At 42.1% G+C, this 144,179-nt stretch overlaps 3 protein-coding genes across 5 annotated transcripts; 1 reads left to right on the plus strand and 2 right to left on the minus strand.

Moving 5' to 3' along the window:
* Positions 1-2,516: 2,516 nt before the first annotated feature.
* Positions 2,517-41,601, plus strand: Mybl1 (MYB proto-oncogene like 1). 3 transcript variants are annotated; one of them, XM_005066746.4, is made up of 16 exons: positions 2,517-2,651; positions 11,874-11,979; positions 12,474-12,545; positions 14,503-14,595; positions 19,050-19,270; positions 20,904-21,078; positions 23,703-23,774; positions 25,095-25,199; positions 31,683-31,916; positions 33,013-33,381; positions 34,594-34,736; positions 35,163-35,277; positions 36,354-36,470; positions 36,695-36,799; positions 37,273-37,452; positions 39,036-41,601. In XM_005066746.4, exons 1-16 carry the CDS (start codon positions 2,632-2,634, stop codon positions 39,162-39,164), a joined length of 2,256 nt encoding a protein of 751 aa, XP_005066803.1. In that variant the 5' UTR covers positions 2,517-2,631; the 3' UTR covers positions 39,165-41,601. The 3 variants fall into 3 exon arrangements, with proteins under 3 accessions (XP_005066803.1, XP_005066804.1, XP_021080890.1); XM_005066747.4 differs by lacking the exon at positions 37,273-37,452; XM_021225231.2 differs by lacking the exon at positions 25,095-25,199.
* LOC106020844 (60S ribosomal protein L17-like) lies at positions 12,814-13,368 on the minus strand. Its single transcript, XM_040741456.1, has one exon. The coding sequence runs from the start codon at positions 13,366-13,368 to the stop codon at positions 12,814-12,816; it is 555 nt and encodes a 184-aa protein (XP_040597390.1).
* Positions 41,602-99,205: 57,604 nt separating the features above from the next.
* Vxn (vexin) lies at positions 99,206-124,788 on the minus strand. Its single transcript, XM_005066745.4, has 6 exons — positions 124,201-124,788; positions 118,944-118,999; positions 111,760-111,910; positions 106,755-106,816; positions 103,622-103,713; positions 99,206-99,943 (listed from the first exon to the last, which is right to left on the minus strand). The coding sequence occupies exons 1-6, from the start codon at positions 124,265-124,267 to the stop codon at positions 99,760-99,762; spliced, it is 612 nt and encodes a 203-aa protein (XP_005066802.1). The 5' UTR covers positions 124,268-124,788; the 3' UTR covers positions 99,206-99,759.
* Positions 124,789-144,179: the final 19,391 nt, after the last annotated feature.

Below are 144,179 nucleotides of genomic sequence, written 5' to 3' on the forward strand. Positions count from 1 at the left end.
CCAACGTCAGCCTGCTCCTCAACGCCTTTAGATCTGCTGTTTTCCACAGGACACGAACCACCCGACCTCTCTCTCTCTCTCCCACACTCCACCATACATTTGCTCACCGTAAATTGTGCCCATCTGCCTGATTCCGAAAGGGCAGGTGCTGGGCAAGGTCATGCTTTCTCCTCGCTGCCCAGGGCAGGTCGCCCCAGGGAAGGTGTGTGTGTGTGTGTGTGTGTGTGTGTGTGTGTGTGTGTGTGTGTGTGTGTGTGTGTGTATGTGAGCTGTGTACGCACCACACTGTGCATGTGGAAGTCAGAGGATAACAACATTAGGCGTCGATCCCTCCTGCCTTCCACTTTATTTGTGACAGTCTTGTTCACCACTACATGAAAGCAGCCTAGCTGACCTGAGAACTTGGAAGTCTTCTACTTCCAGTCTTGCTATAGGAGCTCTGGATTACAGACACATGCTCCTTGATCCTGACTCACAAAAGTTCCAGAGATCCGAACTCGAGTCCTCCCTCACTTTACCCACTGAGCCATCTTCCCAGCGCTAGATGTTTCCTTTTAAAGAAAACCGCTCAAATCTGTTTGATACATTTTAGCTAGTGTATGCAAATGGCTGTGAACTATTTTAATTTCATACTTCATGTAGTTTTATAAGATTTAAATGAGTTTGTATTTTTTTTAGATTTCTTAAAATAGATTTTATAATAGCATACAAAGGTAATCCTATCTTTTGGAGGTTTCCCTATAAAAAACGATGGGAATACATTTTACTTCAAAATCTGAAACACTTGCTCCAAGTTCTGCAAAGGTAGTCGGAGTGTCTAAAACTGGATCATAATCTAAACATATCAGTTTTGCTTCCTATTAGAATATAAATGGAATAATGTGTGACCCAAGAGTAAATACGAACGCACTGACTCCAAATGGCATTTGAAGACCGAGAGGGGTAGCTTGCCATTGTACTCCACAGTCTAGCCCTGAGGGAAGCTGAGCTAGGCAGATCATGAAGCCAGCCTGGGCTCCACAGTGAGTTTGAGGTCAGCCTGGGGTACATAACAACACTTACCTCAAAAATATTAATTTCTAAATCAGTCTCTCTCTTTAGAAGTTACTAAGTAACCCAGAAGATAATATTTTGAAAGTGCTTTTCCTTTCCAGAATCTGTACCTGGGGAAAAGGAAGTTTTTGTTTAAAGCAAGTGTTATCTATCGATGATAGCAAACTGCAAGCTCATCTTGATTTGTATTTGCACCTGCGTCTCTCATTTGCAAATGACCATGCGTACAGTTTCAAAATAGCAAAAATGTCAGTTTGTTACAATATTAACCTGTGGGTCAGCACTCTATGCAGTAGAGCATGGTGCCTTGCAAATCTGGGCTCTTCACCGTGTCTAATCGTTATTGTAGTGCTTCTTTAACCGTGTAATTCATAATTGTTAGAGAAGTTGAAACTGCAAGAAGTTCCTTTCCTTATGCAAGATTCCCAGGTTCCTGAAGTTTTCCAAGGCAGTTCCGGGCTCCCGGCTCCTCCACCCGTCCACCGCGCATAGCAACCCACCCCCTTTGTAGATGGAGTACGTGGTTAAGCTGCTTGAGCACCACTCCTCTTCCATTCCACGCAAGTCTGCAGATAACGTCTTCCCCTTGTCACACTTTTATTCATTTTTTGGGGAAAACAAGTGATGCTGCCACAGGTTGGCCACTTTCCTTGTCATTTCTGAGCAAAACGAGCTCACACATGCTTTAAAAATAACGGCCCTGCCAACTCTGGCTAGGAGCTTAAGTGGCGCGCGAACGAGGGCCCGTGAGGTCCTCCGCCGCGCAGGACCCCGAGCGTCCGCATCCCAGGGCTACGGCCCGCACCGCTCCGGAGGTGGCGGTGGCGGGATCGGTCCCGGAGCTGCTTCCGGCCCACGCCCCGGAGCGCAGAAACTCGCCTTCCCAGCAACCTCCGCGCGGGGCGTCCCCACCGCCGTGTGGTTCAGACGGCGTTCCGGGCCCTGTCAGCAGCCCGGCCCGCGAACCGGGCCTCGCGCTTCCCTCGGGCTCGGCGGCACGGCTCCCGGACTCCCGCGAGTTCCAGCCCCCGCCCTCCGGCCCCGCCCCTCCGGCCCCGCCCCTCCGCCCTCCGCCGCGCGCGCGCTCCCCGCCCCGCCCCCGTCCCCCCTCGCGCAGCCGCCCCAGCCAATGAGCGTCGGGGCCGCGTGCGCAGATTCAAACGGCGGCTCTTGAGGGAGGCTAGGCGCGAGATTCGGCGGTGCGGACAAAACCCTGCAGGAGGCTGCGAGTGCTGCAGAGCTGCTCGCTGCGGGGAGAGGGCGGGGGTCGGCGCCCGGGACGGAGTCCGAGGCGGAGGCGGAGGCGGAGGCGGCGGGAGGGGCGGGCGGAGGGCGGGAGCACGCCTCCTGACATGGTGAGGGCATCCCTGGCCGGGCCGGGCCGCGCCTAGGAGCTGCGGGTCTTGGTCCGCCCCTCTGTCCCCCAGTGCCGCCTGGCCCTGACCTGACCGGGCCTGCGTTCCTGAGGGCAGGAGCGGCGGAGGCGGCGGGAGGGTCTCGCAGAGGGAGCATTCGCCTGAGGCTGGAGGAGGCTGACCCGCGTCCCCGCCCAGCCCGCGCCTATGCGGTACTTGAAGGATGGCGAAGAGGTCGCGCAGGTGGGTGGCATCCCCTCGACCCGGGCCTAGCGGCCCTGTCCGCGCTCCCGCCCTCCGTCCTTTCCCGCTGGTCCCCGCTCAGGCCCTCTCAGGCCTGGACACAGGTTTTCCCTTCCCGCTGCCCCACTCCCGCGCTGGCCCGAGTCAGGACCGCAGTGTGGGGGGACAGTGACACATGCTCAGGTTGCTCCTCTGCCGGGATTCTCCCACAGCTCACAGCCACTCACTCACAGGGACGTTGCCAGTCAGGTAAGTGTGTGCACTTTCAGGGGACATGCCACACCAGAAGTGGTTGTTTGCCTGGATGACTTGAAACTGGGGTTCTCTCCTCTGACTTTCCGTGCCAATCAAAACAGGATCTCCGTGACAAACCTGGGTGGGCACCGTCTGGGAAACCCTCCTGAGAGGGAAACCTGCTGAATCTCTTCTGTCATCCCCATACTGCTGTTCTGAGCTTTTTTCCCCCCCCTTCTCAGTATCTTCTGAAAAGCTTGTTACATTGTTACCATCGGGTAAACTTGATACCAAAACGATGTGTTGTAGTTAGTTACTTTGTGTTCCCAGTGTTCAGGTTGATTCTGACTGTATCTATGTTGTATCAAGTAGGACACAGTTTTATTGTTGTTGAAAGATGTACTACAATGTCTTTATGAACCTAACTTTTAATACCATTGTAATAGCTACTTCCAAGTTGTGTGGAATAATCAGATGACAAAAATCCAGTGTCTCAATTTTCAGTATTAAGGAAAATTGAAAGGTAATTGGCACAATTTCCAAATATTTTTGTTTATTTAGATCTGCGACCTCAAAATCTTAGAGTTGTATTTCCTGAGTAGAAATTAAGTACTGGGAGTCATTCATTGCAGCTTTAGCTTTAAAATAACTACACATAAAATACGTTGCTTTATTCATTTATTATGGCCCTGCAGATAGCAACATAAATTTTATTAAAACACAATTGCCGTATCTGTAGCAGCTACAGAATAGGTTGGTCATTGAGGTGGAACAAATGTGCATAAACTCACAGGCACTCCACCTTGACACTGTTGTTATCTTGGGTTAGGTAGTTGTAGGATTTTTAGCAGCATCTTTACCTCTATTTAGTAGCAGCCTTTTCCCCCCAGTCTGGACAACCGACAATATTTACGGATGGTGCCACTTATCTTTTGGGGGATGGAAAAGGAGCATGCAGGTAAGAGCTGCTGGCCTGCAACTTCAAGGACATAACATTGCAATCTTCAAAAAAAGTGGGGATTTAAAATAATTAAGATTGCTGGAGTATTTTTAGGCTTTCTGAATTTTTAAGTCTACCAGTGTTTTTAAATGAACTAAACTGAAAAGTTAATGTATCAAGCCAGTAAGAGAACCTTGTGTATATCTATTGTGTGCCATTATCTACTTAGAATAATTGTTAATCTTACACGAAACAGTATCTTGGCTAATTCTGTCATCTCTTTTAGGTAAGAGTTACTGTTAAATACTACTGATACTGAGTGTCAATTCTTCAGTTTTTTTTGTGTGTGTTTTCATATCTTTGATATTGTTTCCTAATAGTAGGCTGAGGAGAAATGATTTAACAGTGACTTCTTGCAAATTATTTTATTATCAGTCCTGGGAGTGTGACCTCTAAACATTAATTGTACTGTTGACTTTTATTTCTTACCAGTTAATTGAAACAATATAGAATGGTGTAAAGAGTTAAAAGTCTGGAGTAATTGTGCTGCAATGACACTACACTTCTTGGGTGGTGGAGAGAGATATGGAGAGAGGATGTGAAAAATCACCACCTTTGGTGTGCTTCTTTGGGTTTTCTTCAGTGAGTTTCATGGGCTGTTAAATTTCTCGTATATTTAAAAATGACTTATGTATATTAGAAGATAATAGAATGAAATGTTTGAGGGTGAAATATTTATTGGACACTCTTCTTTTGGTGAGAATCTCAGTATAGATGAGTTCAATTTATAATAGAGAAATAGTCATTCAGTACTTTGAGATCTCCAGCATACAAGCATTTATTAATGTGAATGGAAAATTTGTAGTTATATAGGCATAATTTCTATAGGAGACTCTATGTGATCTGAAAAAAACAACTAAGATCAGAATATGTTTACTGTAAATATGAAATAACTGAACGATATTAGTTCTTTTTATTTTTTTAATAACTGCAGAGTCTCACTGAGATTTACATATAGGAAAAGATCCTGTAGTATTGTGACTTAAAATAGTTTTAGAACCCAGTGGGGGGTTGAATGATGTAATTTGCAACTAGTTCTTATATTGAGATATTGGTTGACAATATGCATCTGATTTTTAAGCATTTTTATGTAAAAATAAGTGTAGTTTTATTTTAGTAATTAAATTTTTATCTTTTCATGTGTGTGCATGCATGCCTGGAAAGGTGTGCAAAGTAAAGGAGCAGTTATCTGGAATTAGTTCACTCCTTGTGCTATGTATGTCCTGAGGATCAAATTCCGGTTGGCAGGCTTGGCGACAAACACTTGTTGAGCCATCTTTACTGTCCCAGTTTAGTTTTTAAAAACTAATTAAACACTTAAAACAATTATACTTACAGTAATTCTGATGCTGCAAAGCCTGCTTACTAGGTACAGGTTAAGATATTTATACTTAAGATGATTAAGGATTAAATTAAAATGATAAGATGAAAGCTAGATTCTACACAGAAAGTTTTCCTTGGTAATATGTATGCACACACACGTGTGTGTGTGTGTGTGTGAACTTCATTGTTGTTTCCAGAAACATGAGTGAAAGTGAATGTATGTAAAACTATGAGAAAGTATGTTTTAAGTCAGCTTTGTCCTTAAACTAGTAGTATTATTTTGGGAAATCAGATATAATGTATTTCAGTTTTTATTTGTTAATACAAGAGGTTTGGACTTTTTAGTCTGAAAGGTAGCTTATAGCTTTAATGTGTGTTCTGTTTTGAGAAATTTTGTTACCATTTTTTAAATATATATTTTCTAATGAATTAGAAATATTGTCCATTGTTTTTGTGTATGGATAGTTTATAGAACTCTTTTCAGTATTCATTTCAGTGTTTGTATTATTAATGGTCCAGGTTATCTGAAGTCAAACTTTGTCTTACTCTAACAATAACTAGTTTTCAGTCTCGAGGTAGAAGCCAGTATTCATCCATGCAGTACAGCATATTAACCACTGGGTGGCCTGATTTCACTTGTTAAATCAACTTGGTAGATTCTCATAATTCGAATGTAGTTGAAGTGAAAATATTTACATATACAGTTGCCTTGACCTCAAAAAGTATAACAAAGATTGACAAGGTCTCTCTATGTAGTACTGGATAGCCTCAAATTCACTGTCTCACTATGTAAAACTGGGTTGGACTTGAGTTCATGAAAATCTTTCAAACTCAGCCTAACAAGTGTTGAAATTACGTATATGAGCCATTGCAGATATCAGGCATAATGTACAGCTTTTGTAGTTTTTATTATAACTGTTTGAGATTTGAGGAAATTTTTTTATTTTATGTATGTTTTCTATTTAAATTAGAAACATACATGTTTCAAATGTCAATCCCGGCTCCCCCCCTTCTCCCTCCACCAGCCCTACCCCCACCCCTACCCCCCGACCCCCAGCCCAATCCCCACATCATTCCCCAGGGAGGGTAAGGCCCTCCTTGGGGGGGATCTCCAGAGTCTGTCATTTCATCCAGGGCAGGACCTAGGCCCTTCCCCATGTGTCCAGGCTGAGAGAGCGTCCCTCCATGTGGAATGGGTTCCCAAAGCTCATTTGTGTGCCATGGTGAACACAAGTCTACTACCCAAAGCCCCAGAGATTTCTGAGGCCTCCTCACTGACACTACATTCATGGAGTCTGGATCAGTCCCCTGTTGGCCTCTTAGTCATCTGTCTGGGGTTCAAGAGCTCCCCCTTGTCCAGTCAGCTGTCTTTGTGGGTTTCACCAGCACAGTCTTGACCGCCTTGCTCATCATTCTTTGGTTTTTCGAGACAGGGTTTCTCTGTGGCTTTGGAGGCTGTCCTGAAACTAGCTCTTGTAGACCAGGCTGGTCTTGAACTCACAGAGATCCACCTGCCTCTGCCTCCCGAGTGCTGGGATTAAAGGCATGTGCCACCACTGCCCAGCAGATTTGAGGAAATTTTAATTAAAAATGTGATCAAGTTGAAGCAGTTTTACTAGAACAAATTCTTTAATTTCTCTAATTTCAAACTAGAGTTTCCTTTTTCAGTAAAAGTAAATTATATTTTTCCTTTGCTTAACTCATCTTTATTAGATTGTCTGTTATTCTGTACTTCTCCAAAACATTTAATCTTAAAAACTCAGTGTAATTTTGTGTATTGATTCACAAGTGAAGTCATGACTATCATACCCTATCAGCTTATACCCCAGTGTAAAATTACTCTTAACTATTTTCCTAGCCTCACATGTTACAGATATTTTTATGCTTCTTTTTGTTGTTTCATCATCTTTATCACTTTATTTAGCCATAAGACAGTTTTTAGTCAGTTGTGGCAGTGCATATCTGTAATACTCTGATCTTGGAAGACAGGAAGGAGGATCATTAGTTCAAGGCCAGTCTAGATTACATAGTGAATTCAAGGTTACCTTGTGATGGTCAGAAGTGTCAAAAACAAAACCAAGCCAAAAGAAAAATAGCAACTAAGCACAAAACACTAACTTTAAAAAAAGAATTTTTCTTGACTTAAATAAGAACAGAGGCTGTGATTGTGGAAACCAAATCTTAGGTTGGTGAGTCTTTTGGTTTATACCTAGAATAATATTTTACCTAGTTCTGTTGTCCTCTAGGTTAATCATGCTAGAGTAGAAATAATTCATGTATTTCACTACATAGTAGGAAGCTCAGTTTTACTGAGTCATTACATATCACCAGCACTGATTTTTGCAGTACAAAAACGCCTTCAAATGCTGTAAAACATTGAAAAATGATTAGCTCTGTCTATAGTTTCTAACTCCTGCTATTGAGCAGTAGCATCTTTTCATTGTTAAATGGTGAAAGTGGCCGGGTGGTGGTTGTACACGCCTTTAATCCCAACACTTGGGAGGCAGAGGCAGGTGGATCTCTGTGAGTTCGAGGCCGGGCTGGTCTGACAGCCTCCAAAACAATACAGAGAAACCCTGTCTCGTAAAAACAAACAAACAAACAAACAAAAAAAAACCAAATGGTGAAAGTGGAACTTCGGCAAGGTTACCTGTGAAGATAAATTCTTTTCCTTTAAAATTATTTTTTATAATTGTGTATGTATATATTTGTATGTGTCCATGTGCAGATGCTCTTGTGCTGTGGTCAGAGAGCAGTTCTCAGGAATCAGTTCTCTCCTTCCACCATTCTTGGAGATCAAACTTAGCTTGTCAGGCCTACACAGCTGTCTGTGAACTATCCTGCTGACTCCATCACTCCCCCCTTTTTCTTAGTAAATTATAAGCAGAGTTAGGCATTTTCTTGTTACAGTTAGTAAAACTGATACATTTATAGACTTGTTATGTTACTAGAAATTGTATCATGCTTTCAACTATCAAGTGTACATAGAAATAACTTGGGGCTTGGGATGTAGCTTTATGGTATGATGCTTTTCTAGTATAGATGAAGGCTCTGAGTTTAACACTCATCTCTGAAAACAAAATCAAAACAAAAGAAGCCCATGCACAAAAAGTTTAAGTTAAAATTAAGAAGTAAGATTAGTCAAATGCTAGGAAAGTCCCAGTGGTAGAGATGATTCTAAGAAACCTACTTTAATGTTCCCTTGTTCTTACCCTCACCCACTCAACCCCTCTTCCTGAGTGCTGAGTGGACTACATAGCTCACTGTCTGAAACTGATAACCATGTTAAGTGCAAAACAGAATACAATCTTATGAAGAAATAGAAAAAAATAAAGAACAGAGTTTTAAAGTTAACAAGGTTTTATAAAAATTACTCCTTGGTGACTAGTATTTTGACCAAACTAAGAGTTTTATAATTTATATCCTTAAAATATTTTGATAAGAACCTTAAGGTGGATTTTGTACAAATAAGATATGATATAGGTATTTTGTGATTATTAAAGATCTATACAGACACAATTCTAAATTAAAATTTGTTTTGGCATAGAGATAGCCAGTTAAGAAGGTTTTTTTTGTGATGGAAGCTCTTAAGACCAGAGAGGAATGAGGCCTAAGAGAACTTGTAAGAAGCATGCCTGACAGCTTTTTGGGGTGTCAGGAAGTGGTAACAATGTTGGGACATTTCCAGGAAAGGTTAGGCTAGATTTAGATACCTTCAATCAACCCCTTGTGTGCTGAATTTCCTTTAAGAGTTTGTTTTAGCAGGTTGTACTTCTTAAAACTCTACCACTTGGAGGTACATTTGGATTTTAACAAAAAGAATATCTTCCCCCTCTTTCTAGAGCAGTGGTTCTCAACCTTCCTAATGCTTCACACCTTTAATATCCCAACCATAAAATTACTTCATTGCTACTTCATAACTGTAATATTGCTACTATTGTGAATATTTACTGTTGTAAATATCTGATATGTTATCCCAAAGGGGTCATGACCTCAGGTTGAGAACCACTGTTCTAGAGCCCTCCCCCAACCCTTTTGTGTATTTACTTTGAGATCATATTGGTATTAAGGAAGGCAGACCTTTTTTTTCCCTTTTTAAAAAATTTAAATTAGAAACAATCTTATTTTATATATCAATCCTAGTTCCCCTCCCTCCCATTCTCCCATGCCCCCCTCCGGCCCCCATCCCATACCTCTTCTGCTCCATAGAAAGGGTGAGGCCTTCCATGGGGATCATCAACATCTGTCACATCATTTGGGGCAGGGCCTAGACTGTCCCCTGTGTGTCTAGGCTGAGAGAGTATTCTTCTCTATGAGAAATGGGTTCCCAATGTCCATTTGTACCCTAGATATAAATGCTGTTCCATTACCAGGGACCTCATAGACTGACCAGGCCTCTTAACTGACACTCACATGCAGGGGGGAGGGGGGGAAGGTAGACATTTTGGATGGGTTGAAATGGAATTCTGCAAATTTTGTAGTATAAAGCAGTTAGAGGAGGAGGAAGAATAAGGAAATCATTCATTGATCTTACAGATATTTGAATGGCAGGTATTGTGCTTGGTTTGGGAGATGAACATAGTAACCTTGGTCTTTACATTGTTGCTCTTACTGTTTGGTTGAGAAGGTTGGCATATATATGTGATTAGCATTAAGATAAGAAAAGAGCAGATACTCTGTAAAGTACAGTATGGAGCATTGTCTAGTTAAAGAGCTTACTTAGAAACTTGAAATCCCTTGACCTTGAAGCATCTCCATGTTGTTGTGTGCTCTTGGTCAATCCTATGATATTTCTGATAGTAGATATTGGTTGCTAGTGGTAGGTATTTTCTTTAATTAAGCCTGCATGTTGGTTTGAGGCATAGTTCAACAACAATATTAAAGACTAGCAGATTATTGTTACATTATAGGCCTCGCAGCTAAGAGACTAGAGGAGTTTGATGTTTTATCTGCCCAAATATGAAAAATTACAGTCAAATGGATTTGACAAGTTAGAGGAAATTAGGGGTTCCTACAAAGGGTGTGTTATGTGAGCATGAAACCAGAGCTTGGCTTTTAATTTTTGTAAAATCAAATTTGTATACTACATTTAGATATTAAAAGGCATTCATATATTGTACTAAATATACTGAAATCTTCAGACTTGATATTTGAAATCAGAATGATTTTTTAGGAGTTAAATTTAGTAAGGAAAAATAATTTTAAATACCATTGTATGATCTATTTACATGATACCGAATCATCTTTTCTTAAAGATAGGTGATATTATAGTCATCTTACAGTCCTAAGAGACTAGTATGTTTAGGGTTATAAAGTTATAACTGGAATCTTGTTCTCATTTCAGAAAGTACTTGAGGTACAGTTTCTTACTATGTGTTCCCCATTTTTCCAATGGGTTTTATATACTGAAGTGGTTGGACAGTGAGCTTTAGAACCCAGCCATGCCTTTATTTGGTGAGACTTTGGGAAGAAGTTCCTTTTCTGAGTCCAAGTTTTTTAACTCCAGAAAATTGTAATGGTGGTAATACTCCTCTCTTATGGTAGTGAAGTTGTTTTCTTTTAATTATTTATTTAATATTTTTTAAGACAGGATCTCACTATGTAGTTACACATGTTCTGGAACTCCTTATTTAGACCAGACTGGCCTCACACAGAGATCTATCTGCATCTGCCTCCTGAGTGCTGGGATTAAAGACCTGTGCCATAATGCTTAGCAGGATTTCTTTTGAGTGTGTATGAGTGTTATCCTGTGCTTGTGTATGTATGCCTGGTGCCTGAGGAGGCCAGAGAAGGGTGTAGGGCCCCTAGAATAGACGTTGGGAACCAAACCTTGGCCCTTTGTAAGATCTGCAAGTATGCATAACCCCTGGTGTGAAATTTTTAGAGGGAAATTTAGTAGATTGCCATAATCTTTGGTATTAAAAAGTTTTAAATAAGTGTTAGTTATTTTCATGTGCTCACTACTTTTTTCCAATCCTTTGGCTACTTAGTATCATCTAATTCAGATTATCATGGAAGTTTGCCTCCTTGGGGGGGCTTCATTCTTTAAGATTCCCTTTTCTTTTTTTTACTCTATATCACCCTGCTTTTTTTCATTATATCAATTTTCTTGGGTCATCTCATGTCCTCAAATATTATTTTTAATTTTATTTTTATTCTCTCTCCCTCTCCCCCCTTCTCTCTCTCTCTCTCTCTCTCTCTCTCTCTCTCTCTCTCTCTCTCTCTCTCTCTCTCTCTCTCTCTCTCGTGTGTGTGTGTGTGTGTGTGCGCGCGTGCACACGCACACACACACATGTGCATGTGGTTGCAGAGGCCAGAACACAATCTTGGGTGTTTTCCTCAGTATACTCTTATTTTTTGAGATAGTGTCTCTCACTGAACCTGTAGCTTGCTGATTTGCCTTTGCTTATCTTTCCTCACAGGTCTCCTTCCTTTCCCCAAATAGTCGGTTTTGCTTTCATGTCACATGTCATGTCACAATATCCCAATAGGGTATTGTTTCCATCTTTCCCTTTAGGACTTAATTTTCTATACCTTGATTAATCTTGAGACTATATTGTTTATTCTGAGTAGCTTCTTTAGTCATGCCTTCATATACAGACTCAGTGCTTGAATTCAATAATTTAAATAAAAAGTTTGAGCTTGTATATTATTTTCTTTTGTAGTGAGGATGAGGATGACGACCTTCAATATGCTGATCATGATTATGAAGTACCTCAACAAAAAGGACTGAAAAAACTCTGGAACAGAGTAAAATGGACAAGAGATGAGGTAGTTACCTGGCAAAATTTAGTAGTCTCATATTTATCAATTAATATTATTGTAGTTATGAATGGCAGTATAATAAAAATAGTGTGACAATAAATTATCTATCTGCTTGCTTGTGTATTCCTTTAAGAAAAAAAATGACATTGCCAGGCAGTGGTGATGCAGGGAGGCAGAGGCAGGCAGATCTCTACGTTTAAGGCCAGCCTGGTCCACAGAGTGAGTTCCAGGACAGCCAGGGCTACACAGAGAAACCTTGTCTCAAAAAATAAAACAACTTAACAACAACAAAAATGCCTCAAAAACCAAAGCCTAAACCAATGACACAAACAACTGGTTGTTTTGAATTTACTGAGATAGTATAGCAAGTGGAGGAATTTATGTAATAGTGACTTTAGTTCTCCTCAAAGTGAGTACAAAATATGACTTGAGAGAGTGAGAATGTCATCCACATTCCAGAGGTGGGGAAAGAGTTTTAATTTTTCTGCCTTTCTTAATAGGATGACAAGTTAAAGAAGTTGGTTGAACAACATGGAACTGATGATTGGACACTAATTGCTAGTCACCTTCAAGTAAGTGAGATATGATGTATACTTCTGTAATAACATGACTCACTTAAGGCATTAGTTTACATATTCTGCTTTTGCAGAAATGTGTTTGTATAGTTTAGGTTTCACTCCTTAAAATATCTGGTTAATTTTTTTTCTGGTATGTTTGTAATTGTTGCTAATGATTTAGAAAGTAATTTTCTAGTACAGGTTGAGAATCTCAAATCCTTAAATCTGAAGTGCTTCAAAATTCACAATTTTTACTTTTATCTGCATTTATTTTATGCTGAATTTATTCCCATGTCATAAGTTTTTGTTTCTTCAGTTTCTTCTGGGATATCTTTTTCTTCTGTTCAACCTCTTCTTCTGGCTTTGGGACAATTTGTTCCTTTTCCGTGAGGATCATCTCAATGTGGCAGTGGGAGCTCATGTATGGGTTAATCCCGTCATGAGCTCTGTAAATTCTTTGATGCATTTTAGGTGCTTTGTTCACCTGGATGTGTTCAATGACCAGAGAATCTACATTTAGACCCTTAAGCTCAGCATTACTCTCTGCATTTTTAAGCATGTGCAGCAAAAATTCAGCACTCTTTTTTGGCCACCGACCCTGTGTCCAGCCCCACTGTTTGGCCTGGGGGCACCTGCTGGCTCTACCATTGTACCGCCAGAATGGCACACATTGCTTTTTCAAAGTGATATCTTTCAGGTATTTGGTGGCTTTTTGGATATGCATACCCTTGATGGCCTGGGCAGTTTCATGGGTATTCTTAAAGTGTACATGGAGATTTGAACCTCTTGACTTGTTTGATTTTGTAGGGTTTTCTGGGTTGAGAGAGTAGTGAACCATCTTCACAGGTTACCTCAGGTCACTTACAGGAAGAGGATCACAACATTTTTGAGGACTGACATAGAGCCACAGTAGAATGTTTTACACTTGACTTAATGTAATATGGCACAGTAAAAATGCCAGGTGTACTTAAGATGTATAAAATTATTAGATTATGTATAAATGAGTTTCATCTGTAGACTTTTGACCTGTCGCCAAGATATATCATTATATATATGTAAATGTTTGAAAATTTCAAAAACCCTGAAACCTGAAACATTTTTAGTTTCAAGAATTTTGGAAAAAGCATACTCAACCTGTATAGCATTAATCCAGGGGCCTAAAAAGACTAGTATTATAAAAACAAAAATGCCATTATGTTTGTATAGTACTTCACAAATATTTGTAGGTTTTTTTTGTTTGATTTTGTGTGTTGGGAATTGAACCTAGGGTCTTGTACATTTAGGCAAGCACTTTACCACTACAATCCTCAGCTATTGTATATGCTAAAATATTTTGAAAGAATTTTACTACTAAGACATTTAACTGCTAACCAATAAGATAAAGAAAATTGTTAGATTTATCATCTAATGCATGTTTTTAAGTATTTTAATTGATTTTTTTGAGATGGGGGTGTCACTGTGTATTCCTAGCTATGCTGGAACTTACTACATAAATCAGGCTGGCATCAGACTCATGGATATCTGTTTGCCACTTTCTCCTGAGTGATGGGATTAGAGGTGTGCAGTACCACACCTGGTTATTTCTGTATTTTTTAAAAAGTATGCTTGTTTGTCATACCAATAGTCACATATCTTTTGGTATAAAATTTCATAAAATATAGAAGTAGTTTTGCATGTACTCATTTGTTTCTTAGAGCATTGTGGGTAGTTAAGTTACCCGTATTTTAAATTTCAGTGTTGATTACTTTGGTTTTAGAAACAATGTTACCTGTGTTTTTTTCCATATTATCATATTTCTCAGTGTAACCTGAAAACTGAGATCATATAACAGATTGTGGAATTAATTGAAATTGTATTCAAATGTCAGCTGTGTTAATAATTTAGAAAAATTACTTAACCTCTTTGACTAATTTGACTAATTTGCTTCCTGGGAGATATTTATTCAGTAATAAAAATGTCCAAATTCTTTCAGAATCGTTCTGATTTTCAATGCCAACATCGATGGCAGAAGGTTTTAAATCCAGAATTGATAAAGGGTCCTTGGACTAAAGAAGAAGACCAGAGGGTAACATGTTCTTTTGAAAAAAATTTCAAGTACTTATTTGTGTGCATGCTCATGCCACAGCTCATATGTGGAGGTCAAAGGATAATTTGTGGGAGCTAGTTCTCTCCTTCCACCCACCGTTTGGTCTTCAGGGATCAAACTCAGTTCATCAGGCTTAGTGACAAGTGCTGTGGAGCCATTCACCTGCCCCATGTTCATACTCTTTATGCTCGCTGTGTAGGCAAATAGATTAATTAGATTATTTTTATTAGATTTGTATTGTTTTATTTACTGTCTTGTCTGTTTTTCAAGACAGGGTTTCTCTGTGTAGCTCTGGCTGTTCTGGAACTCACTCTGTAGACCAGGCTCTGCCTCCTGGTTGCTAGAATTAAAGATGTGCACTACCACTACCCAGCTAGATTTATTTTATTAACATGTGGTAATACATAAAGTGTGATTATGTGTGTGTGTGTATTTAGTGTATATGTATGCTAGGGCTGGAGGTGGGTATACATGTGTTGTGTACCTGAGGCCTGAGGACTACTTGGGTAGTGGTGTTCCTCAATGTCATCCAGCATTTTTTATGAAATAAGGTCTTTCATTGGCCTAAGCTTACCAAGTAGGGGTAGATTGGTGGGCCTTTGAGTATCACAGGTCTGCCCTTCTGCTCACTGTTACTGAGATTGCAAGTTCATGCCACTATGCTCAGATTTTTTTTTAATTTAATGTAGTTTCTGGGGATGGAACTCAGGTCTTCTTGGTTGCAAGGAAAGCACCTTAATAACTGAACTATCTCTCCAGTTCATAATTTAAGTTACTTGGACTGTTCTTTGGAAGCTGTATGCATAAGAATTGAATGTTGAATGTCTTGACATGTAGCTCCCCTCCCCACCCCCACCAGAGCAAGAATGAGTAAAACCATATATAATAAATACAGTTCTTTTTGAGGGCTTCATTTATAAAAGAAAGAATGCTTTGTTTAAAATTTGATTTAATGACATAAGGCATAATTTTCAGTGAAATTTTAATTAACATTAAAAATGGATTTTAATTTTATTTTTATTCTTTTTTTTTTGGTTTTACGAGACAGGGTTTCTCTGTATTGTTTTGGAGGCTATTGGTCCAGCCCGGCCTTGAACTCACAGCGATCCGCCTGCCTCTACTTCCCAAGTGCTGGGATTAAAGGCATGCGCCACCACCGCCCAGCTATTTTTACTCTTAATAACTTGATATATAAGGAAATCATTCTTTTTTAAATTTTCATTTATTTATTCATCCACCCAAGTAAATTGTTCTTAATTTTTTTTCTTGACCTGAATCAACCCAGGGTTAGATAAATGTCAGAACATTATGTTTTCAATGTGTTTATAACCAAAACAATGATTACTTGTGCAATAACACCTGTTGAAGAATAGAAGCATCTGCTTTCCACCAGGAATTGTTCTTAATTCAAGCCCTGTAAAACTTGCCGATTGCTAATGTACTTAGGCAATGAGAGCAAACTAATAGAAAATCACTTCATTAGGCTCAGGACTGATCTGAATTTTCTTAATGGCTAATGGTAAGTTTTGAAATAGTGATCTGGGGCTGGTGAGATAGCTCAACTGGTAAAAGCTCTTTTGGTTTGCTGTGCAAGCTTGGCAACTCCTGTTCAATCCCTGAATTCAAAGTGGAAGGAGAAAACTGCCTCCTGAAAGTTGTCCTCTGACTTTTTCAGTCACCATGGTTTGTATATGCCCTATACTCATACTTACACATCATAAACATGCAAATCATAATAGATAAAAATGAGTAAATAAAATACAGTGTGGAATCTTTTTAAAAGATAATTAATAGCTGGGCCAGGTGGCATTGGCTGTAATCTAGTTATTCAGTAGATAGGTCATTGCAAGTTCAAGGCCTGCCTGGGCAACTTAATGAGATGCTGTTGATAAGATTAAAAGGTAGATTATTGACTCTACTTTTAAAAAGCAGTTACTAGTTTTAAATATTTTGCATTGGATTGGACTTTTGTATATTGTATACAAATATTGTATATTGATACACATTTGAAATTAATTGGTTAAAAATACTGTACATGCATTTCTAATATTGTTTAAGGTATTGTACTTATGCAGCTCACTTAACAATGTAATGCAAACTTCTAGTCTTTGAAAGTTATTATTATCAACTATATAGGATAATAAGGAAATATAGGTTAGTAATTAATCAACTATTACAATCAAACTTTTGTAGTAACATTAGGTATGTTTACAAGGTCAAACAGATATATTTTAGAAAGACAGGTTGCTTTCAAACACTTCAGAGATTTATAGAATATGGCATTTAAAATATCTTAATAGCATAGGTTCTTTTTTTTTTTTTAATGACCATGAGACATGTCTGCTCCTGGCAGCACTAATCTACTTCAGAGAAGATCATGAGCATCAAAGAAACTCCACATGGAGTTTACTTTCTTTGTGGCCAAGAAAGTGTCCTTGCCTTAACTCTTGATAGCATGCTGTCCAAATTGGACAAGCAGGACACCAAAAAGGGTGACTACAAATCTTGCCAAGACAAGGTAGGACAGTCCCTCAAAATCCTGCTTCATAGAAAAGTCTGTCAGATATGCTAGGCCTGTAGGCCAAAGACGGATGCCCCAACATTGCAGAAGAACCTTGAGTGACTGTCCAGGAGCCAGCTGTTTTTGTCATTTTCACATTTTTGGAAGTTGCTTTCTCACACTTCCTGCTTAGTCAGTTAATATTAATTCCTTCTCAGATCTCTGAGGGAGTTGAATCCAGCCCAGCCTTGAACTCACAGAGATCCGCCTGCCTCTGCCTCCCGAGTGCTGGGATTAAAGGTGTGCACCACCACTGCCCGGCTAGTTTTCATTGTTTAACAGACTCAGAAAAAAACTCACTAAAGATGTGTAAAGTGTAAAAGGTTGAGAGACATTAAAAGATAATTTGATAATGAAAATTAGAATAGGAAGTAAATTAAGTACAAGACTTTGGACTCACTAAGATGGAATAGATAATGGAGTTTTTTCTCCGAATTTGTCAAATGCAAATGGAATAGACATTGTTGATGAACTTGTTGCCTATATATTGTATATACTTATTGTATATTGCTTTTCTTATGTTAGTTATAGCTTTCTTTTTGTATTAGACAAAAAGGGGGAATTGCGGTGATATATTATTTATGGTTTAATAAAGATTGCCTGAAGTATCAGAAAGCAAAGCTAGCCATACTAGATAACTGTACAAGTTTGGCAGTGGTAGCACATACTGTTAATCCTGGGACTCAGGATACAGAGGTAGATGGATCTGCCTTTGAGTTCAAGGCCACCAAGGTCTACACAAGATTGAATCAAAAGAGAATTAGAGTTTACGACTTCAATCTTAGCTTTAGAGAGGTATATAAAAGACAGGAACCCAGCATTCTGAGATTTAGTTTCTAGCCATGCTGAGGAGAATCAGCTGTCTGAGGCTTAGTGGAGAGCTCATGGAGACAGGACTACCTCTTTCAGTCTGAGGTAGAGGTTAAGGGCTAGTGACTGGGCCTTTGCTTATCTGACCCTCAGCTTTGAACCCAATATCTGTCTTTGGGTCTTTTATTTTTCATGTTACACCCAGTCTCAAAACAGAAAGTAAGAAAAGGGCTGGGAATATAGTTCAGCGATAGAACACTTGTTAGACATTCCTAGTACCGGGAAAACAACCACAAAAACAATAACTGCACATTTAATCGTTATGCCTTATTTTCAATATATGACAAGTAGATACCTATCATGAAAATATTGATATATGTTAAATTAAATAATCCATCAATGTATGGTAATTATGATGTGATATTTTTCAGTGGGCCAGAGTAGCAGTGAAGTAAGGCGGGCTGAGGAGATAAACTGTTATTCTAATTTTAGGCAAACTAAAAACAAATTTAAGATGTAGGAGAAAATGTGCAAACTGTATTTTTTCAGTTTGATAATGGAGGAGATGAAAAGCCAGTAATTATAGATCTTTTCTGATTCCTAATGGACTTAGTTGGCTTTTTGTTGAAGCTTATTTTCTGTCTTTTTTTTTAAGATATAAAAGTAGTAAAGACAAATCTCAGAATTTTTATAGTTAACTTTGAATTAATTTTGTATGAAAATGGTTTAACTTGGGAGTTACTTTAATTAGCCCCTTGAATTTTTTGATTAATTGGGAATTGATTTTTTGAACTTGCTGTAGTTAAAGGATTGGCTATTTAGTAAAATTACTTTTTGTGACTTATATTTATAGCTGAAATTTAATGTATTTATTTTAAATGGAATTCTTAATTTAGGGTTTTCCCCTTTTTTTGTTGTTGTTGATGAGGTGCTTTAGATCAAACCCAGAGACTTGTACACACTCAGCAAATGCTCTGTGACTGCTCCAGCCTTGACATGTTTGAACTACATTTTCCAATTCTTTCATGATAATGGTTTTTCAACCTTTGTTTTTGCTTCTTAGGTTATTGAATTAGTTCAAAAATATGGACCAAAAAGGTGGTCTTTAATTGCAAAACATTTAAAAGGAAGAATAGGCAAGCAGTGCAGAGAAAGATGGCATAATCACTTGAATCCTGAAGTAAAGAAATCTTCTTGGACAGAAGAAGAAGACAGGATCATATATGAAGCACATAAGCGGCTGGGAAACCGTTGGGCAGAAATTGCTAAATTGCTTCCTGGAAGGTGCTTATATAGATGAATATACATTGTTTTTCTACACTTCTACATGTTCTTTACTACCTTACTATTGAATATATTTGCAGGTACCCTCTTTCTTTTATTTATAATTCAAGTTTAGACCGCATAATACAAGCAACCATTTGGGACTATTTGTAATAAATTCTGTGGTAAGGAATATGATTAATTTGTTCAATAAAAATCCTCAGACCTTTAAGTTACATAAACAACATCTACTCTACAAGTCATATTTCCATGTCATTGCCAGTCAGGCAGAGCCTTGTATGAGTTGGTAAAGTGAAATCTAAATTAGAGATCTCTTTCACATTATGTACTGTGCACCAGACTACGGGATTGCAAATACACTAAAGTAAAAGTATGTTAAGGAAATTCAGTTCTTAATTATGATGTACTTTAAGCTGTGAAAGTAGTACTTCAGTCCATGTAACTGAAGTATAGCATTTTCCTCAAAAGCTTGATGTGCTAAATACAGTCTTCATTGCACTGCTCAGATACTTTCTGACATTTGCTAGCAAGTACAGTAGGCCAACTCTACCTTGGGCAATTTCCTATCTCACTCAGAATATACATCTTCATGATCTAAAGCTGTAATCTCTATGTTGTACTTCATAGTAACTAATATGCTTTCATATGTATTCATTCTTAATCTTTGTATACTTTGGAAGTATGTAAATGGAAACACTAATGTCTTTGTTTCATAGAAAATTAACACACAGTATTACATTTTCTTTTATCCAAGTTACCAACTCTTGGCTGTGAACTTCTGATATATTCAGTATTTCATGCATCTTTTTCTTTGTGTAGAACTTACCTTAGTGCTTTAGCAGAGTAGTTTTCTAGTAAGTGTCTATTTAATGCAGAATGGAACTTATGCAACAAATAGCTGTAGGCTCATCTTTATAAAAAGAACCTTGGATAAAAAGGGAGGGAGCTGATGAACTCATTTGCAATCTGTAATTTGTATTTTTCTTCCCCCACCTTTTTTAAAAATGGAATTGAGGATTGAACTCAGGATATCATTTATGATAGATTGCTAGGCAAAGACTTTACCACTGAGCTATATCTCTAGCTCTACACTTTTTTAATAGCTTTTTTCCCCCTTTCCTGGTGTGAATCTTTTGTACTGGGTATGCCTTTTATCCAGAAGGCTCTTTCTTCTGCTTTTATTTTTGAGCAGGTTCTTGCTGTCTTATGAAGACTAGCCTTGAGTTCCTATCCTGCTACCTCAGCCTCCCAAGTACTGAACTGCAGGCTGATGACCCCATGCCTGATGTTTTCCTGTTCTTGTACTGCCCAGTTCAGTCTTGATTTTCAAGTCTCAGCTTCACTGTCATCTCACTAGAGGTCTTTCTGCGCCCCCTAACCAAAATTGTCCCACTTGCTCACTTCTCATCCTATTTTAGTTAGCCCCACTGCAATGATAATTTTCCTGTTTCTTTGTTTGTCTTCCCTATTGCCATGCTTTCAGTAAGAACTTAGGCTCTGTGACAGCAAGGACCTCCTAAATACTTATTTTACCAGTTGCAAAAATGTGTTTTATGTATTTTGTACAAGTTAGACAGTGCTAAAATTTGTGGAATCCCTTTTCCTTTTAAAATGATATACTTTTATTTCTTAGGACTGATAATTCTATCAAAAATCATTGGAATTCTACGATGAGAAGAAAAGTAGAGCAGGAGGGCTACTTACAAGATGGAATAAAATCAGAACGATCTTCATCAAAACTTCAACACAAACCTTGTGCGGCTATGGACCATTTGCAAACCCAGAATCAGTTTTACATACCTGTTCAGGCACATATTTTTAATATCTTTATTATTTAAAAACAAATTTCTTTAATTGTTCTATGGGAAAGGATCTTGGTTTTTTTTAGGACGAGTACAATTTGTATTGGGCAGTGGCACAGATAGACATTTAAGTTTTCAACTGGAAAAGTAAGCCATAAATTTAACAAATATTTCAGTTTAAAATTTCCTTTTATATGTGATTTTCACATTAAGAAATGTAGTATGTGTATATAGCAGTATAATTCTTTGTAGTTATGGTTCAGTGGACATAAAGATGTGCTTTCACATTCACTGTAGTTTCTCCTCAAACATTGTTCTGTTGAATTGTAATATTGCCTGTCTCACAGGTGTGTGTAGAGCATTTAAAGGAGACATAGTAAGACATCCTTTAAACATTCCTTTGGGGAACAGTAAATCTTGTTCCATTTTTCTGTTTACTTGGGTGATTTCAGCCTTCATTCAGACAGATTCATTAGAGATTGCCCAAGTTCAAACTGTAAGAAATTTGTTTAGGAGTCTTCATAAGACTTGCTTTATCTTTTCCTGGCTGTCTATCTCTTACGTGTTTATGATGAGCAATTCTTGTTCTTTTCACATAAAATATGACTGTTAGGACCAAGTAGTATCTCACAAAAGATAAAATTGGGCACAGTGTTAAAAAAGTTTGCTTCTGAGCCTCAGGTTTTATTTCATGTTGCTTTTTATGGGCATCACCAAGTTTTGTTAGATATACTTAAAAAAAAAACTTTATTGAAGCCAGGCGTTGGTGGCGCATGCCTTTAATCCCAGCACTTGGGAGGCAGAGGTAGGCGGATTTTTGTGAGTTCAAGGCCAGCCTGGTCTACAGAGTTCCAGGACAGCCTCCAAAGCAATATAGAGAAACCCTGTCTTGAAAAACCAAAAAAACTTTATTGGGTCTTTGGGGTTTTCACATCATGCACCCCATTTCTGTTGTCTTCCCAGTCCCCCCATATTCCCACCTCATCCCTATTGTATCTCCTCCTCATGGAAGAAAGCAAAAAAAAGTAAGCAAACAAGCAAACAAAAGCAAGAACAGAAAAAAAGAAAGAAAGAAAAAAGAAAACATTAAACCAAAACAACAGCAACAACAACCAAACACACCTGAAATAGCAAAATCTCTGTTTCTCCTTCTCTCCTGCCTCTCCATCACCTCTTGCATCCTCATGGCATTGGAGGCTATGGTATGGTTAGACTACTTAAAATAGTGACATCCTAGTTTATAAATAGGAAAACATGGGGCAGTAGTGTAGTTACCGGTTGACACCTGACCTTAAGGATTTTAATGTTTTTTTTTTTTAACGTATTTTCTTCAGAGTCCTAGATTTCAATAGCATCAACTACAATTCTGCTTCTGTCTTAGGAAAATTACCAAAGTTTTTACTTACGGAAAGCTAATATTAAAAATTAATTGTTGCTAAGGGATTGTTCGACAATCTCAATCAAAATATGTTGGAAAGATAAGTTTTTTTAATATTTTAAGTACTGCTTCTGATTTAATAATTTAGAAAGCTTTATACATTTAATATTTAAACTATTAAGAAGATAATTATAATTTTTCTTAAGTATGACATGAAGAAAAAAATACATTGGTTTGAAATACTGTGGTATATTTTCATTGAAAAGTTTGAGAAAAATACGTTTCTAATTTATTGGAGTTACCAAATTGAGTGATACATGATTCTAATTGAATATTATCAAAGATAAGTTCTAGATTAGAGTTAGGTGTAGTGATTTTGGTTAGATAATGATTTAGGTAGACCGTTATAGAATATATACAGACTATATTTATTTGTATTAGAAAGAGGCAGATGATACCTAGTATATTATCAGAGTGTCTGTTTAGAATACATAAGTGATTCTGATTTTTTTTTCCGAAAAAGCCCTGTTTTTTTTTTTTTTTAACTTAGAGATTGACATTAGGTGGTGATAGTAGTAGGAAAACAATTTAGGTAGTAGGGTAACCCTCAAAAGCTCACTTTTAAAAATATATGGTAGGTAGGTAATGTTGGTAATGGACTGATTGATACTACTAGGCTTAGAAGCCAGGTGTGATAATACACCTGTAATTTCATTTCTGGGGAGGCTGAGGCAGGAGGATCAGAAGTGTGAGACCAGCCCCAGTTACATAGTTAACTCCAGAATGCTTGGGTTACATAACAAAACATTATCTCACAAACCAAAAGACAAAACACAAATCTAAAATACAAATTTCCCCCCTTCCCCTATACTTATGGTTTTATCAGTATATTCTAGGGACAGGCAATACAATAAGTAAGTAAAAACTATTGTAGTATTGAATTTTCAAAGTTATTGGACAATATTCAATCTCCAGGGTTTTTTGTTTGTTTGTTTGTTTGTTTTTTCTTGTTTTCCTTTTGGGTTTACTTGCTTGCTTTTGTTTGGTTCTTTTGAGACAGAATCTCACCATCTAGCTCTGAGATCTTACACAGATCTGTCTGCCTCTGCCTCCTGAGTGCTGGCATTAAAGACATGTGCCACCCTGCTCAGTGTTCTACTTTTTATTGTTGGCATTTTATCACAAGCTTTTTTGGCATCAAAAATTTAAAAATTGTATAACCTATAATAGCAATGTTTTACTTACTCTTTAGATTCCTGGTTATCAGTATGTATCACCTGATGGCAATTGTGTTGAACATGTTCAGACATCTGCCTTTATTCAGGTAAGTTTTATTTGTAACAAAAATACAATGGATGGTAGTCATCATTGCTTACCTGTAATCTCAGTAGAGGAATTGCCACAGTTCAAGACAAGCAGAGCTACATAGCAAGTATCAAATCCATCAGGGCTACAGAACAAAACCCATCTCAAAAAGCAAAAACAAAAATCAAACAAATAAAAACAAAAATAGAGGAAGCCTGGTGATATGTGCAGACCTGTGATCCCAGCACTTGTAGTTTTAGAAGTTTAGTACTCATTTCCTTATCTATTAAACTATGTGAAGAACATTGTTGGGTTTTTTTGTTTTGTTTTTTTTTACTTTGAGTATTATAAAACTAAAGGAAAATGTATAAATGGATTTGAAAATATAAACCATAAAAGTATGAGGTGGCCGGGCGGTGGTGGTGCATGCCTTTATTCCCAGCAGAGGTAGGTGGATCTCTGTGAGTTCGAAGCCAGCCTGGTCTACAGAGCAAGTTCCAGGACAGCCTCCAAAGCTACCGAGAAACCCTGTCTCAAAAAAACAAAACAGCAGCAAAAAAAGTATGAGGTGATCAGTAGCACTAGTGTGGTAATTTGTTCAGTCTTGTAACTTAAATCTTTCAACTATTGCTGAATTGTATAGAATACATTACAGTGTAATTAATTAGCTAAAATATTTCAGATGTACATTTTTGATACATGGTTAATGCAATGTTTTTTAGTTTGTTTGGTTTTTTGCTGTTGTTCATTTGTTTTTGTAACAGTATCATGAGACCAGACTGTCTTTGAACTTTATAAATACCCAAGAATGCCCTTGAGCTTGTAGTCTTCTTATCTGCACCTTCCTAGTGTTGAGATTACAGGTGTGGCTACCATGCATGATTTTAGTTGGTGCTGGAGATACAGCCCAGGCCTTCTTCACAGTAGACAAATTTCTAATTGAACTGTATCATTACCCCTGCTTCTTGTCTTGCCTTTTTGCTTTGTTGAGATAAGGTGTTATCATGTAGCCCACAATAGCTTTAAACTTAACCCTTTCTTCCTAGAGTGGGGGAATCACAGGTGTGCACTACCATGCCTGAAATAATGTCTTTATTTTTTTGTACATTTAAGCTTCCCAATGTTTTTTACAAAGTTGAAAATATTTACCATGTACCTTTTTAAATTCCAGAGATATTGTGACACATTGATTTAGTATCATTAAAACATTAGTAGCATTTATTTGGATTTAATACCATTAAGCTTCATTATAGGTTATATAGAAGAAAATAAAAAGGAAAACACTGTTTTAAAGCAATTGTGATGGTGCCTGTTTTTTCTTTTATTTAACTTATTTTAGCAACCCTTTGTTGATGAAGATCCTGATAAGGAAAAAAAAATAAAGGAACTTGAGTTGCTTCTTATGTCAGCTGAGAATGAAGTTAGAAGAAAGAGGCTTCCATATGTAAGAAATGAGCTTATATGTTTGTATTTAATTATTAGTCCTTCATATTAATTTTTTCTAGTTTATTTATTTTTTATTCATTTTACGTTCCAAACACAGTTCTCCATCCTTCCTCACTTCCCCCTCAGCCCATCCCCCATCCACTCCTCCCAAAGGGTAATGCCTTCCATGGGGAGTCAACAAAGTCTGGCATATTAAGTTTAGGCAGGACCAAGCCCCTCCCCTCTGCATCAACGGTGAGCAAGGCACCCCCGACACACATACGTAGGGAATGGGCTCCAAAAAGCCAACTTATGCACCAGGAATGGATCCTGGTCCCACTGTCAGGGGTCCCTCAGATAGACCAAGCTATACAACTGTCTCCCACTTGTAGAGGGCTTAGTTTGGTCATATGAACTCTTTTATACCTTTCCTTAGTTGTAGAGTCTTTTCAGTGTGACTTATTTTACTACAAACACCTTTTTTTCTCATTTTAATTAGCAATTTTAAGGTTGCTTATTATTACATCTTTTCCAGAATGTTTTACAATGTTCTGTTTTAGGATACTTAAAAAAATGTTTATAAATCATAAATGTTAAAGACTTAGAGTAAAATTTTTGTTATGTATTTTTTTGTGTATGTATCATACTAGGCTTTTAAACTTGACATTCCATGTAGTGATGGATTAAACTGGAAAAGTGTATAAAATGAGAAATGTAATAAGTAGAGAGATTTATAAGTTCTAAAATTACTTTTATTTTTTGGAAAAAAATTCTGTTTTAGTCTATTTAGGATATGAATTCAATAAATTGGAAAAAGTAATAATAACAAGCTGGGTGGTGGTGGAGCACACCTTTAATCTTAGCACTCAGGAGGCAGAGGCAGAGGCAAGTGGATCTCAGTGAGTTCGAGGGCAGATTGGTTTACAGAGTGAGTTCTAGGACATCCAAAGCTACATAGAGAAACCCTGTCTCAAAAAACAAAGCAAGAAATTAATAATAATAATAATAATAATAATAATAATAATAATAATAATAGCACCAGAAGGGAACATTTTGTATTCTCTAACTCTTTCAGAAGAGAGTTGATATGGATATCTTCAATTTGGTTAGTTAGAATAACTAAGAGTATTAAATTGATATAAATAATATAAATTCTGGTAGAATTAAACAGGCCATGCTAGATGGATTAGAGAAAAAAGATATTTATACTTAGATGAGAATTTTAGAGTATAAAGTGATATATGGAGTATTTTTATATTTCGAGGAGAGTTTTCTTAGACTGGTCCTGCAGCTCAGTGGTAGAGCATTTGTCTAATATGCATGAGATCTTGGGTTCAGTCTCAGCACTGGAAAAAGTTGCTTTTCCTTGACTTCAGACTGAATGATAGGGCAAACATGGTAAGTTACCAGGAAGTCAGCATTATTCTGATAGAATAAACTGATGTGCTCAACTAGTATCATGAAATAAATATTACTGTCTTCTTATATTATTTGAGAGGGTATTAAAATAACATGTTAATTATTGTAGGTGAGATTTTTACTGTAGGAAAGGCAGTTTTTGTTTTGAAACTAAACCATCAGTAAATAGAAGACTGGAAATATGCTTATTAATGTTAATTTTAGTTTTGCTAAAGATGTGGCAAACAGTTACATTTAGAGAGTCCTTGTTTTTAGATTATTATGTCTTGTTTAAGCCATTCTGGACATTTTTGGAGGGGGATGTAGCTCAGTGATAGGAGCCTTTTCCTATGTTTGAGGCCTCTAGCTTTGTTCCCAGTGCTTAAAACTAAAACTAAAACAAAAACTAAAACTAAAACAAAATAATTATAAAAAACTTCAAGTACCTTTAGATTTAAAAATTTTAATTTTTTCATTTTATGTGTTTACAGGTGTTTTGCATGTATGTATATCTGTGTACCACATATATGAGGCCTGAGGAGGCCAGAATAAGGTGTCAGATCCCCTAGAACTGGGGTTACAAATGGTTATGCCCTGTCAAGTGGGTGCTAGGAATCAAATTCAGATTCCTTGGAAGAGTAGCCAGTGTTCTTAACTGCTGAGCCATCACTCCAGTCCATTCATTCATTCATTTATTTTTTGAGACAGGGCTTCTCTGTGTAGTCCTGTGTCCTGGAACTTGCTCTGTAGACCAGGCTGGCCTCGAACTCACAGAGTTCCACCTCATCTGCCTCCCAAGTGCTGGGATTAAAGGCATGCACCATCACTGCCTGGCCCAATTTTTGGTTTAAAAAAAAAAAAAACAGTGTTAGAGGCATGTTGGAAGGGTGTGGGGACATAGAGAGGGGAACAGTGGATGGAAATGATCAAGATACATTGTATACATGTGTAACATGTACTCTTCTTGCCCGCTGCCTGGTTCCTATTGCTTCTTTCAGCCTCAAAATAACACACAAGACACTATATTAATTATGAAGCTGTTGGCCATTTGCTTGGCTTCTTATCGGCTAGCTCTGATTTGATTATTAACCCATAATTACTAACATATTTTATAAGAAGTTACCTTTTTGAGGATACACTCCTGAGTGCCCGTTGCTCCTGGGAGAACACATGGCTAGAGCTCTCCTCACTACAATTCCCAGAATCCTTCTAGACTCCTAGGCTCACCTATCTTGTTTCCCTATTGGCCAACAGTGCTTTATTCAAACCAATCAGACACATATTTACAGAATGACATCGCCCAACATACATGTATGATGTTATCAAAGAATAATCCCCGCCCACCCTCCCCCAGGCAGGGTATCTCTGTGTAGCTTTGGAAGTTGTCTTGGAATTCACTCTGTAGACCAGACTGGCCTCAAACTCACAGAGATCCGACTGCCTCTGACTCCAGAATGCTGGGATTAAATGTGTGCGCCACCAATACCTGGCTAAGAATAAATATTTTTTAACTAATAACAATACCTTAGTGTGGTGATATATTATTTATGATCTAATAAAGCCATTGAAGATCAGAAAAACAAAGCAGCCAGCCGCTAGCTTTTGCTTCTATCTCAGACTGAAATGGGTGATCCTGTCTCCAAGAATCCTCAGAGGCAAATGTTCTTCCTGTCTGGAAACTAAATCTCACACGAAATCCATGCATTCTTCCTTTTGTACCTCCATAGTGCTGGGTTTATAGGTGTGAGCTCTGTTAGTCTTTTTGACTGACTCACTCTTGTATAGCCCTGGGTGGCCTTGAACTCACAATGATCTGGAATTAAAGGTGTGTGCCACCACCATCTGGCTTTTATGGTTAACTAGCTTGGCTGCTGGTGTGTCACCACTGTCTGGCTCGATGACTGTGACTAGCTTTGCATTTTGATCCCCAAGCAAGCTTTATTAAGTCATAGACAATATATCACCACACCTTAGCTCAGGATGCAGCATACCTGTCTCATTTAATAAAAATATACTAGCTAAAGTAATTCACATTTTATATTAAAAGGGAGAAGATTACTGACTTCTTTTTAAAGCTTCATAAGATTTCATACACATTTGTTTTAACAGTTGTGTGATAATAGTGACTATTATTTTACTGAATTCCATTATGCGTTGCTTGGCTGAGTAAGTTGTAGATGTCAGAAGTGGGTGTGAGATCCTCTGGAAGTAGAGATATAAATGGTTTGAGCCCACATGTGACTGAACCAGAGTCCTCTGTATAGGCAGAGTTTCTCTGTTTCTCAGCAGCCACTCCCAAATAACCATTCAGAGACTTATTACTAATTTTAAATATTCAGTCAATGGCTTAGGTTTGTTTCCAGCCAGCTTTTACAACTAAACCTGTTTCAATTAATCTATGTGCTTCCCTGAAGCTGGTTTACCTCATCTATGAACTTCTCATATTGATTTTTCTGCGTTTGACTCAAGACTCCTTAGACTCCATTCTTCTTTCCAGCATTCTCTCAGCCACCAAAATCCTGCCTAGCTAATCAGCCAATCAACATTTTTATTAACAATGAGAGGAACACATTTTCACAGTATACAGAAGGTTTATTTCACAGCACCTCTAGAAGATAAGCAAGTACTCTTAACCACTGAGCCATCTCTCCAGCCCCAATTTTTAAATAGTAGAAACCACTTATTGATTCCTTTAAAATGAACAATATGTTCATTTTATTCTATCTATCTATCTATCTATCTATCTATCTATCTATCTATCTATCTATCTATCTATCTATCTATCTATCTGTTTTCTCAAGACTGGGTTCCTCTGTGTAACAGTCCTGGCTGTCCTGGAACTTACTCTGGCCTCAAACTCACAGAGATCCTCTTCCTTCTGCCTCCCATCAAGTGCTGGGATTAATGGCATGCAACACCATGTCTGGCATGGGCAGTACACTCTTAATTTAAAATTTAAAATTCCTCATGTGCACCACCCACATTTTGCAGATATAACTGCTGGCTCCCATACTTAGTTGCTGAGTATATAGAACATTTTCATATTTCAGAAAGTCCTATTGAATATTACTGTACACATTGCAAGTTATCTTTTCTTTGTGACTCTTCAAAATCTCCTTGTTTTATTATTATAACAGCAGGAAACTGGGCTTGCATGATAAGTAAATTGCCTGGGTTGTTTCTAAAGAGAGAAAGAAAACTAATATAGCCCCTGATATCAGAGTATTTAATCTGCAATGAGAACGGAGATAAGGAATAGAATATAGTGAGATGAAATAAACCACTTAGTTTTATAAGAATATAGAAAAAATATGTACTTTAGATTCACAGTCAGAATATGTACTTAGAAAAAGTCCTCTTTGAGGTCAATCTTGAACAGAAATATATATTTATTTTATGTGCATTGGTGTTTTGCCGGCAATCATGTTTGTGTGAGGGTGTTAGAACCCTTGGAAATGGAGTTACACATGGTTTTGGGCTGCCATGTGGTTGCTGAGAATTGAACAGCCAATGCTCTTAACTACTGAGCTATCTCTCCAGCCCCAAATCCAGTCTTGAAATACAAGATGATATATATATGATAATATATATATACTTTATATATATATTAACATGATAGATGAATTAGGGAAATATTGTAAATAGAACGATAAAAATATATCATCAGTCACATGGTATACTTCTTAAATATTTAAACTGTTTCTTAAATCAAAACTAGCACTTTGTGTGGACAGTGGGTTAGGGAATGTTCTAGATAAAGAGAAAATAGTATGTAAAAAGGCTCTTCAGAGTAAAAGAACATCATTCATTCTTCAGGGAGTTAAAAGCTTGGTATTCTCAGCTCCAAGTCACACAAGCTGTAATTTCAGCAGCGTCTGGAGGAGCATAGAGGAGAGAAGGCATGCCGTGTGCCACATAGCAATAGAGGAGAGTAGGCGTGTGTCTTCCACACAGCAGCAGGCAGCTGCCCATGTGTGTTGGCGGGATGCTTTGGAGAAAAGGAAGAAGCTCAGTGCTAGGGAAAGCATGTTTAGAACACAGATGGAAGGAAGAAAAGGAGAAGATACACTTTACTGGGTAATCTAGAAAAGCTGGATAACTTATGAAGTGGTACAACTGCAGCCTGGTAATCCACTGTTTTAGGGGTGAGGATGCCGTGAGGGAAAATTACAATATTTCATTAAACCATCTCCTTAATCATGGCAGGAGATGAGCCCACCTTCCTAGGAGTGGCCCTTCAGTCCTGCATCCACTGAGGCCAGATAGTATTTTGAGTAAAACTTTTCCCTTAACCATCTTTTAGTTCTTTTCTTGAAGTGGACAAAATAATACCATCTTGTCCAGACTCCATGTTGTGTCTGCTTAAATGCTTCTCAGCCCATGACCCACGCAACAGCCATGTCTGTTCTGCGAATACATACTTCTGATTTCCATAACCCTGACCATAGTCCACACGTATTACTCAAAATAATTAATGTTGGTGTGATCTAAACATGAAGTAAAGTCACTGAACCAGGTGTAAATCAAAGTCAATTGTCATATCTGAAATAACCATGTTTGACCAGAAACAAATGCCCCGAGGTTAGTCTGACCTTTACCTTAAATCCATGTAAGTTTGGGTTTTGTCTTTAAAAATACTGTACCCTTGAGCTTTGACATTAAGAGATTTTTCCCAGGCATTAGTTCACTCTAGGTTGCTGGGGAAAAAAATTAACTGACTCTTAAAAAAGAGAAGAAAAGAAAAGAAAAGAAAAAAGAAAAGGAAAGGAAAGAAAAGAAAGCTTGGTATTTTCATAGAAGGGGGGTTGTGAGTGGAATTGTGGATGAAGTTTGAAAAGAAAATGAGGCCAGGATTTAGGTCTTTGTTATATATAAGTGCTAGCTTTATTGACAGTGACTTTATAGTTAAAATTTATTTAGAAAAAGGAAATCTAGTTAAGGAATGAAATTTAGTGGAAACAAATTGTATACTAATATTGAAGAAAGGCTGTATTGGGTATTATATCTTTTTAGCTAAAATGATATGAAGTATGTTATTGAAATTTAAAAAAATAAATTCATGCCTTTAATGAGAATAATATTCAAATTTCTTTTGTACTTTTAGCAACCTGGAAGCTTTTCTAGCTGGTCTGGTAGTTTCCTCATGGATGATAGCATGTCTAACACATTGAATAACCTTGAGGAACACACTACTGAGTTTTATAGCATGGATGAAAATCAGACTGTTTCTGCTCAGCAGAACTCACCCACGAAGTTTCTAGCTGTAGAAGCAAATGCTGTACTGTCTTCTCTACAGACCATCCCAGAATTTGCAGAGACTCTAGAACTTATTGAATCTGTAAGTTTGAAATTATGAAATTAATAATGTAATCTCATGTTTAGAAGCTTAGTTTAATATTTAATAGACATTTACCAGCTTAAATGTTAAGCATTGCCTAGTTTTGGTCTCTTGTAGAGGTTTATGGCAAAAAATTAAATGTTAAAGTCCTCCAAGTATGTGTCTTAAAAAGATGATTTAGAATTAAAAACTTAATTCATTCTTTATTAGATGAATTACTTAAGTATACTAGAATGTTTTAAACTAGATAAACTAAAGAGGAAAATTTAAATCTATATGTTTAGACTTGATCATTTGATGTATAGAAACACACACGTAATTCATGTTATGTTTTTATCTTATGAGTCTGTCTTTGGTTTCTTAACATACATAAAATTTTTGAACAGGGTCTCACTGTGTATCCTTGACTGACCTTGAACTCCATATATAGACCAGGCTGGCCTTGAATTTACAGAGATCTTTCTGCCTCTGCCTCCTGAGTGCTGGGATTAAAGGCATGTGTCACAATGCCTGAATCTTAAATATAGTTTTTAAACTCGAGTTTTGAGGCTTTATAGTATTCCACCATATGACTGTAAGACAGTGTATTTACTGAATGTGCTTCTGTTACTGTGTGTTCAGAGGGCATGTAGATTTTCAGTGTTATCAATAAAAAGTATTTATAGAAGGCTTTATTGTCAATTCATGACAATTATATATTTGGTAAACTGAATTTCTAAATCAAAGTCTGTGTTCCATACATATTACCTAATGGTTATGCAGAGTTTTATAATATTTTCCTGTTTAATAGAATGATTTTATGTATAATTAGTTCTTTTTAATAATAGCCTAAAATAGCCTTTTTTTAAAGGAAAATTTTCTGACCAAAAATTTTAGCTACTAAATTAGATGAAACATTATCTTGGAATATTCCAAATTGATATTATAAAAATTGTAATGTTTTCTTCTAATATCCTGCTTAATTAGATGGAGATGTTTAGGCAAAGTTTATTTTTACTGGTAAAAATGAGTAAATAGCTTGTTAGAAATTATCCTGTGTTCAGATCATTTTTATCTAGGTTACAGTTTAATGAGTTAAGAATTCAATTTTTTGTAGGATCCTGTAGCATGGAGTGATGTTACCAGTTTTGATCTTTCTGATGCTGCTACTTCTCCTGTCAAGTCTACTCCAGTTAAACTAATGCGAATTCAACATAATGAAGGAGCCATGGAATGTCAATTTAATGTCAGTCTTGTACTTGAAGGGAAAAAGAACAGCTGTAATGGTGGAGACAGTGAAGCTATTCCTCTAACATCCCCAAATGTGGTCAAGTTTAGCACTCCACCAACCATCCTTAGAAAGAAGAAACGAATACGAGTGGGTCAGTCTCTAGGCAACGAACTTGGTGATAGTTCATTCAATGAAGGCAGTAATACAGCATTAAAACACACACCAGTGAAAACACTACCATTTTCTCCTTCACAGGTATTAATGTCTTTATTTATGTTTACAAATGTATACAGGATGAATTAAATTAGATCGTTAGTGTCTTTACTAGCAGTTGGTTGCTTTGTTAACACAAAGATAGATGTTTAAATGTATACATGAGACTGGTAAACTTAGTCTCACATGTAGTATCTGCGTTATACCACCATAGAATTTCAAGAGCTAAAAGGGAAGTTGTCTTTGTCACATAGTCCTATTTCTTTGTAAGTCTCTTCAAGAAACTGGCCCTAGAAATAAAATGACTTATTCCAAGGAAATGAGGTTTTCCACTTCCAGAGCCTTATACATTATCGATTTTTACTGAAGTAAAGTCTATGCTAGGAAGCAAAGTGGAAGGTGCTTATATCTCATGCCATTTGGATTTTATCCTTTGAAAGAGTTTGATTGCTAATCCTAGGTGAGATGATTCAAGTATTAGGAGACAGGAGTGATAGAGCCGGAGTCGATTGCAGTTATAGGTGGCACTTTTGAAGCAATTTCCACTTCTTCATATTACCACTTCTTGTCTGAAAGCGACAAAAGTAGATTAGGTTTTCATAATAGTATGCAAGTTAAGTCTCCGTAGTGCACTGTGTAATTTAGAGAGTGGACTCTTGTTTTGTCTGCTTAAAGTATCTGTGCTTCTAGGCAGGCAGATTTGCTATAGACTTAACTTTCAATAGGCAAGCACTGTTCCTTCCCAGGGCTTGTTCTTCCTGAGAGTTGGAACTACAGGTGCACACACCTTGCCCACTCTATTGTTCTTGTCTGGGTTCAAGATACCCTCAACTAAAAGTACACTTAACATTATTTATGAATAACAGCTCACAGTTAACTTTCTCAGTTATACTCTTGTACAAAACTGAGAGATTTATTGCAACAACTGTGTATGGTTTCTGTAGATCTATATTTGATGGCATACTGTTTTGTTTTAATTTTTTGTACTATTATAAAACTTGACCATTTGTAAGACAACTGTTTCTTAAATGTTTTTTCATGTGCCAAACTCTTTGAAATGGTTTAAGTTCTGGGAGGCAGCAGTGAACAAAACAAATGTCTTGCCTTTATGGAGCTTAATTTCCATGAAGTAGAAAGTATATGTAATATTGAAAATCTTTTCCGAAAGCAATAGAGAAGTATTAACCAGTTTGATATTTGTATAGGAGTTTTGATGTTGAAAAATATCGTCTGTGAAATCTCTTCCCCTTTTAGTTTTTTAACACATGTCCTGGAAATGAACAACTTAATATAGAAAATCCTTCGTTTACATCAACCCCAATTTGTGGGCAAAAAGTTCTGATTACAACTCCTCTTCAGAAGGAAACAACTCCCAAAGACCAAAAAGAAAATGTAGGGTGAGTGTGCATTAAATAATTATGTTAGGGAGAGCAGGAAGCATAATGTCAAAGGTATGTTAGCATTTTGTTCAAGTGAATGGCATATCACATAATCTCTATGTCTGTTGAATTTAGAAGTTTGTTGTTATTGTTTTTAAAGTCACAACTTCTTGTTTTGTTCCTGTAGAATACTAAAAACTAGCAAAATGTAGCATAAAGTTTTTATTTCAAGCAAAATATTCTTAGTACTTTTTCTAAGTCATTTTTTCTTTTAAAAATTATTAGAGTATAAATTACTTTAGGCAACCATGTTTCAAATATCTCTGTAATGCTTTTAAAAATGTGTATATAAAATGTAGTTTATGATTTTGCATGGCTTTGCCTTCCTTAACATATGTGAACTCATATAATGATAATAATACAAATATCTGAATGATTGACTAGGTTTAGAACACCTACTATTAGAAGATCTATATTGGGTACCACACCAAGAACTCCTACTCCATTTAAGAATGCACTTGCTGCTCAGGAAAAGAAATATGGACCTCTTAAAATTGTGGTATGTGTGTTCTTTATTCTCAAGTGCTTTCCTAGTTTTAATTAAAGAAAAAGTGTTTTTTGCCATCTTGAATTTTTAGCATTAAAAAGTGTTCGTTGAAACTGAAACAAAATTGTATCTCTTAATTTATGAGTATAAATTTGTGTTAGTCTTCCTTGGCCTGTAAATAACCCTTTGTTTGACTCATTTTAAGTTTGTATGTTCTCATGTTAACTAGAAGAAAACAGTTGTTAATGGCATGCTTTTTTTCTTAATGTTAAAACATTTATTTAGTGATTTGACTGCAGTAGAATTAGTATTTTGATATATCTAATCACTTAATGTTGTTTAGGAAACTAAAGGGTCTGGGAACGTATTTGAATTCAGTTTTCTCTTCTATGTACAAGTTAGCAAGCATACCCCAGTTCTTTATTGTGAACTAAAAGAAAATACAAATTAAGGGGGCTTGTCTCTAGTTTCAATATAGCGAGTACTTAGTTGTTACTGTTATTATTCTTGTAGCTGTGGCAGCAATAGTTCATGAATTAATACGTCTGTGGAGTACTTTAGTTATTTATTTGTATTCTCATAAATATTGTTATCTTTAAAATACCTCAGAAAAGTCCAGAACATTCTAGACATATGCAGATATTTTAAAAGTTTATTAGAAATAAAAGTGTGACTTACATTTGATTTCTTCAGTGATGATTTAAGTTTTGTTCTATTTTTAGTAATTTTAGGGGGTGGTTCATTAAAATTAATTAATATTTTAAGCAATTATTTTTGCTATAAACCGATTAGTTAATTTATGTATCTATAGCATGTAGGAGATAATTTTGTTAATATAGGAAAAGTATAAAAGACAGTTTTAAAAAAAGCTCAACTATTTATTGATATTGTGGGTGTGCACAGACAATGATGCTTTTGAAAAGGCTTTGGGGGATTAATTTTCTCCTTCTACCATGAACTCCAGGCATGGAACTTGGGTTGTCAGGCTTGTTATCTTGAGAGGCTAAAAGACAGATTTTTATATACAGAGAGATAAAAAAGGAATTTCTGGCAATTGCCTTTTAAAAACCTTTAAAAAAATAATTTAGTCCCAGCCACTTGCCTTCTTGGAAGAAGACATTCGAGAAGTTTTAAAAGAAGAAACTGGAACAGACATATTCCTCAAAGAGGAAGATGAACCTGCTTACAAAAGCTGCAAGCAAGAGGTAATCTTGAGTATTTTTTATGTATTTATTTCCATAGTTAGTTAGAGGAGGGTCTTTATGTAACTCTAGCTGCCCTCAAACTTGCAAATCTCCTTCCTGCCTGTGCTTTCTGAGAGCTGTGATTGTGTGTTTTTCCATGTTAGCTTTTTTACTGTTAATGGAAGTCTTTTTATCATGCTCAAGAGACTTGGATATAAAGTTACCTTGTAAATTATTTTTCTTAGCATTCTGCATCTGTGAAGAAAGTCAGAAAATCACTAGCCTTAGATAGCTGGGACAAAGAAGAACCAGGCACTCAGCTACTAACAGAAGACATTTCAGACATGCAGGTTTGTAAAGAATTCATACATGTTTTTAAATGGTGTCTTAAGTCATGGTGGTTCTCATACCATAGTCATTGCTTGGTCAGATCATTTAAAGGAGAGTCACAGAAAACTTAGGATTATTTTGCCTCATTCAGAGAGAATCTATTATCTATGAAGAATATATTATTTTTTAAACTTATTTTATTTTGAGAAAAGTTAGTCTTCTGTATGATGTCAAAAAGTGGTGGTTTACAAAGCTTTAAATTTTAATTACCAAAATAGTACTAGAGATTTATATTAGTTTATTAACAAAATATCACTATAGCACTAGAAATTTATTCTGTGAAATTACCAAGATATTACTATAGCACTAGATATTTCATCATAGCCAAATGCTTCCTAAGAGGAAAATTAACAGGACTTCCATTACCACTTACTCAATAGTCTCTTGTCTCTACTTTTGAATTAGTTATTTTCCTGTTTCTTTTTTCTCTTAGTCAGAAAATATACTTACAACATCTTTATTAATGATACCATTATTGGAAATACATGACAATAGGTGCAACTTGACTCCTGAAAAACAAGATATAAATTCAGCCAACAAAACATATACACTTACTAAAAAGAAACCAAACCCTAACACTTCTAAAGTTGTCAAATTGGAAAAGAACCTTCAGGTATGGATTTATAAGTTTCTTTAGTGATTTTTATTGTTGTTTAGTCAATGATCACTTTAAACTTACTGATCACAAGCTATACCTTTTCTTTTAGAGTTTAAAATTGACAAATGCAATAAAAACATCATTATTTTGTCACTGAAAGCAGGTTTGGGTTTGAGATACACTCATCAGTGCACATACCAGCTATACAATTGGAATTGTAGCCAGAGATTTTTAGGGTTTTGTTGTTGTTGCTGTTGTTTTGAGACAGGATCTCATCTCATTATATAGCTGACCTTGAAATCATAGTCCTGCAGTTTCATATTCCTAAGTCCAGGATACACTTGTGCCATCATGCCTGGCCCTTTCATGATTCCTTTGTGTGTGTGTGTGTGTGTGTGTGTGTGTGTGTGTGTGTGTGTGTGTGTGTAATGATATTTAAATCCACTTCTGGAACTTCTTTACCTGTAAAAAGTCACATTTGTTGTTCTGAAATGGTAAGTAGTTGGAAGCATTTTCAGCATGATCCCAATAGACCAGAAGCTATAAAACAACAACAAAAAAATTCTGCCATTTCTCTGTGACCAGTAAGTAGATGTAAATGAAGGCTGGTGAAATTCTTATTTTGAGTTTGCCCAAAGAATATGAATTGTTGGAGAGTAAGATTTTTTTCTTTATGCTGCGCTGACTGCAGAGTAGTTTCCCTGACATTCAAGCATTCCTTGAGAATATCTTTGGCAATCAGATATATCTCCCTGTCTGTCTTGAGCCATGGCTTTCAAAGAGTAACATAATTCATTCCCTTATTGATTTAAAGTGCTTTGAATTCCCGGTGTTTAACATAGAGCTTCTTATTAAAGTTCATTATGTAGTAATTCTTACATATAATGTAGATATCGTTATTCTTTGATAACAAAGAGGGTAGATTCTTAGCTCACTTTTTGACATTACATCTTCCCTCTAAGTCTTTTATTTTTTTCTTGGTACTGGGGACCAAACCCGAGTCTCCTACATGCTAGATAAATACTCTACCAATGAACTACATCTTTAGCTCCTCTCTTTGTAACTTTTGCAAAATGTGGGGACAAAAGAGATTAGTTATTTCTTTTCCTTTTATGATTCATTTGATTTGTGGGGAGATGTTGGGAACAAAACTATTATACCATCACCATAGGCCAGTGAGCAATATATGTAATTATAATAATTATACAAAATTGATCATAAATATTTTAGTATGTATTTAAAAGTATAGCATCTCATTTGAAAAGATATTGTTATCAAAACAAATTACATACAAAATTCCTAGTCAAAATAATTGACTTTTAAAAGTCTAGTTATGTAGACTGGCAATATAACTCAGTGGATAAAGGTGCTTCCTGCTGATGGCTATGACCTAGGTTTAGTTCTGCAGTCCACACCGTAGAGTGAGAGGACTGACTCCTGACATTTGTCCTTTGACTTCACATATGTTGTCATGCCCACGTGTGCGCACTCGAGCAAACACACACACACTCACTCACACGTATGCGTGCTCATGTTCTAATTATGAAGTGGTTTAGGTATTTTACTAATTTTTACATCACTTGATATTTCCTTCATAGTCAAACTGTGAATGGGAAACAGTGGTATATGGGAAGACAGAAGACCAACTTATCATGACTGAACAAGCAAGAAGATACCTGAGCACTTACACAGCTGCCAGCAGCACTTCAAGAGCTCTAATACTCTAATTGCTACTAACGCTGATAAAATGACCTACCCCCTTACTGTGTTCTCTGCCAAATTAGGTTGCAGTGAAATTTGTCTCAGTTAATTCTTTTAAAGGATTTAATACATCCCTAAAATGGTTTGCATTTTTTTCTATATTGGACAGGCAAAACAACCTAATAAGCCACTTAAAGTAAGGGGTAGGCAAATTCATTATTTGCTTTTTTAAAGAAATAAGAGTTTTAAAATTTGTTTTTAAAGAACAAAATGGGAAAATAAGGATGTTCATGTGTATTCCAAAGCAAATTTTCACACAATTTCTTTACAGGATATAGTTGCTACTTTCTCCAGGCTGTAGTCTATTATAAACAAGTTAGTCTCTGTTTAGGAAGCATGGGGGCTTATGAGTACTTTTTCCTGATTTACTTAGATGACCGTTTATAAAGAAACTCATGAGAAGGAATCTCGAGGAAGCTAGAAAGTTGCACTACTAATTTTTGGTATTTTTCAGAAACAATGAAATTAACTACAGTGTTAAGCATATTTATTTGAGCATAGTAATAAAAAAGCATTGAAAGTGGGCTTTTTTTACTAGCAAAGAGTCAGTATTTCTTTATAAGTCTCAGAAGAGCTGAGAATTCTGTTGAATGTATTGTACAGTAGGAGCAGGAAAACTGTAAATTAGAAAGATGTCTGTTTTTATAATTTATTTTCATTTTAAAGCTTAAATGTATATATATATACACATATATATATATATTGTCTAGAAGCCAGTGTTGTTCCTTGTCATTACAGCTAACATAGTAAAGAATAACTTTGACTTTCAAGTATGAAATAGTTAAGTTATAGCTGCAAAGAATACAATATACTGTATGTCACATCTACCTAAATATTGCACTATATCCTTTAAATCATGTTGGTTATAAAATAGTTCTAAAATGTACTAAATAATAATTTAATATTTTCTTTTTAAATTATATTGGAGGTCATAAATTAATCTGGTGATTTGTGTATGTGTTTGAAATTTTCATTTTGTTTAAAAAACAATATGGTACCCTGCTCCCTAAAACAGTCTGCACTTAGAAAGTTTATTGTATTTACTCAATGTTTCAGAATTAGAAAATATTATCTTTTATTTATACAAATACTTTGTCCTTTTATAAATGTTTTGTGTTTCCAGGTTACAACAGTTGCTTCAGTTGCCTGTTTAGGTATTTGCACTTATTTTATTTCTTTTTGAAAGAATGTCTTTGCTTATGAGGTAGAGATTTTATCTAATTTTTGAGACATATAATGGTGTTCTGTCAATCTAAACACTGACAGGCAAATAGAATTGTACACTGTAGTTTGAATTATTTATAATTGACACACTCTCTCCCTCTCCACTCCTGAAGTATGCTGCTATAGAAAGTAGCAGAATCGGCTTGCTGCTATGAGAGATGGAAAGAGCGACCACCACTTGCACTGTGTGAAAAGATAAGCAAATGATGGCAAGTTCTCAAGTTAACTTAATGGATTCAACTATTACCAAGCAGATTCTTACAAAGACCAAAACACTACTATGCCTCAAGACCAAACCAAACAAAACAGCTTAAGATTTTAAAAAATCTATTTATCTGTTAATAGAAATGGGACTACTGAATATTTTAATATGTCTAGTTCTTCTACAGTAGACCTAAAAAGGTTTTAAGCTTTAAATCCAATTGCTAGTTTTTGCATACTATATGTTAGTGAGAAGTAAAGAATATGTGTGGTGGTACTAAGATTATGCCTTCTTGATAACTAATAGGTAAAGAAATTTGAATCTTCTTAGCATGTTAAATATGTTGATTTTTTCTAATTAATGAACTTCTCACAGAAATGTTGCTTTGTAAAACCAATGATTGTGAAGAATCATACTATATCATTTCAGTTACTTTGGGGTGATAATAACACATAATTCCTTTTTTAAAAATGTAGTCTTTAGCTGCATTGGATACAATAGTCTCCTGTTGCCAAAGTAAAATATCTCAGATAGGCTACATATTTTAAAACATAATTTTTCTTGAGCATTAAGTTAACACAAATGTTAATATATTGTATATAAGCCTGGGCTTATGGAATGTAGTACATATTTGGGATGGTGTTGGTTGAATCCTCAAGTTAACTGCTTTGTTGCTTTTTTTTTTTTGCAAGATTTGTAATCATAAACATGTCAGGCATCTTAAGTCACCTTTTTTACTGTTCATTTGGATTCTCCAGTTTTCTGAAGATTCCAGGCATACAGGTAGCAGCCATACATGCATGGAAACTGACTACACACATACCATACTGCATTTTATTGTAAGGTTTTCATATTAATACAGCAATTACACTGACTAAATTGAGTTTTTTTAATATATGAGAAAACTTTGCATTGTAAGAGAATCTTGCAGACAATGTTGAAATCTATTAACATCCAAATAAAGCATCTGTGTACAAGCTGATGTGGTGTTGCTCATTCACTTTGGTTCTGTGTAATGGATTTGATTGAGCCCTTAAGACCTGAGTCCAGCATTGAGTTCTTACTCTATGTACTCTTAGAACTCCCTTTGCAGGTAATTTCTTCCATTAACAAATGTGGTTTCTCCACCAGACTTCAAAATATTTCAACTTCCATTTAAATATTTCCATGTAACTTTTATTGATATTGGTAATAGAACGTTTAACGCAGATTTCTTTTTCCCCACCTAGACCTGCCTTTTATCATGCTCCTAAATGCAATTGCTTTTCCTTTGTTCATCCACTGAATGATTTCTTAGCTCCTTTCAACCCCCATATTGAGGCCTGTCTTTTCTTTTTAAAGATTTTTATTAATTTATTACATAGTGTTCTGTCTGCATGTATGCCTGCAGGCCAGAAGAGGACACCAGATCTCATTACAGATGGTTGTGAGCCACCATGTGGTTGCTGGGAATTGAACTCTGGTCCTCTGGAAGAGCAGCTAGTGCTCTTAACCTCTGAGCCATCTCTCCAGCCCTTTAGGTCTGTCTTAAAGGCTCCCTGTATAAGGCCACATTGCACTGAGCTCATTCTGTAGAAATAGCAAGAAACTGCCCTGGCATTAGAGTGTTCCCTGGGAAAGGCCAAGCAGCCACCAGTCAGGTATTGGCAATATTACGTCATCTTAGTGAGTTCATCACCATTACTTAGTTTTCTAGGCTTAGCTGTCTGTTGGCATTAACTCACTGAAAATGAGTTTGCCTCTCAGTAAAAGGCTTATGTAATTTTTAAAAACTTGGTATATGAAACCAGAATTCTATTTGTTTGTATGTAAGGTCAAGCTGCAGAGGACTAGGTACATTCTCACCTTAGATGTATATAGAAAGAAATCACATGCAGATGTGATCAAATCTCTGAGGTTGCCTGAAATAATAATGGTGATTCTTATTTATTTTCTACTTGGGACCAGTTTCCACACTTCATTTCCAATCCTATTGGTGACTTAGCTTTCCCAAGAACATCTATATGCTTTTTTCCATGTCTGTTTGCAATTTTACTTTCTTTTCCTGCTGTCTCTTTAGAATGCTAAAATGTCAGCCATATAGCACAGGTCTGTGAAACATTTCCTGATTGCTTCATAAAATGTTAACACTATCCTTCATGCTTCTAAAGAGTAAGAGTTGCTGTTTATTATTAGTTCATTTCTAAGTCTTATCAATGAGGCTAGAAAATCTTGGTAAATGTTGGAAGACTTTTAATAGGTTTTGCCAGGAAATATTACCTATACTTACATAACAAGTTTATAGATAGCTTTGATTTCTTAGTCATTTATGTAAGTTTTGCCTTACAACTAAAAAACTTTCTGAGAATCTTTTAGCTCACTTTTTATAACCATGTAATTTACTGCTTGATTAATCAGTTATGGAGTGATAAGCCAGCCAGGTAATCAGATCTTTAATTTCTAATCTAAAACATATGATAGTATTTGGACAGATACTTATTCTCTGAGAAATGAAAATGTATTAGGTAGTGGAGGTTAAGTTGAGTCAAGAGAGATACTTTGGAATATTAACTTTCCACTGTTTGTTCTTTGAAATGAGTACAGATATGCTCAACAAGAATATGTGAGATAGAAAGGCAAGACAAAGTACACTTGGAAAAGAAATTATGTGGCCAGTATGACAGAAGACTTTAAAAACTTGGTATCTTGGTGCAAGTACTTTTAAAGCTATTGGGTTTGAGGGAAACTTAGTTTCATGGTGTATATATTGCACTTCTTTTTGAAATTCCTAGAACTAGTGTGCTTATTCAAGTGCCAAGTATACAATGTGTTTGAATCACATGGATTCCAGGGATGGAATTCAAGCAGACATCTTTTACCTACTGAGCCATCTTGTCAGTCTTCAGTTTTAACTACTATAATTTTGCCTACCATAGCTCAAAGGTTTAAGTATTCTGACAATTTCTTTTTTTAATAAATTTTTATTTAAATTAAAAACAATCTCATTTTACATACCAATCACAGTTCCCTCTCCCTCCCATTCTCTCATGATCCCCCACCAACCCCCCATCCCACCCCCTATCTACTCCCCAGGGAGGGTGAGGCCTCCCATGGGGGATCATCAGAGTTTGGTATTCTGACAATTTCTTAAGTCCTAATACAGTTAGCACTTACTTCTTCAGCTTAACTCAGCATTTCCATGATCCCCTGCTACGTACTGAGAAGGCAGTGTGTGGCAGTCATAATGGTGTTTCATTAAGGTCATCAGAAACAGAGGAGCTGATTTTGTAGATGAAGGGGAAAATATGTAACAGAAATATTTCTCCTTTGGTCAAAAAAGTGAGCTAGGTCCAGCAGCCAAGTTTGCTATTACATGTGAGTGGAATGTTAGGGTTCAGCCAAGAGAGTGATCACCCCCACCCCACCCCATCAAACAGAACTAGGGTTATATGGTTCCTTGGAGGCTTGCATAGACTAAAATTTTGAGTTCAGTATAGCAACTGTAGGCACATGCCAGTTATTATGCTAAAGCCTTATGTACTTAATCTCATTTTAATCCTTGCAGCACTCCTTTGAGATAAACACTCTTATAATCCACTTCTGTGGATATGGAGTAGGCTTACATTAAGACACTTGTTCAAACACGATGCTGGGCTTCAGTTGGCTGTGATTTAGACTGATTCTTTACAAATCAACACAGGGTGCAAAAGATTATATGGTATATATAATTTATATAAAAGTATAAAGCCAGGCAAAGCTAATGTATGCTGTTAGAAGTTGGAATGATGGTCACTATGTGTAAGTGGGTCTGTAGGGAGCTACAGTGCTCTTTGTTGCTGTAGATGCTGATTTCATAGATATGCTCACATCATGTAAAACTACAAGCTGCAGTATTAACAATAGGGGAACTACTCTCTTTGTACATTACGTTTCCGTAAGTGGAAAAATTCTAAATTGGATAACAAGAAAATAAAAATATTGAGGCAGAGCAAAATGTAATGAAGTATTCCTGGTACTATTCGACCTACATGCAACTCTGAATTTAATGCCATTACTCCCCAGCATATGACAGGCTCATTTCTCCTGCTAAACTAGTCTTAAATTTCTGCATGGTATAAATGAATTCCTCCTGTGTAATTATGTATCACATTTTTATGAGTAAGAGCTTATTCTGTTCCACTAGCCTTTGAAAGACCCCCAGCCCTTGTAAATATCTGCAGTTGCCTATCTGCTAACTTTTCCAAGCCTTTCCCCTCAGTTTGAAGTATATGTTTTCCTTCCTACCCCCACAGACATGTCCACACGCACACTATTTCTGGTCACCAAATAGTCATCTACCTAGCATGTAATACTACATGTCCACTAATTCCTTGTACTTTGAAAGCTGCATTTCTTTATAACACCATGTGTTATATCTTATTTATTTGGAGTTGACATTCTCTACCAATGTCACTTAATTCTCTCATCTAATTAACCCTTATTCTTTGTTTCTAAGGTCTCTGTTCACTTAGGGCTGAGTAAAAAGTAGGGCTTTCATTGCTTGATTGCAGACTTTTGCTCTTACCTAAACCCTGATAAAAGAGAAGATATCTAATTTTTACAGTTTAATAATCTATTTTATTTAAATCCATATATTCAAAAGATTAACATGGGACTGCTTCAAAAAAGCACAAGCTAAATATTTTTTTCCTTTCTAAGTCTTGGAAATTCAGTGTTTATTACACTTCAAGCAAGGACCAGTATCCAGAATTTACAAAGAATTGCAGAAATTAAATACCAAGGAAATAAAACAGCCAATCAACAAATGGGCAAATGAACTGAGTAGACAGTTTTTAAAAAAAGAAGCACAAATGGCTAATAATTATTTTAAGGAGTGTTCATCAGGGAAATGGAAATTAAAACTACTTTGAGATAGCACCTCACCCCAGTTAGAATGGCTACTATGAACAAGTCTGACAAAAGTTGAAGAGGATGTGGTGAGAAAGGAACCCTTATTCACTGTTGATTGGGGTGCAAATTGTGATTTATAAAAAATTTAAAATAAAAAAATAGAACTACCATATGACCTGCTGTCTCACTCTTGGTCATACACCTGGAGAACTCCACAGCCTACCATAGAGATTTTTGTACTTCCATGTTTATTGCTTGCTTTATTTACAATAGCAAAGAAGTGGAATGAAACTAGTTGTCTATCAGAAGATGAAGAGAGAACGAAAATTTTGTGTATATAAAAAGGAATACTACTTAGCTCCAAGTGGAAAAAAATTTCAGGAAAATGGATGACCTTAGAATGTGTAATATTAAGTGAGGTCACACTATTTCAGAAAGAACCCTGCGTGTTCTCTCTCATGTACTTAATCTAACTAAACAAGTGTACATGTGGGTACAGCATAACATTAAGAAAAACAAAGCTAAGGGGCTGGAGAGATGGCTCAGAGGTTAAGAGCACTGGCTGCTCTTCCAGAGGTCCTGAGTTTGATTCCCAGCACCCACATGTTGACTCACAACCATCTATAGCACTGTATACATAATAAATCTAATATAAGGGGCTAAGGAAGGATTTAACTTAAGGCAGGTAATAGACATGAGTTATAGAAGAGAATATAAACTTAATTGCTTTTCTAGTTCTAATTCTGTGATAGATTTTGTTTTGGGTGATGGATAAGTACATAAAATACTGAAAGTGAAATTTAATCCATAGCTCCATCACTTCCATTCCAAATGTCTATTCTAATAGAATAGAAATTCATAGAATTGTATAGACTTCAGTTCTAGTTTCTTTTAGTATATGATGTTCTTATTTATTTATAAGTTTATAAAATTTGTAGAAAAAGTTTGTCTACATAAGAAATTCAGATCAGCCACATTTCATGGACTTGAAGGCCACATGTGGTAAGTGACTATTGTATACCATTCAGTACATTCACAGTTCTGAGCAATTCTAGATTACTGGCATTCACAGAAGAGACCACTGTAATTAAGAAAAGTATTGCCTACTTTAGGTCACAACAGATAATTTAGTAAGTTATGGACAGTGTCTTCTCTACTTAAATCTTTTGAGTTTATTTTGAATTCTTGTCTTTCTTGCCTGTGACTTGGTGCAAGTCACTAGCTTAGGTTTCTCCATTATGAAAACAGAGAGATATTGTCACGTCTGCTCTGCGGCCTGTGTCCGAGAACGTGCGGAGGGTGTCGGGTATTGAAAACACAGAGACTCGTTCAATGATATAAAGAAAACTTTAAACAGGCTCCAAAAAGGTTCAAGAAAAACTTCCTAAGAAAAGCTCCCACCAGAGAAGCTTCTGCTCTCTCCTCTACCCTGGCTGGTTCTGCTCTGACCCAGAGGTGGATGTGTGTGGGTTTTTGAAGGTGCGGTTAGTCTTTGGACAAGGTCGAGGTCAGGGCGGTTTCTGTGGGAAGGCCTTTCCCAGGAACTTATTGTATCATTTTTAGTAAACATGTTTTTACTAAACATTGTCTTACAGCTGCCTACTCCCAGGCAGAAGGGGAAGTGGGTCTCTGCTCAAGGTCTGGTGTTCCCACAATTCACCCCTTTTTATTTTCAAATGAGGCACTCCTGGCTTAGGTCAAGTAGGGTCACCCTCCCTTTCCCGTCTTTGGGGGACCTTGAACCCCTGTTTTAGGTGGGAGGGGTCTTCCCCACAGGTTGCCCGTCATCGGAGATACCCCAACCTTAAATCATCTGTAACCAACCTTCATGGCTATCGGGATTGCCATGGGCTAAGCTAAGCAATACTTGGTTACGGATCTCTTGTCTCTGGAACAAGGCACGTTTGAGCTCGGCATAAAGCCAGAATGCCTACCGCCACTGCCACCATTTCCAGGACCCCCCATTGACATAGCGCCTCTCCATCACCATACCCATCACCAGATCTGGGCCATAACATTCTACCAGCCTTCATCTGTGACAAGGGTAACCCGCATGTGATTTACATTTACAATTTGATAAAGTTTCCAATCGTTTCAAGATCTGCTCAGGAAAGCATTTAGAAAGTGCACTTGCACAGATACATTAGGTACAATCATTGATGTTACACATGTAGCATTACGAAAAATATGAACAATAGTTGTCGCATTAGGGCAAGTTGCATTTCTCCAGAAAAATACACTGGCCTAGTCGTGATTCCAGAAACAGGAACCATTAAATGACCATGTCTTGTTCAAATACTGAAAAGAGGCTTTTGTCACTCATCATAGTCCATACCAATGTCCAAATGCTTTAAATGGGTCCTTTTTTCTCTGTTGGCTTTACGATGAAAACTCATGGGTCCGGAAGGTTGATGCAGCAGGTCTGTTGAGAAACTGGAAATCTCGAACTGACTGTTTTCTTTCTTTCTTGGGCTGTAGATTCGATGACATCAAGGGTCAGGAACACTGATTTAGGAGATCTCACTCAAACTGGCTTAGGTAGGCTCCCATGGTATCAGGTCCAGTTTTTCTCTGCTCCATGTATCTCACTAAATGGTCTGACAGCTGCTAAAGCTTTATTCTTTTCCTGCAAGAAAACACAAACATGCCCTCGACCCCAAATTAGGGTCTACTCCACTGTCTAGTGTATGGATGTCTCCATTTGACCTGAGCAATGGTTGCTCAAGTTCCATCATGCCAGAATCTGTCTGAAGCTCACTGGCATTCACATTATAAAATTTTTAAATGAGGAGTGTATTATTTGATGAGTCATGTGGGGACTGGGGGCATTATTCCCCTTCTTTATTTTCTAAAAAGTTTTCTTTTTTGAACTGTTGAAGCTGGACCATAACAGTAGAAGGATTTGTCTACCCTCCTTGGTTAACTATCTAGGTAAATTGGGCTTACTAAATAACTTTTGAAAATTATTTGAAGTCTGTGAGCAGTCTTTCCCAATCTAACCTGTAGAACTCTCACTAGCTGACAAGGCCTCATTTGTATCTTAAATTTTTCTGTTAAAACATTAACAGACTGGCTGGATGTTCCTTTTGGCTATATTTAACGCAATCTAGGTAGCTTCTTAACTATTTTTGAAGGGATTTAAGTATTCTTTTAATCATATAAGCAGTTCACACTCACACATTCGCAATCACATTTCATACATACCGGTGTGGCCACACCATACATTCAGAACATACATGCATCTTTCAGTCATCCTTTTTCCCTAGGTCATGATTAGTCTGTTGCAATGAAACTCCCTTAATTGAAATCTATGTAAAAGAACAACTCCAGCCAATCCTTGAACTAAAAGGTTAAAAAGTCCTATATGTTTTTATCATTCCTCCATTTGGGCTACAGTCATGGGGTACAGCCGTACCTACTCCTTGTAACTCTGTAGATGCAAGGTAGAGAGGCCAGGCTTTTGGCCAAAAGTTTTTAGAGATGACTCACAAAATAGAACTTAAATGTAAACAAAATTTTCCATTCCATATACCTTTGTCTTTTTCTTTTTCTTTACTTAATACCAGTACCTCTTTTACTGTTACCAAAAAAAAATTTTTTTTTGAGTCAGGGTTTCTCTGTATTGTTTGGAGGCTGTCCTGGAACTTGCATAAAGGTGTGTTGGGATTAAAGGCGTATGCCGCTGGGAATCTCTTGGATTCCCCTACTTCCTGACCCTGGTATCAGGCTTAGGAGGGGGGAAACTCAGAATGTCTAGTTTCTGACTTTTTAATCTCATTGGCAGCAGCCGCTTCCAATGTATTATTGGTGTTATAAAAATTGATGAACAGGGAGCTGGAATGACTAACTGGCATTAACATGGGGGGGGAATCCTCACCAACGCCCATATTTCCCTTACCTGAGTGTTCAGCAATGGTTGGATCTTTATCATGGTGAGCATTCCTAGTATCCGGAGTAGTATTGGGGTCGACATGCCTGATGCACCGTTCGGGGACCCAAATGGGCTTCTCACTTCCTGGAGGGAAAACACAAACAGCCCCTCGGACCCTAGCTAGTAGGGGAGTGGGTGGCTGCCATTTTCCTGTAATCAAATCCTTCCATCTGACCCATCCCAAGGACTGGGAGGGTTTGTTCCAATGTCTCTCCATAGCAGACAAATTATTACGGTCTACGGTCAAAAAATTTAAAATGTAAAGTATGGTGGATAACTGAATATTGGGGGAGGTAACATACTCCCCCTTTTTTATTTTCTTAAAATACTGTTTGAGAGTGGCATGGGTGCGCTCCACAATAGCCTGTCCCGTGGGGTTGTGAGGAATACCAAAAAATGGACAATGTGATGTTCCCTGCAAAAGGCAGCAAAGCGATTGCTGGCATAAGCAGGGCCATTGTCCGTTTTTAGGGCATCTGGAACACCCATGTAGGCAAAGGCCTGCAGGCAATGAGAAATAACATCTTTAATCTTCTCTCCTGAGTGGAGAGAGGCAAAAATCAGTTTAGAATACGTATCCACCGAGACATGCATGTATTTTAATTTCCCTGCCTGCGGCAGGTGAGTGACATCCATTTGCCAGAGATGGTTGGCCCTGAGGCCCCGGGGATTTACCCCCTCATTGGGAGAATTATGATAAGGGGCACAATCAGGGCACTGAGAGGTAATCTGTGTAGCTATGGATAAGGGGCACCCAGTGTGAAATTTAATGGAGCGGGCATTTAGATGATACCTTTCATGGAGCTGGTGGGCCAGCTGCTCCTGAGTAAATAAGACCCTAGGGCGGGTCAAGGAGTCAGCAATTTCATTGCCCTGGGCAAGGGGTCCTGGAAGGTTAGTATGTGCACGAATAAATCCCACATAAGCAGGGTGGATGCGCTGCCAAATAAGATGCTGGAGCTGAACTAATAAGGAACGAACCTGGGAGGTTGGAAGAACATATGGAGAAGTTTCTAAAGGTCTAACAATGTTGGCAACATAAACACTATCAGTATATAAATTAAAGGGCTCTCCCTCAAACATTTGGAAAGCCATCAAGCATGCAAACAACTCGGCAGCTTGTGCTGACATCTGCCCTATGGGTACCCTCTTCCGTACCTGAGAAGAAACCACCACCGCGAAACCCTTGGAGGAGCCGTCTGTAAAGACTGAGCGAGCTCCCACTAGAGGGTTCTCCTTTAAAATCTTGGGAAAGATCACAGGGTGTTGTTTAAAAAAAGACATCAAGGGGCTATTGGGATATTGGTTATCAAACTGTGCGCCTGTAGATGTAATAAACAGGGTCCACCCATCATGGCATATCTGTAGATGTTCCACCTCCTCCTTACCATAAGGAAGGATAATTTTATCAGGACTCTTTCCAAAGGTTTGAATGCTAAACTTGTGTGCCTTCCACAACAATTGTAAAATGAGATCATAGTAAGGGGTCACTACCTTCTTAGGGGAGGCTGACAAATGTACCCAATAAATAGGACCAGTCTGCCAAAACACGGCAGTGGGCGAAAAGCTAGATGAAAGTACAACCAGAACAAGGGGCTGCCCATAATCTATACGCCGAAGGTGGGCTTGCTCTATACTTCTTAACAACAATTGTAGGGCTTCCCTGGCCTCTGGGGTAATCTGTCTAGGGGAAGTTGGAGCAGGGTCCCCAGGAAGAATATCATAAAGTGCTTTAAGAGCCCCTGTTTTAATAGAAAGAGAAGGACGAAACCATTGCACCTCTCCCAAGAATCTCTGCCAATCATGAAGTGTTTTTAAATTTGAACAATCAATTTGGAGTCTTTGTGGCCGGAGGCCAGTTTGTTGAATTTGATGACCCAAATGAGTATAAGGGGGTCTCTTTTGGATCTTTTCAGGAGCCAAAATAAATCCGCGGGCCTCCAGAAGTTCCTGTAGCTCTGCAAAGGCTATGTAACATTGTCTTTCTTCGGCCGCAGCCAAAAGAATATCATCCATGTAGTGGATAATGTAAAGATCAGGGAACTTACGTCTGAGGGGATCTAAACAGGCAGCTACATAAATCTGGCATATAGTTGGACTATTAGCCATCCCTTGGGGGAGCACCACCCATTGGAAGCGAAGGGCAGGCTCCCTAAAGTTAATCGCAGGAAGGCTAAATGCAAACCGAGGACTATCTTGAGAATGCAAGGGAATAGAAAAGAAGCAATCCTTCAAATCAATAACAATCAAATGCCAGTCTTTAGGAATGGCCACAGGCACGGGCAAGCCAGGCTGCAGAGCCCCCATAGGCTGCATGGTCGCATTCACGGCCCTCAAGTCTTGTAGTAACCTCCATTTCCCTGAAGATTTTTTTATTACAAATATAGGGGTATTCCAAGGGGACGTGGAAGGAACCAAATGTCCTGCCTCCAATTGTTCTTGAACTAGCTGGTGAGCCGCCCTTAGTTTCTCCGCTGGTAAGGGCCACTGTTCCACCCATACCGGATCATCTGATAGCCATGTGATGGGTATGGGGGCTGGCGGCGCAACAGTGACCCTCATCAAAAATGGCCAAAACCTTCCTATCCCCTGGGGCCCTGGTCTCCAAAGGGAGGGATGCCACAGGGCAAACCTCTCCCTGTTCTAGTTTACCTAGTTCCCTCCCCGGGCTCCAGCCCCTCCCTTGCATCATCTGGGGGCCCCTGCTTTTGGACTTGGGTGCCTGAGTGGTGAGGACCACTCCCATTTCTTGCATGAGGTCCCGTCCCCAAAGGTTAATAGGGAGGCCAGGCAAAACATATGGCTGGAAAAGCCCTGTGTGGCCTTCAGAGTCTTGCCATTTTAAGATTCTGAGGCTTTTTTGGGGCACAGCCTGTCCTATTCCCTGGAGGGTCACTGTCCCTTCCTCTTTCGGCCAGGCGGGGGGCCAAAATTTATCTGAGAGGACAGAAAAATCTGCCCCAGAATCTAAGACACCCCTAAAGGACTTGCCTTCTATCTTTAATGTAAGCTGGGGGCGGTTCTCCATAGTGGCTACCCAAAATGCTGCTGGGCCGGTACTTCCAAAACCTTGGTTGCCCCTTTTCTCTTTAATTTTTCTAGCCTCACAAGGAGCTGTAGGGAGAAGGAGTAACTGAGCAATCCGTTCTCCTGCAGGGATGGCAACAACTCCACTGCCCACTGATGTCATTATTTTAATCTCCCCCTCACTATCCTGGTCTATAACACCGGGGTGTACCTGGATGCCTCGAAGAATAGTACTGGACCGTCCCAAGAGTAGTCCAACCGTGCCTGGGGGCAACGGCCCATGCACCCCAGCAGGGAGGGCCTGGATCCCCATTTCCGGTGTTAGGATTGCCCGGGCAGAGGGAGCGAGGTCCAATCCTGCACTCCCCGAGGTGGCTCTAAGGAGGTCTGAGATATGAAGGGGTTGCTCTGGGGGAGAAAATGAGTCCTGCCACTGCCCAGAGCAGGGGTCATTGCCCCGTACACATTGGTTTTGGGGCCCTGGGGCGGGGCCCTCCTCCCGTTTCCCTGATTATTATTAGCAGAAAGGAAATTTCCCTCCCTGTCAGTTTTAGAGTAGCAGTTATTGGCCCAATGATATCCCCTTCGACAACGGGGGCATAAACCAGGTCTCTTGAGACCCGTAGTACTATTTTGAGGGCACTCTCTACGGAAGTGTCCCTCCCTACCACAGCTAAAACATGTTTTTCTCCCTCCCAGAGTAGGTCTTTCTTTCCCCACTTGGGGCCGAATAGCAGCAGCTAACACTTGGCCCTGGATGAAGTTCCCATCAATGTCCCTACAGATCCGGATATAGTCATTTAGACTTTTATTGCGATAGGGGCGAAGGGCTTCCTTACAATATTTATTTGCATTTTCAAATGCCATCTGCTTTATGACTGGCATCGCAGGCCCAATGCCCACAAATATTCTTTCTGCTACCTGACTGAGACGGTCTACGAAGTCTTGAAAAGGTTCAGCAGGTCCTTGAAGGATTTTGGACAGATGATCCCCTCCTTCCTTGGAAGGCAATGCTTTCCAAGCCCCTTGGGCCGCTGCTGCCACTTGGGCATAGACTGCGATGTCATATTGCATTTGTTGCTGAATGGTGGCATATTGACCACTCCCGGTAAGCATCTCCACATTTCTCTGGGGCTGTCCGGCCTGTGCATTCCTTTGGGCTGTCTGGCTGCATCTTTCCTGAAACTCACCTCTCCAAATCAAATAATCTCCCCCCGACAGAGCTGCTCTGCAAAGCTGCTGCCAATCGCCAGGTGTCAAATTAAGAGACGCAAAAGATTCCATTAAGGAAAGTGTAAAGGGAGCCTGTGCTCCATAATTTAAAGTTGCCTCTTTAAGTTGTTTTATATCCTTAAAATTTAAAGGGTTATGATGCCGAATGACCTGTCCAGAATTGTTCGGATCTGGAACTTCCATTACTGGGGCCACCACCGGGCAGCATTGGACCCCTCCTCTGGGTCTTCCCTCCAGGTCTGAGAAGGACTGGGTTATCTCATAGGAGGAGTCCCTTTTTTCAGAGTATGGGGAAGGGTTTCTCTCCCTGTCCTGTCTTTCCTTAATTAGAATCTTTTTAGTTCTTTTTTAAGGGCCGCGATCTCAGCAAGTAACCGTTCCTTTTCAGACTGTGACGAGTCTGAGTCTGAGCTACTTCCATTTTCTAGGTCTGATAGAGAAGGATATAACCGATTCTGACCGGAGTCCTTCTTTTGGGTCGAGCCCGGAGATGTCTACCCGTTTTTTGTTGTTACTAAGAGACTCCTCCTCATCCTCACTAACAATGGAGCCTCTAGTTTCAGTCACGGTCTCTTCATCATCACTCTCTGCCCCTGAACTCAAGGAGGCTTGAGTCTCAGTCTCTTGTAACTCTAAAAAGCCTCTTTTGTGTCCTGAACTACCTGGCGGTGACGAACCTTATCTGTCAAAAGTGCTCCCCTCACTAATCTCCATAAGGAGAATGTCGTAGGGGGCAAGGACTCAGATCCCTCTTTTCGTAAAAGTCTATGAAGATCACGGCGAACCTCCTCCCAATCTGGAATATTTAAGCTTCCCCCAGTAATGAACCATGGACTGGCTCGTTCGATGGATTTTAGAAAGCCTTCTAGGGTTTTAGACTTGACTGCAGTCCCATGTTCTTTAAGTAACTTTTTTAGTTGATACTGTAATGATTCTAGCTTCCCGGAACTATTCCCCATAGTTTCTTAACCCCGTCCACTTACCTCGCTTTCACAATCTCAGTGGGACCTCCAATTGTCACGTCTGCTCTGCGGCCTGTGTCCGAGAACGTGCGGAGGGTGTCGGGTATTGAAAACACAGAGACTCGTTCAATGATATAAAGAAAACTTTAAACAGGCTCCAAAAAGGTTCAAGAAAAACTTCCTAAGAAAAGCTCCCACCAGAGAAGCTTCTGCTCTCTCCTCTACCCTGGCTGGTTCTGCTCTGACCCAGAGGTGGATGTGTGTGGGTTTTTGAAGGTGCGGTTAGTCTTTGGACAAGGTCGAGGTCAGGGCGGTTTCTGTGGGAAGGCCTTTCCCAGGAACTTATTGTATCATTTTTAGTAAACATGTTTTTACTAAACATTGTCTTACAGCTGCCTACTCCCAGGCAGAAGGGGAAGTGGCCAGGAACTTATTGTATCGTTTTTAGTAAACATGTTTTTACTAAACATTGTCTTACAGCTGCCTACTCCCAGGCAGAAGGGGAAGTGGGTCTCTGCTCAAGGTCTGGTGTTCCCACAAGATATCATATTTTCAACTCTCTTCTTCTCCCAGTAGATTGTAAGGTCCCTAAAGCCAGCAGTTTGTCTTGCTCACCAACAGATAGCCAAGAATGGCAGTGATGAGCAGATCTGATGAGCACTGTTGGGAGAGCAGACAGACAGAAGCCTGAGGGCTATGCAGGAAGTAATTGGTGTTTGATATGAGGTTGTGCAAAAGAAAAGATCTGTTTTTCTGGGGAGAAAATTATGTTTGAAGTGATGAATCTCAGATTGATTGGCATGGGGCAAATGGGTAAACAGGTTGGGGAACACCAGGTAAAGATGTGGGGGAAAAAAAGAGTAAGTTCCATATTTAAAGATCCTAAGGCAAGCTGGATGTAGTGGTGCATGCTTTTAATCCCAGCACTTGGAAGACAGACGCAGGCAGATCTACAGAGTGAGTTCCAGGACAGAAAGGACTACACAGAGAAACCCTGTCGCAAAAACCCCCCAAATAAAATAAAAACCCCAAGGTTAGGGGAGTGAGTGGAGGGATTGATGGAGGATGGGATGGCAGAGGAGAGATTCCAGAAATAGGCTTACCCTGGTAGGCTGCGCATGCTATGGGAAGCAGACTGAAGACAAAATTAGCATATAGGCAAGCATAAGGGGTGCTCAAGTCATCTGGAAGTGTAGAATGAATTCTATTTGGTATTAGTAATAAAAACTCAGCGACAGATATTGGGGTTAAAGCTGGAGATCAGAAAAGCAAAGCAGCCAGCCACTAGCTCTTACCTCTATCTCAGACAGAAATGGGTGGTCCTGTCTCCACCAAACCTCAGACTGCCTAAACTGCTCCTGTCTCCTCCTGCCTTATATTCCTCTCTAGTGCTGGGATCAAAGGTGTGAGCTCAGTTTCTCTTTTAGATTGATTCACTATCATGTAACCCAGAGTAGCCTTGAACAGAGATCCATCTGCCTCTGTCTCCTCCTGAGGGCTGGGATTAAAGGTGTGACTACCACAGCCTGTCCTTTCTGACTAACTAGTGGCTTAGGTGTGTGGCTAACTAGGGGCTTAGCTCTGCACTCTGGTCTTCAGGCAAGCTCCATTAGATCATAAACCAAGTATACTAATATAGGAGAAATAGAATTGACAGAGAAAAACTGGGTTGTAGTGGGTCTCTGTGACGGCCTCTGCTAACTCAATGGCTCTTCTAGTTGTACAAGTTGAGGTGAAGAGAACAGGTCTTCATTACAGGTAAGCTGTCTAGGAATCAGACTTGCTCTTGGGTGAGGACTCATGTCAGAAGATGCAATTCCTTAAAATGCCCATGTGTTCATTAAAAAGTAGGCAGAGCCATCAGCTGCAAGAAAAGGAGGAACTGTTGCTGTGGGAGACAATGATCTAAGAATAAAGACTGTTAGGTGCTTAGCCCTAAATGGGACATTGATGCAATCCCCTCCAAGGTTCAGGGAACATTGTAGAAGAGGGACGAAGTGAATATGTGAGCTGGAGGATAGAAACGAGTGCTGTGAAACACTGCCTTTTGGATGTGACATGACTACTGCCCTCATGAACTCACAAGCAGCTGTGGACACCTGTACAAAGGCCCATTGGCATTCTATCGTGGATAGGGATGGACCCTAGGACTCCCACATCTCTCTCAGGGCTATGGACAGTGGTTGCTGGGGAGAGGTAGTCATATTCTTCAGTAGTGTAGCCACTGGTAAATTGCCCTTGCTTAAATAAATACACTCCACCCATGCTCATGAAAGTGGGCCACATATCAAAGAAAACAAACAAAAGGAAGACTTGGGAAGAAGACGCTTGACGGGAGAGGAATAAGGATGATGTACAGAACTATGTTTAAAGAACACATGTGAATGAAATTGGGAAAGGATGAAGAAAGTAAGTCCCTTAAGAGAACAAGGAAGAGATATGACTAAGGAAACAACTGCCAAGAACACAAAGGGCATGTTTTAGGCTGGTATGCTTGAGTCCTGGTCCTCTGCTTGGTTCCTAGCGATGCCCTTGTGTTAATTCAGTTCTCTCTTCTTTTGGCACAACCATGGGCAGAAGAAGCCCTGCCTGAAGGCAGTGACATATGTCTGCCCTGCCCTTGGCATCGTCCTGCAGGACAAGGATGATCTGGGATAGCTGCAGAGGAAGCAGACAGAGTGCCCAGTTGGTAAAAGGACAATACAAAGGATGGAGAAGCAAATGGTGTGGGATATTACCAAGAGGCATGATCATGAACAAGGCAGGATAGATAGTTCTCTATTGTAAACCACTCTGTGTGATATGTTATTTATGACTTATTAAAGCTTGCCTGAGGATTCAGAAAGCAAAGTCAGCCACAATCTATAGAGGTCAGGAGGTGGTGGCACACACCTTTACTCCCACTCAGGAAATAAAGGCAGACAGATATCTAAAAGGGAATCAGAGCTCACACCTTTAATCCTAGGACTCAGGATTAAGAAGCAGATGAATCTCTATTAGTCCAAGGCCACCCAGAACTACACAAGATTGATCCAGTCTTGAAGAGAAACAGCTCACACAAAGATGATCTCAGCACCTGGGATCACATGCCATTAATCCCAGCACTGGAGGGTTATAAAAGACAGGAAGGAGCAGGGTCTTCAGTGGTCAGCGTCAGGGATTCATTCTCCAGCCACATCGAGGATAAGAACATTCATTCTCCAGCCACATTGAAGATAAGAACATTCATTTTCCAGTCACAATGAGGATAGGAGGGATTCACTCTCCAGCTACACTGAGGAGAGGAAGACATCCAGTCTCAGGATTCTCCAGCCATGCTGAGGAGAGACAGCAGGTAGTGGTGAGAGCTAGTGGCCCACTCCTTTGTTTTTCTAATCTTCGGCTTGAAGCTTGAACCCCAATATCCATCTCTGGGTCTTTTATTTATCTTGTTACAACTCTACTTTTTCTGAATTTTCATCACCCCTTAAATACTTGCCTATTTGTACTATCATTGCTTCCACAGTGTGCATGTGTGCATACATGTATGTGTGTGAAAGCTGTTTCTTGTGTGTGTGTGTGTGTGTGTGTGTGTGTGTGTGTGTGTGTGTGTATGTGGGTGTGGAATCTGCTCCCCTTCTAGGACTCCTAATGGAAGAATACAATCAGGCCAGAGGCCATAGCTGCAGCAGGTACAGATGCATACCTGGATATGATCTTCCAAAGTCTATCATATCTCATTTTTATTCCCTTGCATGTAGTCCTAGGAGTAGTTTACCTGGATCATAAGATAGTTTAAGTTTTAGTGACTTTTAAAGGCTCCTCATCTTGTTTCTGTAGTGGTCACACTAATTCACACCCCCTCCAACAACGTGTAAATATTCCTCCTCCTAACATTTCTCTCAGGGTGTATGGTGACTGCATACTTTTTAGTTTGACAGAATCTATGTGTCAGTTTGGGTCAAGTATCTCAAGAGGTAAAATTTAAGGTTTATCAATCAAGCAGGTGTCATTTCTACTTTCACAGATTTTAAATGGAAAGATTCACAAATTTTAAATTTAGATAATATCTCAGTCTTATAGAGTGGGCAACTGATGGACATCTACTATAAATATTATCTGTTTATGTATATTCAATTATCTCATCTCCAAGAATTTAAAACATATATTGCTTTACCCCGCCCCCTTTGTGAGGAAAACCTAGGTTAGACTCCAAAGACCTTGAACTTTTAATCCATCTCCCTCTACCTTCCCAGTACTGAAATTATAGGCATGTGCCACCAAAGCAAGTTCACAATGTGTTGGGGATGCTGAGTAAGCACACTACCCGCTGAGCTCTGTTCCCAGCCCCTCTTTGTTTAATGTGTGTAATGTGTGTAGTGTATGTGTGTGTGTGTGTGAGAGAGAGAGAGAGAGAGAGAGAGAGAGAGAGAAGGGAGAGGGAGAGAGAGAGAAGAGAGAGACAGAGAGAGAGAGAGAGAGACAGACAGACAGACAGAGAGACAGACAGAGATCAGCACAGAGACACCGTGGATCCCTGACTTGCTTCCTCTGTTACCCTAAGCTGTCTGTGGCTATTTTCTTGCCCTGTCACCCCCGAGCTGTTTGGGTTAATATTTCCTATTCACCTCATAGTTCCTCCCTTCCATTCCTTCTGTGATTATTCAGACAGGAAGCTAACTCTGGGCTGTGGCTGAGGTAATTATAATTGCAGAGGCATTTAGTGGACTGTGGAGTAGTACCTGAGTGACAACTTTCATTGGTCACTGCCAATGTTTTTTTTCCTTTTATTTACTTCAAAAAAACAAAACAAAGCCAGGCGGTGGTGGCGCACGCCTTTAATCCCAGCACTTGGGAGGCAGAGGCAGGCGGATCTCTGTGAGTTCGAGGCTAGGCTGGACAGACAGCCTCCAAAATAATACAGAGAAACCCTGTCTCGTAAAACCAAAAGAGAGAGAGAGAGAGAGAGAGAGAGAGAGAGAGAGAGAGAGAGAGAGAGAGAGAGAGAGAGAGAGAGAAACAAAATAACCTGCAGAGTTTTCATATGTCTTTAGAACAGTCACCAGAAGGAACTATGTTTCTGGTGAGGAACAGGATATATAACCTAAGAAGCCTTTGCGGGTTAAGCTCAGAACATGGTATCCCAGCAGGAAGGAGAAATCTGTATAGTCCAAGCTGGATTTCCCTGTAGTGACTGTAAAAGCAGCTCAGAGTCCTGAGTCCCTCTAATAACTTCAGGCCACCAGAGAGGCCAGTCCTGGGCAGTGTGTACCTCCAATGGGGCGTGAAACACTGTGTCTCCAGGCTTTTGTTCAATATGCAGACAAGCTTGGGCAGGAAATTCACTGGAGATAGCTCTGAATTCGATACTACAAAGTTATGAATGGCCCGTCTGCTCACAGGTCAGAGCCGTTGAATCTCTCGGGTCCTCTAACCCGGTTTCTAGATGCCTCAATGCTCTGGGGGTGCGTGGGGCATCAGATCTTATTAGGTATTGTTTTCACAAGGAATAATAAAGGGGAAGACCCAGATAAAGCATTGCTTTATTGAATTCCAATGTTGGCCATTCATTGCTGGTGAAGCACTGATAAAAATGCACAATACCTTCTATTATAAAAAAAATCCATGAAAACTGATATTCGAAAATAAGGAGAGATTGTTTGCTGAAAGTTGGCAATAAAATATCGGAAAGGAGCTGGTCCCTCCAAGGAGCGGAACACACTCCTGGGTGTTTCTGAGAAAGTATTCACCACCTGAACTCTGGTACTGAAGAACACTAACTGGTCTCAGTGGAGTTGCAAGCTTTCCAATGCTACTGTCTAATTTGCATATGCATAACTGTACTTATGATGAATGAGCAAGCTGAAGACTGGAAGGTATTCCACCTGCTCAAGATCATACTGGTGGAGGTGAATTTATAACTAACTGATACTTAAATGTCAAGGCCATGTCTTGCACAGGTCCCTGTGAGTGCTGGGAGTCTCAGGGTGTGGAAGGCAAATTAGACTGCAATCATTGAGATGAACTGGCTAAGCATTTCTAGCTAGTTGCCCAAAGAAATCTCAGAGAAGGAGATCTTAAATCTTGGTGTCTCCAGATGTGTGTTTTGATTTTCTTTGCTATTGAAAAACAATAGTCAACCCTACCTTTCCTTTTGTGTCCTCGAAAGGGAGTTCCCACACTGTAACAATGTTGGGCCCCACAAACCTCTCCCACGTCTGAAGTAAGCTACAGAGATGGATTTGAATTTGGGTCTTCTGATTTGGAAACCTAACTTTACAGACTTTGTAAAAGAAAAAAGTATAAATAGGACATTTTGTCGAAAGTATGAAGGTGGAGTGTGGGAATTGCAACAAAATCCCCACAGAACTGTATCCAGACAGATAAAAAGGGATCATTTTCAAACTCAGAGCAGTATGTTAGAATTTCTGGATTAGTGACTGTTCTGCCTTTCCTATACTGAAATGCTAAATTACTTTAATCATATAGACAACTTGGAGACACAAATGACTTACATTTAAATTGTTTACCATCATAACAAATTATAATGATACTTTTGAAAGCTTACAAAACAAATCCCAATAAACCTTGTGAACTTCAGATGTTGATATCTTGTGGATTTATGTTATCTTGGTCGAAACAATAAGACATTTAGTTCCATTGGTTTCAATTATTTCAACACATCTCTGACAGCTATCTATAATTTTTTTCTTTTAGAGAGTAACACTAACATCATCTATCCTTTTCACATCAAGCTCCCTTTGCATATGAGGGAGACGGTGAAATTGGAGGAGGAGTAGAAAAAGCCAGGACACTCACCCTTGATCTGACACCAGCCTAAGTTGGTCAACTTAACTCCAAGGATGCCAGACCCTTCATTTATAAAAAGGAAATGCACAGATTTTGGAATTAGGGTGAAATGAAATAATGATATCTATAAACTATGGACTTGTGCATAGGGGTGAAGCATTCTTATTGGCCAAAATGTATTAATTAATTGAGAAAACAGGTTACTGTAAATAGATATCCAACTCAAACTCTTTGAACAGGTGGTCTAATTAGTATTGACAAGGATGACTAAGAGGACAGGAAAACATATGTGTTTTATTTGCAGCTGTTGCTCAAACACATACACTGTACCTTGCATGTAGCAGGCGTTCAGTTGACAATTGTAGTGGATAAATATACACAGGATATATTGGATAAATGTATACATGAATACATGCAAGATCCAGTAAGATCTGGCTCTACTCCAATACTGGGTTCTGATATTGGGGTAATTTTGATCAGTGGAAATGGTAGAATTGCATTTTAGCCAGCAAGAATGGGTAAAAGCTAGAGAATGGAAAATTAAGGACCCACTGAGAATGAAAAGTGGCCAACTTTGCCTTGAAGAAGCAATACTGTGAACATGTCCATGGGACATAGATCCTGAATGGTCTTTAAAATTCTTTTAAGAGGTTGAACCCGAATAGTACACAGGAATCTATATGATTTTAACCATGATACAAAATTACTATTTTTTAATGATAAATGAGTGTTTTATTTGAAAACAACTTAAACAGATAATAATAAAGAACTGCCACAGCATTTCTCTGCCCTTCAGATCCAATCCGTGGACCCAAGAGAGAGGGATCCCTGACTCATGCATCCCTCTTTCCATTACCTGAGGCCATGTGCAAGGGGGAGTGGTCATTTGTTGTGGGATTCCTGCCTGGGTCCCATCACCACCTTAGCCCCCAAATCCACTGTGGTCTATGGGCCGAAGATGAATGCCCCAACGTTACAGAGGAACTTGATGACTGTCCAGGTAGTGAGATGTCTCTGTCAATTCTAGTGTTTATATATTATCCTTCTGTGGTCTTTGATGGAGTTGAAGACAGATAGTTATAATTATAGTTTTCCTTGGTTGTGATAAAAGATAAGTTACATGTAAGACTTTAGACTCACAAAGATAGGATAGATGATATTTTCTTTAAATCTTGCTAAATGTTAATGGACTTAATATTGTATTTATAGTTCTTGCTTAATAACTGCCTTGTTATATATTTGTCTATGTTAAAGTTAAAACCTTTCTTTTTATTTAGACAGAAAAAGGGAGATGATAGGGGAAGCCCTTCTGTGTATTTGTCTCTCTTATTGGTTGATGAATAAAGCACTGTTGGCCAATAGGGAAGCAAGATAGGTGGGATTAGGAGTCCAGGAGGATTCTGGGAAATGTAGTCAAGGGTGGAGGGTTGCCATGTGATCCTGGGAGGAGAGAATGCAAGTCTGGCATTCTTGGTAAGATAAGACCTTATAAAAAATATATATTAGTAATTATGGGTTAATAATTAAGTCAGAGATAGCTATCAAGAAACCATAACAAACAGCCAACAGCTTCATAATTAACAAAAATCATTTTTAAGAACTAGGGCATATGTATCAATGCAATGGTGTGAGTGATTACTTCAACTGAAAAGCAGGCAAGTTGGTCCTGGCCACAGGGAGGCAGGCCATGGAGGGATGGCATGCTTTAGGACCCTTGGCTCCAAAGTAATGCAAGTAACACTTAAAGCTGCCTTCCATTCAGTTAATCATGAAGAGTCACTGAGTATCTTCAGTGTGTAGACCACGGATAGTTATTGCAGGAGAAACTGCAGCCAACCTAACCAAGTTGCAGGTGCCCAGGCCAGTCTGCATGAGCATGTGCAACAGAAACTTCCTCCCTGAGCCAAGCCTGCCTCTACCCACAGACACACCAATGAAGAAAGGACAACAGAGTGGAGTCAGCCACCTGAGCCAATGGAACCTTGGGAGGGGGTATAAAGCAGATATATCTTCCTTAATAAACAAATCTACAACTTGCTCTGCTACTCACTGACTCCCAGTGCCTGAGTCGTTGGTGCTGTGTCTTCTCACCCCCTCCCCCAAGGGGTGTCTGAGCAGGGTCACCCGCAACAAATTATCACAGAAGCTGATGAGAAAGCTGGAATTCCGTGTTTAAAGCTTCCTCTAAAAGACATACACATGAACATTGGCAAGGGATGTAGTCAGAGTACATAGGAGGTTGGGTGATATAAATAAAGGAAGTAGTTGGGCAGATAGAAAAGGGGGCACTGATTGGGAGCCCATTCCCCCATAGAGGGACACTCTCTCAGTCTAGACACATGGGGGAGGACCTAGACCCTGCCTGAAATGATGAGACAGACTTTAAAGATCCCCCATGGAAGGCCTCACCATCCTGGGGGAGCAGAGGGGGATGGGATGGGGGTAGGTGAGGGGCATGGGAGGATGGGAGGGAGAGGGAACTGGGATTGATATGTAAAATAAGGTTGTTTATAATTTAAATAAAAAATTCTAGGAAGAAAAAAAGAAAAGGGGGCACTGGGAGGAGTGGGGAGGGGTTGGATATGGTTTCAAAAAAACCAAACACTCCTGGAAGGGGAGGGACAGGGAGCTGGGAATAACGTGTAAAAAGCTAAATAAAAAAATGATCATAAGAAACACTCCTGGCATGAAATTCTCAAAGAACTAAATTTTTAAAAAGGAGTTTGAGTGAGAATGTAATCTTATGAATGAAAGTGAATGGTTGATGGGTATAATTTGAAAAAATACATATCTTTTGTTTTAGTTATAAAGATACTAAAATTCATAAATTAGGCACTCAAGTCATACCCAAGATCACACAAATACAAGGTGACATATTAAAAAAATTGCAAAAACTTGTATTTCTTGATACAAGTATGTTATAGTTTTTTCTTCTTAAAATTTTATTAACATATTTTGTTATGCATAATAGAGATTACAGAGGAAGGGAGAGAAAAGGGTAAGAGAGGGAGTATGGGGAAGGATAGCTAAAACTAAGGACCTCTTGAGGGGTTGTATGAAAGCCTACTACAGTACAGGCTTCTTAAAATATACCCACATATGAAAGAAACCTAAATGGAATCACCAAACAATAGGGCAGACAAAGCTCCAACTAGATATCACCAAATGAAACCTTCAGGTCTGGCAGTAGATTACATTTCATCAAGATGTTGTCCAAAGGGGCCCCAAGAGACACCCAAACAACCCAGGATGTTGTTAAAAGTGTTGATTGCTCTTCACAAACTGATGATAAGGCCTGATTGCCAAAGACAACATCTACATATCTCAGTGGACATGGAGAAGTTGAGCTGGGAACTTAACTAGAGCCTTGACCCCTACTGACTAAAGTTCACAGTACTGAAAGGTACTCTGCATGCTACCGGAGGACAAAAGTCAGCTTCAACCTGGCTACAAACCCTGTGATCTATATGGTGTTCTTCCTAGAAGAAGCACGAGCACAAAGTGGTACAAAAATTGTGGGATTAACCAATCACTATCCGGTTGGATTTAAGACTCACTTCATGAGATGGAGTTCATGTCCAACACTGCCTGGGTGGCCAAGAATCTAGGGCCAGAGGCTATAGACTAATTACTACTGTTCTGCTAAAGGAACATAGTTCTACAATTATTCCCAGTGACACTCTGCTACACTCAGACATCAGTCTTTTGCTCAGCCATTTTCAGAGAGGCTTCCTCCTCAGCAGGCTGGAACAAACAGACTCACAAACTGGACAATGTGTAGTGAGTGAGAGACTTCTAAAGGCCCAAAAGGAAAAATTACTCCAATGCACCCTGTCCTAGTTAGGGTTACTATTCCTGTGAAGAAACACCATGACCAAAAGCAAGTTGCGGAAGAACGAGTTTATTTGGCTTACACTTCCATATCTTTGTTCGTCATCCAAGGAAGTTAAGACAGGAACTCAAATAGAGCCCAAAACTGAAGGCGGGAGCTTTTGCAGGAGCAAGGAGGGGCGCCTCTTATTGATTGCTTCCCATGGCTTGCTCAGCCTGTGTTCTCATAGCACCCAGGATTACCAACCTAGGGGTGGCAACACCCATGATTGGCTGGACCCTCCCCCGTCAATCACTAATTGAGAAAATGTCCTACAGGCTTGCCTTTAGTCTTATGTTATTGAGGCATTTTTCTCAATTGACACTCCCTCCTCTCTATTGACTCTAGCTTGTGTCAAGTTGACATAAGACTGCCAGCACAGACTAAACCACACTTAAGGGCGGGCCCTCATGCTCAACAGTAGATGGCTAACACAAAATGAACTCAATTGGTATTTTTGTGTTTTTGTCTCATAGTGTTATGCTTTGTCTGGGCTTATTTATTTATTTACCTTATAGGTCTTTTGTTTATATATTATGTGTTCCATCCAATTTTGTTTTTATGGATTGTTTTTGTGTGCATCTATGAATTAGGTGTGCCTCAGAGTCTGTGTGTGTTTATCTTCTGTTTGTTTATTTTGTCTTCTTCTGGTTTTTTTTCTTTTATATCATCATCATCATCATCAAATTCCTGTTTTCTTTCTTGATTTTTTTCAAGACAGGGTTTCTTTGAGTAGCTTTGGAGCCTGTCTTGGAACTCATTCTGTAGATCGGTCTGGCCTCGAGCTCACAGAGATTCACTTGCCTCTGACTCCCAAGTGCCGGGATTAAAGCCTAGATGCCTGTTCCCTAATATGAGAAAGAAAGGGTATGGATTTGGGTAGGTAGGGAAGTGGGGAGGATCTGGGAGGAGTTGGAGGAGGGGAAACCATAATCAGAATATATTGTATTAAAATCTGTTTTCAATAAAATTTTATTCACATATATTGATTGTGCATATTGGGATTTATCGTGGTATTTTCATGCATCCATATAATGCATTTTATCATCATTATCCCTGTTAGCCTCTCCTGTTCTTTTTCATTGACTCCCTTCCTCTTCCCAACTAGTCTATCTTTACTGCCACCTCCTTCTGTCTTTCTGATGACCCAGTGAGTTTCATTAGTGTTTCTTACAGGATTCCGGGTGAGGATTATTCATCGGAGTATAAGCACCTTACCAGTGACTACACTACTGAAGAAATTATATCCCCTCAACCAGTGACAATTAACTATCTATAGATACTCAGGACAGGGGTGGGCCTCAAGAACCCTCCCTTCTATCTACCATTATTGTTTTATAGGTTTTAGGAAAGGTGGTGGCTCAGGGACCCTTCTTCACTCAAAAGGGAATGCTGATAATTCCAATCTTGTGTGGGTCTTGAGCCATTGGCTACAACCATATAAGATCAAGAAGACAATAATCATGTCATGTCCTAGTGACTGTGTTTGACCTCACTCTGCTTCCTCTAACTTTTACGTTCTTTCTGATCTATCTTCTATGATGCTCCCTGAACCCTGGAGGTGACAATGTAGAAGCCCTATATATGACTGAGTCCCTCATCGTGGCTGTTCAGATGGCTTAGTAGCTAAAAGCACTTGCTGTGACAGCCTGATATCCTGAGTTCTCAGACTTCTACAACCATGTGAAAATCAGACATGGTGGTATGTGTCTGCAACCTGAGCACTTCTGTGGTGAAATGGGAACTCAGAGGTCAGCTATTGGAATACACAGTGTGGTATCAGAAACAAGAGAGAACCTGTCTCAAACAAAATGGAAGGCAAGGACTGACACTCAAAGTTGTTTTTTGACACACACACACACACACACATACACATACACATACACACACACTGTGGCATATTTATGCCCTCACACATGAACTTGTATATATATATATATTGTACACACAACTATATAAATAAACAATACATAAATAAACAAATGTGTAAAAGTATTTTTAAAAACCAACCCCTTATTCTCAGCTCTTGACAAGTTTTAAGTCACTGTAGTTATTTCTGTCCACCACAAAAACATGAGATTCTCTGACAGATGATAGCACCAGTAATCTATGGGTATAAGCATAGTTATTTAGAAGGCAATTTGATGGGTACATCAAGTCCATTTAGTGAAACAATAGCAGTAGCTTCTCCACTAGGGTATATGAGGTCCCCAGTCACAGGCTTTTGACCAGGTTTACAGTACCAGCTGTGGAGTGGGCCTGCATCAAATCAGAGCAGTTGGTAACCCCCATATTAACTTGCCACTATTGCACCAGTGGGCACATTTTTCCTGGCTAGATGGTAGTGTGCTCTCAGGGTTCACAGTCAAGTGGAGCTCCGGAAACTCCCTTAGCAGTCGTAGACCTCTTATATCTCTAGATTTCTTAGTTTTGTATTGTGTGTGCACGTATACACACACACACACACACACACACACACACACACACAGAGAGAGAGAGAGGGAGAGAGAGAGAGAGAGAACATTTGTATGTGCTTGCCAAGGAACAAGCATGGAGGTTGGAGGACAACTTTTAGAGTGAGTGTTTCCTTTCACTCTGAGACAGGGACTCCTGTTTTTCTGCTGGGTACCGAGCTAGCTAGCCTCTGAGCTTCCGGGGGTTCTCTTGTCTCTGCCTTCCGCTTCCCCACAGGAACACTGCGATGCAGGCAGTCTTGTTGTGCTTCTAGCTTTTCTGTAAGTTCTGGGAATTTTCATGCTTGCACAGCAAGTGCTTTTACCCTCAGAGCCATCTTCCCAACCTGTTTTTGAAATTATAAGATGAAATCCAAAATTTTGGGTACCACTCAAGCTTCTTAGATAAGAGATTTTATCTGGACAGTTTTTTTTTTTGCTAAAGAGTCTTAGAAAGATCTCTTTTATTTCTTTCTGGGTACATTCTTGTATTGTTATATTGTTCTTGAATGGCATGTCAGGAAACTTGATGAGATTAGCCTTTGTTTTCATTCTTTCCTTGGAAAAAATTGATATGAGAAAATACACTCATATTAAGTACATAAGAACATGGCAATGTTATATTTCAATTAAAATTATCAGCACTGCAGGCAGGATGGTGTTTTATTAGGTCACTGGTGAAAGAGAAGGAGGTTGGTGTTTTAAGATCTGGGGTTTTCCTACAGAACACAGAGCCCTGGTGAAGGTCAAGGGAACACAGGGCTTATTGCATTCCCAGCAGCTGCACAGATTTTCTTCTTATAATCCAGAGAAAATAGCTTTAAATGACTAGGCGGGATGTCTAAGTAAAAACCACAAGGCTAGTGGAGGAGATGTGATGCTGGTATTAGGATAGGAGGAGCCTTGGAGCAGTATGACCGTCAATTAAATCATCAGATGTCAGCTATCAGCTTCCTCCTGCAGTATAAGGAGAGAGTCATCTCCTCATTTATGATTATGTTCCCTCTTTTCATCAAAATATAAGATGAAGTGTGTCCTGGAAAGAGCTATTGAAGTAGCATCACTCTCAAGAACATGGCTACTGTGTAATTTCCATTTATTTTCCTAAGAGTTGAAATTGTTTCCCGAAACTGATATAAGTTATTCAACAAAAAAGTGCTGAGAAAAAAAAGTTAGGACATACATCTTTGGGGATGGAGTTATAGATATTAGGCAATTCATTTCATTAAAGAAACTAATGATATACCTGACTTTAATGACATGAATACAATTAATACAAACCCTGTGGTGGTGTGGTACAACTGTAAGTTTACTGAAAATTGTTGAACAGTTAAAGTTAATGAAATTTATGAAATGTAATTACATTTCAATAGAGTTATTAAAACAATTGTTTGTAGAGCTGGCTCAGTAACCCAACAGCAGAGCTCTTGTCTAATGTAGAAAAAAAAACCCTTGGTTTATGTCCTGGTTTAAATCCTCAGCAACCAAACACCCTCCTCCTCCTCCTTCTCTAGCTCTTCCTCTGTCTTCTCCTCTTAGAGTTGTTTGGTAGATGTAGCTAAAGAAATTGTAACCGAAGAAAATACAATACTAAGATACACAATTCATAGCCAGCCACGGTGTCTCACATCCCCAATTACAACTCTTGCCGGCCAGAGACAGGAGGATTGCTGTGAATTCAAGACCAGACTGGGTTACATATTGAGTTCCAGGTCAGTCTGGGCTATATAGACTCAAAAACTAGAACATATAAATCAACTTCCACTCGTGTGTAACATTGCAGAGCTGTGGAGAGATAGCTAAAAGCAGGAGCAGTAAAAGCTGTTCTGACTATTTGCATCAATATAGTTACCCCAACCCTATTCAGTACTCAGATCGCTGACAATTCCATCTGGGTGCCAAGGTACCTAAGGGCCCTGTTTTAGTGGGGGAATGACTCACTTCGAACACATAACTCATCTTCTAAAATGGGTGGAGTTTGGAGCTCAAATGTTGCTCTATTAATAATGATGCTGGAACAACAAACATAAACAGATCATACACACAGAAGTCTCTCTAATTCCAAATTGTGTTTAATAATAAAGCAAATGTTTGTTTGCAATCTTGGCTTATAAGCAAGATTCGTAACCAGAATACAACTTCCTGTAAGGCAAAGGACACAATCAGAAAGACAAAAAGGCAAACCACAGATTGGGAAAGATATTCACTAACCCCACATCTGACAGAGGGCTGATCCCCAAAATTTACAAAGAACTCAAGGAGCAAGTCTCCAAAACACCAAAGGATCCAATCAAAAAATGGAGTACAGAACTAAATAGAGAATTCGCAATAGAGGAGACTAAAATGGCTGAGAGACACTTAAGAAAGTGCTCAACATCCCTAGCCATCCGGGAAATGCAAATCAAAACAACTCTGAGATACCATCTTACTCCTGTCAGAATGGCTAAAATCAAAAACTCCAATGACAGTTTATGCTGGAGAGGATGTAGAGAAAGGGGAACACTCCTCCACTGCTGGTGGGAGTGCCGACTTGTACAGCCACTTTGGAAATCAATATAGAGATTCCTTAGGAAGAAGGGAATAAACCTACCACAAGACCCAGCACCTCCACTCTTAGGCATATACCTAAAAGATGCCCATTCACACAACAAGGATGTCTGTTCCACTATGTTCACAACAGCATTATTTGTAATAGCCAGAACCTGGAAGCAACCTAGATGCTCCTCTACTGAAGAGTGGATAGAAAAAAATGTGGTACATTTACACAATGGAGCAGAAATTCAGCAAGGGGGGGGCAATAGAATCCTGAGTGAGGTAACCCAGTCACAAAAAGAGAAACATGGTATGTACTTACTCATATATGGATTTTAGACATGAATCAGGGGAGTGCTAGCATATAATACCACTGCCAGACAGTCTGGGAAACACAACCTTCATCCAGAGACTGATGAAAGCAGAGGCAGACACCCACAGCTGAACACTGAACTGAACTCCTGGAACCCAGTGACAGAGAAGGAGAACTGATGAGCAAAGGAGTTAAGACCTGGCTGGTAAAACCCATGGAGAACACTGACCTGAACAAGGGGGAGCTCTTGGACCCCAGACTGATGGCTGTGTGGAAAGCATGGGACTGACCCAGAGCCCCTGAATGTGGGTGTCAGTGAGGAGGCCTAGGTAATCTATGGGGCCATGGGTAGTATTTATCCCTGGCATACAAATGGACTTTGAGTGCCCATCCCACAATGAGCGATGCTCTCTCAGCCTGGACTCTTGTGGGAGGGCCTGGGCCCTGCCTGGATGAAATGACAGACTCTGGAGATCCACCATGGAGGGCTTCATGCTCCCTGGGGATCAGAGTGGAGACTGGGTGGGGGACTAGAGGGTCTGGTGGGGAGGATGGGAGAGAGAGGGAGCTGGGATTGCCATGTGAAACAAGCTTGTTTCTAACTTAAATAAAAAAAGGAAGAGATAAAAAGAATAATTCTGATAGTTATTGTTTAGAAATAATAAAAAAATAAATACAACTATGGCGGGGCACTTGCCTGTCACCCATGAGGCCTCAAGTTCTGATCTTGGCACTACCATGCCCAGGACCTGTTTGCCTTTCACAGCCCCAGAATCAGAACTGCTCCCCTCCCTTCAGCCCTTCTCCATGAAACACAGATTTATTGAGCTCCACACTAAGAAGCCAAGGGATAACAATAAAGACAGTGCATTGTGGGGGCCTCAAGGAACTCTGGGTCTCACTTTAGAAACAGATGACCTTCTACGGTTGAAATTCCTGTCTTCAGTGACAGGCAATGCCTTACAGTCCATGGCTTTATGTGACATCCACACAAAAACTCAATAGTCCCTGGAGTTTATTTCTTAAATTTTTCCTTTTCTGTTATACAAACAACACAGAAATACATAGAAGTCATAAACTACAGATAACCAAAGCCAGATAGTGAACCCAAGTTCACTACCTAGAAATACTGTGAGTATCTTGATGTTATACTTTTTGTACATTCACACATATGTATATACAGGTATGTGTATATAAATGCAGCATATATTATAACAAATACTTTCTTTTGTAGCGATGTTCCCTTGTGCATATCCTTTGATACCAGCACTCCTCCGGTACCATCTTTGATCACATAGACTCTGTTTTCCAGGGTTAATTGCCCCATGATTTGTAACCCGAACTGTTTTCTGCTCTCTCCTGTCTCACGATCATTCTTCCCACCCCTTTCTGTTTTAAGGGTAGAATGCAGGGCGTGGCTCATAACTAGGTGGGTGCTCTATCACTGAGATGGGTCCCTAACCCTCATTCATTCATTCATTCATTCATTCATTCATTCATTCATTCATGCTTTTGGTTTCTGAAGCAGGGTCTCCTCTGTAGCCCAGACTAGCCTAGAACTCCCTGTGCCGCCCAAGATGACCTCAACCTCTTCCCTCAAATGCTTGGATTTCGGGCAAGAACTACCACACGTGGCTCCCTCATAGTTTTTGTTGTGTTTCCAAAGTTTTGCTACTACATACAAAAAAAGGGCAGCTACTTTGCTACTTGGCACCACTCTGTAGGCCATTATGTGTTCTATGCCAGGAAATTCTTAGATTGAACCTCTGAGCCAAAGGCGCGCACATTAGAGTGCCAATGCTAGAGAGGGCCCTAGGGCCCCTAAATCTCCTGCCGGTTGCCGAAGGCCAGTGAAACAAACAACGTCCCCTGGCCCGGCCTGAGGCTGACCAGCTGTCTTCAATGCGGCCAAGGACGGGGGCGGGGCCCGAGGTCTTTGTCTGCTTGGCCCATTGCTCCCAGCGGGCTCACGCCTGCCAGAAGGGTGTCGCGTCCGCCTGGCGCGAGGCGGCTGTGGCCCGTGTGGCACAAATGCGCAGCCGGCCCGGTGCAGCGGCCGCCAGCCTTTGTGATTGCCAGACACCAGATGGGGAGGAATTAGGGATGGCACCCGCGGGTCATATGGCAGGTGTCCCCGCGGACCCGCTGCTGCCGCCGCTACAAGCATTTTGGCGGGAAAAGAAAATTAAAAATGAATAAAGAAGTAAAAACTGTTTTCTCTGTGACAGGCCTTCTGGACTTTTTCACTTTGTGTACGCTTGCGGGGAGGAGTTTTGTGACTCAGGACAGGTCTCTTCCCTTCTGGATAAAAGCCATTTGCCTGTGCTATCTGGGCCAACGAATACGGGGTGGGGTGGAGTGGGGTGGGGGGTTCCATCTGGCCTTTGAGGGCAGAGACCAGGGCGATGTTTGCGCTCCAGCGAGCACGGAGCACCGGCTGGTCCCACCCGCCATTGTTAAGACTCTGAAGGCAAGGGTGTCAGGGATGATAGATTACAGATTCACACTGAGTCCAGGGCTGCACCATGAGCTCCGAGGGTGTGTGCTTGTGCAGACTGGCAGGACTCTGGCGAGAAGGGAGAGACACTGAGGTCTGCAAGTTTTTCCCCAAGCACCAGAGTTTTGGCCAGGTCAAGATTTGGCAGGAAGGGGAGATGGGCATCTCCAATGCGGGCTTCTGATATGGCTGGAGCGGTGGGTAGGACCGGGAGAACGCTGCTGTCTGTAGCCATGTACTCCGATTCTAGTGTATATGACTTACCCGGGCTTGGAGGTGACCCTGGTTTAGACAGAAAGGGCAATGCACCATTTGGATTCGAACAGCAGCAGTCAGCTGTAGAACACGTCTACCCCGGGGGCAGAAACTTTTTCTTTTATGAACTCCATGCCATTGACTTGCTCTCATCAGGCAGCCATTGCCTCTAGAAGGCTCATATATGTGCAAAGATGATCTGGGCCCTATAGCATGCCTCATTTCCCCTCTCTGTTCCTCTCCAGTCCTCTTCCTCCTTGCTGGTGGTGTGTTTATTGTTATTGGAGAGTAACACCCAGTTTGGGTGATACAGGTTTTGGTGTTCAGCACCAAATCACTCCAGGTGCGTGAGACCTGGGAGAGAGCCGAGCTGCTATGAGGGAGAGGACTAGAATACTAAGGCGAGTCCCCAGCAGTGGAGTGGCTTCCTCCTGTGAAACTAGCTGAGAGAGGTCCCAGCAGGGAACCGGAAAAGCTGCTTCTGGCAGGTTTGTCCACAGTTAGTCTGTCTGGCTCCTGCCTGCCACACTATGATTATGAGACCCTATCCCAGATAACATACACATGTCTAGGTGTTTTGGGTGGCATCACTGGTCTTCTAAGATGGTAAAATCTGGGCATGGTGACTCCCAACTCTTGGGGGGCTCAGGTAGGAGGGTTACTGAGAGCTTGAGGCAACCCTGGGCCTCACAGTGTGACTACCTCAAAATCAAACAAACAACCCCCCATAGTGAAATCTGTGGGGATGGGACACAGCAGTGTCACAGAGGTGTGTTGGGAGTTTGGGGACTGTCTTCTGCACACACTGTATCTCACATTCACTGTTGTGTGATATGACCTTGGCTAAGTCCTTAGTCTGCTGATGCTCTGTTCCTCCTCTTCCTCCTCCCTCTCCTCCTCTTCATTCCCATCCTCCGTGAGAGGTACTTCTGTATCTTTATTGGCAGTCAGAAAAGGTTCATACCCAATGCACAGGGTCGGGCTAAAAATGGAAGAGGGTCTGTAAAGATCACAGCAGCATGGAATAAAGATACGACCATGGTGACCATGGCCGTCTCAGGACTTCCCAGAAGATTGGTCCATCTCCTCTGTCTTTCCCTCCTGAAATAGACAGCCATATTTTTAATCCCTCAGAATACCAATACCCTTAGGTTGTCTTTCCCATTCATATTGACTTCTCCAACTCTGAGAGACTCAATAGTAGCCACTCACCACAGGTAGGGTAGCCATTCATCGCTCAAAATGAGGCTGGTTTGAATTGGAATGCTCTCTATACACAGAAAGCACACTATACCAGATTTCCAAGATTTTTTTAAAGTTACACATCTTACACATATTATATTGAGATGATCAATTTTTCTCTTTCCTCCTAACGAATGTGGCTTCTAAACAATTAATCTGACATGTGAAATGTGTTAGAAACAGATCCGATTATGAAAGTTAAAAAAACAAACTACCCATTTAATGTCCAGCCCTCATTCCCCCTCAGAAAGCTGACTGGGGACAGTAGCAGGGCTGGGGGCCTGTGAGAGGACAGTGACAGAATGCTCTTATCTGTCTTTGCCTTGCTCTCCAGGTCTCCAGTCCTTCTGGCTTCAGTGTTTTCTGGGGAACCACAGTCAGGCCACGAGCTCAGGTGAGTCAAAACTCTTCTGAAATGGGAGCTCTGGCTCCGTGCCCATTCTTCTCAGCATAGGTTATTGGAGAAAGCCCAGATCAAAAGGTGGATCTGACATCTGTTGTTCTTGTTTTGAACAACAAAACAATTAGGCTCTTGCTGCAGTCTAAGGTGGCCTCAGCGTAACCCTTCTCCTGTCTCAGTGTCCTGGGTATTGGGATTGCAGGTACACCACCATTCCTGGTTCTGCCAATGGCTTCTAATTGGAATGATTAGATGATTGAATCTAACTGTCCCCTTACTTAACTGGCACCTTGTCTCTTCTTTATTAATTTTCACCAAAGCACAATGAGGCTAAAGCCTTGAAGGGCGTTTGGCAGGGGGAGACTCGAGGCCATGTGGGGAAGGAGGTGTCCTTCTTCTCTTCCTGAGGGGAGATAAGCCCTATGTCCCTCAGCAGGAAGGACCTCCCACATACAGTGATGCTCCGTAGGAATTATGAAAAGAGAGGGAGATCTCACTTCCACTGGGAAGCAACTGAATGTGTCTCACTTCATTCCCATCCAGGAAGTGAGTTCACACCAGTCTCTTTGTACTTTGGTCTGGGCCAAGTGGAATAAATGTCATTTTCTTTATTTAAAACTTCCTTCTAAATAGCTCACTATCTCGCTGCATTTGCTTCTAGGAGTGAAAAGAGGCAGAGGTTTAGGAAGGGGCCAGGGTGCCCAGATGGCATCACAGGTGGTCATAAGTGCTACTTGCTCTGGCACTCTGTGTAACCCCGTATACAGCTGGCCTGCAGCCCACGATGCGACCAGAGCGGGCCATTCCTAGAAATTGTCACAGCCTACAGGTATGGGTGACAAAGAGCTCCCACTTTCAAGGGTGGGAGGATGTCAGACATTGTCTCCCAGTTTCATGTTTGGTATATATTTTTACAAAGGCGATATTCTGAGCTTGGCCTACTGCAATCGATAGGTCATTTGTGTTCTATATTAAGCAAGGCGGCAGAACAGCTCCTTTCACAGTTCTATCCAGATGCAAGTTCTGCCACCTGCATTGCGTGGCAAGCACATTAACTTCCGGATCCTCCCAGATCCACAACCAGATTTCCTCAGCTCCTCAGAGAAACTATCCACTTTCCCTTCCTCAATTCTTGGTATAAATTCCCTTGTAAGTTAGTTATTTAGGTGTTATACATAGAACTCAAGGCTTCACACGTGCCAGGCAAGTGAGCTCCTGCTGAGTTACGTCCCTAGCCCCACACAGTATAAAAAATGCTCTGAGGAGGCTGGAGAGATGGCTCAGAGGTTAAGAGTGCTTGTAACTCTTGCTGAGGACCTAAGTTCAGTTCCTAACACCTGTATCAGGCAGCTCTAGGGGCTCTGGCACTTTCTTCTGGGTTCCATGTGTACCTGTACACAGGACACACACTCACAAACATAACTAAAAGTAAAAATAAAAATAAATTGTTAAAAAATGTCCTAGACCAGTGGTTCTCAACCCTGGGTCACAAGCCCTTTCGCAAGGGTTGCATATCAGATATTTGCATTATGATTCATGAAAGTATCAAAATTAGAGTTGTGAAGTAGCAACGAAAGTACTTTTATGGTCACGGGTCACTACAACACGAGCCACGGTATCAAAGGGTCAAAGCATTAGGAAGGGTTGAGAACCACTGCTCTAGACCCTGCCACTTCCCATGTTCACCATCGAGTCAAGGCTTCGCCACTCTGCTTCCTTCATGAAGCCTGCCAGGGTCTCCTGAGCCAGGACTCTGGCATCTGAAAGTCTTTCCCCTTTGCTTTGTATTTGAACTTACTTCCTTTCTCTTTGTTCTTACAATGATCTCTGCAGACACCCGATGATGTCTTCAGGTGCCCTGGAGTATCAGCCTATGCAAAGGACTTTGCTGCTGTCTGGGTACTGCTTGGTGGACGTGTGCACTGGAGTTGGCACATGACTTTGGATTGCGGTGCTGATGTGGGCAGGCAGCAGGCAGCTGCCAGACAGGTGAAACAGCAATCTGAGCTCCCGAACCTCCCGCCCACATCACAGCAGTGGGGTCAGTTCCTAGCGCTAGATCTGCTGGTGAGTTGCCAGCCCGATCTGCTTCCCGGGGAGGGCCAGCTTTTCTCTTTTCATCTCTGCACACCCCACACCTGCACCCCTCTTAGGGGACTTAGAAATACAAGATGCATCAAAGGGAAAGAACTACCAATTTTGAAAGATTATACGGTGGTTAGACTAATCTTACCATATGAGCAATTTGGTTTTGATCACTTTCTGCTTACTTATTTTTTTAAGGACTACATTTAAAATGAACTTTAGTATCTCATGAGCTTAATATACCAGCACGCCTCCAGCTGGAAGTGAGCACACACCATCAGAGAGGTCTCAGGAGAAGGCAGAGCCCAATGTGGTAGCTCCGGGCAGATGCTGTAATTCTGCATTTCTAACATGCTCTGGTCCCTGGACTATGTAACTCAAGAAGCAAAGACTTTAGGCAGTTTTTAAACTGTGTGGTTACTACATTTTCCAAGTCATTTTTCTCATTTTAAATTTCTATAGTATCTTGTCTGTGTTGTTGTGAAGGCCCACGAGGCTGACTTTATCCTGTTGGAGCTATGTCACACCCTAGAAACTCTCTTGGAATGGAAGCCATTTTTTTTCTTGTTTCCTCTGTATTCTTATCACCTTTGGGTGGCTAGAACACAGGAGGTCTTGACAAATGTCTGTCGTCTGAGGGAAGTAACCGGCAAAACGAAACTGCAAGTCTCTTCCAGAGGAGCCCTGCCCAGAAAAGGAGACCACCCCTCCTCAGGAACTGACCTCACGTCTAACGGGTAGCCATTTTTATTAGTAATTTGATTGGACCAAATGTCATTTTAGATGCTGCTAGTCTCTAGTCACCAGAAACTAGTCTGTGTCACCAGATATAATTCGCTATTTAGCATATGGCAGCCCACTCTACAAAGGGTCCTAGTATTGTATGCTTCTGCAGGTTTTCTCACTGTAATCTTTATAATTATTCAAGGATAATTGGAGGACCCATGAAGTGCCCAGATTCAGTTTTGCTTTCCTGTTTCTTCATTCTTGGTCCTTTTGGTTACTACAACATCTTGACACCACCTATCATGTTGCTCTTGATAGATGTGACATACTGATAGTCATTTAGAGTGCTCTCTCTAGGGGATGTGTTCAGTCATGTGGGCTTCCCATGACTCCCCATTGCCAATCACAGCAAAATCCAGGGCTTAGCATGGTACTCTAAGCCTTGCCTTCGGTATTTCCACTATATACTCTTCTTGCTTGTTTTCAGGGAAAACTTATTTGTTTTACCCAATCAATACTCTTATTCTATCAGATGCACCATTCCCCTAAGCTCGTTCTCAGGCCTCAGTGGCTTTGTTTTACTCCTTGTTTTGTCTAAAACTCTTTCTGTTGCATTACCAAGTAGCCTCCTTCTCCTGGTACTTCATCATCCCAGCCTCCCCTGGGTGGATAAGCAAGCCAGTCCTCCTCTGCGGCCCTGCCTCAGCTCCTCCTGTGTCCCTGAATGCATCACACTGCACTGTCACAAAGGCCTCATCTCTGTCCCATCTGCTTCCCCTGTGTCCTCAGCACCCAGTGCGTGTTCAGCTCACGAAGAATGAAGTCAACAGGGATGCACTTTAGCTGAATACCCTATTTATGTCAATATTTCCCCCTTCGTCTGACAATCCAGAAAGACCTTGACAACTGTTATTGCTAACTTCATGACTTCCCTAACTTATTTATGATATCCTAGCTTCTTTTTGATTGCTGTGATAAAGTACTCTAACAAAAGCAATTCGAAGGAGAAATGGCTTATTCTGGCTCACAGTTCAAGGTACAGTCCGTCCTGGTGGAGCAATCAAGAAACAGAACAATTAATGCTTGTTAGTGTTCAGCTGGATTTCTCCAATTTTGTACAGATCAGGCTCCTCTGCCCAGGAAATAGTCACATGCATAGTCTAGGTGGCTCCTCTCACATCAACAAACGTCATCAAGATAATCCCTCACAGACATGGAAAGAGGCAGACCTAGGTTCAGTCAAGTTGATAGCTAACACTAATGATCAAAGTGCAGTTTCTCCTTGGACAAGTATTACATGTACTCTGGTCCACACTTGAGCCATCTGCTAAAAGCTGAAGTTCTGGCAGCCCAAGACCCGCTGTTCTGCTCTGACTTGTGTGTCTTCTTAGTAGGGGTGGCAGGCTGCCAAAGGCACTTGAGTCACCCATTCTTGAACTAAGAATTTAGACTCAATGGAATCCCCCTTTCTCCTGTTCCTGCCTCACTGACATGACTCAAGTGGAGGGCACAGTGAGTTGGGAGGTCACTTACTCCAAAGGCATGACATCGAGGGCAGGGCAGCACTTCTAAACCACAAGTAGCCAAATTATTTCCTTCCTCATAGGGGTTATTGTCAGTCATGCTCATGCAGCCAACAAGGGAAAGCATTTTCAAAAGGTTTCTGTTTTTTTTTTTTTTTCTTTTTCTCTTCCCGTTAGACCTAAACTCAAGTGGTTTCACATCTGCTTGCTTGTGTTTCTGAGACATTGCAGCTGTTAGGTAACCGACCATCCAGGATCAGAGCAGATGCAAACACACTTCATGTCTTGTGTCCTTGAGCAAGTGGTCGAGCCTCTCCACGCCTCCAGTTTCTCACCTGAAACAAACCTGCTGGGTGAAACTCATGAGATTATCTGTGATTTAAAAAAAAAAGCCGAGCCACTCTTTGCAGTCTGTGAAGTTCTGCATCTTTTTTTTTTTTTTTTTTTTTCCTCTCTAAAGTCAACTCTCACTGCAGACCTGCTCAAACAGTTCTGGAAACAGATTGGTTGTAAACGACAAGGCAAGAAGAGTCAATGATGTGTGGAATATTCTAGAGTCCTGTTTAGGATTCTTTTCTCTCTGCAGGCAAGCCTAGGCTGTGGGGACATGCAGGGGAAGGGAAACGGAGTGGAGAAACTCACTAAGGAGGTAGAGTCAATTGGCCCACTAGCACCTGGATCCCCTGAGGTTTCACTGTAGCTGTTACCTTTTAAAATGTTGTCCCCAAGTCTATGACAAGGTCTGGGTGAGAAGCCTAGGAGTAAACCTCTGCCCAAACTCAGTATGTGGCTCTAGGTGAAGATTAGGAACTGAAGGTGAGTTGGATGCTATTCTTAGACGTGCTTTACTGGATGGCCAGCCTCCTTGCTGTGCCCCTCCCCTCTGTCCTGATGCTCCTGAGTGCCCCAGAGGTGACTAAGGGAGGGACCACAGATGAAGATTAAAATCACTGGAGTTTTCACGAGTACAAGGCAAGTCCAGGTTGCATGATTATATCAGCTAAACTAATTTTCAGACACTAGACACAACCGCCGACTACCCAGAAAGTGCTCAACCAAATCACAGCAGTTTTCTTAACATGTGTTTATTAGCATTAGTTAACATTGCTAAATCCATTATGGAAATGGTTTAGAGGGAGTCCCTGAGAGGCTAATTAATTAGATTTGACTTTTTTAGGTGTGTGTGTGTGTGTGTGTGTATTTGAGTGTTTGGCCTGTATGCATGTATGTATACCACATGCATTCCTGGTGCCTATGGAGATCAGACGAGGCACTGGATCTGCTGAAACTGCCAGTTACAGTCGAGTTATCACGTGGGTGCTGGGAACTGAACCTGGGTCCTCTGCAAGGGCAGCAAGTGCTCTTAACCACCGAGCCATCTCTCAAGCCCCTGAAAAACATTGTTACAGTTGAAAACCTTTTGTAAAATAAGTAAAGGTGCAGTTCATAGGGAAAAAAACCAAACAAAAACAAAAACAAAGGCAAGGGTGTAACATCCAACAACAGCAACAACTAAACTAGCCCCTAAACAATCAAAGGAACACACAAAGAACGAAAAATCCCAGAGAAAGGAGGGGAGATGTTTAGGCATGTGAGACTATTCTGAGACACCAATCAGCAGTGGCTGTGTGTCATCACATGTGAGACTATTCTGTGTGTCATCACATGTGAGACTATTCTGTGTGTCATCACATGTGAGACTATTCTGTGTGTCATCACACACCTGTCAGACTATGGAAGGCACACTGCTAGAAGGAAGAGCTAAGGTAAGTTATGGCCTTAGTTAATAGGATGCTGATCACTTATAACGGAGGCAAACTGGGACTACAGTGGGGAGGGAGGCTATGGGAGCTCTCTGTATTCTGTCCGTTTTAATTTTTTAAAGTTTCAAAAATTTAAAAGTATTTGAAAATAAATCTTAAAAACAGTTTAAAATTAGTATATACTTTGTTAAAAAAAAGTTCAAAAGGCATGATGAGGGAGGGCTGGTGGAGGGACAAAGGAGGAGGGGTGGGAGAGGGAGCTGGGATTGACATGTGAAGCATGCATGTTTCTAATTTAAGTAAAAACATATATTGAGGAAAAAAAGGCATGATGAATGAACTGCCATTTGTTCCCCTCAGCCCCAAGGTCCCACCCCGAGGGAATTTCAGTTTCTAAAGTATCCTCCCAGAAATATTCTGTCCAAGCACAAGCCCATATGAATAGACAGCCTGTCTTCCCTTATAAGTTGGGTGTTATACATGCGTTTCAAATTATAAGCCTCATACAGTCCTTTAGCTCGGTTCTGTGGCCCTGGCAGGATGAACTCCTGCCGGTCTTTGTACTGTCAGGGAGCTCTGTGGTCCCTGACAGGACCAGATGTGGTATGAGATAATCCACACAAGAAAGTGTATCTGGGCATGGCCCTTTAGATGGTGCTTTTCATTCAAAGGTACTGGCCCAAGTAGGGTTGAAGCTAAACGGGCAAATGCAGCCACCAGAAGGTGTGTCAGGGTCCAGCTGACCAGCAGCAGCAAGAAGATCAACCATGATTGCAGAAGCTTTAAGAAGACGCAGATGGAGGTCTGGTTCCTGGGTTGGCTTGAGACGTTGACACTGTTGGTGACATATCTGGAATCCTCTTGAAGGTAGTTAACGTGGGTAAGGAGTCTTTTCTTGGTGGAAAGACCAAGACCATACATTTTGATGTATGGAAACAATGTAATAATAAATTTTTGTGGCCTCCTTACCACCATATAAGACACATACAGAGAAGGACGAATACAGAGGAGAGCAATGGGGAGGCAGGCCCCTTCCCCCAGTGGTATTGGCTGAGGATGGAACCAACACCAGGATGTGCGTAGGGTTTGGTGTCACCAGTGGCCGGCAGTCAGTGTGCTCATCCAGTGACATCATCTCCCAAACATCTTTGGATTGTTTCCTTTCCTAGTTTCTCTTGGGTCTGCAGGATAATTTGTTTCTTGTGCTTTTTAGTACCAAACCCTCTGAGCTCCTGGGAGCTGCTTGTACACAAGCATTTATTAGTGCAGTCCACAACCCTTCTTATTTCCACGGTCTGCATTGTGATTAACTGGTTTCTGCACATCCAAGGAAGTAACTGCTAACACGGCAGCTTGATTTGTTGCTGACATGTTGTTTTTCAGAGTAAATTAAGTGAAATCCAGGAACTGAAGACACCGGACTTGTGCTGTCTAGGATGATAGCTCTATTACATGGTGTGGGATGCTCAACATTTTGTAATAGACTGCATACAATGCACTTGTTGTTGGTTTGTGTTCTTTTATTGCTCTCCTTTTCTTGTCCTCCCCTCCCACTCCTCTAAATATATAATCTCCACAAAGACAGGAACCCTTGCTTTCTGAAAGCATCTGCACATGGTAGGTGCAGTCAATATTTGCTGAAGGAAGGAAGGAAGGAACTCTTTTTTTTTTGTTAAAGGTAATACCTAAAAATATATAAATAAAAAATCAAAGACTTTATTTGATAACATTACACAACATTCTTTAACTTTTTTTTTTTTTTTTTTGGTATTTACGAGACAGGGTTTCCCTGTATTGTTTTGGAGGCTGTCGGTCCAGCCTGGCCTCGAACTCACAGAGATCCGCCTGCCTCTGCCTCCTGAGTGCTGCTGCCCAGCCATTCTTTAACATTTAACTCTGAGCAAATCAAAGGTGAGAACAATGTAGCATTCAAGTCTACAAATGAAATAGGCCTGTGAGGATTTGAAATACAGACAAAAGGTAGCATGAAGCAGAGCTTAAATATTAAGCAACTAAAGCAGTAAAAATGAAGTTGTAACATGGTAGGCATAGATTTTAAATACCACCAAGTGTCTTTTTTTCTTAATGAAAATCTAGTTTGTAATAAAATGGGAAGGAACTCTTTACTTGAAGGACATTGACTGTAGTGAGAAAGGGACCAAAGGCACAGCTGTCAATATGTATGCAAGAATTCAGGGATAAATAAAGTTGAATTTTAGATTGTGGGGTGTAGTTCATAAACACCATAGGAATCCCCAGGAAGGAAATAAGGGTGAGGTCTGGGGACAGACTTGGGCTGAAACTTGAAGCAAGTGTGATTCAGGGCTACAGTTTGGGTAGGTGCCTATAATGGAGCTGTAACTTTAGTCAGCGGGTGGATGTAGAGTTCTCATGCTACAGGATTTCTTTCCAAATGGGAACTTTCGTGTTTCCATTCCCAGAATCATGCCACTTTGTCTTTTCTTCAGTATTTCTCTTTATTGAATCCATTTTCACATCTTGCTTTGACTTCCTTACTTCTGTCAACAGCTTGTCTGTGTTGCCTTGGAATTCATTGTTTGTTTTTCCTCTTTCATTTCTTTGAGCAGTTTTGTCATCATTGTTTTGAGTTCTTTGGAACTTCTCATTTCCATGGAGACCATTACTATGGGATTGGTAGTTTTGGAGGAAGATGTTACTTTTTTTTAATGCTACTTGTGCTGGGACTTTATATCAGGAATTGGCTCATTGGTTTAATGTTTTGTGTTTGCAATGTTGAGGATAGGTTGAAATAGGATTGAGGTGTCATTTCCTGTGAAACTGGTATTTGGTGTCCTACACTCTACTCCTAGTCCTGAAGTAACAGTTGCTATTCATGGTAGGCCTACTATGACAACAGAGTAATAGTCAACTATACAATAACCACCCTTCAAACATCATCATACGAGGGAGTAAAGGAATGTTGACAGCACTGTGTATGTGGCCATATGTTAGCTATCACAGGTATGAATGGAAAGGGAAAGAAAGGCAGAGAAGGAAAGACAGTAAAGACTACTGACTAGTATTGGACTGACCGAAGTAGAAGGATGCGTAAATAGGAAAGTGAAGCATGGTGGCAAAAACTGGGGAGATGTGGGGGATTTTGGCTAAAAGACCGAAGAGAGAAGGGCAAAGATCGGTATCCAGATAACACAGCACAGCCACCTCAGGAGACTGAGGCACAGAACCCTGCAAACCGAGACAGGGAAAGGCAAACAGAAAGGACAAGGAGAGAAGGAAAATAAGGAAAAAGAAAGCCGAAGCAATATGTGGCAAGGACAGAGCAGGGCTGAAGAGGATGGGCTTTAAACACAGATGAGACAAGATGTGAAAACAGGATCCAAACTCCCTCTCTCCCTCTCTCCCTCCCTCCCTTCCTCCCTCCCTCCCTCCCTCCCTCCCTCCCTCTCTGTGTGTGTGTGTGTGTGTGTGTGTGTGTGTGTGTGTGTGCACGTGCGCGCATGTGCTGGGATTACAGGTGTATGCCACCATGCCTGGATTTATGCAGTGCTGTGGATTGAACCCAGGCTTTGTGCGTGTCAGGAAAAGACTCTATTAACTAAGATATGCTCCCAGTCCAGTCATGCAGGTACTTGTAAAGCAAGGGACAACTACTTACTTTTGAGTGACATTACATATGGAACCAGGAAGGGAGTTGGGAGCTAGGAAAGCAAAGACCAAGGAGATAAAGAGAACTCGGGATTGCTAGGGACCAGAAGCTTAGGGAGAGGAGAGGAGAGAAAGGGAGGTGACCAGTCCTTCCTACTTAGCAGTTTTTGAATTGTCTTGATGTTTCCAAGGATAGTAGTTGAGAGTGGGTAGTTGCCAATGGAGCTGTTGCCTTGCTGAGGCTTAACTGACTTGTAACAGATTGCAAATCACCAAGTGATCCAGTCTTCTTTGAACATTTTCTTCCTCCAATACATCTTCTTTGTGAAATAAGGTATTATTAATTTCTGCTCATACAGAAAGGAATGTGTAAATTTGAATTGGTGAATGTGGGTTATGTTCTGTTGTTGTCAGACTCAATTGTTTTTAGTCACGGCTTTCCTAATGGTGGCTTTCCTTATGACGTAATGGAGATTGGTTTCATTTCCTAGAGTGAAAGTATAGAATTGCTTTGAGCCACTCCTGACAGTACTGCTTATGCTTGCTCCCACTGGCATTCTGTCTGGATTAACGTTTGCCCTAGGTTTTTCCAAAGGAGGCATTTATATTGCTGCTCTGGTGGTAATCATCGATGTACTTGGTGAACTCTACTCTCAGCTGCCTGTGCTGGTGAGCAGGATATGACACCAGCATGGTGGCTGGAGTTCTGTCTTTATTTCCTGGTTCCATCTGAAGTGCTGCTGGGAGGACCTGTTACATCCCTCGTCAGGGACAACATGAGGGCATTTCCTGATAAGGACAAGTGCTTTGAGACAGAAGCGGAGGGACAGCTGACTCCTTCTGACCATGAATAGCCAGTGGCTGTTGCTGTTCTTGTGAATTGCTGCTGGTGACTTGGTGGACCAGCGAGTTGACGGGACCAATGCTTTGGGCTGTGTCATGTCAGCTGCTCAGAGTTCCAGGCTGCCAGTCAATGGGTCAGTGCAAGCTGTGGGAAAGTAGAGGTTAGAAATATGCTCAAGGGTCTGAGTGCCTTTTGTTGGAATCCTTTCTAATTGGCTTACTTTTAGGATGTCCTTTGGTCCGTGTCCTTTCTTTACTTATCAAAACTCATCTTTCAATACCCAGATCAAATGCTTCCCTCTGAGTCAATTTTTTAAAATGTTCTTTCCTTTTAACTGTTTATAAATACCCACACAGGTCACATAGCCTTCTGATTTTCTTACGTTGGTATCTTCTACGGACTGAGGCATGTGCAGGCACACTTCATCTTTTCATTCCTCATGTTCAGTCTTGCTGCTAAAAAGCTCTTGATTTCAACATCTATAAAGTGTGCTTACTTGCCCACTCCGGGTTACTTTTTAATAACAAATAGATGTTTATTTATTTTTGTTCCACGTGTATGTGTGTTTTGTCTGCATATATATAGGTGTACCAAGTGCATGCCTACTGCTTGTGGAGTCAGAAGAGGGTGTTGGATCCCCGCCACGTGGCTGCTGGGAATTGAAACCATCCTCTGCAAGAGCAGCACGTTCCCCTAAAAGTTGAGCTAACCCTCTGGCCCTCACTCTGAGATTCTTTAAGCCCCCTCCCTCTGTTTCTCCTTTGCTTTCCCTCAGACGCCCACATCTGCTTCTCCACTTACTTCCTCTAAGGTTTCTTGGTGGGCTGGCTGTCTTTCAGCTCCCTCTTGGAGCCTATAGAAATTCTCTCCAACGGAATCACACTTTCTCTCTTCCTCCAGGGACTCAGACTATCACCGTGGCTTGGCCTCAGTCCAGATCAATGGCCCCACACTGATGCACTTGACTTCCAGGCTCTTGCAGGCTGTAACAAGTTCTGCCACACAAGCAAATGATCCCAAAGTCTCTTATCTCTAAGGTTCTATAGCTTTCTACTTTTAAATTCTTTATCTCTATGATTCCTCTGCTCTCAAAAATCTCTTAAGACTATCTGTAAACTACCATCCAGGATTGGCAAGTTCATTGGGTGTGGTTTAAAAATCTATAAAATCTGTAACAAAACTTGGCTTAAACCTATAACCAAAGGCTTATAGTTAAAATCTATACATGAATATAAATGTGATTCAACCGCTTGTCTAGAATACACTATGTATGTAACTTAGAATCACTCTTGTCTAGGAAAAAAGATGTTTTTAAATAGCAACCACGAGGCTTGCTTCCATCTTGGCTGATGACCTCATCAAGATATAGGCAACCACATGATTGGCAGCCATATTTACTAAGGTTAAAGAGTTCTTGCCATGTTACTTCACCATCTTAAGATGACCACATGATATAAAGCAACAATTATGAAACCTCTTCCCTGAATGCAAGTGGCAGTGGATGGCTTAGGCAGTTTTTGGGGCCACTGGCAGTGGGACCAGGATCTATCCCTAGTGTATGAACTGGCTTTTTGGAGCCCATTTCCTATAGAGAGATACCTTGATCAGCCTAGACACAGCAGGGGGAACCTTGGTCCTGTCTCAACATGGTGGTATAACAGACTTTGTTAACTACCTATAGGAGGCCTCACTCTCTCTGAGGAACAGATGTGGGGTGGAGTCGGGGGAAGGTGGGAGGAGCAGGAGGAGGGGGGAATTGGTATGTAAAACAAACAAACAAACAAATAAATAAAGCTTCACAGTCCTACTGAACCCTCTATTTATCACTGTCCTTTTTAAACTTGGGAAATAACAGCAAGTCTCCAACATATTTTGAATTGGTATGGATTTTTGTATGCTGATAAAAATTTAAGATTATAAAGGTCTACTCAGATTAACAAAAGCTGATTTAGAGATATACTGTTCATCACCAAGCTTCTAGAAAATTTTAGATAAGTAACAACATATGTTTGATAAATAAGGTATATTTGATAATCAAGATCTATAAATTCCTATGGTCTACTGCAAACTCCTAACCTTAGATAAACACTAACTTTAAGCTGTTCCTAGTAATAAGCCTTATTTAGTCTTCTGTATGTGCTTTCACGGTTAAGCCTAAAATCAGGTATATTCAATAGATAGATGGTCCTCAAACTCTTCAGAGATCTGCTGAATATGGTATTTAAAATGTTTAAGCTCCCCATAATAGATATGCTCCTTCCTAATGGGAACACAATGGTCTCCCAAAAAGACAGATGGGGCACAACTCCACCTAAATTGTGGTTACATTAGCCACTGAGCAAAACTGCCCCATGCCTTGCCTGCCCCAGGACTCTGCTCAAACTGCCATTTTTGGATTGATTGCCTTACATTGCCTGGTCAACATAAGGTCAGTTTTCACAAGTTTCTCTACAGGAGAATCCTCAGACCTGATAGCCAAAGGCAGTGGTGCTCTGTGTGACAGCCAAGGATCAAATGCTGCCCTGCATGACAGCCAAAGATCGACTATTTCTGCCTCTAATGAACTATAGGAGCCCAGGGTAAGCCATCTAGGAAATGGTCTCTGTCATTTTAATTGATACATAGACCATTTAGGTTAGACTTCCAGCTATAATCTATCCTTCTCAGATCTCTGATGATATGGACTGACTGTGGCTTTGACAGCAGTGAGCACACCAGCTCCTTATTCTTGGCTTCAGCTGCTCTGTCAGTTCTCTTCAGACGTAAAAATCAGGCCTCAGTGGAGAGCTCCTAGGCATCCATCTCACATATGCCTTGCTCCCAGATTCTAAGATGAGGTAAACTCAGAAAACAGGGATGAAAGTTACCCTTTAACATTCCTTTATGTGCCCAACCACCTGTGTCTCATGGTAAATAATTGAATTAAAAAAGAAAGTTTATGTAAGTTCTGAGGGACTAAAAATGTTCTAAGGTATATAAATACAGCCTAAAAGGGACTAAGGAAGTGATTTAAGGTATATAAAAAATGCTCCAGATTTCTTCCCCTCTCTGTGCTATTGTTTTATTAAGACTTCAAATGTTCAAAGTTTCAACATTAATCAATGGAATTCTGATAAGCTATTAATCTAGCCCTGGTAAAGTGCTGCTAACATTATCATAGTCACAAACTCAAGATTTTTAAGTTTCCTTTGGTTGTCTTCTAAGTATAGACTTTAAAATTGCTTCTCATTGTGCTAAAAAACATCTGCTCAATCTATAAACAGGATACAGGAAAGAGTGTTTGTGCTTTTAGCCCCAAGTCATTTTTGGGTCCTGTCTTATTTAGGGTTCCTATTGCTGTACAGAGACACCAGGACCATAGCAACTTCTTATAAAGGAAAACATTTAACTGGGGTGGCTTACAGTTTCTGAGATTTAGTGCATTATCATCACGGTGGGACGTGGCTGGTGGGACGTGGCGGCATGCAGGCTGACATGGTGCTGGAGAAGGAGCTGAGCGTTCTGCCTCTGGATCTTCAGGCAGCAGCAGGAGTCTGTGTTCCCACTGAGCGTAGCTTGAGCATGTAAGACCTCAAAGCCTGCCCCCACAGTGACACACTTCCTTCAACAAGTTCACACCCACTCCAACAAGGCCACACCTCCTAATAGTGCTGCTCCTATGAGCTTATGAGGGCCAATTACATTCAAATTACCACAGTTCCCTAAGCTTTTACTACGACTCAAAAACACGAGTCTACCACTCTTGGTACAATGTGGATTTCAGTAAACATGGCAAACAACCGTAACGCTAACATACCTGAACATTTTGCATTTTTTTATAAACTTAAAAAACTCTTCCCAGTTGCCCGGGTGAGCAGAAGACAGCCACCGGCCTGCCTGGTGCCCCATGGTCTGGGCGGGCTGGGCTGGTGCCCCATGACCTTGGCGGGCTGGTGCCACTATGGCGAACAGATACGTGGCATGCAGCGGAGAGAAGCAGAACTGAAGACACGATGACACTGAAGATCAGGCTGACGTGGGTAGCCGACACTGCCACCTGGAGCTACCGGATGTTCCAGCCTGTGCTGCCACTGAGGGCCCTGTCTGGGTCCATGGCCATGCAGCAGCTGGGGTCTTTGTTGATGTCCGTGGCCCATGATACCAATGAAGACCATCTGAATGTCTGTGGTCTGGGCCCCCATCTGAGGCCCCATTGGCGTTCAAGGGCCATCCTGACACCGGGCAATACTGATCTGAGTACCCTGCAATGCCACCCAGGGCCATGATGATGTCTAGGCTTATGCTACCCAGGAGGGCCCTGTCTGGGTCTGTGGCCATACTGCAACAGGGTCTGTATTGGTGTCTCTGTGACCTCGAAGGAGAACTGGCCTCAGTGGTATGGGTGTGAGACTCAGTGAGGGTCCAGCATTGATGGTGTACCAGAAGCCAGAGGCTTTGAACCAGACCAATGACTTTTTGCAATGAACATTTGCAAGTAAAACTGTTTGGGCAAGAGGGTAGACTGCATGACACATGACAGCTCCCAAGACTACCAGGACAAGTGAATATGTGATGGAGAGTTAGGAAAGATGGAGGAAGAAGGGGTGTGAGTGTGCGCGCGCGTGTGTGTGTGTGTGTGTATGTGTGTGTGTGTGCATGTGTGTGTGTGTGAGTGTGTGCTTCAAAGTGGCTAGCCCCAGGTGGCCCAGCCCCACAAACTGCTCCAAAGGCTGCCTGCAGGTCCCTAACCCAAGATGGTGCTGCACAGCCTGGTAAGCCAGTGAAACAGCCTGCTCTTCCAGGACTTGGGCACCCCCAACAATGATGCCCTGCTGTCAACAAGAAGTAGTCACAGAAGATTACCTGCCACCCCTGATCATTTATTTACTATCAACAAAAAGGCTAGAATGGCAGGTCTCACACTTGGGACTAACAGCTGAGGTGCCTATGCAACATGTCAAAGAGGACTTGGACTCCAGGTTCTCCCTGCATCCACCCGTCCCTCCCTGTTACAGGGTCCTTCTGGCTGACGCATCCTACCCTCTACCCTTCTCAGGGGCTGGGCTGCCCTTCCCTACATGATCCAGCCATTGTGGTTACCCACTCTTTTTATAACTTGGGGCCTCCTGGCAGCTGCACCTGGTTCCCTTCTCTCCCCCGCCCAAGGCTCAGGGTGACTACTCCAGACTCTCCCAGCCTCTGGCTATGCTTTCTCTTTTATCTACAGTAAACCTTCTCCTCCACCATACCTAGGAGCAGTCATGTCCTTCCTTCTTTTAATTTCTTTTTTTTTTCATTCAATCTCATTACATTGCTAAATTTATTTCTTTAAGGTGACTTTTGTCTTTTGTCCTCGTCTAGAGAAGGCAGGACTTGCCCTGCAAAGCGCAGCATTAAATTGTGGAGGGGGCCATGTTTCTGAAATCTCTGACACAAATCCAGGTTTCGTGGTGGAGGAGGCCTCTCCCCGCCCCACACACTCGGAATCACCCAGGAGGGAACCCGATCAGTGGTTTTATTGACTGTACACTCCGGCAGAGTGAAGAGGTTAGACGTGCCCTGGGTGGAGAAATGCTCTTACAGCACCAAGAGGCCTACCTGCTTTCCCTGTCCCCTGCCCCCTCTCACCACAGACGCCACAGGGGATATTTTGTGTCAGGGAGGCCAGGGCATTGACCTGTGTTATGCACACTGTTTGTGCTGTTGCCCTGGACATTGGGATGACAACTGAGCCACTGTCTTTCGCAATTAGCTTACCTGCTGAGTAATGGGCTGGCTGAGGGCCCTCTTTGGCCTCCTGCCTCCTGGAGCCACAGGCAACATTTTCTTTTTGAAAAGAAGCCGTGGCTCCAGTCAGGAACATGGAGTTTCTGTCCTTGTAATCATGTGTAGGGACAATGAAAGCCCATCCCACTGTCTTGGTTGGAATAGCACATGGGCTGAGGTACTTTAAGCAGTTAGCTCAGAGCCTGGCACATGTAAACCCTGCACGTCAGCTCCTGTTAATGGAGCTGGATTTGTCTTCATACGCAACAGTCCACTGAACCCAGAGTGGAGGGCGCAGAAAGATGTGTGGCTTCAACCTGGGGACGAGGGTCCACATGACATGCAGCCTCGGGTTGTGTATCAGGGACCAGGGGCAGCTTTTTACACTCCTCCTCAGGCTGGATGAGCAGAGCAGAAGATGTCGCCAGAACAGAAGCAGCCATCCTCATCCCACCTTCCTCCTTCCCCTGAGCTCCAGCTGTAGCCACATCCTAGGGAAGAGCAAGTCACAGATGGGGAAAGGTGGTTTCACCATGGCATCCATCTCCCAGAAGCTGCAAAACAGTCTGACACAAGAGCTGGCCAGGCCCTAGAGAACCAAGACGACCAGCAGCTTTGACTTCCTTCTAGAATCTACACAGCAGGGAGAAGGCAGGTCCTTTCACTCCTGGGGCATAAGGGGAGGTCTCTCTAGATGAGAGAGCCTCCCCCACCCCATCCGTGCTGTCGCACCTGCTGTGCGGCCTGCATCCGAGAATGTAGCGAGGTGGTCGGGATAGATGACACAGAGACCGGTCGGTTGCTTTAAGAAAACTTTATCTTCCCAAGTCAGCTTAGGAGAGAGCTCTCAGAAGCAATCTCAGGAGAAGTCTTTGGCGAAATCTCTGGAGAAGTCTCTCTAAGAAAAAGGAGCTTCCCTTTTTAAGGACTTTTGCCATCCATTTACATACCATTCTTTCCACTTCTCACCCTCCTGGCTGGTGGTTTAATCTCCGGCCCCAGAATCGGGGAGACACCACAGGGGGCAGGAAGAGGCATCTAGCCATAGGAGGTGTGGAAGGCATGGTATTTCAGTGAGCCAGCCCTATCTGAGCCCTATCAAGCTTTAAAGCACTGAATTGTTTTCAGTAAACAATACATAGATGCCTGCTCCCAGGCCGAAGGGGAAGTGGGTTTCTGCTCAAGGTCTGGTATCCCCACACCGTGCCTCCACACCGTACTTGCTATTCTGCAAGCAAGGGTTCTTGGGAGCAGTTTTCCTGGTACGCAAGTGTCCTGGATTTGTGGGACTTGTGTGTGAGAATACACAGCCTGGTTTCCTGGTGGGGGTCACTGTTTCTTGAGCTATGGTCTTTCTTTCCTTGGCCGGGGTGAAGAGCAGGAATGTGTGCAGGAGTACTTGTCTGTGTCACCAAACCCTGCCTGGCTATACCCAACCAGACAAGCTCCCAACACACTTGGTCCTTCAGTAGTGCTTCCATCCTGAGGGTCCTGGACTCTGCCTTAAAATCTAGTGAGGCGGGATGAGCAGGGCTTGGCCTCCTTCCTCTGGGCTGGAGCACACAGGCAGGGCCTGTGATCTCATGGGCCAATGTACTATGTTGGTTTCAGCCGCGGGCTAATTTTGCTGGTAGGGAATGCAGGCAAGAGGCCAAGGGCAGCAGTTGGCAGCAAGCAGAATCTTTTGAATTCAAAAGAGTTGTCACCGCCCACGGCTTGCTTGTGAGCCGAGGGTCACTGGCCTGTACTGACCTGGTACAGTGTGTGGCTACTTGGGGCTGCAGGATTAGCCCAGATGCTAGGGTGGGGGATGGGAAACCTTGGCTTCAGCCAGCCTGGAGCCCCTCCCCTGCCCGTCATCTTCTGAGAACCCTGGCCCCTGGGCTCAGGAAATGATTCTATTTCAGTCCCTGCTTAGTGTTCAGTCCTCATGCCTGCCTTGCTGCCTGAGTCACTTCTCCCTGCCCAGCTCTGCTTCTTCTGAATGGGGTGGATCATCACAACACCATATGTCAGTGCAATTCACAATCTCCAAAGCCCGTCTAGGCCTGGGCTCTGTTGAGTTTTCGTCGGCCTGTGAGGTAGATCAGGTAGGTATTCAATTCGCATGCTTAGGTGAGGCAAAATAGAGGCCCAAAGAAATTCAAGCAGCAAGGAAACTCGTCTCGGTATAAGAAAAGTGAGGTGGCGTCTTAGCACCCGTTTTCATGCCCCAAGTCCGGCACTTGTCTGTAGTTTCTGCACTGTCAGGGGCCCATAGCTATTAGGCTGAATGGTGGGACCCTGCCAACAGTTTTCTGTGTTCTATATAGAGGACACTTGCTTCTGAAGAGTGTTACACTGGGAATGCAAAGAATTTAAAACATCACTTTCTAGTCCCAAAGACCGTCTCCTCTCCATCCCTCCAATCTCCTTCTCTAAGGTCTATATGACCTGTAACAAGGTGAAGGGCAAGCCCATCAAACCTTGGTCCACTTCACGCTTATGTGGTCTACGCTTCGGTCTGTAAGATAGGCCCGTTCTAATGCACTGTCTCCAGCACGACCGTCCTGCATTTAGGAACTGGCAGAGCCTGTGAAAATGACTGGTCATAATACTAAGTGGCTTCTGACATGTGGGACATTGCCCATGACTACCGTCCATAGAAGAGTTGGTGAAAACCCCAAGGGAGGGGCCGAGTAACCAGAGACAACACGGGATGAAGGCTCAGGGTAGCCCTGGGCATTTTCAACTAGTGCGGAAGTGTGCCAATATTCTCACTTTAGCAGCCATAGGAAAATCAGCTGCATATTGGCACAGGTGATTTTGTTCAATCATTTCTGGGACACGGAGGAAGGTAGGATATTTTCTTTTCAACCAACAAAGAAAATGAACTCAGAAGTCTTCATGAGGTTGCACAATGACCCAAATTCTCATTGTCGGGGTTTCTGCTAGTTGGAGTGTAGAGTATGGGGTACTCAAGACTGAAGACTTTGGGTGGAAGAGATGAGAGTCCTGGGTGGCCAAAGGGCCCTGGGGTCTTAGGCCCTTCTACAGGTCAAGGTGCAGTGTGTGGGGAAAGCAAGGAAGGGAACAGAAAGGGTGTGTGTGTGTGTGTGTGTGTGTGTGTGTGTGTGTCTCTGTGTCTCTCTCTCTGTGTCTCTCGTGTGTGTGTGTGTGTGTGTCTGTGTCTCTCTGTGTCTCTCTCGTGTGTGTGTGTGTGTGTGTGTCTGTCTGTCTGTGTCTCTCTCTCTGTGTCTCTCGTGTCTGTGTGTGTGTGTCTGTGTCTCTCTCTCTGTGTCTCTCTCTCGTGTGTGTGTGTGTGTGTCTCTGTGTCTCTCTCTCTGTGTCTCTCTCTCGTGTGTGTGTGTGTGTGTGTCTGTCTGTGTCTCTCTCTCTGTGTCTCTCTCTCGTGTGTGTGTGTGTGTGTGTGTGTCTCTCTGTGTCTCTCTCTCTCGTGTGTGTGTGTGTGTGTGTGTGTCTGTCTGTGTCTCTCTCTCTGTGTCTCTCTCTCGTGTGTGTGTGTCTCTGTGTCTCTCTCTGTGTCTCTCTCTCGTGTGTGTGTGTGTGTGTGTCTGTGTCTCTCTCTCTGTGTCTCTCATGTGTGTGTGTGTCTGTGTCTCTCTCTCTGTGTCTCTCTCTCGTGTGTGTGTGTGTGTCTCTGTGTCTCTCTCTCTGTGTCTCTCTCTCTGTGTCTCTCTCTCTCGTGTGTGTGTGTGTGTGTGTGTCTGTGTCTCTCTCTCTGTGTCTCTCTCGTGTGTGTGTGTGTGTGTCTCTCTCTGTGTCTCTCTCTCTCGTGTGTGTGTGTGTGTGTGTGTCTGTGTCTCTCTCTCTGTGTCTCTCTCGTGTGTGTGTGTGTGTCTCTCTCTCTGTGTCTCTCTCTCTTGTGTGTGTGTGTGTGTCTGTCTGTCTGTGTCTCTCTCTCTGTGTCTCTCTCTCGTGTGTGTGTGTGTGTCTCTCTCTGTGTTTCTCTCTCTCTCGTGTGTGTGTGTGTGTGTGTGTGTGTGTGTGTCTGTGTCTCTCTCTCTGTGTCTCTCTCTCTCTTGTGTGTGTGTGTGTCTCTGTGTCTCTCTCTCTGTGTCTCTCTCTCTCTTGTGTGTGTGTGTGTGTCTCTCTCTCTGTGTCTCTCTCTCGTGTGTGTGTGTGTGTGTGTGTGTGTGTGTGCGCGTGTGTGTGTGTATGGAGACTTGATGAGCAGAGGGGACAACATGGAGATGCTGAGAACAAGCTTGCCCTCACTAATTAGCTTTGGTCTGAACTAGTCCTGGGTGGTACCAAGAAATATGAATAGCTTATGCAGCCTCTTGTCTTATCTAAAGGCTGGCATCTGGGAACAGGCTTGTTCTTGGGGCATTATCTGTAGAATCAGTATGTTACAAATAGGTGTATCTTGTGGAGTGAAGCTGTTGCTGGACTGATGTTCCCCAGCCCTCTGCCAGAGCCCTCCATTTCCTGGTGGGTAGAGTGCTCAGCTCTGTGGAGTGTGACGTGAGCGAAACAGGATGACATTGAGGTGGGCCTCTCTCTGGAGCTCAGGTGGTTGAATAGGACACTTGGAGCTCAGGTGGTAGAATAGGACACTCAGTTTGTTTCTTGTGGGTAGACCCACAAATACGGGTCAGCATTCGCTGAGTACTCCAGGGACACATGTCTATCTCGGGGTCAGGCAGGATTCAGACCACCTGCCCCCCTGGAAGATGATGGCTTCTTTAGGTTAACGCAAAGCCTCAGTTACCTAGGGACAGAGGAATTTGCCTTATGGCAAATGTGCTGTCTGGGCTGGCCCAGAGCTCAATACAGTGACCCCTGCCTGTAAACCCACCTATTTGGGAGTCCAATGGGAGGCGGACTGCAAGTTTGAGGTCAGTCTATACAACTTGGAGAGAACTTGATTCAGAATAAACTTTAAAAATGAGATAGGGGAGGCCGGGTGTTGGTGGCGCACACCTTTAATCCCAGCACTCGGGAGGCAGAGGCAGGCGAATCTCTGTGAGTTCGAGGCCAGCCTGGTCTACAGAGCAGCCTCCAAAACAATACAGAGAAACCCTGTCTCAAAAAAAAAACCCCAAACAAACAAAAATGAGATAGGGAGAACTGAGTGTGTGGCCCAGCAACAGAGTACTTGCCTAGTGCTAGAGGAGCCTGGAGTAAACCCTAGCACTGAAGAAAACTAGAGAGGTGAGGGATGCTGTGGTACCCAGAAAGGGCACTTGCCTTGGGCCTGAGAAATCTGAGGAATGTGCGGAGAGAGCTGGACACAGAGTTGTAAGAGCCTCTCAGCTTGGATCTTCTACAGACCCCAACAAGCGCCAAGGGTGCGGCCAGTGTAGGCTTAACCACCCTGTCCATGACCGTGCCAACGTCAGGTTCAGTCTGCTGCTCCTCCTCCACTTCCTGCTCCTTCCCAATGAAGATCGAGTCTTGTCCCAGGTCCCACGTGCCACATCGAAAGCCCAGGTGTGGGGGCTGGTCCTCAGAGCAGTCCTCCTTGTCCTTTGAGAGGGACAGGGATACACTTGTCAGGGTGGAGGATGGCGTTCTGGTGAGTGATTAGAGATGGAGTGCAAACTCTACCCCCCACCCCAGGCTCTTGCTTGCCTGTGTTCTTCCTCGTCTATCCTTCTGAGTCTGCCAGCTTTGTGTCAGAGACGACCTGTCACATGGTTCCTTTTTAAAACTGGGCTTGGCTGGCTTGCTTTCCCTGCCTACTGCCCATCTGCCGGCTCCAGGCAACCTTGGTGCTGACTGGGATGGGGTATCTCCAGAGAGCGTAAGGACTGAAATATGTGACTGGCCACTGTCCTAACAGAGGCAACTTTATTACCCTACATGTCCTGGAAATGCTGCCTGTGGTTCAGGCAGACACCCGTTTTGGCTATTGCCAGTCGGCACTCTGTAGTCAGCCTTGGCACCTTTCTATGAGTGGCTGTGCTATGAGTCATGGGGCAGTCTCCGGCAGGAAGCCTGCGGTGGGCACAGAGGAGGAAGTTTGCATCTTTCCAGGCCAGGGGAGAAGCCAGCAGGCCTGGGATGGTCACTGAGACCCGGAAGTTGTGGCAGGTATTGAAAGGCCGTAGCCGTGGAGGAAGGTATGCCCTAGGAGCGTAGGTCATTCAGCCAGTCCCTTCAGCTGAGGCCCTGGGCTGACTGGTGGGCAGGGCCTGTAATATCAGACCCAGACGTTGCCTCAGGATGGAAAGAACATGCTGGTTTCATATTTCCTTCCCTCTTATTTCAAGGAACACGAAGCCCAAGTGCACAATTCTTTCCCATTGTGCAAATCTTCTCTCATTGAATGAGGGAGTCTCAGACACATTCTTCCAGTGGTTTATTCATGTCACAAACAAGGCATAGTTTATTTTGATTTGAATTGGCCATTTGAATTGAAATGTTCTACACAAGGCAAACGCTTCACCATGAAATATTTAAATTAAAGATAAATAAATGAGTCCCAGTCTGTACATAAATCTGCGGGCGCCACACCCACATTTAAGATATCCATTTTAAGTTAAATAAATCCAATCATTGGAGACTCTTTGTTCCCTAACTTTCTTCTGGATTCCCACTTAATATTGTGTGCCCCATGGGACAGTCCACAGGGACTGCCCCTTAGTGACAAAGCACTTGAAGACCAAATCCCAGACTGTGTGAGGGTCAGATGCTGGCAGTCTGAGCGGCGTTGAAGAGGAGTGAGCAGGGTGAGAGTCTGGAAGTCTGTGTTTTGACCTACCCCTGCCATTTTACAGTTCACCTAGAGGGTCAGAAACAGGCGAGCAGAGGCCACATGGCACCAGGCAGGAGTAAGTCCGAGATCCAAACAGTTCAAACTCTTTCTTGTGCCATAACATGGTGATTTCAACACCATCCTAAGGTTAGTTTTACCACAGTGCTTCTGCTTTCTGGAGTAAGTTAAGCCTCTTACTGAGGATATAAGACTTCTGGGGCAGAATTTAAGCCACAGAGGAGAAATATAGAAGGTCTGTGCTACCGATCATTCCACAAGCAGACGACACTCATCAATTTCTGCAGTCTAATACCTAGGATTTGATCTCCACCCCGTCTCCAGGCAGCCGCTCCCAGGCCACTGAGATGACGATTCTTTGCTAATTTCAGTCCTTCCCTGTTCCTTATTTTGTGCAAAGAGCAGATATAACATGGGCATCGAAGTCAGGTGACTTCGAACTAATCATTTAACCGTCTGGAATTGATATCTTCATATACAGTGGGCAAATTTCACATAACTTAGTTGTTGGGAAGACTAGTGTACTTCATGTAAAGGGCTCAGCACTGTGCCAGGCACAGGATAGGTAGGCATTTAACAAATGATAGCTACGGTTACCATTATTTCTTTTGTGATTATTTTAAATGATAGTGATTATTAGTCTGAGCCACAGGAAATAGATTCGTTTTCAATCTACAAAAATGGTTATTTCTCCCCCCCCCGGTATGCGTGTGTGTGTGTGTGTGTGTGTGTGTGTGTGTGTGTTGTTTTGAGACAGGCTCTTGCTAAGATGCCCAGGCATGTCTCAAACATGTGATCATCCTGCCTAACCCTCTTGGGAAACTGGAATCCTGTCCTCTGCTACCACACCGAGCATTTTAATAATCTAGTGCATAATGATACATGACGTTTTGTTGTTTCACCTTTATCAGATTCTTCTCTCCACTTAAAAACTCCCTGAAATCAGTTATTAGAGAGAAGCTAAGACCCAGTGTCGGCCTCATACCCTGCTGTCTCGTCACTTAATGTCCAGAGACCCCAGTCTTTTCATCTGTTGTTGGGAGCAACGGTGTTTTCTTAACAGTGGCTTTGCGATGGTAGGAAGAGACAACGAAGGGAAAAACACCCTTGGGGTTGACAGCATTGCACCAAGCTGGTCAATTGCACCACTTCACAAAATAGAAGACACCAAAATTAACACTGAAGTTCTAAGTGCTTTTCTATAGAGAACTCACATCTATGGTTAGCAAAGCAGAGAGAAGATGCTGTTAAATAGATATTAGAACAAAGTAAAGATGAAGGGCTTTGTATCTCACCAAGGAAGGGGGAAAGTAAGAACTGTTGTGTTAGGAGTACCTCAGAACCACACACACCTTTACAGTTACACCAGAAATCATACATTTTGGGAAAACTCGCAAAGGAGACAGAGCAACCACCTTCTGCTTTCCTTGGAGGGCTTTCAAATGGGCCAGGGGGGTTGGCTTTTGGTTTCCTAAAGACAGGGGCAGAGCCTTTACAACCTCCCAACAAGGCTTTAGACCAATGGCTTCAGCTGTTGTAGGGAACGGCTCTCCTGCCTTCCCGGAAGGTTACTTTCGTTCCTTTCCATGCCCCATGCCAGAGTGTGAAGGAGGGTGATGTGTTTGAACTAGCAACAAGCAGAGGGGAGGGTGGCTCAGTCCCAATCCTCATCTTGTCTCTCCTTCTGTGACCCTCGGCCAATGCGAGGAGCCCAAGAAAGGTCACCTTTAGTCGGCTTCAAAGGCGCTGTTGGTGGCTCCCACATATTCAGACTTCTTCTTGTGCCTGGTCCATATTTTTCGTAGGATGCCAGGGACACCACAGGAAGCACTGCCTGTTAATGGCAGGGAGGCTTCGGCTCCCTGGGGAAGCGCTGGGTACTCTTCTGCTATCTTCTTGAGGTGTCTGGATCTAAATGAAAAACCAATGAGTGGGGTGGGGTGGGGTGGGGGTGGGGGTGACGAATACAGCACTGAACCAGACTTAATCTGTAATTGTAAGTGTCAGGTCAGAGTTTTCCTCTCCCTCTCCATTCTATGATCATGATCTGCATAGCTGGAGGGTCACTGTAGAACACCCACAGGAATGTCCCCTGGGAGTGGATCTCGAATGGAGGGAGAAGAGGTGACTGTGCGCATGTTCATGGATGGCCTCTGGGGTCCTGTCCTCTTGTTTTGAGTCTTGCTTGCCTAACCAGGGAGAATAATTGAGGACTGGGGCGGTAGCTCGGTGGTAGACTGCTTGTCCAGCTGGTATAAAGCCTGGGTTTGGTCTCCAGCATAGGGATGGGCAGGCGAGGTGGGGGATGGGTGACTGGGTTTAGAGAACGGTGCAGAGCTGTGGTCTAGAACGCCTGACTTCTGTCAGTGAGTGGTGTAGTCTTTCTGGTCAACGTGAGCAGTCTGCAACGGCTACTGCCCCTCAGAAAAACTTGCTAGCCAGAATGAAATCCAAGCCAAATGAGTTAAAACACACAAACAATAGCTTTCTCCCAGTTAAATCCCGATGCATCACATGGCACACGACTTGGTTTTTACAATTCTTTCCGGGGGAATTCCGACATGCAGAAGTGCTCCATCCTGCGGGGTCCCACTCCCATGGCTTTGCTTCCTTTGGTTAATATTTGCTATGGTTTGATTATGGCTGCTTCTCTACAACTTCTCTTGAAACCCAATCTCCATTTTGAGATATTAAGACACAGGACCAGAGATCACGTTTGTATTCTTAGCACTTGGGATGCAGAAGCAGGAGATCTGAAGTTCTGGGCTAGCCTGGAGGATGCAGTAAGACCCTGCCTCAAAAATCAAATAAGGGCTGCAGCTGCAGTTCCGTGGTAGAGTATTTGCTGCATGCATGCAGGCCTGGTTCTAGTCCTAGCACCCAAAATCAAAAGAAGTAAGGCTGGGGTAGGGGTTTTTAGATTAAGGTTTTGCCTCATGAATGGATTAATGGATTAACTGATTCTTGGGTTAATAGACTTTCTTAAGAGTGGGTCTGCTGTAAAAACCAGTTTGAATATATCTCTCATATGTTTTCTTGTCTCTGGTTGTTTAAATGTCTTGTATTACCTCTGTCCACAGAGAAGTCGTCTTTGGGTACAGTCCATTGGCATTGGATCACACCCAAAATAACTTCTATTATTTAAATGTACCAGTCTGTGGTATTTTATAATTAACAAAAGAAAATGGGTTATATGCTGTTGTTGTTTTTAAGGTTTATTATGTATACAGTGTTCTGCCTGCTTGTATGCCTGCACACCTGAAGAAGGCACCAGATCTCATTACAGATGGTTGTGAGCCACCATGTGGTTGCTGGGAATTGAACTCAGGACCCCTGGAAGAGCAGCCAGTGCTCTTAACCTCTGAGCCATCTCTCCAGCCCTGACTATGTTGTTTTAGCCTGTGTCCCTTCACATGTGTACTGAGCATCTCCTCAAATGTCCTGCTTCCCCATCACCTAGAAGTTTAAAATTAGAAGTATCTCAGTAAACATGAGCAGTTTTCGTTAAGCTGTCTATGCTGGCTAGGTTTATGTCAACTTGACACAAGCTAGAATCATCAGAAGGGAGGGAAACTTAGTTGAGAAAATCACTCCATAAGATCTGGCTGTGAGGTGGTTGATGGGGGAGGGCCCAGACTATTGTGGGTGGTGCCATGCCAGAGCTGGTGGTCCTGGGTTCTATAAGAAAGCAGGCAGAGCAAGCCATGATGAGTAAGCCAGTAAGCACCATTCTTCTATGGCCTCTGTATCAACTCCTGCCTCTATGCTTCAGTGGAAGCAAGCCAAATATGCCCTTTCCTCTCCCACTTGCCTTCAGTCATAGTTTTCTTTACAGCAATAGAAACTTAACTGAGACACTCTCCATTCATGATCTGTACCTGGTCCCCACCCTGCTTCTTTTTAGACAAGGTGCCATTTATTACAAGCTGGACTTAAACTCATTATGCCATTCTGGTCCTCTTTCCTCTATCTCCCTAGTGCTGAAATCATAGGTGTGTACCATCATGTAGGGCTTATTCTCTTTCTTCTTTTTTCTTCCCTCCCTCCCTCCTTTTTTCCCTCCCTTCCTTCTTGTCTGCCTCCCTCCCTTCCTTCATTCCTTTTTCCTTCCTTTCTTTCATTCCTTCCTTTCTTTGTGTGTGTGTGTGTGTGTGTGTGTGTGTGTGTGTGTGTGTGTGTTGAAACATGACCTTGGTATGTAGCCCAGGCATGGCCTTGAACTCTTTCCACTGCTTCCTGAGTGTTGGGATTAGGGCATTCATCATCACATCTGGCTCTACACACGATTTCCCCTCATCTTTACGATAGCCAGTCAAGAAGCTTTTTTTTTTTATCTTGCTGTGTATATGCATCTTTGTTTGTAGACAAGGGTTCATTGAGTACCTCAGGCTGACCTCAAACGCTTCACCCTTTGTCTCTACCTGTCAATTACCAGGTTACAGGCATGCAGCACTATATGCAACTGGGTTTTTTTAAAGATTATTTTATTGTTGTAATTGAATGTATGCTTGTTTGTGTGTGTCTGTGTACACATGAGTGGAGATGTCCTTGGAGGCCAGAGGCATTGGATACCCTGGGAGCTGAACTTCCAAGTGGTTATGGGCAGTCTGGCCTGGGTGCTGGCGATCAAATGTGGGTCTTCTACAACAGCAGTGGCACCCTTAACCACTGAGCATGCCATCCACCTGACGTCTCTGTTTTTAAATAGATGAGGATAATTTGCTGGAAGACAGATCAGTACAAGTGCCAGGCTAGAGAGCAGATCTGAGTCAAAGCCTTCCTTTTCATCCCCTCAACCCCTTCCCATGGCCTACAGTGTAGAAGGCAGTTACTGAGGCATAAGAGTCCATGTTGAGCCTGGTGGTGGTGACACATGCCTTTAGTCCCAGCTCTCGGGAGGCAGAGTAGGTGGATCTCTGTGAGTCTGAGGTCAGCCTGGTCTATAAAGTGAGTTCCAGGCCAGCCTGTTACCCAGAGAAACCCTGTCTTGAAAAACAAAAAACAAACAAAAAGTTCATGGTGAGTGGCACACTCTGGGGTCTTACTATACTGAAACCCTTTTGCATACTGTGGGAATAACCTTCTTGCTACCCTAGACTGGCTCTTTATCAGATGGAATTAACAAGGGCCATGGTTACAGCTTGTCTTAAAACCCAAGCTCTATTGTTTTTGTTTGTTTTGTGTTTGCAGCACTAGAGATGCAAGCCAGGACCTCATGCAGGCCAAGCATGTGCTGGACCATAGAGCTGTGTTCTCAGCCCGAAAACTATTCCAGCCACTCCTGTACCTGTGGAGGAGGGTCCCTGAAAGAATTCATGAGGCATATCTGACGCTGTCTTTGGAGCTTCTGCATGTGGCTCTGGTTCCATTCAGCTAACAAAGCCCCACGGCAGTGTTAATGAAGTGGAATCCATGAAAAGCACTCCAGCTTAATCCTGGGCAAGCAGTTGATGCAAGGTCATTTGCAGCTGGCAGGGGCCTTGTGGGGTACATAAGGTGTGAGAAATGTAGGTCACCTGTTCCTCTCCTGCGTGACTGGGATGGGTGCAGAGTCATGCAGGCAGCATAGCTAGAAGGCACAATACTTACCCTCTTCCCAGAACAGCTCCATTTTCTGAGCCCTTGGCTGTCACCTCTACCACAGATGGAGCTTTCACTGAGATCCGGGCCACTGGAGAAATCTGTGTTTTAAAGACATGGGGACAGGACTGAGGTCGGTGCCACATTCCCACTCTGGCACTTATGGGAGCCATTTATAAGAGGTCTGTCTGAAAGTACCACCTCCAACCTGGGCAACAGCCCTCCCTCAGTCAGCATCAGACGTGCTGGAGGCCTTCTGAGGGTCGCGCCTGAACCACATAGTATCTGATTTATCAGGCTGGACATTGCCTGAGCCGCTGAATTAAACAAGGTCTGTGAAACTGTTGGTTTTGGGATTCTGCTTTAAGAACTACTATTGGCTTAGAGACGTGAGAGCGAGCCATTCAATCTCCCAAGTATTCTAACTCCTCTGCTGGTATCTGATCATCAATCCTGTAGCGTCGTTCTTCAAGCATGCTGCCCACATCAGCACCAGCCTTTCCATTTGCTTCCTTGCTCCCTCCGGAGGATGTCTCCTCAGACCTCATTTATGCCCAGGCCTACTACACTCTCCATGTCCTACTTGGACTCTCGAACTGTCAGGAGTCTCCATCCCAACCCCTCAGCATGGAAGACTCATGCATCCTTCTCCTTGAGGTCTTGCAAGGCTGACTTGCAGCTCGGCCCTTTATGACCGCAAGAGTCAGCTGGTCCAGGCCTATTTCTAGCAGGTTTCCTGCCTTGTCTACTGCTGACCCATGCTCTGCACATCCTTGTACTCTGGATCAGGGCCTCATTTCTATCAGCCTTTCAAGCACACTTTCACCGGCTCTTCCTCTAGGCTGTTAGCCACGTTCATCTTTCTTTGTCCCAGTGTTCCCAAAGCACTATGTAGACAATCGTGTCTTCTCGCTTTTTTTTTCTATTTCTCTATTTATTGCCCTGGTCCCTAGAGAGATTGCATGACAAATGGGAGAGTATGAGACCTATCCTTCATCAGCCCTTCCAGAGGCCCCGTCCTGAACTGAAACTTAGCAGATGACCTAATCAGGGCTAAGTCCAGGGGTTGCCTCATCAGCGGGCATACACTATGCTTTGTTCTTCTGTTCCAAGCCTCATCAAAGTGTCAAGTCACCACATTTCCTGAAGCCTCTGGAAAAATTCCAGGTCAAGGACACCACTATTTACCACCTCTCTCCTGGGGCGGGGGAGGCTGAGGGCAGAGTTACTGTACCACCTTGTGGCCCTCCCTAGCTGTCCTTTCCCATCATGCCAATGCTCAGTCAATGTGAGCCCAAGGCTCCTTATCTGGGGAAGGAGACCCTGGCCCCTGGCCCTTCCCTTAGCTTCCTTAGTTCCACCTCACCCATGTCAGCACCAAATCAGAGTTAGATGGGCAGGCTCTGGGTCTCTCTCTTGCCCAGGACGCTGAGCATGAGATGAGGGATGGGATATAGCTCCACTCGTTTCAGGCACATGGACATACTGCTCTCTCTGCATCCTCATCTCCATTACCACCCTTCACTGCCCCAGCTTTCTCTGGTCCCTTGCTGCAGCTGCTAATCTACCATGGGTACCATCTAAGCTGATCTTGAGGCCTTTTCTCCTTAACCTTGACCGTATTTTTTTAAGCTCAGCAACTCTCAAGACTGTCTTCCTTCCCTCTGCCAGTGCCTAACCACCATATTTGCTGAGTCATGTTGGAAAGGGGACTTCCTTTACAACAGTTTCTCCCATCCCCACCCTCTGTATAGTTTTTAATACAATGACCTTACTGAAATCCTTGGGTTAGATCTCCTGGCCAGAGCATAAATAGCCAGCTCAGTCTAATTTGTTCCATACAGATGAGGGGCTGGCCCAGTTGGCTTCTGGCATCTTTGTAGTTTTCATGTTGAGTAGTAGCTGCTGCAAGGACCCAAGATGTCTGAGATGATCCCACCTCCATCTACCCCAGTCTCTATTAAATGAGAGGGAACCCACACTCATCCCTAGAAGACTACAAAGGAAAAGAGGAGATAATTGGGGGATATTCCCCTAATTCCTCTTTTAAAAAAGACAAACTGTTCAACTCAGAGTGGGCAAAGGGTAGGCAAGTTTCTCTCTGCTGCAGGGGACCATGTTGCTCAGAGTCACATGCTTGCTGGGACAGCCCACAGACCTTAATGGAGTAGGAAGAAAGACAATAGTTGGGCCATTTGAGACCCATCTGTGTAGGCAACTCACATCCTAGTTTTACACTTAAAGGTGCTCAGCCTGGATCATGGTTCAGTGGCTCCCTGCACCAAGCTACCTCTCTACTCTCAAAACTGGTTTTGGTGCCTAATAAACATCTTACCCCTTGGTCCTCACATCCCAGTGAACCTGACCTGCACAGGATGCTCTGAGAAGCACTCTGCCCTCAAATGACTGGCTGTTATGGATTGATGCTTGTACATGACTCAAACTCATCTGCTAAGGCCCTAGCGTGATGGTGTTCAGAGGTGGACACTCTGGGCAGTAACTAGGTGTAGATGAGGCTGTTGAGGGTGGGACATCTATGATAAGATAAGCGCCCTCAGAAGAAGAGAGAGTTTCAGCACTGCCTCTATTTGTATGCACAGAAAACACAGCAGAAATACGTCCAGCTGCAAGGCAAGAGGAAGACCCTCTCCAGACACCAAATCTGCTGTCACTTAGATCTCAGACTCTCCCGTCTCTAAAAGTGAGCCGTGTCTCAGTGCCCCAGTGTAGGGCGTGTGATAGCAGCCAGGCTGACTGGGACACTGATGTTTTGTGCTTGTGTGGTGCTGGTGCCTCTCCTAGCGCTGGAGAACTTTGCATCACTTTACCCCAGAGCTGCACCTGGGAATTAGTCAGGCATTGCTGTCTGGCCAGGCCTCGCAATTCTCCCCCATGCATGAAACGCTAGCAAGTCACAGCTTCTGTTTGCATGTGAACCGAGCTCTTGTTGAGAAAGAGAGGCAGCCAGTGGTGTGTCCTAAGTACACAGAGTGGCGTCAATGACTAGTCCCCAAAGCAAAGAACCACTGTGCTGTTTTCCCAGTGATTCTCAGCCTAGGGCAAAGGACACCAGCCCCCTTTCTGGCACCAGAGAGACATTTCCAGCACAGCAGATACAACGAATGTGGCTTCTTTTACTCACCAATGATTTCCCATATGCTCGATTCCCACACAGACTTGAAGCTTTGGGTTCAGAGATCCCCGCTGTGAAATTGAACAGAAGCGGTATTACTCAGTTGTACTCTGAGTTCTGCCTCCCTCTGCTTCTGAATCAATTATCTCGCTGGCCATCCAGGCTCAGAGGGCCTTTCTCAGGGCCTTCGTACCTAGCAGCAAGGAACTGTCGTGCTGGCCAGGCAACGCTAACTGCCCAAGTGGGGTCACCCCTACCCCTGCCACTCTTCCAGGAAGCTGGAGCTCAGGTCAATGTAGTTAAACAGCTCTGACAAGCGTGCCGTTGTGCTGGGGATGTTCAGAGTGGAGGAGACTACAAGTGTGCAGGCAGAAGGCAGAGCTAGGAAATCGTGTACTTCAGGTCAGCTTTGTTGTGATCCTCAAGCTGCTGCGAGAGAATGAAGTCAATTAAAAGAGCGCATTTAACACTGTACCAGCAGGCAGTAGGTGCTCATAGACCACGGCCCCAGGACTCCCTCCTTTCCTAAGACCTCAGCTCCTAAGAAATCAGAGCAAGGGATGGTCCCATTATTGCAGCGTTTGTTCTCATGGGTCCTCCTCCACTTCCGGCCCCGGTCACTCTCTCTTCCTGCTGGTCTCCTTCCTTCCCCCATCCCAGTCTTGTGTGCTTCCGTCTCACATGGATGTTCCCCGCCTCCCCCCCCCCCAGATCTCTCCTCGTCTTCTCCCATTCTCTTTTCTAATTTCGTCACACACGGGCCTATATAAAAACAATCTTAGGATCTGGGAGGTGGCTCAGTTGATAAAAGCAGCTGTAACGCAGACCTGATGGCCTGAGTTTAGAAGCCAGGCACCCATGTGACACTGCAGACCTGTGAACCTTGTAGGCAGCCTTAGATTGGATGCCCAAAGACCACGCAAATAGTGTTTAATCACAGTAACTGCGTTTAAATGGTTGCCAGTGGCTTGCTGACTAGTTGGGCTGGAAACTGATAGTCAACATATTTTTATTGGGGAAACCAGGGCTTTAGTGATGCATAACCATTAATCTGGAGGCGGACCTGGTGATTTGAATGAGATGTCCCCTATAGCCTCATCATTTGAATGTTCGGTCCCCAGTTGGCATGCTTATTTGTGTAGCCTTAGAAGGGGTGGCCTTGCTGAAAGAAGTGCATCACTGAGGGCAGGCTTTGAGAGTTTGAAGACTTGAGCCACTTCAAGTTCACTCTCTCTGCTTCCTGTTTGCAGTTTGAGATGTGAGCTCTCAGCTGCTGTCCCAGCCACCATGTTTGCTGTCTGCGGCCATGGCATCCTTGTCATTATGGTCCCTAGCCCTCTGGAAGTGTAAACCCGAAATGAACCCTTCCTTGTATAAGCTGCCTTGGTCATGGTGTTCTATCACAGCAGTAAAAACAATAACAAGCACTAGAGGATCACATAAAGATGATTTGAGGAAGTGTCGGGCCTCTTGCAGGCCTGGAGAGCTTGATCAAGGGATGGCATATCCCAGCTCAGGAGGAGGTGGGGTTTTGCACACAGAGAAGAGCTGCAGAAAGAACATTAGTGAAGGTTCAGGGAGACATAACGGAATGGGCCATCAGGGAATTACCCTGCAGTTCACAGTTATTCTACCATACAGAATGGTAAGGACAGGAGTGCCACAGGAGGTGGCCTTGGGATGTCAAGGCTTGGAGGATAGGTGGGAGAGAAGTGACAGCAGTGCTAAAAATGAAAGTTGACAGGGGAAACTTCCTGTCTTAGGAGGACATTCTGGGAGCTTTGTAGAGAGGGCTTAGGGGCTGAGGCCCTTCCCTGGCATTGTCTACATATGGGAAAAGTTGGGGTCTGAGCCTGGGAAGCTTGAGGTAGGTTACAAATGTGTCAAGGTAAGAGGTATCTGGGGGTGACACTGTCAGGTTAGTGTACAACATAGATGGGGAGGACACAAGTATTAGGGAAGAAATTGGAGACTTTCAGGAAAGCAGACAGTTAAAATAAGCTGGTTATCTCCAGGGAAAAGTCCTACAAACAGCTAGTTTCCCAGGCCCAGAAGGTAAGCATGGTCTCTTTCCAGCCTCTACGACCTTGTGGCAAGAATGTCTTAGTTGGTTCTACCTACAGCATCCCTGGGATCTCCAAGTTTCCTCACCTCTCTCCTACCTGAGAAATCTGTAGCATCCAAGACCTTATCCTACAGTTCAGAGGAAGAGCAAGCTCCCAGACTTGAGGTCCCCAGAGAATGCAGTTTACTGATAGGAGGGAGTAAGAACTGATACCCATGGGCTGGTGCCTAGCCTTTCCTTGGAGCACTGGGTTTGGCTTCCTCTCAGCAACACTCCCTCCTACCCATCCTGGAATCTACAAGATTGGAGGCGCTGAGGGAATTGAATCAGTGCCCAGCTGAGTCTATTTTTTTTTCCACCCAAACCTGACTAGCACGCCCCTGTGTGAGCTGACTGTCACATGTCGGGCAGACTCACCATTTCATAACTTACTTGTCGTTTAGAATAAAAGACTGACTTGGGCAGTACAAGATGACAACAGCTACCTACAAAGTTGTGGAAACAGCCAAGCATGGTAGTACACTCATAATCCTGGCTCTTGGGATGCTGAAGAGGTAGGACCATGAACTTGAGACCAGCTTAGGCTACACTATGAAATGCTGTCTTTTAAAGACTCTAAAAGTGACCCCTAAAACTAGACAGTTGGGCAAAGAGGCACTGAGCATAATAACACCAGGAGACTAGAAATTGTATGTTGGCTCTTGGCTGCCAAGGAATGTCACCTTGGATGGATCAAACAATTTCTACAGCATTGTTTTTTCTGTTCTGTGAATGGGTAGAAGGGTGATTGCAGAGGCCAAATGGAAGGAAGCCGTAGAAAATCCACAATCTCCCCTGTGGCATGGATAAGAACTATTTCAAGATATCCTCCCGGTGTGTGTGTGTGTGTGTGTGTGTGTGTGTGTGTGTGTGTGTGTGTGTGTGTGTGTGTGTGTGTGTGTGTGTGTGTGTGTGTGTGTGTGTGTGTGTGTGTGTGTGTGTAACAGATTGATATGCCTTAACCCTGGAGTTTCTAGTCAAATAAACTGTGCCTTTCCAACAAATGTCCAGGTGCTGTTTCTGAGAGCCCCATTTTGAAAATCACTACAGTAACTTCTCTTTAAATCCTTGCCACTCAGTCTGTTGACCCTGGAGCTCCAAGAACAGCACCACAGTAATGAAACCTGGGGATCCACAGGTGATCTAGTGTCCTTCTCAATTAAACTCTGCATCGGGGAAAGGCCCCTAGCTGACTCTTGTGTACAAAGCAAGTCAAGGCTTCTAAATTCACTTTTTGATTTTTGGAGCAAAGAGGAATATTCTGCCTATTTTTCTCTTTCCACACATGCTCACCCACCCACTCACCTATACATAGATACTGAGAAAAAGCTATCTCCTCTTAATTTGCAAGGCAGATTGTGGCTTTTCTAATGCTTCATCTTATTTACATGTATGCAATTGATCTTAACTGAGAACATAGCTTGGTTTATGTGATCATGAGTGCAGAGTGAGACCAAAGAAACCTAGAAAAGCAACAATTAAAGCAAGCAACAACCACAACAAAACTTGGAGCAAACACCAACAAAGGAGGGACATGGGATGGGGAAAGTTAGAGACTTATATCAGTTCCTGTAGAATGCAAAATTGTTAGCGCCCAAAGTTTTCACAACATTCTGGATTTCCTTTAGTGCGTGTTGCAGGTGTGTGTTCATACTAGTGCATGTGGATGCAGGAAATGAAGGGGGCATGTGGAAGCCAGAAGTTAACCTCAGTTGTCATCCATCCTGGTTTTGAGACAATTTTTCACTGAGATCTGAAGCTTGTCTATTAGGCTGGCCAGGGAGCCCCGAGGTTCTCCTGCCTCTGCCTCCCCAGCATGGGGTTCCGCTCACATTGTGCACCCAGCATGGGGTTCCGCTCACACTGTGCACCCAGCACGGGGTTCCGCTCACACTGCTCACCAGCATGGGGTTGAGCTCACACTGCTCACCCAGCACGGGGTTCCGCTCACACTGCTCACCAGCACGGGGTTCCGCTCACACTGCTCACCAGCATGGGGTTCCGCTCACACTGCTCACCAGCATGGGGTTCCGCTCACACTGCTCACCAGCATGGGGTTCCGCTCACACTGCACACCCAGCATGGGGTTCCGCTCACACTGCTCACCAGCATGGGGTTGAGCTCACACTGCTCACCCCACTTTGTACATGGGTTCTGGAGATTAGACTCAGGCCTTAATGTTTGTGTCACAAATACTTTATCACCTGAGCTATCTCCCCAGATCCTCATTTTTGAGGTAGGATCTGCTCCTCAACCCCAGGCTGACCTTGAACTCATGTTAATCCTCCTGCCTCAGCCTCTCAAATGCTGAGGTCGTGTGTTGTAAGCCATCATTCTCAACTATGTAGTTTTGGAATTAAAACATGAGTAATTTTAGGTTGTTGGCACAACAGAAAGAAGCCTAAACTATCAATTAAAGAGAAACTATTATTAGAAACTTTGGAGGGCTAGAATGTGAATAGTATGTTACTGCTTAGAGTGGAAGCCATTTCAGAAAAGTAGGATCCAAGGTAACCTCACTGTTTCCAGACTTCAAATAGGTTTGCCCCTAAATTCTTTTTATAGATTAAGTCATTCAAATGTGGGGTAGGGGGAAAGTAGTACAATTTGGTTGTTATGGCTGTGGTGCTGGTCCTGGGGATGTACCCAGGACCTTTAGGGAGGCAGCCTTGTGTGTAGGTAATGGTGTTGGCGGTCCTGCCTCTGTAGGTGAGACCTGAGAACAGATGCTTTCTCAACACTAACAGGTTTTTTTGTTTGTTCGTTTTTGTTTTGAAAACTGGATTTTCAATCCTCTTTCCAGGGAGGATCACGGGATAGGACACATGAGTCACTGCTGTGCTTTTGGTGGAAAGTCACCGGCTCTCAGGGGTCCCCGCGCCTGGGGAACCCGAAGCGGGACTCACTTACCAGGTCTGACCGGGGTTTTGGTAGAATGCGTCCCGGGCGGCCGGGCGGTCTGCAGCCGGCCAAACCTGCAGTCGCCCGTGTCCCGGCGCTCGCAGCGTTGTGGCAGCAGCTCCAGGGGTCTTGGCGGGTACAGGTCCGATTCGATCACTACCTGCAAGGCGCAAGAAATACAGTCAGTCATCCTTCCCCGGGTCCCGCAGTGCCCGGAGTGCGTACCCACTTCGTGTCCACAAGGGAACTGTAACTAGCCTGGATCAGGGTGGTGGGGAGTGTATTTTCACTGAGTGGTGATCGCAAAAACTCAGAGGAGAGTGTTAAAAGCTAAGGTGGTTTCATTACAGTCGTCTGCTAGCGCTCATCCACAAATGATTCATCAATAACCTGACCCCAGGACTCAGGAACCATTGAGGAACTCACAGCAGCTGTGGCTACCCGCACAAGATCAAGCCAATCCACATCCCAGCATGGAGGGAGGAGGGCATCAGGAGCCCCATGCCTAGCCGAAAAGCTATGGACAGTTGATGGCTTCTGGGGAGGGAGAGTTTGTTTCCTTCAATGACGTCACCTGTGGTAGGTTAACCATGCTTTCGTGGATGGCCTCACACCCATAAGCATATAGATACAACAAAGGAGGGACTTAATCCATTGTTTTTTAAAAAAAGGACAGGATCCTGGGAGGTGGGGCAGATCTGGGAGGAGTTAGGAAGAGGAGAGGTGGTAAAAATGATTAAAATGCATGGCATGGAAAGAATTAATAAAAGATTATATTTGCTAATGCAGAGAAAAAGGCAGAAAGATGGGAAGAACTGGAGGTGGTGGATGACTTCCAGGAAACTTCTAGAAGCACACACGGACTTACAGAGATGCTGCCGCAGCGTGTGCTAGCTCAAGCCAGACAAACCCAGCATGGAGGAAGGGCATGAAGTCCAGCCCCTGGCCCAGAAGTTGTTCACAACTGACAGTCACTAGGAGAGGAAAACTGTTTTCTTCAACGGAGTGACACTGGGTATTATGTCAGCCACACTCCAGAGCAGGTGACCCGCTCAGGAGTTGTCAGCCAACACTGATCTGATCCCATGATTGGTTGTTTTTGGTTTTACAAGACAAGGTTTCTCTGTATTGTTTTGGAGGCTGTCGGTCCAGCCCGGCCTTGAACTCACAAAGATCCACCTGCCTCTGCCTCCCGAGTGCTGGGATTAAAGGCATGCACCACCACCGCCCAGCTGTTTTTGTTTGTTTTAAAGAGAGAAGGAACTTGAAGTTGGGTGGATTTGGGAGGATGGGTGGGGGGAGTTGGAGGGAGGGAAAAGATAAGATCAAACTATGGTATGAAATTCTTCATAAACTGCTTTAAAAGACACTGAACACACAGAGAGGTTATTCTTTATCTCCTAGCTGATGGCATACAACAGTAGTTCACATAACATTTCATCCTCTTTGGGTAATTTGTGACCCGGAGATGATTTAAAGTAGGGAGTGTGTGTCACGACTGTATGCATAAAGTATGCCATTTACACAGGGAACTTGAGCATGTGAATGTTGATATCTGTGGATGTCTTGGAACCAATCCCTGAGTGTACTTAGGGACAGATGTACGTAAACCACTGAAATAATTTAAATGTAAAAACAGGAGACAAATAATAGCAGGCATTTTATCTTAATATGGGGAGTCATGGAGGGACTCTTGGCAGTCAGGGAGCCAATGCTGCATATTCTATCCATTTCCAGGACACAGGGTCATTCATTCTGTTTGTCCTTACTCCATGGGGCTCATTCATCAGAAGCCCCAGGATTCTGTAACCCTGCAGCCTCCCCGAGGCTTGCATTGTCGGCTTCCTCCTACACACAGCTGTCTTGCAAGGGCCCATTCTGTGTCACCTTCCGGCTCCTGTGCATCTGCGAGGGAGGCAGATGGGCTAGCCCTGATAGTTTCGCTTTTGGTAGACCCTCTTCAGTTGACCAAACAGAACTGTAGTGTTGGTTTTGGGAGATGCCGGAGCAAAAATAAATGGGCTTTTATAGAGATGTGATAATAGGGTGGTATTTCAAGTGAGTGGAGGAAACTGTATCTTGAATGATAGCGTTGGAGTAAATATCAGGCCAGTGGGGGAGAGCATCTCTTTTTGGTTTGGGTGATGAACCAGGTCAAAGCCGTGTGTTGAGCAACAAACACTGAAGTAGAATATAGATTAATATGACACATAGCATTATATATGATGAGGAATTATCCTATGCTCGTAAAAGTCTTTACCAAGCAATAGAAAATGGAGGAAAAATATGAGTAGACCCCATAAATTCTCTGAACACTAGTGACTAAATGCATATTAAAACAATAAAATCTCCCTCTCCTATCAGATTGGCAATGAAAAACAAGATAATCCCATTTGGGGTCAAGCCAACCTGAGTTCAAGCTCCAGATATTTCATTTTTTAGATAGGGTCTCATGTAGTTTAGGCTAACCTCCAACTTGCTATGTAGCTGAGGATATCTTTGAACTTCTGACCTTCCCGCCTCTACTCACAGAACGCTGAGAGTGCAGATGCATACTACCGACCTGGGGAGCAATCCCAGGTCTGTATGCATGCTAGGTAAACATTCTACCAACTGAGCCACGTTCTAAGACCTTAAGCCCCAGTTCTGACAGTAGTTAAGTGGGGTAGGGATATTCATGCCTACCCTTGTTGGGTTGGCAGAATCAATGCCTGTTATTAGCAAAGATTCCTGATGTCTTCAGGGCACACATTCACCTGTCACATTTGTAAGTGTTTGAAAGTGTTTTGAAGACTGACTCTTCATGTCTCCCATAGAGGAACATAAGTTTACCACAAATAGCCCTTTACTTAGAAATTGGATATCACACATTTGGTCTTAAATGGGGTAGGACATTCACTTATCTCAGATTCATTTATGACCCAGTCCCATCTTTGGGGGGAAGCTGGGGGCTATTCTGAGCATTTAGGATTCACCCTTGCCTTTTCCTGCTCTGGGTATTTCAGAAATGGTAATTTACTGGGTTTCCCGCAAAGCTTTGAGGTAGGCTGATCAAAGTTCCTGTCCATACATACACTGTGTATGTGTGTGCGTCCTTAGTGTATATTCCACAGTAGACTAAAAAATGACAATAGCTGACTTTTATTTTCCTGTCTGTAGAACTTACTGCTGATAGCCGTGGAACAAAGCAGTCTGTGTGAGCGCACTCTTAGCATCCTGAGTGTAGAGCTAAGATCCCAGAGGTGGGGAGTGCAAGATGTTAATAGGGTAGAGGAGGAAAACAAGAATTTAATGGTGTTTTTCCTGTTTTAGGACATCACACTGTCTACTGAGCTATTACCTTACCACATTGCAGGTGAGTTCATCCCTGACACCCAAAATCCATCCTTCTGTTTGCCAGCTTGGAGGTCAGATGAGGAGTTAGACAGCTGAGACCTAGATAGTGAGGCACAATCATGGCTTGGGGCAGAAGGAATGTTCAAGCAGACTCTAAAAGTTTACATATAGGGAAACAGTTGTCCAAAGGAGCTTTGTATCTTTCTTAAGGTCACAGAGCTGCATTTACAGAACCAATGTGTGCCATGGTTTTGTGCCTCCCTAGTAAGTGCTCTTTGAAAAACCTCAGAACCACCTACACCCAGAGGGCAATTTTCAAGTACAATTGAATGTTTAGTGCATAAGCCATGAGATTCCACCCAGATTTCCCCACACAAACATCAAATCTGGGGACAAAGTGATATTTACAATCCTGTTTCTCTGTCTTTCCTCTTGCTAGCTCCCTTGCTAATTATCAAAGGGCTCCATTATCTTGGGATGCTAAACAGACCCACTCTTTGTGGGGCGCATTCTCTTGAGATACTTCTTGACATCCACAGGCATCAGGATGATTAGGATGTCAGTAAAACAGAGGGAGGTAGGGAGGAAGGGAAGGCACACTGGAGAAGTGGATGTGCTTTAGGATTTGGAAGAAAATGCAACTCAAGTGATGTCCAAGAGGAAGTGACTCAGAGAGGAAAGTGGTATTCACAGAGGAGGAAGAAAATGCATTCCCATCCACATGGCAGCCCAAGGAGTGACAGGAGATGCAAATGAGCCCTCAGAGCCAAAGAACTCTGTAAATGTTAGTATCTGTGCACAGTAGGATGGGTTTTCCTGTGGTATGTTCAGGCTACCAACCTGGAGAAGAGGCCCGAAACCCTTGTCTCACCAAGACAGGGATTTCAGGCTTAAGTTGCCCTGCCCAGCCTGGCCTGTGTGTTCTGTGGTTAGACCTGAGCTTTGTAAACAGAAGGGGAGCTGGGCAGCTATTGGCCAAGGCTTGAACACCCTCAATGAAGTTTCCTGACTCTGAATTATCTATGGACAAACCTATCCTTTCCATCTCCCTTATGAACTAGGTTGTTAATTCTCAGGGATTATGAGTGAGGTCAGGAGCTCATGACTCACAATACTTCTCTTTCCTAATATAGCAAATACTCCCAAAGTCCTTATAAAAAGATATACAACTGACATAAAAGCAGGCAAAGGAGATGAATAAAAAACCCACAGGGGAAAATATTGAGTCAATAAATCTATGAAGGAAATGAATTACATTTTAATGGAAGAAATACAAAATAAAACAATAAGGCATTTCCACCTATCAGCCTGTGAAAGCTTAACAACAGGAATATCCTGTAGTATTTGTCTGGTGTTCTAGAAAAAAGGTGGTTGCAGGACTTTGGTAACAAATACAGAGGTCTTCTAATCAATCCTCCTGACCAGTATCTTCACATCTACAAATTCATCCTCAAAGATGTATAAGAACATAGCAATATTCTCAAGAAACCTTCCTTGGGACATTATCTTAATAGAAAAAGTAGAGAAACACTATTTATTGATGACTTTGGATAATGAATTTAAAAATTCCAGATTTGACTCAGTGATTCATATATTGGAATACTATGCAGTCTTTATAAGTATGTATATGTACCCTACACACATATACATATAGATATTCACTTTTTGGCATAGAAAAATATTCAAGATCTATTGTTAACTGAATAAAAGCAATTCACAAAATAGTCCATTGTCAGACAATAAGCATAATTATCCTGTAGTATATGGAAAATTTTCACTTAAAAACACACCAGTGACTGGTGTGGTGGTTTGAATAGGTATGGTCCTCGTAGCCTCATGTGCTTGAATGTTTGGCCCATAGGGAGTGATGCTATTAGAAGGTGTGACCTTGTTGGAGAAAGTGTGTAGACCGTAGGGATGGCCTTTGAGGTCTCATATGTTCAAGATAGGTCTAGTATAGTAGTCTCTTTCTGCTGCCTGCAGATCAAGATGTAGAACTTTCAACTTGTCCTGTATCATGTCTACCTTTGTGCTGCCATGCTTCCTGCCATGATGATAATGGACTAAATCTCTGAAACTGTAAGCCAGCCCCAATTAAATGTTTTGCTTTATGAGAATTGTCATGGTCATGGTGTCTCTTCACAGCAATAAAACTGTAATACAGCTGGGTATGGTGACACACACCTTTAATTTAGCACTTGGAAGGCAACGGTAGATAGATTTTCCTCTTGCCAGCTTTCCTACTTATTACCAAAGGCTCCATTATCCTGAAATTCTTCACAGACCCACTCTTTGTGTGGTGACTTCTCTTGAGCTACTTCTGTAATATCCATGTACATCAGGTAAAGGTTTCAACTTTAAGACCATCCTGGTCTACATAAAGAGTTCCAGGACAGCCAGCACTACAGACTGAGTCCCTGTCTCAATATAATAAAGTAACCTCCCCTTAAAAAACCCATACCAACATTTATTGAATGTTTGATATGTGACAAACTCTGAACCAGATACTTGCTGTGTGTTAAGTCATTTGTCTCTTGTCCTTGAGATACATGTTTGTAATAACCTCATCTTGAAGCTAAGGAAGTAGAATTCCAGGACAGTTAAGCAACTGACTCAAGTAAATAGAATCTGGTGGAGCTGGGCTTTATACATAAGTGATTTGATTGTAAAATCTCTACATCTTCAACTCTGTTGTACAAAATCTCAGGATTTTGAGAACCCTTGCAGTATTTGAGGTTTTGCAGTAGATACATGCTGATTTGGAATCAGAGTTTAGCAAAGCTGTATGCAATGGTCTTGCCTTGTTCAGGTGATTAGTGTACCTGTGCTCTTTAAAACAAAAGTATAAAGAATGTTTATATGAACAACAAATAAATCCCCTTTAAGTTATAAAAACACACATATTTTTAAAATAGGGAAAATATTTTTTAAATTACAACCCTTAAAAATCCAAAATTTATCATAGCAATTCCACATCATCAAGAGGAACTAATCATTCTTCATTTTGAAATACAGTGCAGATATATTGATAGTTTTGGCATAAATAAATATGTATGTAAAGTGAGAAGTGCATAGCGTCCTTAGCCTCTAAGAGTGTGTAAACAATTTTACTACATTAAAAATACTGAAACACAATTTAAAATTCAAAGTGAGGCTGCAGGAAAAGGACAGGGCAAGGCTGGACACTCCTGAGTTATTCAGAATTTCTGGCATTACCAGACAAACCTGTAAGCAAAAGGCACAGTTTAAAACATCATGCCTATGGTCCCAGCATTTGGCTATTGAGGCAAGAGAGCTTCGTGTTTTGAGCTAGCTTGGGTTGTGTGGTGGACATGAGGACAGCCTGAGTTACACAAGGGCTATCTCAATCAAGCAAGCAAGGAAACAGCAACAAAATTACTCTCATACTCTGTACATTCATTACAACTTCTCTAGCATACTAGAAATACAAATACCTGAGGGATGGATAGGTGGGCGGATGGATGAGCTGTTCTTATTGTTACCTGTTCATTCTACTAGGAGGTCTATGTGATAAGAGTGATCCACTGCTATCTATCATGGTGAGAATATATAACACTACAGATGCATAGATCAGGATGCTACATTCACATCATGAACTCTGCATGTAGAGTGAGGTCTCCCCTGTGCCTGGGGAAAATGGCAAAATGTGAGAATCTCTCAGGGGACTCTGGTGTATGGTTGGTATTGTCAGCTATTTTAGCTAAATGAACAACCATGTGAGACAACCTTGCCTCCTCATCCTTGAGAGCAGGGGAGGGGTTGGGAGTCAAGAAGCCACCATTGTTTTTGCACTGAGAATCAAAGACAATCAAAACTAACTAAATGAGTTTCCTTACGTTCTTGGTCAAGAGATGTTGAGAGCTTTTGACTCTTCTCCTGGATGGACTGGACACTGAAAGAGATAAAGAAATGGTTTTAGAAAATGCCTGAAGGCTACAGTCCTGACCTGGGAATGTTTGGTTCTGGTTGGAGGGCTATTGGGAAAGGGGTGGAAAGAAAAGCAGAGTTCCACTGCAACTCAAGACGTCACCAGGCTTGACTCCAACAAAATTTCTATAGCATCATTTAAAGACACAAAAGGTTGCTAAGAATCCAGTGCCCATCAGCAGATGGATGGATAAATATGGTATACCCACACGCTAGAACATTGCTCAGCCTTAAAAAGTAAAGAGAAGATGCATAAACCCTGAAAGACTGCACTAGGTTAAATGAGACAAAGAAGAGCTATTCCATGCACCTATCTGAGGTGTCTAGAGCAGTTGATGTCATAGAGATGCAAAGTAGAATGGTCATTCCCAGGGCCTAGGAGGCTTCGGGAGTGGGGCATTATTGTTAATTGGCATAGAGTTCCAGTTTGGGTTAATGAAAAGTCAGGAGATTCATGGTGGTAGTGGTGCACAGCACCAGGAATGTACATGTCAATGATCTGTACATCTGGTGTGGTTAAATGGTGACTTTCACCGTGTGTGTGTGTGTGTGTGTGTGTGTGTGTGTGTGCTTCTCTGACTGTATATGTGTGTCTGTGTATGTATATGTGTGTGTTTGTATCTCTCTCTCTTTCTCTCTCTCTCTCTCTCTCTCTCTCTTTCTGTGTGTGTACCATAACTTAAAATCAACTTAGTAGGGAAGGATAGCCTAGTTGCTAGTATGCTTGTCTGCCATGCATGCAGTCATCCTTGGCTACATAGTGAGTTCTAGGTAGCCTAGGCTAACAGAGGAGATCCATCTGAGGAAAAAAATCTTTAAAAAACTCAATTAGCTCTTAAAAAGTTACAGTGCTGTGCAGTGCCGAGGTGTGGACCTTACTATAGTGATAGTCACTGTCCCGCTGTGGTAATTAGCATTCCTCCTTTTCATTTCTCTGAAGTTGACCACTCAAGGTTCCTCACATCAGGGGAACACATGTTTAGCCTTGTATGTTTCAGGTCACTCCACACCCAGTCAGCTACCTTCCGTATCCCTAAGATCTACTGGGACCCAAATCCTACTTCATCTTCGTCCTGATTAGAACTGAACTGATTTCTTAACACATATCAAATGAGTAACATAAGAGTGCTGCCCAGCTGGGTGGTAGTGGCGGTGCACGCCTTTAGTCCCAGCACTCCGGAGGCAGAGGCAGACAGATCTTTGTGAGTTCGAGACCAGCCTGTGCCAAGTGCCAAGCAAGCAAGTGCCAAGATAGGCTCCAAAGCTACACAGAGAAAAACCAAAGAAGAGAGAGTGAGAGAGAGTGAGAGAGTGTTGTCCTTGTCCTCTACAAAGCCCTGGTAGCCATGAAGCATGGAGTTCAACATGCTGACTGACAGCCAGGACTCCAACTTCCTCCAGCTGGGTGTGAACATGAATGTGACAGGCTAGGCAATTTTTTCACTGTCTCAAAGCCTCATTTTCTTCATGTGACAGACAGGGATAATAGTAGCGCTTACAGTAGAGGGCTATGTCAAGGAGTAAATGAACCAGCCTTCACAAAGCCCTTGCCCAGAACCTGGCAAAGAGCAGCTACCCAGGAAATAGTGTGATCCATTGAACTTTTCTGCCAGACAAAGGCAGGGAAGATATAGGAGGGAGATAGCTGCCTATGGAAGGCTGCTGCCTCTGCTTCAGCGAGGAACTCTTCCTGCTGCCTCCTGCTGCCCCTGGTAAGTTCTGGTGCAATGTCTGAATGAAACACAGTTTTTATCTTCAGAAATCACCATGGGCTGTGTCTGTAACACATTTTTTCCTGAAAGGGCTCTTTCTTTCTAGAATGGAAGACACACAGGTCTGTGTTTTTTAGATACATTAGAAATGGTGTTGGAGATAAGGCTTAATGGTTTAAGAGCACTAACTGCTCTTCCAAAGGACCCGAGTTTAACTCCCAGCATCCACATATCTGCTCACAACTGTGTGCAACTCCAGTTTCAAAGGACCCAAAACTTCCCACGGCAAAACACTGATGCACATTTTAAAAAAATACATTAGAAACACCATAATATATTCTGTTGCCAAATGTTACAAGGTAGTAAGACAGCTCAGCTGAACAATGTAGCTACCAGGCTGATCCCAACACACATACTTTGGAAAGGGAAATAACAAACAGATATGATAGTGCCTCAAATTGAACCTGGTGGTGATGGCTGGTCACCCTCATCTCCACTCTGAGTTGCCATGCTTCATGGGTCCCACCGCATTTCCAGTTTCTAGGCACATAACATTCACTCAGGTCACGGAAGAATGGAGGCCACACTGTGTGTGTGTGTGTGTGTGTGTGTGTGTGTGTGTGTGTGTGTGCATCTATCCATTAGCGTGTATGTACTTTTTAGTGTGTGTATTGTGGTATATGTAGCTGTTAGTGTGTTCGTACATGTATGTCATGGTGTATGTACCTGTGTGTTGTGTGTGCTTGTGCATGTGTGAGGGGACAGAGATTGACACTGAGTGGCTTTCCTTCATTGGTTTCTATATTTTACTCTTTGTTTTGAACTTATCAATTCATAGCTCATCAATTTGGCTAAGCTGGCTGCCACTGAGCTTCAAGGATCTATCGGTCTCTGCCTTCCTGAGTTATGGCCAGGTGCCACTTGTCCAGCTTTTTACCTGGTTCTGGACGCAGCTCCTTGTGTTTGTGAGGAAAGCACTTTGCTCTCTGAGCCCAGCCTCCACATTCTCTTTAAGATAGGGCTTTGTTGTTTAGCTCAGGCTTGCCTGGAGCTCATGATTCTCCCACCTCTCAAGCGCTGGGACCACCGATCACACCACCACAGCAGGTTTAGGGCTTTCACTCCTAACCACTAGGCTATTTAGCCTATACTTTCGGTGATGCTGAGCCTAATCTGGGGAGATGTGTTGCTCATTGGAGCCCACAGCTCATGCCTAGCTTCTGGGAAATGGCCCACTCAGGGGACTCAGACCCTGTTACACACTGTCGAACAAACTTGTCTTTCTGAAGTTCTGTAGTCGACCTGGGATAAGGTTATTTGTTGCTTTCATATGCAGTGGCTCAGAATTGAGAGCATCAGCTCCTTTCTGTGGGAGCCTTCTGCTTGAAGGCTCTCAGGAGGCCCCAGGGAGAAGCAAGGCATGGAAAGAGTACGCTTCATCCATTGAGGCCTCTACAAGAGCCGCAAATAATCCTCTCTAGGAGTGAAGTGTCTGTGAATACTTAGCCGATGAAGACAGAAAGAATATACGATCAAACACTAATCTTTAATGAAAATATTCATAACCACACATGCAGGCTGAAAACATTAATCACTTTGTATGTGGTATGTTTGATGCTGTGTGATCATGCCCGCTCCATTACCACCGCTCTGTATATCAACCCACTTATTTTCCATAATAACCTTGGAAGCTAAACTTTGTTTATCTTTTACAGAAGTGGGAACTCACGCCTGGAGAAGTAGCTGGTCCAAGGTCACACACTACAGAAATGGCAGAAATCTCATAAGCACGTTATCAAGGACTTTTTCTTCCTACTTCTTAAATCTTTTCCTCAGGCCTCAGCTTTCTTGGGCTACAGACATGAGCCACCTTCTCACTGAAAACAGACATACCATATCTTTGCTTCCCAAAAACTAGCAATGAGGTTTTAGGCCCTCTTCCACCTAATTCTCCTTCCACCCTTCTCCAGGGCCACCGGGCCTACTTTTATTATTATTTTTATTACATATGGGCCTTTCTAGTCTTGTTTTTATACTTTGCTACAAAAATGTATGCATAAACACTATGCAGAATTATCTATGGCTCCAAGTATGCTATGGAGAATATATACATTTTTTTTTGCAAGACAGGGTTTCTCTGTATTGTTTTGGAGGCTGTCCTGGAACTTGCTCTGTAGACCAGGCTGGCCTCCAACTCACAGAGATCCCCCTGCCTCTGCCTCCCGAGTGCTGGGATTAAAGGCATGTGCCAACACTCGGCGAATATATACATTTTTAGCTTGCTTTTTCTTTCTCACTCAGTATCCATCTACAGGTCTCGCGAGGTAGGTCAGTGGTACAGCACTTGCTTCCCATTCATGGGCTCCTGGTCCTCCACTAGAATGCATCACTCCCCACAAAAAAAAACCCCACAAAAACAAAAGACAGAGATAAAATAAATGGAAAGGTCATTTCTATTCACACATATCTAGTCACTCCTCTTCAGATGGGTTGACTTTCAGAATCTCCAGAGAAAATTTCAACTCCTACACATGGGCAAACTCCCAACCCCTCTCTTTCCCTCCCCTCTCCCTCTGTAGTAGATGCTGAGAGCTCAATTTATGCTCAGCTGTCTGTCTATGTCCAGGCTGAGTCTCTCCCTCCCCCCACCCCCGAGCAAGGCCCCTGTCTGAGGCGGACATCAGTGGGGAGGAAGAGAAGAATTGTTTGACTGTGGGCTCACAGCACCACCGACATCCAGACCATGACAGCCAAGTATCACGGTGACACCAGGGGAAGCCTGTGCCACAGCAAGGCAAGGGGCTGCAGGGTCAGAACAATGTCAAGGAAGAGGGCGCTATACTGGGTCACCAGCACTCCCCCAGAAGGCACTCTTAGTAAGCAATTCCTTCCCAGGGCTTTGCAACGATAGCCATGAACAGTGCCTGTAAAGTCAAGGTTCTCGGGTGAGGTGACCTGGGGTTCTGTGGAGAAGCCAGCCTGGGTCAGGGCCCAGTTTCATTGTCTTTCTGCGTGTCAGGCCGCCCCGGGGACTTTCCCCACCCAAGTCAGACAGAGTTGGCTTTGGGACAGCTGATTCTCCTCTCAGAACCTGCTTTCTCACTGCAGACAATGAAAAAACCTTATCAGCTACCCTGGAAATTTTGTTTCCATCTCTGTCTGCTTAACAGTCACTTGCTGCCCGTGTCATTGAGCCTCCTGGGTTGCCGGTATTGAATTAAGTGAAGCAGGAAGGGCTTCCGCTGCGCTCATGCCCGCCTTGATAGATTGTTTCCCTGTGATTGATGCTTATTCTTGTACCCCCCCTCCAGAAAGTGGGGGCATCAAAACGGAGAAACCAGCAGACCTCGGGACCCCTGGATACCAAGCACCAGTGTACCTCAGCCCCAAAGCAATCGGTCACCTCCCGCATGAGATGCCCCAGTAGGGGACTCCAAGGGCGATTGTTACTCACCCTTGGAGGGAATCACGGTGGTGAAGACTTCAATATTCTCATCGCTGCAGCTGTAGATTTGATGCATGGTTTCAGCCTCCTGCCCTGCAGGGTGTCCAGGAGCCAGTGGCCTCTCCCTGGAGCCCTAGTCCCAGGGTTTCCTAAGCCAGACTGGTTCTGGGATCTTTGTGCAGGTCCACAAAAGGCAGGCTGCCTGTGCCTCTCACGACAGTCTCCACTGCAACATTTCCTAATCCCATCTGTCCTTTTTTTTTTTTTAAATGAATCCTATTATTGCAAACCTTTGATTGAACACGAAGGCTTCCGTCTCCCCCCAGCTAGGATGTACTTAACATTTTTTATTTTGCAGTGTCTGCCGCAGTGAATTTGGAAGTCTTTTGTGAAGTGACGAAGTGAAATCGCCTACTCGATTAGCGCCCAGCTTGACTGGAGGATTTCACCGAAGAGAAAACGTCAATTTTGCTATCAGTCATGCCCAGGTCTCAAGGTCTCATTCCAGAAAAGAAGAACCTTTTTTTTTCCCTTCCAGGGGAACTGGATCTTCGTTTGTCATGTGTTTATCTGGCTCCCTTCAAAGTTTCTATTTTAAACAAAAGGACTGTTTTTCCATCACATATTTGCTTCAATCTATTATGACAACAAGGCTTACATTTCAGGAGGTGAGCATTTAGTGTCTCTTTGCACAACCCTAGAGGTGTGCACAGCTGTGCAACAGGCAGTGTACACACTCTAGGACCCATTTATAGGATAGTTATATTTTTATTATCTTCTGCTTTTGGATATTTATTACCTTCCCTTTCTATGTTATATATCCTAGGAATATGCTGTATTTTCTCAATAGCTATGAAAAATGCCATGGTTGATATACATTTCATAAACATATGCAAGATTATACATTTTAGCCAATCCCACAACCTTTTGTTCACAATACTTTTCCTTTTACTTCACAATACTGATGGGATATAATGATATTAACAATGGCAGATGCCCTATTAAATATTTGTTACAAGCCAGGCAGCTTACTGTATGATCTCATTTAATATCTGTAACTAATCAATAGCACTAGGTACTTATTATTTTACCATGGTTTACTTGAGAAAGCTGAAGTAAGAAGACTTTAGCTTTTCTGGTGATTAAAAAAGCTAATTTGTGTCAAAAATTGAAAAGGTAATATACTAATCCCTCAAATTCTCTCTCTCTCTCTCTCTCTCTCTCTCTCTCTCTCTCTCTCTCTCTCTCTCTCTCTCTCGTGTGTGTGTGTGTGTGTGTATCTTATGATCTCATGCTATAGCGCAGGTTGGCCCTGAAATGATAGCGTGTCCAGTGTAGGGATTACAGGTATTATGCTCTATTTTTTTTAACATTTTATTTATTTAATACATATGAGTGCTTTGCCTGCATAGGACATCAGATCCCGTGAACTGAAGTTACAAATGGTTGTGAGTTGCCATGTGGGTGCTGGGAATCAAACTCTGGTCCTCTAGAAGAACAGTTGGCACTCTCAACCACTGAAGCATCTCTCCAGTCCCTTTGCCTTCTCTTCTATTCTTAAGACTTGCCCTTCTTTGACCTTGGGTGAGCCTAGTTCATATTTTAGACATAGAGTTATGTCCACTAATATTTCTTTTTGTTTTTTGTTTTTTTGTTTTTGGTTTTTATGAGACAGGGTTTCTCTGTATTGTTTTGGAGCCTTTCGGTCCAACCCAGCCTCGAACTCACAGAGATCCTCCTGCCTCTGCCTCCTGAGTGCTGGGATTAAAGGTGTGCACCACCACCGCCCGGCTGTCCACTAATATTTCTATACTGGGCATACTTGAAGCATTTGTTCCCTAGGTAGTTTTTAGCACTTCAGCTCTTTCTCTGAAAACTGCACCTCTCATTGAGGGTGTCTCTGGGTAGCCATGCTTGCACAGCCTGGACTTATATCTGTGGCCACAGTTGATTGAACCAAGGTGGATGGCTAATCCTACGGATGCCTCCTGAGTAATTGCAGCGGGGCTTTGAACTGGAGCCAGAAGAAAGGTGTGAACTCTAATAGCAGAGGTATGATCTGAGCCTGTAAATCCCAATCCCAACAGCAGAGACCAGGGCAAGAGGATTACAGCATGGGTAATATAGAGAGTTCAAGGTCAGAACGAGCTACATAACCAGACCTTGTCTCAAAGACAAAGCTAGACACAAGAAACTGAGGTGGGGCTATCATGATATTGCAGAGGGAAAATTCTTGTTGTGCAAGTCTGAGAACCCGAGTTTAATCCCCAGATCCCACAGTGGAAGGAGAGGGCTGTGGTGATATATTGTTTATGATCCAATAAAGTGGCTGAAGATCAGAATACAAAGCCATCCACACTAGTTAGCCATAGAAGCTGGGCAGTGGTGGCCACACCTTTAATCTCTGGACTCAGCAGACAGATGAAGATGGATCTCTGTGAGTTCAAGGCCACTCAGGGCTACAATGAGAGTGAATCAGTCTACAATGAGAAACAGAGCTCATGCCTTTACTCCCAGCACTAGGGAGGTATATAATATAGAAGCAGGGTCTTGGATTCTGGGAATTAGTCTCCAACCATGTTGAGGACAGGATCCCCCTTCCAGTCTTAGTAGAGAAAAGAGCTCTCAGGTGGTTTGGCTGCTTTGCTTTTCTGATCTTCAACTTGAACCCCAATATCTGTCTCTGGGTTTATATTATTTGTGTTAGAGAGGACAGACTTCTAAAGTTGTCCTCTGACTTCCACACGTACCCACACACCATCTCACACAACAACAGCAATAATAAAATAATAACAATGGCAGACTTGGCCTGGGCCCTAAATAACGAGTAGAGAGTTTTAGCTGAGGAGGGCTAGTGTTTATATCAAGACACATACTTGTGTGTGTGGTCATGCACACACTCACTTGAGGGCCAGTGTAGGAGGCAGCTAGGAGTGAGGCAGTGTGTGTTCGGGGTAGGGGTTGAGGTCGAATATAAAGGAGCAGAGGTAAGACAAGAAGAAACAATCAGGCAGTGGTGGTACACACCTTTAATCCCCGCACTTGGGAGGCAGAAGCAGGTGGATCTCTGTGAGTTCAAGGCCAGCTTGGTCTACAAAGCTGCATAGCAAAACCCTGTCTTGAAGAAAAAAAAGTCAAGAAAAAACTACCAGGGCTATTCCTGCCTTGCCTCTGGGCCCAGTGTCTTTCTTCTGTTGGTCTCAGTAAGATACCCAGTCTTCATGTGAGAGTTTTCCTTTGGTGTATGAATAAGTAGGTTTCAGTCATTTTCAACTGAAAAGATGACTGTTTGAAAGACTTGTTGGTATTTATTGCGTATACATTTTACGACCTTTACAGTGATTAAATTTTCATACACTGTCAAACTTAGAGGAGCATCTACTGGGATAGAATAAAAGATGCAGAATTAACTTAACAATCTTGAATGGTTGACCAAAACCCACTAGATGCAATTTAGCAGAAAGAAACATAAACATCTGGCCTTGCATTTTTTTTAATCAATAATGATTTTTTTTATTCTTTTTTTTAAAATTTAGATAAGAAACAAGGTTGCTTCACAAGTCAGTTCCAGGTCCCTCTCCCTTTCCCTCCCCTCCTCCCGTGCCCTCCCCCCCATCCCCCACCCCCGTTATCCCCTCATTCCCCCAGGGAGGGTGAGGCCCTCCATGGGGGTGTCCATAGTCTGTCATTTCATATAGGGCAGGGCCTAGACCCCTCCCCAAGAGTTCAGGGTGAGAGTGCACCTCACATTGTTCTATGGGAGTCCAAAGTCCGTGTGTATACTTGGTATGGGTACTGATCTGCTGCCCAAGGCTCAATAGATTACCTAGGCCTCCTCACTGACACCCAGATTCAGGGGGTCTTGATCAGTCCCATGCTGGATTCCCAGGCTGATGCCTGGGATTCAAGAGTTAACCTTTGTCTGGTCAGCTGTTTCTGGGGGTTAAACCAGCCCAGTCTTAATCCCTTTGATCATCAGTCCTCCCTCTCTGATACTGGCTTTCTTGAGTTCAGCTCAGTACTTAACCAGCCACTAAATGTAGTTTCTGTTTCCCAGACTCTCTGGCCATAGGATTGTAGGCTGGCACTCCCCAGATCTATGTCTAAAATCCATATATGAGAGAGTACATGCCATGCTTCTCTTTTTGTGACTGGGTTACCTCACTCAGGATGGTTTCTTCTAGTGTCATCCATTTGCCTGCGAATCTCATGATTCCATTATTATTTTTTTTTTTTGCTGAATAGTACTCCATTGTGTAGATGTACCACATTTTCTCTATCCACTCTTCGGGTGAGGGACATCTAGGTTGCTTCCAAGTTCTGGCTATTACAAATAAAGCTGCTATGAACATAGTGGAACAGACATCTTTGTTGTATGAATGGGCATCTTTTGGATATATGCCTAAGAGTGGAGTTGCTGGGTCTTGTGGTAGGTTTATTCCCATTTTTCTGAGGAATCTCCATACTGCTTTCCAAAGTGGCTGAACCAGTTGGCACTCCCACCAGCAATGGAGGAGTGTCCCCCTTTCACCACATCCTCTCCAGCATAAATTGTCATTGGTGTTTTTGATTTTAGCCATTCTGACAGGAGTGAGATGGTATCTCAGAGTTGTTTTGATTTGCATTTCCCGGATGGCTAAGGATGTTGAGCACTTTCTCAAGTGCCTCTCAGCCATTTTAGACTCCTCTATTGAAAACTCTCTATTTAGTTCTGCAGCCCACTTTTTAATTGGGTCCTTTGCTGTTTTGGAGACTTGCTTCTTGAGTTATTTGTAAATTTTGGAGATCAACCCTCTGTCAGATGTGGGATTAGTGAATATTTTTTCCCATTCTGTGGGCTGCCTTTTTGTCTTGCTGACTGTGTCCTTTGCCTTACAGAAGCTTCTCAGTTTCAGTAGGTCCCATTTATTAATTGTTGATCTCACTGTCTGTGCTACTGGTGTTATGTTCAGGAAGCTGTCTCCTGTACCAATTCGTTCAAGGGTACCACCCACTTTCTCTTCTATGAGGTTCAGTGTGGCTGGATTTATGTTGAGGTCTTTGATCCATTTGGACTTAAGTTTTGTGCATGGCGATAAACATGGATCGATCCGCATTCTTCTACATGCCAGTCTCCAATTATGCCAGCACCATTTGTTGAAGATGCTTTCTTTATTCCATTGTATATTTTTAGCTTCTTTGTCAAAGATCAGATGTTCGTATGTGTGTGGGTTAATACCCGGATTTTCAATTCGATTCCATTGGTCTACCTGTCTATTTTTGTCTGGCCTTGCATTTGTAAAAATAATCAATCTTGATTTAGTAGCAATTTACTAATAAGAAATCTGAGGTTTAATAAGCCATAGCTTAATAAGTAGTAATATTGAAGTGCAGGTACTAAAATACACAGATGAAGACCTGAGGACCCATCATTAGTTAAAACGAAGAACTTGAGGCTGGAGAGGTTGCTTGGTGGTTGGTGATTAAGAGTGTGTGCTGCTGTTGCAGAGGACTAGAGTTCGGGTACCAGCATGCACCAGGGTTTTCCCAGCTGCTATAACTCTAGCACCAGGGATGTGATGCTCTCTTTCGACCTCTGAAACATCTGTATGCACATATGTGCGTGTACGGGGGGGGGGGGGGAGAACACTTACAGACTGCATCTTTAAATATTAGGAACTTGGGGGAGGTGATACTAGATCTAATTCCAAGGGATGGAAATTGGATTAGATTTTATCCAAGAAACGCCTAACTTAATCCATTAGAGTATATTGTGTGTTATATCTAGTTAATGAGTCTGAAATATGTAACTGAATGGGGCTGATGTAGGAAAATATTCAGAAAACATAGTTCTGAAAAAAATCAGTTTTACTTGTTTGAGATATTTTTAACTAAAAAGAGTAACATGTGATCTCATTCCCCCTCCCCCTTAACACCACCTCCACTGCCCTCAGTTTACCCAGTAGATCTCATCTATTTCCCCTTCTCAGGGTGATCCATGCATCCCTCTTAGGGTCCTCCTTGTTTCCTAACTTCTCTGGAGCTGTGGATTGTAGTCTTGTTATCCTTTGCTTTACATTTAATATCTACTTATAAGTGAATACATACTGTGTTTGTCTTTCTGAGTCTGGGTTACCTCACCCAGGATGGTTTTTTCTAGTTTCATCCATTTGCCTTCAAATTTCATGATGTCATTGTTCCTTACAACTGAGTAATACTCCATTATGTAAATGTAGCACATTTTCTTTATCCATTCTTCAGCTGAGGGGCATCTAGGTTGTTTCCAAGTTCTGGTACTATTAATAACACTACTATGAATATTGTTGAGCAAGTGTCCTTGTGGTGTGATTGAATATCCTTAGAGTGGTACCACTTGTTCTTGAGGTAGATTCCCAATTTTCTTAGAAACTGCCATACTGATTTCCAAAGTGGCTCTACAAGTCTGCACTCCCACCAGCAGTGGTGGAGTGTTCTCCTGACCCCACATCCTCTCCAACAAAAGCTGTCCTCAGTATTTTTGTTTTGTTGTTGTTCTTTTGTTTTTCTACACAGGGTTTCTCTGTTTTGTTTTGGAGGCTGTCCTGGAACTTGCTCTGTAAACCAGGCTGGCCTCAAACTCACAGAGATCTGCCTGCCTCTGCCTCCCGAGTGCTGGGATTAAAGGTGTGTGCCACCAACACCCAGCTGTCCTCAGTATTTTTGATCTTAGCCATTCTGAAAGGTGTAAGATGGTATCTCAGAGCTGTTTTGATTTGCATTTCCCTTATGAATAAGGATGTTGAGCACTTCCTTAAATGTCTTTTGGCCATTTGAGATTCTTTTGGTGAGAATTCTCTGTTTAGCTCTGTACCCCATTATTCAATTGGGTTATTTTGTATTTTGATGTCTAGTTTCTTGAGTTCTTTATATATTTTGGAGATCAGCCCTCTATCAGATGTGGGTTTGGTGAAGATCTTTTCCATTCTGTAGGCTGTCATTTTGCCTTATTGAGAGTGTCCTTTGCCTTACAGAAGGTTTTCAGTTTCAGGAGGTCCCATTCATTGCTTGTTGCTCTGTCTGTGTTACTGGTATTATATTTAGAAAGTGGTCTCCTGTACCAATGCATTCAAGGCTGCTTCCCACTTTCTCTTCTATCAGGTTCAATGTAGCTGAATTTATGTTGAGGTCCTTGATCCACTTGGATTTGAGTTTTGTGCATGGTGACAAATATGGATCTATTTGAAATCTTGTGGAGGGATCCAGTGGAAGAGAAATGAAAGCGATATCTTAATAGAGAGAGCCATTATGGGTTTGGGGAGAAATCTGGTGTTAGGGTGATTTCTAAGTATCCATATGGATGACCCCAGCTAAGACTCATAGCAATAGTGGAGAGGATGCCTAAGCTGGTCTATCCCTGTAATCAGATTGGTGAATACCCCAACAATCATCATAGAGCCTTCATCCAGTAATTGATGAAACCAGATACAGAGATCCACAACCAAGAACCAGGCCCAACTCCAGGAATCCAGTCAAAGAGAGGGAGGGGGTTATGTGAGCAAGGAAGGTCAAGATCATGATGGAGAAATCTACAGAGACAGCTGAGCCAAGCTCGACCCTCCATATGTGGGAGATGAAGCTTGGATTACCTGAGTGGCCCCTGACAGTTGGACCAGGATCTATCCCTGGTGCATGAGCTAGCTTATTGGAGCCCATTCCCTATGGTGAGATGCCATGCTCAGTCTTAATGTACGGGAGAGGGGCTTGGCCTTGCCCCAACCTATTGTGCCGGACTTTGCTGACTCCTCATGGGAAAAGTGGACTAGGGCTGGGCTTGGGGAGAGGTGAGGAGTGTGGATAGGGAGAGCTGTGGCTGGAATGTAAAATTAGATTGAAAAGAATAAATAAATTACATAGAAAAAGAGTAACATGTGATTGCTATATCAAATACAAACACCATAGATCGGTCTACTGAAAAATCGAAACCTGCTTCCTGTGACACAGTTTCACTTCCAAAGAGTGTTCTCTGTATATATTGGTGGTTATATTAGCAGATTTTCACGTTTGTTTATAAGTCTATATTGTGAATTTTTTAAGAACAGAAACTGAGTTATACTGTATGTACAAATGTCAACATAGACAATTCCTATCCTTTATGTAGGAGACTTCTGTATTCTAAGAACCCATGCATCCCTTTCCATAGCTTGTTTCTCCTTTAAAAATCAGGAACAAGCTGCAGGAGAGATGGCCCTTGCTGTACAGCCATGAAGCCATGTTTGATCACTAGTGTTCTTATAAAAAGCCAGCAGTGGTGAAGACTCATAATGCCAGCACCGTGGCAGTGCATACAGGAAGATTCCTGGACCAGTCAGTCCAGCCTAATCGGTTAGCTCTGGGCAAGAGGAAGATGATGGCATTGCAGAGGATGATGCAGAAGTTGTCTTCTGGCACATATACCACACACACACACACACACACACACATACACACACACTCACACACACTCTCTCTCTGTCTCTCTCTCTCTCACTAAAAAGGAATATACTACATAGTGTATAGTTGTATGAGCATCTTTTTTAACATTCCTGTTTGATCTCTGTGCTCAGAGCACACAATCTAGGATCTTCCTGGGCCTGGCATTTTACAATCCTAGGAGGGTGAATGGTTGAGTAATTTTAGAAATGCAAAGGGTATAATCCATATGAAACAGTAAGCATACATCACACCTAAGAATATTAATGTCAACCCATGCCCAGAATGAAGCTATACATAGTTAGACCTGCTATAACTTGAGTACCAACCTCTCCTCTTAAAGCCTGGGAATTACAATGAGGCTTCCTCCATGATTACACAGGGGGCTGACTTAGTGACTTTTAAAAACTGTACATTCTATCTCTGTTGTTACTCTAAGGGCAGGCATATCAGGGGAAGGTTTTCTTTCTTTCATGTTCTGAGAAATGCTTGCTACCTATTGGGGAATGAGAGACACTTCATAGTGTAGTCTCTCTTCTCTCTCTCTCTCTAACCTAACCAAAGAGCTCCAGAGATCTAGCTCACCCACTAAAAGTGCTATGAGAATCCTTCTCTGATGAAACAGCATTTAGGGTGATACCGAGGCTGGTCTGAAACACCTGGAGCACTTCCTAGAATGTAGATTACAGTTCCAATGGTCTAATGTGGGGTGATGCTTGTCCCAGGGTACATTTTAGAATCGGAGCAGAAATCACTTAAGGAGAGACCTATCTCTCTCTGTGTGTGTCTCTCTCTATCTCTCATCTATCTATCTATCTATCTATCTATCTATCTATCTATCTATCTATCTATCTATCTACCTACCTACCTATCTATCTATCTATCTATTGAGGCAGGGTCTGCTTTGCCTGGAACTTGCTGTGTAGATCAGGCTGGCCTCAAGCTCACAGAAATCTACCTGCCTCTGCTTCCTGAATGCTGGTTAAGGTGTGCACCACAACACCCAGCATTAGATGAGTTTGTAACCCAAGTGCATTAAAATTGAGAGGAGGTTTACAACCGGTTATAAAAAGACGCATATGCAAAAATAAATCCAGCTATCTATAACCAAGGGATATATTTGAAAATGTTCTGGCCACTAAAATATACTCGGGTTGAGAGCCCTGGACGCGCCACAGCGGTTTTCAGATCGTCCCCACACAGAAGCAGCAACATCTCGGGGGAGCTTGTTAGACATGCAAATTTTTCAGGTCCCTCCTGCAAACCAAGCAGAAGCTCTGATTTGGGTGGAGGCCCGTGGGCGGTCTGCTTGAATAAGCTCTCCAGGGGATGTTCTTCCTCACAAAGTCAAAAGCTGGTATACAGAGTGAAGCGCAGCATGGCCGACAGAGTCATCCTCCAAGATTTGGATCTGTGGTTCAACAGTCTCTGGCTGCAGATACTTGTTGGTACATTTACGGAGAGTAGCATGGTCAGACAAAGGTTACCCAGGTCAATTCACCTGTCTGATTCCAAAGCTGGCAGTTGTTCCCATGGATACGTGGCTTTAGAAACAGGGCACCGACTCTGTGGCTGAACAGAGTTGGCAGCTTCCAGGCTGAATGGGGGCCTGTGTGCCACTCTCTGGCTTGTGCTGATAGTGCCTGTCCACTTACCTCACGTGCATCAGACCCCATCACATCCACACGTGGTGATGTGCTGGTAATCAGACACTTTAGACATGAGCCCAACAACCTGGCAAGACGAACTCACCATTGCAGGGGGGAGGGACTTGACTTGGGTGAGTTACAGCCAAGCTGTGGGGCCCTCAGAAGCGTTTTTTACGGGCTAACCTTGTGAAATGCATTTATTATGTGAGCAGGTGTGATATTCTCCTTTCAGTTCCTCTAAGAGAAAGAGGCTTCAGCCTTCAACTTAGGCAAATTGATGCTCTTTTGGGTTTGAAGAAGACACATGATCCCACAGCAGGTGCTTGGAGAGTAGCATGGTCAGACAAAGGTTACCCAGGTCAATTCACTTTACAAAAAATAAAAAAATAAAAAATAAATGACAAATAGGGTTTTAAAAACTTTAAGTATGCATAGGTCACTTACACTAAAAACTATTTGTCGTTCATTGAAATTTAAAGCTTACTGGCTGGTTTTCAAATTTATTCTTGAATGATTTTATAAAAGTATACAATGCATTTTGATTATATCCAACCCAAATCCTCCCCCCCCCCGACTCCTCCCCCTACTTCCCTTCCCACTTTCATGTCCTGTTTTATTCTTTTATTTTACATATTTTGTAACCCTCTGAGTCTAATCACTGCCGCTTGTATGTGCATAGGCGTGTGGCTACTCACCGGGGCACGGACAACCTACCAGTGATCACATATCCCCTCACAAGAGTGCCCCTTCCCCCAACAGCCATCTATTGCAATTGCTCCTTGGATGGGGTGGTTCTCATAAGTCCCTCCCCCATCGGCCCTAGAATGTTGACTGTCTTGATCTTGCAGGTAACCAGAGCTGAGCTGCTGTGAGCTCATGAGGGTGCCGGCCATGCCATGTCCAAGGACAGTGCCTCCCAGTACCTCTCCCCAATTCTGGCTCTTACATTCCTTCTGCCCCCCCTTTCTTCAGTGTGTCCGGAGTCTTGAGGGAGCTGGGAGAACAGGTGATGCAGATGTGTAGTTTCAGGGCGGGCACTCAATAGCCATTTATTCACAGTTTGAGTTTCTTTAGTGATGTCTGTTGCCCACTGCAAAAAGAAACTTCTCTGATCATGACTGAGCCCAGCACTAATCTATACAAATAAAGACACATATTTAGAAGGTGGTTTGGTAACGTACGCATTTAGTAAAACAAACAGGAGTGTCATCTCTTCTGGTGCCTATGATTCCTCTAGCCATCAGCTTCTGACCAGGTTTACAATTTTACGCACGAGTTTCTTCTTGTGGAGGAGCTGGCTGACTTTCAAAATTGCTGCATGAAGTAAGCCAATTAAAGTGGGTGTTCTGACTTGCTACAGGGCTGTGTTCTCCCTGACTTTTAAAGAAAATGGATTGTTGTTGGTATTGCCATCATTCTGAGATGGTCCTTCAATATGTTAAACTCCTGAACTCAAGTGATCTTTCTGCTTCAACCTCCTAAGCAGCTGGGACAATCGCTGTGTGTTACCATGCCTGGTAAAAAGAGAATGAATTTTAACATAGCGCCCAGCCAGACCTGTGATAGACATCACACAGCCATGCCTCACCAATGCCTTTTTAATTTATATCTTTCTTGAAATAAGACTCATGTAACACAAACCACCCATTTTTATGCATGCATTTTGGCAGAATTTAGTATATCATAATATTGTACTACTCCCCACTACCTAATTCCAAAGCTTGTATCATACCTGATAATTTCATTGTCAGTTTGACGAGGCTTGGAATCACCTGGGAGACACACTTCTGCAGTGTGTGTGAGGATGGTTACAGAGAAGTGTAACTCAGAAGGGAGGACCTGTCCATGGGGAGCACCATCCCACAGAAAGGATCCCAGAAGAAATAAAAAGGAAAAGGAGGACACCAACTAAGTATCAGCTTTTCCTTGTTCCTACTTTTATTAACATAGAGTGACCAGCACCTCATGGTTCTGCTGCATGTCTTCACCACTGTGAAGGGCAGCGTCCTCTCAAACCTGATCTAAAACAAACTCTTCCTCCTGTAAGTTGCTTTTGTCAAGTATTTTATTAGAACAATGAAACTGTAACTAATGTTACCTGAAAAGAAAACCCCATGCCCATAAAACTGTTATTATTCCTTCCAGAAAGCATGAGTCTGTGTTCTGTTGCTAATGGTTTACCTCCTGAATAGCTGAAATCATATGAATGGGACTATCTGTGTCCAGTTTCTTTTACCTAACATAATATTTTAAATTTTATTCATGTTCCCTTCATTCATAATTTTCTCTCTCTCTAATTTTTAAAAAGATTTATGTATTATGTATATGTATTCTGCCTGTATGTATGCCTGAAGGCCAGAAGGGGCCACCAGATTTCATTACAGATGGTTGTGAGCCATCATGTGGTTGCTGGAAATTGAACTCAGATCCTGTGGAAGAGCAGACAGATCTCTCTTTCATAATTTTCAACAAATGTTTGTTGAGCATGTATTATGCATCAGGCCTTGGGGACAGCAGAATGTAAATTTGTGGATTTTATGTGCTATCGAGTGAGGCAAATGGTAAGATAAGCAATATGTGACGAATACTAGACAGTGACATATAGAAAAAGAGAAAGAGAAAAACAGGGAAGAGAAGATATGAAGGGTTGGAGTGAAAAATTAAAATGTCAGAGGCCAGGAGAAAACCGTACCTTGGCTTGGGGAGATGACTCAGTGGGTAAAAGTGCATACCATGCAAGAATGAGAAACTGAGCTTGAATCCCTAGCACACAAGTAAAAGCTGGGCATGGCAGCATGTTCTTTTAACCTCAGCATGGTGGGGGAGCAGAGACAAGAGGATCCTGGGAAGTCATTGGTTAGCCAGTAAAACAGGATTGATGAACTTTGGGTTAAGGGAGAGACTCTGTCTCAAGGGAATACAGTGAAGACCAATAAAGGAAGATAGTAGATATCCTTCACTGATTTCTGTGTGCATGTACGGGCACATGGGCACACACACCTGCACACACACACACACACACACACACACACACACTCTCTCTCTCTCTCTCTCTCTCTCTCTCTCTCTCTCTCTCTCTCTCTCTCTAAAACAAGGGATCTTGAGACAGGGTGATTGCTCAATTGCCCAAGCACCCCACCCAGTTCAAGATTCCCTGAGCTAAGTAGCATGGTCTCCATCTAAAAATTAAAACCAAAACTAAAACAAGCAAAACTATGATCTCCACAGACAGCTCAAGTGAGTGAGGGAACCGGCAAACATCTAGAGAAGAGTGTCTGCTGGGGCAGGGGAAATCCGTAGTAGTGTACACACCTCAGTAGTGTAAAGAAACAGGAAGAGTGAACTTTAATATTTGTATGTGGTATATCATGCAAGTATGCACATTAATAATATTTTATATGATATCATGCGAGTGTGCACATTAATAATATTTTATATTATCCAATATGTATTTCCTTTATATTTAAGCCAGTTGACGTTAGATTTCTCTGTAGCTTGCAACTTAAGGGCTCTTAAATTGATATTAAATTGATGCCGTACAAGTAAATATACATTGTTTTGACCCTCCTTTAAGTCTGAGACAGGGTTTCTCTGTGTAGCTTTGTAGACCAGGCTGGCCTCGAACTCACTGAGATCCGCCTGTCTCTGCCTCCTGAGTGCTGGATTAAAGGGGAATGCTGCCACTGCTCAGCTAACTTTTTTTTAAATACAAGGTCTTATTTTTTACCAGATCTGTCTTTAACTCACAATCTCAAATGCCCCCAAGCAGGGTAGCATCTGCGCACAGTCATGCCTAGTTTCTATGGCGTTCTCGTCAGTAGCTTTAGCTTGAGTGTGTCACTCAAGCGAAAGTTGAGATATTACTGTAGTCATTTTTAGTACTAACTTACACACACAATCAGGTCTGTCAGTAGGACAAATTCTTAGAAGTCAAATTGGAGATCTTTGGATGATATCTAGGGATGTATTTCTAATTATGAAGTTAGAAATGGTTGCCTCTAGGACAGGAAGTTTACTGAATGAAGAATGAATGTTCTCCATATATTAAAAATGTATAAACTTTAATCTATGAGGGGAAGGATGAAAATAGAAATGTATGTGGAACGTAGACTTCAAAGCCAAAAATATGATGTGTAACTTTAAAAAAAATATATGAAGAGGTCTGAGAAATAGTTCCATGGTAGAATTCTTGCCTAGTTGCATAGGGATTAGGTTGGTGTTTAGCACTGTCAAATGTTATACAAACTACATAATAGGTGAAGTCAATAGTAAGACAAGCTAGTTGGGTATAAATTAAAAAGCTGCAAGTTCATGGAGTGTGTAGTTTAGTGATAGCAAATGTGTCTAGTTTGTGCAAGATACTAAGTTAACTGCCCAGCATTGAGAAAAAACTACAAAGAAAGAAAAAGAGAATAGAAAAAAGTCACAAGTTCAGATGAAGAGAGGTTTAAAAATTTACTTAATTGAAAATACCAAAATATCCTCATTTTTAACCATGTAACCAATATAAGAAAATCATTAATGAGGTAGCTGAATTACTTCAAGTTTTCACAAAACAGTTAATTTTGATTCACTGTGTATTCTTCATGATGTCTTTGGAATATGATGTGTATTTCCTATGGATAGCACATTCTAATGACTCATGTGGCTGTTGGCCACCATATTGAACAACAATGATTCTCATGAGCCCCTGGACTTTGTATTTGACATTCTTGGTGCCAGCATCAATCCTTGAGGCAGACTAAGTGGTCTACTTTGGTTTCTGTTGCTCTGATAAAACACTGAAGAAAAGCAACTTGGGAAGAAAGGGTTTATTTTGGTTTGGGTTACAGGTTACAGTACATCATTTGGGGGAAGCCAAGGCAAGAACTCTAGGCAGGAACCCAGAGGCAGCGACTGAAGCAGAGATAAGGGAGGAATGCTGCTTGTTGGTTTGCTCAGCTACCTTTCCCTTGTTATTTTTCTATTTCTATTATCATTTACCAATTATACAAAACAATGGGTTTCATCACATTTCATGCATGCATATACTATACTTCTGTCATCTTCAATACCCAATTATCATATCCTGCTCCTCATTCCCTCTGTTCTCCCCCCTACATCCATGTCCTCCTACTATTTTTATGTACGATTTCTATTTCTTTTTTCTTTAATTATTATTACATGTATAGATACATATAAATATATAGATACTGGCTGATGAATTCATTTAGTGCTATATATATAAACATATATATATACACATTTATAAATATACATGGCTGATCACTGGTATTGGATAACAAATTAGGGGAGCTCATATCTGGCAAAGACTGATTCTCTCTCAGCAGCCATTAATTGCCTACAGCTATTCATTTGGGGTGGGGCCTTGTGAAATTTCCCACATCCATGTTGGGATGACAACTGATATTGTCATTGTTCAGGTTTTGTTTAGGCTACCATGTTGTTGAGATTTCATGGATGCTGCTTTCCTTTCTTAGCAGATATCTTGGTCCTTTGGTTCTTATGATCTTTCTGCTTCCTCTTCTAATGATGTTACCTGACCTGGCCCTTAGATATAGGAGTTGTGTTGCAGATGTTGTCAATTTGTGTTGGGCTCCCCATGGTCAGTTGTTCTCTGCATTTTGACCAATTATGGATTCTGTGATGGTCTCCATCTGCTACAAATAGCTTTCTTTAATGAGGGTTGAGAGCTACCCTTAACTGTGTGTATAAGTATTTAGAATGCAGTTAAAGAATATACTGATTTAGGATAGCAGCAGTAGTAGGTTCTCCTCTAGCCATGGGCAGTTGACTAGGTTTGTAGTTCCATCATTAATTCCTTCCTATTAGGTGGGCCGTAAGTCTGATTAGACATCTGTTATCCCCAAGTTAACTAAGTGCCGCTATTGTACTTTTAGGTATATCTTACTATGCCGGCCTTTGTTGGATGTCATAGGCGTTATAGCTGAATAGGGCTGTTAATTGCTTTTCTCCCCTGGAAGCTTGTATAGCACCTTCTAGATTATGAGAGCTTGTTCTCAGGGAGAAGGCTTCCAAGTCAGTTCCAGTTAAATTCCTCCAAGTCCTGTATCTCAAGTATGTAGTGTCTTCAGCAAGAAGGACTTACCTTCAAATTCCATAGGTAACCAATGCAACAGCAATAGCCTGCATTTGGGGGAGTCTCTTGGACTCCCCTGAACTTGGAAGAATGTTTCTCATGTATGGTACTAGGATTTTTGTTGGATAGACTATGGCTATTGTGGGGGGCATTACCCTTAGTGGTAAACTCTATCTATCTATCTACTATCTATCTATCTATCTATCTATCTATCTATCTATCTATCTATCTATCTATCTGTATATGCATATGTGTGTTACATATATACTTATATATTGCATGTAATTTTAGGTAAACAAAAGCATGATTCTTTATGGCTTTTTCAAACATCTTCAGTGTTATCTACTCCTCCTTCTCTCTCCCTCTGTACTGTCCCTCCCTGACCCTACTAAAGTCTGGCCTAGTCCCCTTTCTAGAGCTCCTTCCCCTATGCTCTTTTGCTTTCCTGGTTTCTATGGTTACCTTTCTTACTTACATAGCCCATGTCTACCTAGGCATGACACCACTAGCAATCAAGAAAATGCCTTACAGTCATGGCCATGGGCCAATGTCATGGAGAGTTTCTGTCTTCTCAGGTGTATCAACAACCAAGATTACTCATCGCACTAGATGTTCTACTCATTGTAGCTCCATGCTGCCTACAATGCCTCATCTACTTACCTTTCGGCCCCAGAAAGGCCATGTGTGTGGCCTCTGTGGTGAGTGAAAACAGCAGCCAATGGAACTGATTTCCTGCCTGTGAAATGCTTTACAAAATTCTACTTGCCTTATTAAATGTTAAAGCTGTTATGTGAACAAGTTTTTCTTCTTATTAATCAAACAAACAAAACTAAAGCCAGGTTGTGGTGGTGCACATCTTTAATCCCAGTACTCAGGAGGCAGAGGCAGACAGATCTCTTTGAATTCAAAACCAGCCTGGTCTACAGAGTGAGTTCCAGGACAGCTAGGATTACACAGAGAAACCATGACTCTAAAATTAAACAAAACCACCAACAAAAACAACAGAACGAAACAAAAAAACTACAAAATGCTTATATTAAATGATGGACACTCTCATTTTTCCTGTTATCTCCATTTTGCAAAAATTTTTTTTTTTGGTTTCTACGAGACAGAGTTTCTCTGTATTGTTTTGGAGGCTGTCGGCATTTTGCAATTTTTAAAATAATACTAATTCAAAATGTATTCAAAGTGGAGACTATAGTATAATGAACCCCCGGGATCTGTCACTTAATTTTAACAATGATCAACTTTTTATTTCCATTTACTACTGCTTTAACTATCACCAAAATTTGATTTTGAAGCCAATTTTTTTTAATTGCAGGTTGGAGCTGGGTGCATGCCTGGCAACTATTCCACCAGTATGCAGCTTCTGCAAATATGCTGTTTCCTGGAGTTTTATGGTGGTATCAGAAATAAAAGCAAGGTCACCAGGCTCAATGCCAAGGTAAAAGCTTAGGCATTTAATCGGATGGCTTGTTCATGACATGAGCAACCAGCGTTGCCATTAGCTCTTGATTTATGAAGCCACGTGTTCAGTTGTATGACGATGTCATTAACATCAGCGTGGCAGGTTCATTCATCTGTCCCTGCCCTGCACTCTTCAGTCATGAATACACTCAACAGATGGGGAATTTCATGGTCACAAATGGAATTGTTTATCCTTTCATTGTTCCCCTGTCAGCAATCAGGCTAAATCCATTACGCGCCAATAAAAAGATCAGCCTGCTGCCAATTCAGCTGTGGAAGGAACGAAGCTATGTTGAAGGGATTTAGGGTTTTAAACAAGATAAAAGATGTAATAAGAAGGCACATAAACATTAAGCCCCCCCCAGAGAAAAACTGAGTCTTTCATTCTAAGCCCAAAGGATCAAGGGATATGAAAGGGAAGGCCCAGAGAGTCTCCTTTTCATGAACATAAATATTCTAGACTCCCCTTTAATTGTAAACATTTCATAGCTTTCACTGTGTGCTGATGGCTTTATTATGTCATTTGAAAATTCACGAACACTCAGATTGGGCTCTGAAGGAGGAGGAAATGTCTGCCTTGTAACAGGAAGGCTGCCGAGGTAGACACTCGTCATGGCTGTTGTGAGGTCTGCATGTCGATGACCAGTCACTTGTCCTTCAGAAACTTCTGGCTTAGCCTGCAGGTTCTCCGTATGTCCATCTGGCAGTTCTATGGCTCCTCCAGGCTGGCCTCCTAACATCTGAAACAGACTCTGGAACCTTGGTTCTGAATGTGAAGTCTAGAACACTTCTTTTGTTCTAATAGGATATTATGGGAAAAAGATGCTGGTTCCAGCACTCGTCAGCAGCTGAGGATCTGGACATGAAGTCTTTCTCACTCAGAATGTGAAACTTTGGTCAACAAAAAATAGTCTGAGAAAAAATTAGACTAGCTGTTTTATTCTTATTCTGTTTCTATTCTTCAAATACACATTCCAGCTAACTGCTGTGGATGCTGGCTCTGAAGGGAAAGGATGGGGACTTTGGGGATAAAGACTAGGTCCTTTGCCCTAGCTAGCGTAGAAAGAGAAATGGAGCAGATAATAAATAGCAGGCACACAGCGTATGTTCTGGAGTTCAGAGGACACCTCAAATATGGGTTCCTCGATTTCTCCGGGGAGGAAGATCGCCACTGAGAGATTTTGGTTGTGTCATGCCCCCCCTTCCTTTCTCCTTCCTGCCTCCCTCCTTCCCTCTCCCTCCCTTCCTTTCTCTCTTTTCCCTCCCTCGCTCCCTCCCTCCCTCCCTCCCTCCCTCCCTCCCTCCCTCCCTCCCTCCCTCCCTCCCGTCTTTCTTTTCTTCTCTTTCTTCTCCTTTTTGCTGTTGGCAGCATGGATGATCAAACTCAGGGATTCACAATGCTACTCAGATGCTCTGCCATTGAGTCATCCTCTACTGAAAGATTTTGACCAAGGTGTATCTTATGAAGATCATTCTGGAACAGGGAAGAGAATGCTTTGTAAGATGTCAAGAGGCAGAAGCAGGAAAACCATCAGGAAATTGACTGTTGCAACCAGGGCATAAAGTGGGGTTTTGAACCAAGAGTGGTGTGGGCATGTGAGTGAGGTGTGTATGGTGTGTGTGTGTGTGTGTGTGTGTGTGTGTGTGTGTGTGTGTATGAGTGATGTGAATGTGCTGATGAGAAAATGAAAAAGATGATAATAATAATTCATAATATTGTTGAAAGGGTAACAATGGAAATGTATAAATAGTACGCTAGTCTAAGAACTAAGAATAGTAATCAATGTAATTCATATTTTCCTCCTTGGGACTGTCTTTTCCATCATGGACTGTATAATAAATCTCTATAGGCTGGGTGTAACATCCATTTCTTATGGCTTTGGAGGCTGGAAAAGTCAACATGCATATTCCATCTAGAGTCATTTCAGGAGAGAGGTGTCTTCTTGAGAGGAAGGTACCCAACTTCTTACTGTGTGTTCATGTGTGGAAAGTGAGAGCTCTGGCCTATTTACCTTATTTTAAGGAGACCACACCATTTTGATCTCATTTAAATTTAATCATTGACCAAAGATCTCACCTCCAAATACAAAAACGGTTGGAGTTCTAACTTCAGCATTGGGAGCCAGAGAAGGTACAACAAATATGCAAATCCTGGTGGATGTGGCAGAGCAGAATGGAAAACCAGGAAGACTTAAAGAAGAGACATGGTTACAGATTGGGAGGGAAGGATGTGAGAGAGATGGACAGTCTCCTTCAAAGGTCTCTAGGAGTCTCTGCCTGCAGAAAACCTTCCTTGGTGTTGGAGGCCAAATGAGAGGAGCCTGGAGACAGACAGATCACAGATA

This window comes from Mesocricetus auratus, unplaced genomic scaffold (genome assembly GCF_017639785.1).
Source record: "Mesocricetus auratus isolate SY011 unplaced genomic scaffold, BCM_Maur_2.0 Super-Scaffold_6730, whole genome shotgun sequence".
Taxonomy (NCBI): Eukaryota; Metazoa; Chordata; class Mammalia; order Rodentia; family Cricetidae; genus Mesocricetus; species Mesocricetus auratus.

Excerpts from the sequence above, each read along its gene's own strand:
- Mybl1 (XM_005066746.4), top strand. The coding sequence starts at position 2,632 with ATGGCGAAGAGGTCGCGCAG. Across the intron at positions 2,652-11,873 it reads ATGGCGAAGAGGTCGCGCAG|TGAGGATGAGGATGACGACC; the intron begins GTGGGTGGCATC and ends TTTCTTTTGTAG. Across the intron at positions 33,382-34,593 it reads TACCATTTTCTCCTTCACAG|TTTTTTAACACATGTCCTGG; the intron begins GTATTAATGTCT and ends TTCCCCTTTTAG.
- LOC106020844 (XM_040741456.1), bottom strand. The coding sequence starts at position 13,368 with ATGGTTCACTACTCTCTCAACCCAGAAAACCCTACAAAATCAAACAAG.
- Vxn (XM_005066745.4), bottom strand. The coding sequence starts at position 124,267 with ATGCATCAAATCTACAGCTGCAGCGATGAGAATATTGAAGTCTTCACC. Across the intron at positions 119,000-124,200 it reads CACCGTGATTCCCTCCAAGG|TGTCCAGTCCATCCAGGAGA; the intron begins GTGAGTAACAAT and ends TATCTCTTTCAG. Across the intron at positions 99,944-103,621 it reads GGAGCTGTTCTGGGAAGAGG|ATCCAGACACCTCAAGAAGA; the intron begins GTAAGTATTGTG and ends TTTTTCATTTAG.